We start from the raw sequence: 140172 nt of genomic DNA, 5'->3' as shown, positions 1-140172 counted from the left end.
GTGGGGCTCAAACTCATAACCCTGAGATCAAGAGTCGCACATTCCACCAACTGAACTAGCCAGGTGCCCCCACTACCTCCTAGTGATAGTTTTCTATTGTCCCATTTCCCATTCAAATAATCCAAATGTCCATAAAACCAACCAGCCAGTAGCTTACCAGACTCATAGTAAGTCACTCTCAGCTTGTCTCTATGACTGGAAGCTGAGTGCAGGAAGGAACCTGTCTGACTCATCTCCACATTCTCAGTTCCTGACACAGAAGACACAGTCAACATTTGATGCACCCTCTAGAGATAAGAAACTGCTGACATACTTTATAAGTTTCTGTTTATTTTCATTATTCCCATGGCAAATTCTGACACCTCTCTTCCTGGATACTGCAACAAAAGTCTTTGAATTATTACATATAAACATCCCACACAGTCTACCCCAGGGCAGGTTTTGGAGGGAAAAAAATGGGCTTCCTTGTGGACCATAAGTTTATCACAAGCCCACAATTTGGTGGCAAGGATGTGAACAAGGCTCATAAAATACCACATTGTACTGTGGAAAGCTAAAACTTCCTTATCTAGACTCCCTTGGAGCTCGTATTCTGGGTAGGAATTAGAATGCACTAACTGGAAGCAATGTGGAAGAGAAGATGAGGTGGGGACCCATCTTCTGGCTACCTTTGAGCAATGTGGGCCTTTTTCCCCCAGGATGGTCCAGTGCTCAGTTTTTAGCTTTCTGAGTATGTATAGGCACATTCATAGTTGATGGTGGTGACTTTCTGATCCTGGATCACAACCACATTACTGTGTTCCTAAAGCCAACAGCTTCTTGAACCACCTCTTAATTCTCTACCTTCTAGACAGTGGTGGAAATAGAGGCTCCTCTGGCAAGGCAGTTTTCGTTTTTGTTTTTATTTTTTAAAATGTTATTTATTTATTTTAAAGATTTTATTCATTTATTCATGAGAGACACAGAGAGGTAGAGACACAGGCAGAGGGAGAAGCAGGCTTCATGCAGGGAGCCTGATGTGGGACTTGATCCCCAGACTCTGGAATCACGCCCTGAGCCAAAGGCAGATGTGCAACCACTGAGCCACCCAGCAGTCCCTGCTTTTATTTTTTAAATATTTTATTTATTTATTTGAGATAGAGAAAGAGAGAGAGAGAGAGCACAAGTGGGGGCAGTGGGAGGAGCAGAAGGAGCAGCAGACTCCCTGCTGAGTAGGGAGCCTGTTGCAAGGTTCCATTGCAGAACCCCAGGGTCATAACCTGAGCTGAAGGCAGACACCCAACTGATGGAGCCACTCAGGCACCCCTGTTTTTTTTATTTTTTATTTTTTATTTTTTTATTTTTTTATTTTTTAATATTTTATTTATCCATTCATGATAGACATAGAGGGAGAGAGGCAGAAATACAGGTAGAGGGAGAAGCAGGCTTCATGCAGGGAGCCCGACGTGGGACTTGATCCGGGGTCTCCAGGATCGTGACCCCGGCCAAAGGCAGGCGCTAAACCGCTGAGCCACCCAGGGATCCCCTGTTTTTTATTTTTTTAAGAGAGAGAGAGAGAGACTAGCAGGGAAGAGGGGGAGAGAGAATCTTAAGCAGACTGCATGCCCAGTGCAGAGCCTGACATGGGCTCAATCTCACAACCCTGAGATCACGACCTGAGCGAAACCAAGAGTCTATGCTTAACCGACTGAGCCACTAGTGCCCCTGGCAGGCTAGCTTTGTAGCATTCTCAGAGTCATTCCTTGCATATCCAATCCACAACTGCTTCTCCAGTCCTTCTAACGGTATTATAATTGCTGGATTCCCTAAATTAAATTCTATTAAATTCCTTTCTGTTTAAACTACCAGAATAGTATCTGTTTCCTATGCAGGTGCCTGATCGGTATCCTTTTTGTTCCTTTCTTTGTTAATTTCACAAGTGTTTCTTGAAAATAAGGCACAGAGGAGGCAGTGCGGTGGGTGCTCCTGCCAGTGAAATGGTAGAGACACAGCTCCAGCCCTCCCAGAGGCTCAGCCTGTGCTAGTCTCTCAAGCTGCGTGGTCCCACCACACTGGGGCACTGTGTTCAGGTTAGCTCTGAAGAGGACACCGTTGATTCTCTACTCAGATTGCTTCCCGTCCCGCTTACTGGATCCGTCCTTCTAGGCCCAGCACCTGCAGCCTCCTTAGGAGGATTGGAGTTTTGTCAGCTGCAGGAGTGGAGAGCTGATTTTCGGCCTCCCCTCCAGCTCCAGAGCAGCCCATACCAATGATGTCCTGTGCAGGAGTGTGAAAGCCCACTTCCCTCAAGGACAAACTCACACCCTGGAGACCTCTGTTGGGATAGGCTGAGACTGAGACTTTGCTGGAAATCCCATTCTTGCTTGTTTCTGCCCCTTCCCTGACCTGCTTCCCCTACACCCTTCCCAGTTCTCCTGGAGCACTTCAGTAGCATGCTGAGGCTTGCTTTCCGGTATGCTTTGGCAGAACCTGACCAAAGACAGCACATTCATTTAAAGGGGCATCGAAAAATAAAATAAAATAAAGGGGCATCGACTGACAGACTAAAGTGGCCGGTGGGGTCTTCGATCATCAGACTGTGTGAATAGACAAGGCCTGGAGAGAAACAACTGAGGAGCTACTTGCCCATTGTTCCGGAACATCTGAAGTGCAGGCCTGTGCAAAAGCAGGCGGGAAGTGGGAGGTGCCTCCGGAAGCCAGAACCGCCCTGTGGTGGCTAATTTTATGTCTACTTGGCAAGGCCATCATGACCAGTGACTTAGTCAAACATCAGTCTAAATGTTGCTGTGAAGATATTTTTAAAGATGTGATTAACATTTAAATTGGTGGACTTTGAGTAAAGTAGATGATCCCACATGATTTGGGTGGGCTTTGTCCAATCAATTGAAGGCTAGAAAGAGACTGAGGTCCCCTGAAGAGGAAAATTCTGCCTTTGGATTGCCTTTGGGCTCAAGGTTGCAACATCGACTCTGCCCTGGGTCTCCAGCCTGACGATCTGCCCTGCAGATTTTGGACTTGCCAGCCCCCAAGTCTCTATCTCTAGATGCTTAGATCTAGCATTCTCTCTCTTTCTCTGGCTCTGGCTCTCTCCAGTCCTCTCTCTCTATCTCTTTCTCTCTGCGCGCAAACACACACACACACACACACACACACACACACACACATAACATGGGAGTTAGGGACACTGACCTCTGTGTAGTAAAAAATCCACATATAACTTTGGACTTCCCCAAATTATAACTAACCTGCTGTTGACTGGAAACCTTACCAATAACATACATAGAAGAGAAAAGAAAACATTACCAAGAAAATCATAAGGAAGGGACACTTGGGTGGCTTAGCGGTTGAGCGTCTGCCTTCTGCTCCTGGAGTGATCCCAGAGTCCTGGGACTGAGACCGGTATTGGGCTCCCTGCAGGGAGCCTGCTTTTCCCTCTGCTCTGCCTGTCTCTCTGTGTCTTTCTTGAATAAATAAATAAAATCTTTTAAAAAGATTAAAGATAGGGCGCCTGGGTGGCTCAATTGGTTAAGCGTCTGCTTTTGGCTCTGGTCATGATCTTTGGCTCCTGGTTCAGCGGGGAGTCTGCTTCTCCTTCTCCCTCTGCCTCTCCCCCTCACTGGTGCTCTCGCCCACTCTCAAATAAATAAATAAAAATCTTTTTAGGGAGGAACACCTGGGTGGCTCAGCGGTTGGGTGCCTGCCTTTGGCTCAGGTCGTGATCCTGGGATCCAGGATCGAGTCCCCCATTGGGCTCCCTGTGAGGAACCTGCTTCTCCCTCTGCCTCTCTCTCTCTCTCTCTCTCTCTCTCAGTCTGTGTCTCTCATGAATAAATAAAGAAATCTAAAAAAAAAATTTTTTTTTTAAAAGACAGAGAGACAGAGACAGACACAGGCAGAGGGAGAAGCAGGTTCCATGCAGGGAGCCCGATGTGGGACTCAATCCCGGGACTCCAGGATCACGCCCTGGGCGTAAGGCAGGGGCTAAACCGCTGAGCCACCCAGGGATCCCCCTAAAAAAAAATCCTTAAAAAAAAAAAAAAACCTTTAAAAAATTAGCATCTCAAAAGAAAAAAAGCGTTCAAAGAAAATAATTGAGAAACCCGATGGTCCCGAAGATTGGGCAAACTAGCTCTGCCCGGGCACAGGGGAGAGCACTGGACAGACTGAGGAATGAAGTGGGGGGGGCGGGGCGAGGCGGCCAGCCATTCAGTGCCATTGGTGGGCCAGAGGGTGGCTTTAGGCTCCCCATGCCATCCAGCAACCTTCTCTAGTCACCCAAAGAATAGCAGGAATCAAGATCATATGCAAAGAAGGGAAGACTACTAATTGGTCAAGTACTTTCTGCTACTGTGATCATCTGCTACTGTGTGTCCCCAGGCTGGGACTGTGTGGGTTTATTCACATCGTATCCTCCATGCTTGGCACAATTCTGGGCATGTAGTGGCCATTCCCTCCTGCCAGCGTCAGCACTCCACATTCTTTTTTTTTTTTTTAATTTTTATTTATTTATGATAGTCACACACACAGAGAGAGAGAGAGGCAGAGACATAGGCAGAGGGAGGCTCCATGCACCGGGAGCCCGACGTGGGATTCGAGCCCGGGTCTCCAGGATCGCGCCCTGGGCCAAAGGCAGGCGCCAAACCGCTGCGCCACCCAGGGATCCCAGCACTCCACCTTCTGGAAGAGATGGTTTTTGCCTCGGCTGCCATAACAAAGTGCTACAGATGTGGTGGCTTCAACCACAGAAACGTATTTTCTCCAAGGTCTCGTGGTGTGACCAGGTTGGTGCCTTCTGAGACCACCATCCACGGCTGCTAGGTGGCCACCCTTGTAGCTGGGGCGCAGGGGTGTGAGAACACGCAGCTCCAGGGCTCCCAGACAGACCAGGCTTGGCCACTCACTGCTGACGGAATCCAAAGGCAGAGAGGTGAAACAGGAAAGGCGTTTGTTTCCATAAGAGCAACAAGGGGGATGTGGGACCAGTGTCTCTTAAGACTGTCTCCAAAATGCGAATGATACCTCCAGGTTTCTAGAAGGACAATGTAGGACGAAGGTAGATGGGCCCGCGCTGCATCCTGTGGGCAAGTGAAGGACAAATCTGAGAGTCAGTCACGGGCAGGGTCTTGTGGGCTCAGGGCAGTCCTTGTTGCTTGAGGGGGGTAGTTTCTGTTTTCATCACTGGGTGCTTTGCCCCTCAGGGTCTTCCACCTTCGGGGATTAACCATCTGGAAAGAAGAGCCCAACTAGCAAGTTCATGGTCAAAATGGAGGCAGTAGATGTCCTGTTTCATCTCCTTCTGGGGTCTTCACATGGTCTTCCCTCTGTGTGTGTCTGTATCCTAATCTCCTCCTCCTCTTTTATTTTTTATTTTTTTAAAGATTTTATTTATTTATCATGAGAAACACACACACAAAGAGAGAGAGAGGCAGAGACACAGGCAGAGGGAGAAGCAGGCTCCATGCACGGAGCCTGATGTGGGACTCAATCCCGGGACTCCAGAATCATGCCCTGGGCCAAAGGCAGGTACAAAACCACTGAGCCACCCAGAGATTCCCTCTTTTTTTTTTTTTTTTTTTTTTTTAAGTGATTTGTCCACCCAATGTGGGACTTGAATTTACAACCCTGAGATCAAGAGTCACATGCTCCACCAACTGAGCCAGCCAGGCGACCCTCCTATTATCCTCTTCTAATAAGGACACCAGTCAGATTGGATTTGGATTAGGGGCACGCTAATGACTTTATTTTGACTTAATTATTTCTTTAAGGATCCTTTATCCAAATACAACAACATTCCAAGGTACTGGGAATTAGCCATTTCAACACATAAATTTTGGGGGGACACAGTTTAGCCCCAGCAGATGGGCTACATCCCAATCCCATTTCCCACCTTGGCTGGTGGACTCCAGCCTATCAGGGCTAGTATGGATCTGGGGTGCAGGTAATGTCCTTTTGGGAATGTAGGTGAGGCTTGGTGGGGAGAGGTCCTGAGTCTTTGATGCAAAATGGTGGTGGTTTTATGAAAGCACGGGGAGACAGGACGGGTGGGCAGGAAGAGCTGCTGCCTCAGGGTTGTTTTTTTTTTTCTTTTTTGCCTCAGGGTTGTGAGGGGTGGCTAAGAGAGCCTGCCTTGGGACTCGATCCAGGGTCTCCAGATCACGCTCTGAGCTGCAGGCGGCGCTAAACTGCTGCACCACCAGGGCTGGCCAGAAAAGGAGGTTTTAAAAGAACTTTTGTATGCTAAAGAGGACCTACAAGATACTGGAGGCCTGGCCATTGTCAAGGTTGTTTTTCCTTCTAGTAAAGTATTAACATTTAAGATAGTTGGGAGCTTCCTTCTGAAAGTTAGGCTGGTTTTTTTTTTTTTAATTTTATTTATTTATTCATGAGACACACACACACACACACACACAGAGGCAGAGACACAGGCAGAGAGAGAAGCAGGCTCCATGCAGGGAGCCTGACACAGGACTCGAATCCGTGTCTCCAGGATTAGGCCCTGGGCTGGAGGCGGCCCTAAACTGCAGAGCTACCCAGGTTGCCCTGAAAGTTAGGTTGTTGATAAGAATTCTTTTTTCTTGTAAATCACTAAGACATTTTGTAAACCGAGAGAGACTCCTGTCTTTAGGACTATAATCTCTATAAGTTAACTATTTGTTTTTCCTTGCCTTAGCTTTAGGGCAGCCTGGAGTGCCTGAGGAATGTCACAGGTATCCCACCTGGGGGTGGGGGTTGTAGGGTGTCAGCTTCTGCTTTGTCCTCAGCTAGCTTCCGCTCCCTCATCATGGAGATAGTCATAATGCAAAAACAATTCCCCTCTGTGTCCCAAGGTTTATGGTCTTACCCGGTCACTGGGTCACCTTCACCCTTCCCTGAAGTCTGGTCCCTTGCTCCATGGAGAACCTGCTATCCTGTCCTGGTTCATACATGCCTATCCCCACCCCGTCACATACTCCAGAATCTGCCTTTGGCTTCTTATGTACCATCAAGTTCTATTTTCACCCTGGACACTGGGACTGCTCCAGATTGACACTGGCCCCGATTACAGCCTGGTTGCGGAGGGAAGCTCCGTTCTTCTCTATTTCTCCTGTCCTGTCCCTGCTCTGAGGCCAACAGTAGACACTATCTTATCCCAAGCTACAGTTGATCATAATGCCCATCTCCCAGATGAAAATGCCCCATTTTCATCTGTCCAAAGCCTGTTTGTTCTAGAGACAGGCTGGTTCTAGATCGTGAGGGATTTTGTGCCATAAATCAAGGTCATATTCCCAGCAGCCTGTGCAAGTGGCATCTGTTTGTATCTCAGCTAAATTGAAACATAGTGACGCCACCCTTCTGTGCCACAGGGGCGGCTCCCCGCCCTGCAAACCAGTTTGTCATCACCTCAGCAAAGCCCACAGATCCACATAAACCATCTGGAGTGGGGAAGACAAGTGGAAAACAGCTGAAATGTCTGGGCAGTCACAAACACTGTGTCAAGGGTTATGTGTAACCACGGAAAAATAATCACTGTGCAGTGTCAGGTGTGTGGGTGTACAATCAGAACTCCTATATTAGGAATATAGCAACATCGTGAAGTACGCCCACCGAGATGTTAGTGACTATTTCTGCATGATGCGTTCATGGAAGGTTTGAATTCTTTTTATCCATATGAGGGGTGGTGGTCAGGGCCAGTTTGGGTCTAAATGGGACTCGGGTGGCTGAGTTAGTTAAGCGTCTGATTTTGGCTCAGGTCATGATCTCAGGGTCCTGGAATCGAGCCCTAAGTCGGGCTCCCTACTCAGTGGGGAGTCTGCTTCTCCTCTCCCTCTGCTCTTCCCCCAGCTTGTGCTCTCTCTCCCTCTCAAATAAATAAATAAAATCTTTAAAAAAAAATGAGATTCACATAGTCCATTTGCGCTGGCCTAGTGACTCATAGGACTTGGAGCCAGAAGGCTAATTTCATGTTACCCTCGGGAACTACAGTTCTGTACCACTGTCCTACCAGCTTGGATTCGAATCACCAATTTTGATGTGTGTAGGGGGTTTCCCCCACACCACCACCAATTCTCCAACACCAGCTAGGTCTTCTACAGTTCAACTCATTTCATTTTTTTTAAAGATTTATTTATTTATTATTCATGAGACACACGGAGAGAAGCAGAGGGAGAAGCAGGCTCCCTGTAGGGAGCCTGATGTGGGACTTGATCTGAGCACCCCGGGATCATGACCTGAGCCAAAGGCAGACGCTCAACCATTGAGCCACCCAGGTGTCCCAGTTCAACTCAATTCTGACACTGTCTACCTAGAGACAGCACCAGATCCCACAGGGTAAGGCTCACTCCCACAAGACAGCCCCCACTTCAGATGCCAATTGCAAGTCCAGATTGTTACCTGTGCTTCTGGCCATTTGGCTGTGAATCAGAGGTTCCCATGAGCCCCTCCTTAGGCTTGCTTAATCTGCAAGAGCGGCTCACGGTGGTGTTCTCACTAAATGGCTGGCTTATTACAAAAAATATTAAAAGCTATGTATCAACAGCCAGATGAAGAGATACATAGAGTGAGATCCAGAGCACAGTGCCTTCTGTCGCTGGAGTGGTTGGGGCCACACACAGTGGCACATAGAAACCTTTGGGTCCACCATCCTGGAAGCTCTCTGAACACCTGCCTTTTGGGTTTTTATGATTTTCTTTTCTTTTAAGATTTGATTTATTTACTTGAGACAGTGCGAGAGAGCACAGAGGTTGAAGGAGAAGCAGACTCTCCACTGAGCAAAGTCCAACACAGGGCTCTATTCTAGGACTCCAGGATCACGATCAGAGCCAAAGGCAGCTGCTTAACCAGCTGAGCCATCCAAGCACCCATGACTTTATTTTCTTATATAAGATTCAGTACATAGGCTGGATTGATTAAATCATTGGCCGTTGGTGACTGAATTTCCAACGTCTCCTCTTTGGGGGTGGTAATTAGAGGGTGGGACTCCCACCCCTCTCTTTGTGGTCTATTCCCCTGGCAACCAATGCCTACCTGTCTTGAGGGGATTTCCCAAAGTCCTCTTATTAACATAAGCTCAGCTGTGGTTGAAAGGGGCTTGTTATGAATGACAAGACACCCATTTCACCTTTATGGTTCTTTTTTTTTTTTTTTTTTTCAGAATGGATTTTTTTAAATTTTTTTTAAATTTTATTTATTTATGATAGTCACATAGAGAGAGAGAGAGAGGCAGAGACATAGGCAGAGGGAGAAGCAGGCTCCATGCACCGGGAGCCTGACGTGGGATTCGATCCGGGGTCTCCAGGATCGCGCCCTGGGCCAAAGGCAGGCGCCAAACCGCTGCGCCACCCAGGGATCCCACCTTTATGGTTCTGAAGTGATCTCAGGAACTGAGGACTAGAGACCAAATATTCAACCAAAAGATGCTCCCATCGCCTTTGTTGTTCAGGAAATCCCAAGGGTTTGGGATGCTGTGAGCTGAATCCTGGGCCAGATATATATATAAGATTTCTTATAAATCTCAATATAGTGATGAAGTTTTGGAATATAGGTGAGGTCCGGAGCTGATGACCAAGAAATGATTCTATTTTATTTTATTTTATTTTATTTTATTTTATTTATTTATGATAGGCACACAGTGAGAGAGAGAGGCAGAGACATAGGCAGAGGGAGAAGCAGGCTCCATGCACTGGGAGCCTGACGTGGGATTCGATCCCGGGTCTCCAGGATCACGCCCTGGGCCAAAGGCAGGCGCCAAACCGCTGCGCCACCCAGGGATCCCCAAGAAATGATTCTTGAGACATCTTTGGTGCAAAATGGTGGTTTTGTGCTTGGTTTTGTTAAAAGCACTGGGACAGGATCTGTGGGCAGGAAGAGCTGCTGCCCCAGGCCTGTGGGGGGTGGCTGATTATATACCTGGGAGTTGGGAGGGGTTTGGGGATAGGTCCTCTCTAAGGAATTTTGGAAGCAAAGTTTCCAGGACCTTGAGGGGGCTAGCTATTGTTGGGGCAAGGTCATTTTTACCATCTAATAAAACCCGAGTCATGAGACCCTTCAGATGTGTATCCGTGAGCCATATGCTTGGGGGATGATCGCCAACAAGTATCTTGGGGGGTAGAGATAAAGGAAATTTCTAAAGTAATTTTTATATGTTAAAGTAGACAGAGGATCCTGGGGGTCGGGCTGAGATTGCCTTTTGCTCTTAGCAAAGTATTAACATTGAGGCATTTGAGTCCATAGAGGAGTAGAGGAATGTCCCTCTGCCTGTTTCAAGGACTTGTCAATGTGCTGCCCCAGGCTTGTGCTTTGTCCTCTGCTAGTCCTCTGTTCCCCCATCAATAGGAACCTTCTGAAAATTTATAAATTCTGATAGAACAACAACAATAGCTAACCTTCATAGGGTCCTTTCAAGGGGCCAGGTATTTGGCAAGCAGTTTGCTTTGATTTTGATACATAGGCACCATTGGTATTCCCACCTTACAGATAAGGAAACTGAGTCCAGGAGAGCTTAAGTAACTCATCACATGTCACACAGTGTGACGAACCCAGCTTTTATTAATTAATTAATTTAAAAATATTTCTTTATTAAGTGATCTCTATGCCCAACATGAGGCTTGAACTCATGACTACAAGATCAAAAGTCACATGCTCCCCCAGCTGAGCCAGCCAGGCGCCCCAAGAACCCAGCTTTTAACTCCTTCCCATGTCCACTCTTCGAAGTTCCCTGGGATATTAGGAATAACAGCCCTCAATTTTTCCAGGAGAGAAGCCAGGCCATTGCCCCACTGGCGTTCAGACAGGCCTCAGTGGTTGACAAACTGTGCCACTCGAACTTGAACCCAGGTGGGAGGTCCCCAGCAGGATCTTGAGGGTGTGGGCTGGGGTCAGGGACATGAGCGAGGATCACTAATGTCACAGTCACTCCATCTGTATCCATGGGTGGTACCACCCAGAGGAAAGGCCCCCAGCAGGCAGCAGTTCCAGCTTTTTTTCCTGTTGTATGAAACTTCTAAAAATGACAAAAGTGATACACGCCTCTCATAGGGATGCAGAGCAATGGAGAGAGAAGAGACGTCATCATCCTCCCTCTCCTTGCTCATCTGTCCTCTACCCGGGGAGGCCAGGTTGCTGCCTCCACTCTGTTCTCCATGTTCCAACAAACCTAGAACACACACTTGGAGGGCTTTAAATATATATATATTTAAATGAACATGGCATTTTATATATATATATATATATATAAATCTTTGCTCAGTTTTTTTGTTCGTTTGGTTTTTGGTTTTGTTTTTAACAAAAGTGGGATCATCCTGTCCCCAGTGCTCTGCAACATTCGGCTTTCATTCATTTTTTTTTTTTAATTTTTATTTATTTATGATAGTCTCACAGAGAGAGAGAGAGAGAGAGAGGCAGAGACACAGGCAGAGGGAGAAGCAGGCTCCATGCACCGGGAGCCCGACGTGGGATTCGAGCCCGGGTCTCCAGGATCGCGCCCTGGGCCAAAGGCAGGCGCCAAACCGCTGCGCCACCCAGGGATCCCTCAGCTTTCATTCAAATGAGGATCTCAATCATCCCTCCAGATTAAGGGATAGTCCAGTCTCCTTATTCGCGGTAGTCAACTGGATAAAGTTGTGGAGAGCACTGAGTTAGCAAATGCTGCATCCTTGCTCCTAGGGCAAAAGAGGGTGAGGTTCCTGTGAGCCTCTGGTCACAACAGCTTTATCGATTGAATCAATACATAACTACATAAGCTCGTTTTATGTGTGTTTCTACCTAAAGACAGCTTATTTAATAGATATTGCTGGTTCATTAACTTTGAACTCTGGGTCAGCAGCACAATGACTCATGCCTGAAGGAAGCGTATCTATCCTGTATTTGCTCTGTAAGGCACATCTTAGTCTTGGGCTTAGCAACACCAGATAGCACATTAGCACCATGCTTGGGGGCATTTTAAACAGCAAAATCACATATAAAGAGCATAAAAATAGGAAAAATGTGGCTCCTAGTAAACTGCCAAAAAAGACACTTGTTTGTGGTGTGAGAACTGAAGCAAGAAGGCAGAGTGTCTGTCACCTTGTTTCCTGGTGGCCATACCACTGGAAAGGAGTAGATTTCCTTCTCTCTTCTGGGAGGCTGTGGCTAGAGACCCTGAGGATATAAAGGTCCCTAAAGAGCGGCAGACCTTGCAGCACAGCCGAGTGGAGGTCTTGGAAGGAAACGAGATTGGATCCTGGCTCCATCTGTCCAAGCTATGTGACCTCAAGCAAATCATACTGGATCTCCCTGGGCCTCAGTGTCCTCATCTCTAGAATGGGAGAGTAATGGCCTCCCAGGAAGTTTGTGCACTTGAGTCACTGTGATATGTACTAATTCCCTACTCACAGGAGGCTGTGGTTGTGTGCCCACCTGCCCTGAGCTGGCTGGCCTGGCAGCAGGGCAGGTAACATCAGGATAGGGCCAGAGAAGATGACCAAGTAAATGCCTTATCTTCCTTTGGCCCAACCTCCTGAATGCAGTGTTCCAAGACAGATATTCTGCTTGACATTGAGAAGAATGGTCTATATTGAAGTCCCTCTGCCCCTGGGTGGGGACAGTCACAGCCAGGCCAGGCCTCAGCTCACTCCAGTGTACAGAGGTGGGTTTGGGGCAAGGGCTTTGCCCCCCAGACCAACCCAACAGCCCCTTTATTTACAGAGGGGAAGGTCAGTCACTCAGAATTCTTTTGGCCACAAGCACCAGAAACCTGATTCAAGCCAATTTTGGCAGACAAAGAGGGAATTTATTGGCTCTTATTGTCAAGCTGCAGCAAGAGAAGGGACAACAGGAACCCGATGTCATTGAGGTCTTGTCCAGCCCTTCTCTTTCCTGTCTGAAGATCAGACCAGCTTTCTCCACATCCTAAGTGCATGGCTGTAGCAGCTCTAATTGTACATTCACCAGATTTGAGACCTGGCCCCCTCTTCTAGCTATGGTTTAAAACAAATCCCAAGCAGAGAATGATGGGCGCCTTGTTTGGATCACCTGCTGCTCTTAGGTGCAACCAGAGTGGCACCTGCAACTCTTTTCAGGCCACCTATAAGAGGCAGGGGTGCATATCGGGGTGGGTGGGGAGCAGTGATATAGGCCTGCCCAAGTAATCACAGTGACCTGAGTGCCCCTGCCCCTGAATGTGTCAACTATAGATGTGGATAGTATTTATTTATTTTTTAAAGATTTATTTATTTATTTATGATAGAGAGAGAGAGACAGAGAGAGAGAGGGAGGGAGGCAGAGACACAGGAGGAGGGAGAAGCAGGCTCCATGCCAGGAGCCCGACGTGGGACTGGATCCCAGGACTCCAGGATTGCGCCGTGGGCCAAAGGCAGGCCCTAAACCGATGAGCCTCCTAGGGATCCCTGTGGATAGTATTTAGAGATGGAAAAATCACTGTTTTTTAAAAGTTTTTATTTATTTATTCATGAGAGACACAGGGAGAGGCAGAGACTAGGCAGAGGGAGAAGCAGGCTCCCTAAGGGGAGCCTGATGCGGCACTTGATCCCCAGACCCTGGGATCATGACCTGAGCCAAAGATAGATGCTCAACCACTGAACCACCTGAGTGCCCCTCATTTTTTCTTTCTTGAATAATATTTTAGCTTAATATTCAAATATACATTATTTTTGAAGAGGTAAGAAGTTCACAACTCACAATTCAAAAGCTGCAACAGAATTGAACAAAGAAGTCTATGTCGTCATCCCCTGGAAGCATCATGGTGCCAGCTCTTTGCATTTCTGGGGAGAGATGGAGACTTGGTGCTCCCTTTAGGACTTCCAGGGTGGAGGCGAGGCCACAGGTTGGCTGAGAGCCAGCCTTTGCTGCACCCATCTGACCCTGGGGTCGCACCTTCCCTGATGGACCCAGCCTCCCCTGCCCAACCCTGGGCTCCCAGCTAAGCCCTGGGGAAGACCCTTCTGAACCACTGCCATTCCTGATCAGAGCTGGAGTGTGTCAGCAGCTACCACAGGTCCTCCCTCCTCTCTTGGCCCCCACCTGCTGGATCTTAGATTCCCCATCTCCAGGTCTCTTCATAGCCCATCAAACCCAGAACTGGTAGAAGGCTAGAGAACCTTGACTGGGTGGGCTGCATCTGCCCTCTGTCAGGTATGGGTTATAGAGGGGACCCAACACGTGCTCACGCCCTCATAAGATACTGAGTAAGGATGAATCAGAACAGCCAATTACACCAACTTATAGTTGAGGGGTGAGGAGCCCCATGTTGGCAGGTCAAGGGAGCCATTATGTTTTCTCTGACCCTTGCATAGGGACTCAGTCCTCTTTGGGTCCCTGCCTCTCAAGCACTAGTCACAGTTCAACGGGCTTTGCTCACATCTGGGGGCTATGGAGGCTCTCTGCAAACCCAGAGAGGGAGAGCTGACCCATGTCTTCTCTTCCTGTGGACTCCTGCAGTAATATGTCTTGCCCAGGCCTCCTGACACTGGGCGTACCCCTTGTCTGGAGCCACCAGGCTTCACTGGCAGGGTTCCCAGCTTCCTCTTTCTATCTGGTCCAAGCCTGACTTCCTGCCGGCCCATGCCCTCTGCTTTCCAAGATGCTGCTGGTCCCTGAGCTGAGGGGGTACTTGTCCCAGGCCCTGGTGCTCAGCAGCTCCTCTGTTTGGCCTCTTTTTTTTTTAATTTTTTTTTTTTGTTTGGCCTCTTGATTCCTGGGAGTAGGGGGGAAGGTGGGGTGGTAGCTTGCTGGCAATTTTAAGGGGTAGCCAGACTCTGCAGGATCCTAATCTCTGGGAGCCCTCAGAAATGGATGGAGAATTTGGCCAGAAACATCAATAGAGCACTTTTTGCCTTCAGACTGTGCCTGGTGCCGGAGGTCTAGGGTGATGAAGAAGCAGCCCATTCCCTCAGTGCTGGGAGCCATGCACATGCTCCCAGGTCCTGGGCCAGGCAGAAGATGACACATGTCATAGTAGAGGTGCAAATACAATGGTCCAGGCTTGTCTGCTAGATCTTGTCTGCTGGAACGTGGCCTCCATTCCCATGCTTTTCTCTGTTTCTCTGTTTCTGTAATGTAGAATTACAGGGGGTAGAAGGCTAAGAACTACACTTCCCACATGCCCTTGCAGCTGGGGTTCTGGTTGGGATTTATTTATTTTTTTAAAGATTTTATTCATTTATTCACGAGACACACACACGCACACACACAGAGAGAGAGAGAGAGAGAGAGAGAAAGAAAGAGGCAGAGACACAGGCAGAGGGAGAAGCAGGCTCCATGCAGGGAGCTCAATGCGGGACTCAATCCTGGGACTTCAAGATCACACCCTGAGCGGAAGGCAGACACCCAACCACTGAGCCACCCAGGGATTCCCCTGGTTGGGATTTATATTCTGCCTATGAGAGATACACAGGAGAGATTTCAAAGGTCACAGGAGGCAGGAACCATCTTTCTGTGGTATTGGCACAGACCAGCAAGCTCTGGCTGACAAGACTTGTCACAGCCCAACTGAGTGTGTCACCCTCCAGTCACCCGCTTTGCATTGTGGTGGCAGGAAAAGTGGTAGCCGTGGCAACAGCAGCCTCCTTTCCTCCAGAATCTGGCTCCAGATCACAGCTGTGGTGGTGGTGTGACCTTGAAGCAAGTCACCTGCTGGCGGCTGCCCCTCCAGCCCTCCCAACCATCCTTACCCACGTGAGTAAAGCCCTGTGTCACATCTCTTTTTGCTTTTCAAAACAACCAGACTGTTTCCTAGTTCCTGCTCTGAAATCTGAATGATACGACAGCTGTGGAGGTGAAAAACTTCATTGCCACTGGGCAGTCATTGGTTCACACAGTACATATGGAGTGGGCACCTTCTCTGTGAGGGCACTGTGCTATGTGCTGGGGTATAGAAGAAACAAGATGTGGCCCCTGCCTTCAGGGGGCCCATGGTTGGCAGGAAGGAGACATGAGATCCATACCACAGGGTGATGGGAGTCCAGAGGAGGGTCCTGGCATCAAGCAATTTTGGTTTCAGAAAGTAGAGACCTTTCCAGAATTGTAATATGAAAGAGACTTAGAACAGGAAATTAGATACCTAAAACTTTTTGGAAGGGCTGGAGGATGGTCTCCTGGCTGGGCCTTCAGAACAACTTCTAGAACTGGCCCTCTAGCAAAGCGACCACCTCTGCCACAGTCATGGCCATGCCTGGAACTGCAGACTCTGCTTCCATACAGTTCTCCAAGCAATGTGGGGAGAGCAGGCATGGATGCAGTGGTGGTTCTAGTGGCCCTGGGCATTTTGTCTTCACAGATAAAAATGGCCATGGTCCCTTTTCACACTTCCTGAAAGAGGATGCGATCAGGATGCTTTGTCACCATCAAGTTTGGATCACCCCTATTGGCTGAGCCCACTTCATTGACATTCAGTCTGGTCTCTCAGACCTGGTTGATTTATGGCTACACTGGCTCAGGTACCTGCCCGGGTCCAGCCAGTGTGGCTAGGAGAGCACAGCCAGGTTCCTGAGGAGTGTGGTGTAGCAGGCCCTGGTGAGCCTCTTGGCAGGACCCCAAAGCTGCTGACCCTACCAGATGCCAACCTGAGCTCAAACGGTAATGATGATGTGGTCACTACTAACCTCTACCACCTGAAAGTCTTTCTGGAACAAAGCAGGGAATAAATAAATAACTAGACCAATCCAAACTGAATGATACTTTACAGTTCCCAAACCTGTTCATCATTTTCCCTGAAGGATAAAAGGCAGCATCTTCTCCTGAAATCATGACAGTTAAATGCCAAAGCAAGGTAGCTACTTTCTTCCAGATACAGGATGTTGAAATGTTCCTCTCCCTACATGCAAACGCCTGTTGTCGGAGTCTGGCTCTCATTTTACTCCATGTGAATGGATGACTTAATCCTTTTCTTTTTGTTCCTGGGATGGGATTCGGTCTGTTCCGTTTTAACAGGAGAGCAAGACTATTTCTATGAAGGTTCTTGGTGCTTAGAGTTTTAGCCCAATGTACTCCTTAAAGGAAATGTCTCTGCAGAGAGAGTGATGCCTTTCTTTTCATGTTACAGCCTATGTTTTGAGCTTAAAATCTTTTGGACAATTTGCAAGAAATCTAATTACCAAAAAAAAAAAAAAATTATATAAATAAAGAAACCTATTTACCCCTCCAGTGGGCCATGCCATGTTCATCCCAACAGAGGGTGTTGCTCTGCAGGCTGGGATCTAATAGGTAAGGACATGGGATTTGCAATTTTGCAGCTGGCAAAACAGGCCACACGGCCCTAGCCAGGGCTCGGAGCCCATGAAGGTCTCATCTCTCAGGAACTTAGGGTTTTGTCCTTCTGTCTAGAAAGATATGGGACACCTGGGCAGCTCAGTGGTTGAGTGTCTGCCTTTGGTTCAGGTCGTGATCCAGGAGCCTGGGATTGAGTCCTGCATCAGGCTCCCCACAGGGAGCCTGCTTCTCCCTCTGCCTGTGTCTCTGCCTCTCTCTCTCCCTCTGAATAAATAAATAAATAAATAAATCTTAAAAACAACAACAACAACAACAACAACAAAGAAAGACAGATTAAGCTGATGGCATGGCCGGCAAGATGGGTCCCTGTGTGCAAGCTCCACTCTTATGGGGACTTTTTTTCAGTAGTTTGTATGAATGGCCACATCAGAAATTGACACCTGTTTACTATGTGAAATATGTGTAAATATGCAAAAGTGTGTAAGAGAAGGCGGTACAGTACCTTTTGCCTTTCTGGTGACATACAAATGTGGATTGAAATTCCTGAGGCTGATTAACATCAAACTTTTGCAAATGAAATTGTCTTATTGATTTAGAACTTTATCTGAAACTAAGAGTCATCAACTATCTCCATTCTAACTACTGTTCATACAGTTTCATTCTTCTTCTTTTTTTTTTTTTTCAGTTTCATTCTTCTGATGGAGGAATTTATTTTCAGGTTTTCAGGTATGGATTTTTGTAAACTGGTTGAATTTCTTACTGGTATTTGTTATTTTAAGATTTCATATGTTAAGTTGGGCAGCCCCGGTGGCTCAGCGGTTTAGCATGGCCTTCAGCCCAGGGCTTGATCCTGGAGACCAGGGATCGAGTCCCACGTCAGGCTCCCTGCATGGAGCCTGCTTCTCCCTCTGCCTGTGTCTCTGCCTGTCTCTCTCTCTCTGTGTCTCATGAATAAATAAATACAATCTTAAAAAAAAGATTTTATACATTAAGATATGTGAAATAGTCAATGTGTATTTGATATATCAATATGGTAATATGTAGTAGTATATATTATTATTTTTTAAAGATTATTTTTTCATTTATTCATAGAGACACAGAGAGAGAGAGAGAGAGAGAGAGAGGCAGAGACACAGGCAGAGGGAGAAGCAGGCTCCATGCAGAGAGCCTGACATGGGACTGGATCCCAGGTCTCCAGGATCACGCCCTGGGCTGCAGGTGGCGCTAAACTGCTGTGCCACCCGGGCTGCCCCTGTAGTAGTATATATTAAAATTATATTTATAATGTGATAGTTTTCAATTTATGGTAGAAATACACCAAGTTTTCTTTTATTTTTATGTTTATTTTTTTAAGATTTTATTTTTTAATTGAGAGAGAGGAGAGAGCACAAGTAGGAGGAGAGGCAGAGGGAGAGGGAGAGGGAGAGGGAGAAGCAGACTCCCCGCTGAGTAGGGAGCCCAACTGCAGGGCTCATCCCAGGACCTAGGATCACAGCCTGAGCTCCTGGCCTGAGCTCCTGACCCAGCTCCTCATCCAAGCTGGAGGCAGTTAACCGACTAAGCCATCCAGGTGCCCTTCAAGTTTTCTTTTAAAATACTTACCTGTGTCAGAGACACCACCGGTATCATAAATAGTGGGGGAGCTAAGGTGGAATCATAAGGGTTTGCAAACTACAAACTGCAGAGCACTTTGCAAGTTAAGAATCTTATGCATAGTCTTGTCTCCTCTCAGGGAAATTCACTTCAGTGGAATTTAGAAAAAGACATGAAATAAAAAGCTCACTCATTTGTTCAGCAAATATTTAACAAGCACTTAATCAGTGAGAGCTCTTTCCATCACAAGTGACAGAAAATCCAACCCAAACTAGCTAAAGCAAAAAGAGGCTCTTGCCATTGGAAATTTCAACATTCACGGCTATTAGATGATATGAAGGAAATAACTGTTCATTTCTTGGTGGAATGCCTGATTGGCTCAGCTCAGTTAATAAGCCCCGTGTCTGGCTCCAGGGACAGAGAGCTCCTCAGCCGTTGGCCAGAAGCCAGAGAGGGACACTGGCGGTGGGGACAACAAGCATCTGCTTCTGTGTGCCAAGTTCCATGCTAGGAACAGAAAAACGGCTAGGGCACAGTCTCTTCCTGTCAGGGAACTTCTCATCCACAAAAACAATGGTTCTCGTTTTCATCAATTTCCTTTTTTCCTGCCTTAGACTACACAGGTCTGACATAATCAAATATCCATCTGAACTACAAAGCTTAATGTGAAAATAGCCTATTAACTCTCTCTCTTTTTAAGATTTTACCTATTTGAGAGAGAGAGAGAGAGAGACTGAGCAGGGGTAGGAGGGCGGGGGGGGGGGGGGGAGAGAGAGAGAGAGAATCTCCAGTAGACTGCACTGAGCACAGAGCCTGACATGTGGGCTCGATCCTAGGACCCTAAGATGATGACCCAAGCTGAAACCAAGACTCAGATGCTCAACCAACTGAGCCACCTGGGCGCCAGCCTATTAACTCTCATCCCGAATTTCATATACATGCCAGTTTGATCCCATATGTGGTAGATGGAGACCCAGCATGGCATGAGCTGACCCCCCCCAAATGAGCCCTCCCTTGCCCTTATATTTCTGCTAGAAACAGCTCAAAAGAGATTGGTGCCTGCTGCCTTCTGAAGCCAGGTCAGGCAGGTCTGGTTATTTCAGGGACAAATGCCCCGGAGGTGCTCAGCCCAGGCACAGCTTTTGTAGAGATGCTGACACAGAATAATCATAGCTTACTTTTTTTTTTTAAGATTTTATTTATCTATTCATGAGAGAGAGGCAGAGAGAGAGAGAGGCAGAGACACAGGCAGAAGGAGAAGCAGGCTCCATGCAGGGAGTCCGATAAAGGACTCGATCTGGAACTCCAGGATCATGCCCTGGGCTTAAGGCAGGTGGTAAACCACTGAGCCACCCAGGCGTCCCTATACCTTACATTTTGTGAGCAATTACTCTGAGTCAGGCATTGTTCTCAATACTTTTTTTTTTGTTTTTGTTTTGTTTTAAGATTTTGAAAGACACAAGAGAGGCAGAGACATAGGCAGAGGGAGAAGCAGTCTCCTGTAGGGAGCCTGGGATCACCACTCAAGCCAAAGGCAGATGCTCAACCACTGAGCCACCCAGGTGTCCCTCCTTGCTGAAGATTTTAATTCTGGGGTGAGGGCACAGAGACTGGCCTGAACCCGCCTTGTGATGGGACAGGCATCTTGATCGACGACATTTCCTGGCACTGAACCTAAGGGGAGGGTTGTTCTACCAGGGGATACCAGGCAGACCCAAGGAACAGTATCCCCTGGAAATGCCATTTGGTTAGGCCAGGGGTCTGTTCTTAGCTTTTTGTGTGTGTCATAGACACCTTCCTAGAATAATGTTTTTAAATGCATAAGAGACAGGATTACAAAGGAATGCAAAGATGATGAAATATTAGAATAGGTAATATGCATTTTTTTAAGATTTATTTATTTATTCATGACAGACACAGACTGAGAGACAGGCAGAGTCACAGGCAGAGGGAGAAGCAGGCTCCATACAGGGAGCCCAATGCAGGACTCCATCCCAGATTCCGGGATCATGCCCTGAGCTGAAGGCCCAACCGCTGAGCCACCCAGGCGTCCTGGTAATATGCATTTTTTAATTAACTCATTAAATGACAAGCTCTAGCAGTGACCTAGTGATATGGTTATTTTGAAGTACAGATGAGTATAAACAGTATTTTGAAAAATCTGCAGCAACTGGAATGTGTTATGAAAATATCTGTGATTGCTATTGAGAACAAAGTCTCAGGTACTGCTACTAGGACCGTGGCTGGTCACCTAACCTCACCAGTGAAGGAGAAGCTAAATTTCGGTAGCAGATTACGAGAAATAATGCAAGCATTTTCCTCACTCAGGGACTCCCTGATTTAAGCTGAGATCCTCTCTTGGCATCTTGCAAAAATGTGAACAGTATAAGATTAAGTGGAAAAAAAACCCAACCAAAACCAAAACCAAACCCAACAACAGATTACAATACAGTGGATTTGCAGTTGATTGTATTTTCCCCCCCAGGAGAAAATCAAACATTTGTGTGTTTATGAAATACACCCAGAACGGTTTATGAAAAATATTTCATACTTCAAAATAAAGAAAGGGGAGATATATGGAGAAACCAAGCCTCAGCATTGCCTTCCCAAGCCTTGGCCTGGGGCTTCCCAGGGCCTCTTTGGGGGCCACAGCGTGGGGGGCCGGCGCGAGGAGGGTGTTTGCCTGGGTATCTCCCCACCCTACCCTTGAACAATACCGAAGTCAGTTTGTCAAATAAGTTCAGGGTGTCCTGACACACGCATAGGCTGGAAGGTGGGGAATGATTTTCAGCGAGGCCTGAATTTGGTCCATAATCAGCGCTGTGAACTCAGGTCGACCTCAAATCTCTCTTGATCTCAAATCCGCGCAGCTGGGTCTCCGGGCTCCAACCTCCAGGCTCTTGTTATTCACGTGGGCCTTATTCCACCAGGTACTTTACAGTCTATCAACCTCGGACCAAGGAGCACGGAAAGCAGAGCTGCTGCGGCCCCTGGAGCAAGAGGAGGTGGATGGAGAGCGGCAGGAGACCGCAGAGACTGGAAGGCTCCGCAGGCGGGGGCTTGCGACCAATGCTGATTCGGGTTCCAGGAAAGAGAGCACGTTGTCCCATCAGGATTGCCCAGGATGGAGACAGGGAGCACGGGGCGGGGCAGGACGCGGCTCCCTTCCAGTTGCGAACCCTTGTCATTCCCACGTACCAACCGATTGTAAAGTGGGATTTCCGTAAAAGACGCCCCTCGCCCTCCTGGCTCCTCCCCCTGCGTCGGGGGTACGATTTAGAAACGAGCCCCCGCGCCAGGAACACAGTTGAACAACTTCGCTGGGGCGTGTAGAGCCGCAGCAGTTACTTCCGAGGATCGGGGTAGTCCCAGGTCTTTTGTGGGGTGGAAACAGACGTTAACATTTCCTAGGTCCCGACGCTAAGCTTCCTAAGGAGGACTGAACCAAAAATTGTAGGCAGACTCCCTTGCGACCGCGGCAGGACTCGAACCTGCAATCTTCTGATCCGAAGTCAGACGCCTTATCCATTAGGCCACGCGGCCGCCCGACGCCTAGTCCTCTTCGGGCAATCTGAAAAGTAGCATGACCGCCCACCGGCTTGCCTGGGACCAATCCACTTGTTGCTTGGGCAGGGGGGAGTTTGGACTTTGGCTCTCAGAGTTCCGTAGGGAGAACCCACCCGGAAGTTCCCCTCTCCCCCCTGCGGCCGGACCGGTCCACTTGCGGCCCTCCTATTGGTCGCGCCGGGAGTCTCCCGCCTGCCTCTCGGTAGCCGCGGGACCGAGCGGGGCGCAGACGGGAAGTTGCGGCTGCCAGCGAGGCGCACTGGTCGGCTGGAGGCCACACGCCACCCCGAGGCTGCGTAGGCCGCGCGGAGAGGGACGCCGCGCGGTCGGCCTGGGGTCGGGAGCCGCGGCCCGGGAAGCACCGGACGGACCGAGGTTTCCGGCGGGTCGGCCCGGGGAAGTGGAGGCGGGGGAAGCCGGGTCGCCGAGCGGCGGCGCGGCCCCTCCCTCTCCAGTCAGGGAGCGAGGCCCGGAGCTGGGCGGAGGCTTGTCCCAGGGCGCACCGCGGCGCCGCGGGGCTCGGGCTCGGGCTCGGGCTCGGGCACGGCCGGGCGCGCGGGGGCTGCGGGGAGCCCGAAGCCGCGGGGCCGCCACCGGGGGTGGGTGGGGGCCCGGGAGGCCGGCGGCCCGCCCTGCGGTTTCGGATCCGGGCCTGGCACCTGGCGGCGTAGGCCCTCGGGGCCGCGCCGGTCGCCGTCATGGCAGCCACCGTCTGCCGGGCGTTCGCCGGGGGTCGGGTCTCGCGACTTGTTCGCCCTGAGTCCCTCGGACAGCGGTCTCGTGTGACAGGTAGAATCCGTACCCCCATTTCACGGAGCAGGAGACTGGGGCCTTAGGGAGCTCGCCCAAGGTCACGCATCTCCTAACAGCCGGAGCCGGGATTCAAACCCGCCGCCGCGCCTCCTCCCGGACCATCGCTCTTAACCGTGCTTCCCCCCCTCCCCGCCCGCCGCCAAGTTCACTGATGAACCTGCTTGCACCTCCGTGTCCTCAGGAGGGCTCTTGGTAATTGCCGTGGTTGTCCGATGCTCCACGGAGAACCTGCCCCTAAAGCGCCTGGCACGCTGCCTGGGACGCAGTCAGTGCCGGAGGAGCGAGGGCTTAGCACGGAATGCGGGCCGCACGCGTAAGAAATAACACTTGCTGTCGTCTGTCTCCTTCAGAATTTGTGGGTGGAAGGCAGGCATGGTCAGACCCATTTCACTGACTGGAAAACAGAGACAGGACGTGTCTCCCTCCACGTCTTTCGGCCAGTAAAAGCAGCCAAGCTGGAGCCCAAAGCCAGGTGTCCTGACTCCCAGCGGGGGGCTTCCTGCACCCACCATGAGCCGCCTGCTCTGGAAGAGGGTGGCCGGCGCCACCACCGTCGCGCCAGGGTCAGTGCCAGCTCCGGGGCGCTGGGTCTCCAGCTCCGGCCCCGCCCCCGTCCCCAGCGACGGGCCGCCGCCGCCGCCGCCGCCGCCGCCGCCGCCGCCGCCGCCGCAGCAGCAGCCGCAGCCAGCGCGGTCCTCGGAGGGCGGGCAGCTGCGGCACAACCCCTTGCACATCCAGATGCTCTCGAGAGGGCTTCACGAGCAAATCTTCGGGAGCGGCGGGGAGACGCCCGGCGAGGCCGCCGTGCGCCGCAGCATCGAGCACCTGCAGAGGCACGGGCTCTGGGGGCAGCCGGCCACGCCCTTGCCGGACGTGGAGCTGCGCCTGCCGCCCCTCTACGGGGGCAGCCTGGACCAGCACTTCCGCCTCCTGGCCCAGAAGCAGAGCCTGCCCTACCTGGAGGCGGCCAACTCGTTATTGCGGGCCCAGCCGCCCCCGCGGCCCCTGAGCTGGGCCTGGGTGGAGGGCTGGACCCGGTACGGCCCCGCGGGGGAGGCCGTACCCGTGGCCATCCCCGAGGAGCGGGCCCTGGTGTTCGACGTGGAGGTCTGCTTGGCAGAGGGAACTTGCCCCACATTGGCGGTGGCCATATCCCCCTCGGCCTGGTGAGTAGGGGCTGGGCGCTGGGGACTTCACATGTGCAGGAGGTGGGTGGGGGGTGTCCCAGCTTAGTAGTTCCGTTCAGTGAATTTTACTGAGCTCCCAGTCTGTGCTACTCGGGTGCTCTCCTAGGGACTGCGGATTCTGTGGTGAAGTCCAGTAAAATAGGCTTGACCTCAGGTTTCACAGAGCTTACTTTTTGGCGGAAAGACACAGGCAGTAAACAAATATCCAAGCACAAGTCAGGTGGCGAAAGGGGCTGTGTGGAGAACAACAGTAGGTTGTACTTGGGACTGTGGTGGGAGACCACTCGAGGTCACCTTGATTTGGTGCTTTCCCCCCTCCCCTAAATGCTTCCTGAGAAGTTAGTCCAAGGCATTTGAACAGTGTCTCTATTTGGGAATGCTGTTGATTATTGTGGGCAGAGAAACATCCCTTTCCTGGGGCTGTCCCTGATGTTATGAGACATTTAGCCTCCCCAGCCGCTCTCGTAAACGCTGGACCAAGTATCTCCCCAGTGTCGCCAAACACACTCCCACCCCGAGGTAGCATTCCCCCACACCTAGCCTATTGCCCCCAGTTGAGAACCATTGCTTCCTGCCCCCAGCCTCCCAGATGCATTTTGGTCCCAAACAGGTGTATCCAAATCTCTCTCTCCTTTTTAAATAACTTTCTAAGTGCTACCCACGTTTCTTTTTCAAACAATGATGGCAGTCCTGTTTCTCCCCTTTTTTTATTCTTCATTCCAGGATTAAAATACTATTTACAACCTTAATGCTTTCAGGCATGGCCAGCACAAAAGTTAGCAGTTTCTTTAATCCTATTGGAAGCTACATCTTTGTAAAGAAAGCTGCGAAATGTTAAATATGCAGTTGAAAATGGTGAAAACATGGCTAAATAGATAAGGTAGGCATTAATGGCTGCAAAGAGCAAAACCAGGTTCCGCATTGATTTAGTTCCAGTTGAGATGAGAATCTCCGTGCTTACTTTGTAACTTGATGGTCAAAACAGAGGGAGTACCAGCCACCGATTGAGAAGGTGAAGCAGGCTGTGGTGGCTGAGGGAAAATTAGGAGACCAGTGACAAGAAAGCCTTGTATTTTGATCTCTTGGTCATTCTTGGCCATTTTACCTGAAGTCCACCTTTTCTCTTCCTCCTCCTCCCTCTCCCTGTCCTCCTCTCATCCTCATTCCATTCTCACCGGTATGGGGGGTGGCGCTGTTCAGTATATGCCTGGTGGCACAGGGACCTTCTCCTGGGGAGCCTGATTGTGTAGGGGGGTGTGCAGGGTACCGGATGGGGCCATCAGAGCAGTCCGCTGTGAGCTTGGGCACGTCCCTGCCATGGCTGTGTAACCTTAAGTTCCAGGCCAGCCCAAGATTTCAGGGCTGCAGTGGAGGGTTCAGCTTCCCAAAGGCTGTGGCTGAGGACTTTGGTTGTCACCCTAGGGGACATCGCACAGGGGCCAGCATTTGTCTGAGATTCACAGGATGAGCGTAGAGTTTTGATGGCATTGATCTGGTTCCTCTTAAACGTACCGAAGGTGTTTGCACATTGGCTTCTTTTATCACAAATGTGTAGTGAGATGGCTCTCATGCGCAGCTGTAGACCTGGATCTTGCCACCAGTCTAGCCTTTTATTGCACCTAGAGTTCCTGTCGTCACCATAGCCTCAAATATTTGACATCTTCAGGCCTCTTCTACAGTGTTGTTTTTAAGGGCTCTAAATGGGGAGGATGTTTCACCTTGAGTCCTTGAGTGTATCGCCACCACTTGGAGTGTGGGTTAGATTTTAGCAGGTTTAAAACGAGGAACCCCTTTTTGCCGGTAGCCCCCTTCCCTGCAGAAACCACTGTCTGTTGAAACTGGAGGCAGATGCCCCCCCACCCCCTGCCAGGGTTGCCTGGAGCTCTGTGCACAGCTGTGAGGGCCCCATGTGGCCCCGGCGCTCATTTGATGCTGAGTGGCTCTGACCTTTTGGCATCACCTGTGATTTACAGTGGGCTTTGGCTCGGCAGCCATTTCCCCATGCTCAGCCTTGTGAATCTTGGGCACCCTCCAGCCTTTCCCTGCGTCAGGGTCCGGCACCCACAGGCAGTGCTCCTACTCTGCCCTCAGTCCACCCATTATGTGGGCAGGTGGTCGTCCAGTCCAGTCCCTTCCAGTCCTAACACTTGCCCTTGGCTCCCCCATGGGGGGCTCAGGCCCAGCACCTGCTCCGAGGTGCAGGACATTCTCTTGGGCCTTTGGAATCTCTCCAGCTGTTAGATGATTCATCCTGTACGTGTGTGGCATTTGTCTTTTTTTTTTCTATTGCTACCCCCCCCCACCCCCCCAATTTGCCACTTGTAATCGTCTCTTCTACTGGCATTTTGAATGCCTACTGTTTTGTGCTTATGGACCTGAGGAGTTGACCGTGCTTGGAAACGGCACAGACTTTGTGAGTGCCGGACCTCACACACACCTTGGTGGCCCAGGCCCTGGTGCCCTTGTAGGACATCCAGTACCGTGGCATTTAGCTCCATCTGTATCTGTGGATGCGAAAAGTAAAGGAGTTTTTCTGGCCTCCCCCCACACACCCGCAGCCGCTCTCTAGCTCTGTGAGGGTCGGGAGTACCCCCCTGGTCTTGCCTACATCCCAGCTGCTAGCATGGGAGCTGACTTGCGACGGTACGTGTGCTGTGGGTGTCGTGGAGCGGAAGTGTCATGCCTCCTGCCGAACTTGCTGCCTTTCGCCCCCCTCAGGTATTCCTGGTGCAGCCGGCGGCTGGTGGAAGAGCGTTACTCTTGGACCAGCCAGCTGTCGCCGGCTGACCTCATTCCTCTGGAGGTCCCTGCCAGCGCAGGCGGCCCCACCCAGCGTGATTGGCAGGAGCAGTTAGTTGTGGGGCACAACGTTTGCTTTGATCGAGCCCATATCAGGGAGCAGTACCTGATCCAGGTGAGGTTCCTGGGGCTGGGATAGCTTCTGGTAGGGGATGGCCTAGCTCTGACCTCAGTGGCTAGGGAAGGCGTTGCTTTTCCTGGCCAGGTCTCCTGTGTCTCTATAGTGGCTGTGGGGCCTCCTGCTGGCCAGCCCTGCCCCTGGTCCCTGGGCCCAGCTGTTCATTCCCCTGGACTTGCCTGGTACGGGACCTGAGTGGTCTCAGAGTGCGAGTAACCCTGCTGTCTGTGTGGTGTTTGAGAGTTAGCATGGGTCTTTGGAGAGTCTGGCCACATGGCCTGGGCTCATGGCCTGGGCTCACGTCCTGCTTCTGCCAGGGACAAAGTGGTGTGAGTGCCTTCATGTTCCTGAGCCTCAGTTTCCTTATTTGTAAAGCATGCTTGTGGCATTCTTAATATTACAAGAAGTGCTCTTCTATCTAGTCCTCACAACTACCGCAGCAGAGAAGCAGGGCAGGTGTGAGCAGCCTTAGCGTATAGCTTCAGGTCAGCCTTACCGATCTGAGCAGGAGCTGCAGTTTGTGAGCTGCAGGCTGGGGCTGGGGGCTAAGTCTGGGAGCTCAGATGGCCTCGATTTGGCTACCCTGTTCCCAAGGCAGCCCTCAGAGCTGTTGCTGGATGCTGGGAAGGACTAGTGTGTTGGAATTGAGCCAGGCCTGTACCTTCAGGGGTAGCTGGGATTTGGGAGGGCAAGCCTGTCATGGCTGGAGGGGAAGCATGGGTAAGCATGAGGGGATAGCTTTAGTGTTGGAAGGCTGTGTGATGGGAGGGGGCTGAGGTGGGTTTGGGGGGGGGGTGACGGCACCAAAGCAGGGCTGAGTGGCTTCAGCTGCAGCCTCTGTCCTCAGGGCTCCCGCATGCGCTTCCTGGACACCATGAGCATGCACATGGCCATCTCAGGGCTCAGCGGCTTCCAGCGCAGTCTGTGGATGGCAGCCAAGCAGGGCAAGCGCAAGGCCCGCCACCCCACACAGCGAGGCCAGAAGTCCCAAAACAAAGCCAGTGGCCCGGTGGTGAGTGCTTACTGTGGGGGGCTGGAGCCGGGCGCTTGGGACTGTCTCACCTGCCTGTCTGTCCCAGGGCTGAGCTAATCTGCTGTATTCCTTGGTCTGTCCCCCGCCAGATCTCCTCCTGGGACTGGCTGGATATCAGCAGTGTCAATAATCTGGCAGATGTGCACAGCCTCTATGTGGGGGGGCCTCCCTTAGAGAAGGAGCCTCGAGAACTGTTCGTCAAGGGTAGCATGAAGGACATCCGTGAGAACTTCCAGGTATAGTGCTGGGGAGGGACTCTGGGGAGGTGAGTGGGGGCAGACCTAGCTGACCCCGGGGAGTATAGCGGCAATACCTGACCCTGAGACCGGCGATGGTAGTGGGACAACTGCCCACCCAGCGCCTTCCTGTCGCCTGTGCCAGGCTCTGATGCAGTACTGTGCCCAGGACGTGTGGGCTACCTATGAGATTTTCCAGCAGCAGCTACCGCTCTTCTTGGAGAGGTGAGGGGGAGCCCCTGGGGGAACCCCTGGGGGTTGGCAGTGTCCTAGTATCTGGTCCTCTGTCAGAAGGTGGTACTGGGTCTTTCTCAGCCTATGGACCTTAGCCTTTCTGGGTTGAAAGAACAGAGCCATTCTGTATAGTGGTGGCCACCTGGGTCCTGGACTCTGGTTTTCTAGAGGCCCTGGAGGGGGGAGCCAAGGGCTGTGGTTATGTTCCATGTGTGTGTTCCCGGGTGATTCAGCACCCTCTCTCTATGTACCCAGATCCTGGTCATGTTTGTTAGTGAGTCACTCTTGTGGTGTGGTCAGTCACAAGTATCCCCTAGACCAAGTTTGAATCTTGACTGTCCTCCCTCACTCTTTTGCCCTTGGGTAAGTCACTTGGTTTGTCAGAGCCTCAGTGTTTTTGTCTGTGAAGCAAATAATACTTGACCACTCTGGTAGTGAGGTTTGTCTGTGACCTAGCACAGTGCCTGGCACATGGTCGTTACTCAGGAGAGGGCACCCGTTTTCATTTTCACTCCTAACTCCTAATAGGAGTAACTCCTATTTCTCCTGGGGACGGGATGGTACTTTAGATACTTTATAGATAAAGGAACTGAGGCTCAGAGAAGCGGAGCCACTTACTCAGCCAGTGTCTCACGGCTCCAAAGTCGTTGATCTGGGGTCAAGCTGTGGTTGAGACCCTGGTCTCCCTTCAGAGCTATGTCACATGGGTAGTTAGGTTGAGGCTTGCTAGACGGGCTCAGGGATTGGGCCAGAACCTTGCTTTCTGTGGTCATTTATGACCACCCTGGTGTTTGTCCCCCCCCCCCCCCCCCCCAGGTGTCCCCACCCGGTGACTCTGGCTGGCATGTTGGAGATGGGGGTCTCCTACCTGCCTGTCAACCAGAACTGGGAGCGGTACCTGGCAGAGGCACAGAACACCTATGAGGAACTCCAGTGGGAGATGAAGAAGTCGCTGATGGACCTGGCCAATGATGCCTGCCAGCTGCTCTCAGGGGAGAGGTAGCCAGGCCTTGGGAGTGTGGGAGCTAGGTGAGTACGGGCAGGCCAGAGGCCTGCCTCTGGATTGGCCTAAAGCTTCTCTGGTGGACTGGCTCTGCAGGTACAAGGAGGACCCCTGGCTCTGGGATCTGGAGTGGGACCTGCAAGAGTTTAAGCAGAAGAAGGCAAAGAAGGTGAAGAGGAAGGAGCCAACTGCAGCCAGCAAGTTGCCCATCGAGAGGGCTGGGGACCCCAAGGATCAGGAAGGTGGGGAGCATGGGCGGGAGGTGGGGTGGGGATGGACCTTGGGAAGGTTGGAAGGGATCTCTCCAGCCTTCAGAGATGAGTCGGCTGGGAAGGTCTTCCTGAGAGACCCTTCTTCTGATTGTCATGCCTACTGTGTGCAGACCCTGGCCCTCCCAGTGAGGAGGAGGAGGTTCAGCGAGATGTCACGGCCCGCGCCTGCTTGGAGCACCTGAAGGGGACTGCAGAGAGCCTGCCAAAGCGGCCCCAGCACCTTCCCGGACACCCTGGGTGAGCCCTAGCTCCTCATATATGTAGAGTCTACTCTTCCCCTGCCTTAGGGCTTCTCTGTCACTGGTGTGTGTGTGGCCCTTACTGACCTGCTGCTGTTCGTTCTGTCTTCCAGTCACTTGCTCACTCTGACCCCTGGCTCCCTGGTCTCAGTACAACTGCACTGAGCACCTGCTGTGTGCTCGGCCTACCACCACCACCACCTCTGGGGGTGCAGATAGGAACATAGCTCCTTTCTAGGAGCTGCTGCTCCCTGGGAGGAGCTAGGCGTGAAGACCAAGCAGTGCAGCTGGCCTTCATATTCATGATGAGAAGGAAGAGTGAGCAGTGTTGAGGCAGTACCTAAGTTTGCCTGGGGAAGTCAGGGATGGCTTCCTTAAGGGAGGGGATTTTTTTTATTTTTTATTTTTTATTTTTTATTTTATTCGATCCCGGGTCTCCAGGATCGCGCCCTGGGCCAAAGGCAGGCGCCAAACTGCTGCGCCATCCAGGGATCCCAGGGAGGGGATTTTTTTTATTTGAGCCTCATAGACTGGCAGAGATGAGAAAATAGGGGCAGCCAGGGTTAAGAACAGGGTGTGGACTTGGCACTTGCAGGATCCTGAGAGTGAGGTCTCCTTAAGCTGTGTGCTTCAGGTGCCTCCCTTGGCTCCCCCTCGGGTTGGCCCTTGTGAACAGCATGTGAGAGATGGAGCTCTGAAGGCCCTGCTGTGTCCCTGGAGCAGCGGTGTGGCACTGTCTCCTGGCCAGTTACCCTGTGTGGACTGGAGCTGGGGAAGGAGCCCGGTGCTGGGACATCCTTGTAGGTCCTTGGCTTCTGATGAGGCCAGTGGGCCTGACCTAGGATGTTCCTTTTCAGATACTTGAATTATTCTAGGGGAGCTCATGGGGATTATGGGTGTACGCCCGAGGGAGGGGCCTGTGGCTATAGGCTGAGGTTACTGGAAAGCCTTGGGGCTTTAAAGGGTGGACAGGTGGGTCAGGTCATGGGAGAGAGAACCTGGCTTGTGGTCACATGCTGTCCATCCCCAACACTGTGACACTGCTCTCCTCTGGCGGGGCATAGGTGGTACCGGAAGCTCTGCCCCCGGCTAGATGACCCTGCATGGACCCCGGGCCCCAGTCTCCTCAGCCTGCAGATGCGGGTCACTCCAAAACTCATGGCGATGACCTGGGATGGCTTCCCTCTGCACTACTCGGAGCGGCATGGCTGGGGATACCTGGTGCCCGGGCGGCGGGACAACCTGGCTCAGGCACCAGCGGAAACCGCCCCAGCCTCAGCTGGGGTGGCCTGCCCGTACAGGTGAGGCTCAGGCTCAGGGAAGGAAGGGGTGGATCTAGGGCCCCCTCCCCTTGCTGGAAAACCCAAGCCCAGCTCTGGTTAGTGGAAGAGTTAGGGTCTGAGAGTTCTGGTGGGCGTCTTTTTTTTACCTTTGGGTCTCAGAGCCCTCCGCTTGGGTCCACTGGCACAGCTGCCTTCACAGGACTGTTGCAGAGCGGGGGCTGTCAGGGGCAGCCGGGGATATGGGCTGTCTTTCTTTTTTGTGTGTGATTGATTGAGCACTAGTTATATTCTGTGATTGGAAACCTTTTGTAGTGCTCTCTCATTTGTTTCCAGGCAGCCACGTGACATAGAATGGCTATCCCCATTTTAGAGTTGGCAAAATAAAGGCCTAGGGAAATCCTTTGACTTGTCTGAGATTCTAAACCTCAGGCTTTTGACAGGCAGGTGTGGGGGACAAGCCATGGCACTTGACGTGGCCCAGGTTGGGAGCCCTGGCTCTGCAGGATAGCCTGAGTCACCTGTGGGGCCCTTGGGGACAGAAGGGGCTGGAGCCTAGTGGGGACGGCTGCACGGCCTCCAGAGCTTTCCCAGGGAAGGCAACAGCTGAGCTGGTGAGGAGCTTAGATTTGGGTCAGAGCAGCCCCTGCATCCTCACCTGCCACCGCGTGGTGTTTTACTTGTGATTTGTCACTCCCTGTCTGAAAACCAGGGGAGAGCACTGCGCACCTCTGCCTCAGAGCTGGTTCTGAGGCCTAAGCAAAGGGAATTGTGCAAGGCCCCAGTGAGCTCCCTGGCCCGGAGTGGGCCCCCAGTAATCAGGGGCTGCTGCTGCTGTTCTCTGCCCAGAGCCATCGAGTCCCTGTACAGGAAGCACTGTCTTGAACAGGGGAAGCGGCAGCCGGAGCCCCAGCAGGCAGGCCTGGCGGAGGAGTTCCTGCTCACCGACGGCAGCGCCGTATGGCAGACGGTGAGGGCAGCCCGAACCTGGGCTCTAGAGTCTTTGCTCCCTCCCAAGGATGGGGGGCCTCCTGGGTGGGGGTGGTAACCCAAGGGCACTGGGTGGCTCCCCCTGGGCCGGCTGTCTGCGTGTGGTGGGTGGAGCTGGGCCAGCCAGTCCCCCTACTTTACTTCCTGTGTACCTGAGCCCATCCAGGTGGAAGAACTGGGCTGCATGGAAGCGGAGGTGGAGGCGGAAGCCGAGGTGGAGGCCAGGGTGGAGCGCTGCGGAAGGGCAGGCCTCAGTCAGCCCCTGGCTCTGGTGAGCAGGGCTTCTGCTCTGGGGTTCTCTGGCTCTTGTGCCCAGGTAGCTCTCTCCTGCCAGAGAGTTGCCAAGGTCCTGGGCAGGGGGTAGAGGCTTGGGGGTGGAAGGCAGCATGCATGTTGCTGCCTTCCCTTTGGGTGGCTCTGTATTTGTTGGGAGTCCAAGGAGGGAGCCTGAGGCCATCCTGCCATTTCTCAGCACGCTGTTGGCCACTTCAGGCCCATTTCCCACACCCTACCCCATGGCCCTCGCTGAATGCAGGTGCTGGAGCAGGGCCTCATCTAGGTGTGTGGCCCCCACAGACTGCTGCTGGTGGCCCCAGAGCCAGCCAGCCAGCCTATCACCATGGCAACGGACCTTACAACGATGTGGACATCCCTGGCTGCTGGTTCTTCAAGCTGCCTCACAAGGTATGTGTCCTGACTCATGCCTGTCCCATGCTGCCCTGTGTCTCAAGCCCCCAGGCCCCAGAGTGACTCAGCCCAGAACCACCCTTGCACGGGATCAACATGCGTAGTGGAACAGGGTGTGCTCCTAGGCAGTTCTCTAGGACTCCTCCACCAGGCCTGCCTGCTGGGGCCCCATCTTTCCCAGTCTTTGCCTCCTGGAAATGGGGTAGTGAGGGGTGTGGTGGTGCGATTAAATGACGGGGCCTGTCGGTGTCTGACACCACTACACGATGGGCTCTGTCCACCACCCATGACAGTCTGTTGCTCTGGTCACCTGTGGTTCCAAAGCAGATGACCTTCCTGCTGGTGTGTCCTCAGAGGGTCACTAGTAGGCTGACACTGCTGCACTCGCCTCACTTCATTGCTTTATGGGAGGCGTTGTATCCGCTCATGTCAGGGTAAGAAGAGTGAATACAGTATATGAGAGATTTTGAGAGAGAGGAGCCAAGTTCACTAACTTATTACAGTTTACTATTACAGTTCTCTTTACTAGGTAGTAATAATTTATCATAGATACACATAAGGATCAGCACTCTCTGCACTTGGAGGCATCTGTGGGAATGTGGAAACACCCACCCTCCACCCCCGTGTATGTCTCTGTGCTGCATGTGTGTTGCAGTCAGAGGTGTGCCCCAGACTGCTCTGCTCAAGGTTCTGGGCTCAGTGTGGGCAGAGCTGAGGAGCATGGGGCACCAGGGGGCTCCCTGGCCAGGGGTCTGCGCCAGCTTCCAGCCCCTGATGCTTTTGCCCTTTGCAGGATGGTAGCGGCTGCAATGTGGGCAGCCCTTTCGCCAAGGACTTCCTGCCCAAGATGGAGGATGGCACCCTGCAGGCCGGCCCAGGAGGTGCCAGTGGGCCCCGTGCCTTAGAGATCAACAAAATGATTTCTTTCTGGAGGAACGCCCATAAACGAATCAGGTGGGCTGCTGTGGGAGGGCAGAAATGGGACCCCTTTCCTGCACCTCTCCCACCCAGGGCCCCCCGACCCCATCTGTGCTGTACTAGAGGGACAAGCCTGTCCAGTCTGGCTGCCTGTGGTTCTGGTGTCATGTGACTGTGGGCAAGTCCCTCCGTGGCCTCTGTTTCCATGTCTGTGTGGAAAATGGTGCGGTAGGGCCCAGATATGGCGTAGCTGCTGAAGCCCTGATGTGGCTGAGGAGCATAGGGGGCTGCCGGCCTGGGAACTAGGGTTCCCCCTGCAGGGCTGGCACTGGGGGGCCGTGGCTCCAGCAGCATGCATGCTGCTGCCAGAAGGGCGCTGCCGTCACCGCTGAGGTCCACTCCACGTGTGGCCGAGGCGCTCATGGCAGGGCTGAGGTCAGATGCCTCACAAGCACTATAGTGCAGAAGCTATTGGATGGCGTATGACCCTGGATGGCAGATTCTGGGGCCCCAGGCCTTGGCCGTGTCACAGCCCACCCTGGTTAAAGTCAGTGGGAAGAGCGTGAGGCTGGGCCAGGAGGGAGCACAGTAGCCCCGAGTTGGGTGTGGGGGTGGATTCTGCTCCTTGGGGCTGCTCTGAGCCTTAGTTCCATCTGTCCCCACAGTTCCCAGATGGTGGTATGGCTTCCCAGGTCGGCTCTGCCCCGTGCTGTGACCAGGTATGGGCTGCCTAGTGATTGTGGGGACAGGAGAACTGAGCAGGGTGGGACATAGGACCAAAGCTGCCAGGACTCATGTGTCCTGCCCCCGGCCAGGCACCCAGACTACGACGAGGAAGGCCGCTATGGGGCCATCTTGCCGCAGGTGGTGACCGCTGGCACCATCACCCGCCGGGCTGTGGAGCCGACGTGGCTCACCGCCAGCAATGCCCGGGTACGTGCCCTCTGCACCTCCGATCCCTGTTCTTCCTCTCCTCTGTCTCTAGAAACTTGGGTGTGGAGGGCTTTCCATGAGGAGCAGGAAAAGGAACCTAAGATCAGGGGCAGGCAGGACTCAGGCCAGAAGTAGCTCTGCTACTTGTCCATTCCTTCAGCCGACTGGATCTGGGCCCCCCTCATTGACAGACATTGAGGAGGCACGAGGGGTGTGCGGCTGTGGTGGAGTGGAGGTGGGGTCCAGAGCCAGGCAGGTGTGGAGGGAGGAGTGGTTTCCTCCTGCCACCAGGCAGCCGTCCCGGGGTTTCGGGCAGTGCTTGGCAGTTCCTGGACCCCAGCCCCCCTCAGGAGAGGCCCAGTGCTCTCAGTCCAGTCTGGCTTCAGGGAATGCGGGGGCGGGAGTCTCCCTGGGGTGTCTGGGTAGGGCCTGACCTCCCTCTTCTGCAGCCTGACCGAGTAGGCAGCGAGTTGAAGGCCATGGTGCAGGCCCCACCTGGCTATGTCTTCGTGGGCGCCGACGTGGACTCGCAGGAGCTGTGGATCGCAGCCGTGCTGGGAGATGCCCACTTTGCTGGCATGCATGGTGAGCAGGGGCCAGGGCTGGGCCAAAGCGGTGGCCGCGTTGCTGGCAGCGTGTTCCCGAGCTGCTTTTCTCAAGCCAGTCTTCCCCCACCGCCCCACAGGCTGCACGGCCTTTGGCTGGATGACCCTGCAGGGCAGGAAGAGCAGGGGCACCGATCTGCACAGTAAGACAGCTGCGACCGTGGGCATCAGCCGTGAGCACGCCAAGATCTTCAACTATGGCCGCATCTACGGGGCGGGGCAGCCATTCGCTGAGCGCCTGCTGATGCAGTTCAACCATCGGCTCACACGGCAGGAGGCGGCTGAGAAGGCCCAGCAGATGTACGCCGTCACCAAGGGCCTTCGCCGGTGAGGGTCCCTCCCCCCATCCATAGCACCCTCTGCGTGTTCTGCTCCCTGTAACAAGGGCCCCTCTCCCTCTAGATCTCTGACCTGGCTCCAGGATGCTGGTCCTGGGGTTGTGGAAATTCCTTACTTAATTATCTTAAACAGTTTCTCTCACAATTAAGGCTGCACCTTGACATTGCCACCAAGCTAGCAGGTCAACAGCTGCAGTGGTGCGGCGCTGTGAACACGCTTGCAGGGAACACATGAGGGCAGGGGCAGGGGTGGGACGGTAGTGTCAGCAGCAGGTAGCCGCCAACCCCAGAGACCTGGGACTGACTTTGCTGTAGGAGGATGCCTGGGCCTGCTCCGGCCTCTTTGTCCTGGGAGTACCACCTTGTGGGCTCCTAAGCAGCCGTGAGGGAGGGAGGTGCATGTCTACCTTCCATGGGGATGCTGTGCAGTGGCTGTGTTTGCTTAGCTGGCCTCCTCGAGGGAGACTAAGGGGGGGTGGTAGCTGAGCGAGGGTGCAGTGGTAGGTGTGGGGGACTGTGTGCTGGGGGCAGGCAGGGGAGAGCCGTGAGGACAGGGGAGGTTGGGCCTTGGTTGGAGGCCTCTGAAGAGGTTCCAGGGGAGTCTGGACGGAGGGCGCAGGTCGTGGGGAAGCCCTGGTGCAGCTCTGAAGGGGGTACACCGGGGCTGTGAGGCTGCACCGGAGCTGGGAACCGATGTGTCCGCCCGACCCAGCTGTATGTTGTCTTCCCCAAGTGCCCATTCCCTTCAGGGAGTAGCCCATAGCCTACCGTCCCTCCCTTCTGGGCTGGGAGCTCTTTTGTGCCTCCTGAGCTAAAACGTGCCTGTGGGGCACCAGGCAGTTCCGTGTCTGGGGGTCAGGACGGTAGTAACCCTGCTGGCTCTCGTGTTGGGGGTATGGCGTTTACTGGGCTACGGAGGCATAGCCCACAGAAGCCTGGGGTCCTGTCTGCTGTCTGGGCTTCGCCTCTTCCTGGCAAGTCACTTGGCTTCCTGCAGCCTATTCCCTCTTGGGAACGGAGCCTCCGGGGATGGTCATGAGTACTGGGCTAAAGCACTACCACGGGAGTGACGGTGGTGACACTGCCCCCAGGTATCGGCTGTCGGAGGAGGGTGAGTGGCTGGTGAGGGAATTGGACCTCCCCGTGGACAGGACTGAAGATGGCTGGGTTTCCCTGCAGGATCTGCGCAAGATCCAGAGAGAAGCTTCGAGGAAGTGAGAGCCTTCTGTGTATTAAAGATGGAAGGAGGGTCTGGGCTGGTCCCTGGAGAGCTGGGATGCTTTGTTCTTCACTCTGAGAAGCTGAAAGGCAAAGCTTGCCTCCCCCTGCTTTTTTGTTTTGGTCTCCAGGTCACGTTGGAAGAAGTGGGAGGTGGCTGCCGAGCGAGCGTGGAGGGGGGGCACAGAATCAGAAATGTTCAATAAGCTGGAGAGCATTGCCATGTCTGACACCCCATGTACCCCGGTGCTGGGCTGCCGCATCAGCCGCGCCCTGGAGCCCTCGGCTGTCAAGGGGGAGGTAGATTGCTCTCCTTGGAGGGGGGAGATGGGTCACAGGGAAGGGCAGGGCTCCCTTACCTCCCAGCCCTCCACACTGCCCAGAGTGAGCCAGGGTGTGGCAAAATCCCTAACCTGTGCCCCCTTCGCCCCCAAGTTTATGACCAGCCGTGTGAACTGGGTGGTGCAGAGCTCTGCCGTGGACTATTTACACCTCATGCTCGTGGCCATGAAGTGGCTGTTTGAGGAATTTGCCATTGACGGGCGCTTCTGCATCAGCATCCACGATGAGGTCCGCTACCTGGTGCGAGAGGAGGACCGCTACCGCGCAGCCCTGGCCCTGCAGATCACCAACCTCCTGACCAGGTAGGTGGGGGCCTGTGGCCGCTTGGGCCTTTGGACCAGGCTGAGCATGCTCTTTGCGTTTTCATCTTCCTAGGAATGAGTGTTTCTTTTCCTATTGCTCGTTGAAAAAATTTTCAAAAAGACAGGCTTCAACTTTAAAATTTCTCGGGTTTGAAAAGATCATAAACCCAGACTAGATGAGAGGTAGTGAGGAGGTCAGGTGTCCCAAGAGTAGCTGCCGTCTTGTACTCCCCTAGATGCATACCTTTGTTTTGAAAATCAAATGGAAAAAAAAAAAAAAAACGAGATTTTTTTTAAATCCCTAAGTTTCCTTAAGTGCCAAAAGTTTGTAATTCAGACTACCACCAGAAGACGTTGTGAATGAGAAAATTCATAGTAAAGTTCCTAATTTACATGTTTGAATTCAGTAATTACAGTTCTGTGTGAGTCTGCCATCTAGAACTAGTTTGGGAAGCAGATCTCTCCTAATGGGTAGACGAGGTCCCTCTCCATCTTCCCCTGGGGGGTCGTGCCTGACAAAGCTAACAGAGTCCTTGGGCCACTCGATATTCAAATACACAAAAAGTCAAATGTTTTACATCAATAGTGTACTGAACTGCAGGACAAGAGGTGTGTCTGGAGTCTCTCACTGCATTTTGGTGTGCCAGGGGGACGGGGAAGTGCCGGGCCGCGCCTGAGAGGAGGTCGGGTCTCTTGCAGGTGCATGTTCGCCTACAAGCTGGGTCTCAATGACCTACCCCAGTCCGTCGCCTTTTTCAGCACAGTCGATATTGACCAGTGCCTCAGGAAGGAAGTGACCATGGATTGTAAAACCCCTTCCAACCCAACTGGGATGGAAAGGAGATACGGGATTCCCCAGGGTGAGCTCCACACATCTGTTGATTGTGCATGGAATGTATGGTGGATGGGCTGTTCAGTGGACAGTGCCCCAGGTCCAAAGAGAACGTAATCACATGGAGGAAGAAACCAGGACTCAAGTATTCCCTCTGTACTGTTTATTATTCCTTCTTCAACCACAGCAGAAACATATTTTAAGATTTCTTGTTTAAGGCTAAAGTGCATTCTTAGGTGAGAACTGTGCAATGAATATCAAACAAGTAAAGCAGAAAGATACATTTAAAAAGAAAATAAGCTTAGACAAACTTATTTATACAGAAAACGGACAGTCCCAAACATAGCATTACCGTCCCTGACAGGTCCTCTGCTTGCTCGCTCCCGGACACGGGTTCCAGTCCTGGAGGAAGCGTCCTAACCCCTCTACACTGTCTTTCAGGTGAAGCGCTGGATATTTACCAGATAATTGAACTCACCAAAGGCTCCTTGGAACAGTGAAGCCAGCCTGGACCCTAGCTCTGCCTGGAGGTGCCCTGTATTTGCTCCCGTGGAGCTTCATCGGGACGGTGTGGGCTCCCACACCCAGGCTTTGCGCTGTGCTTGTGCAGAAGGGCTTGCGGGAGGTCAGCCCTCCTCGGTAGCAGGACCTGCCTAGAACGGACTGCCTCCGAGTGAAGGTGCAGTGGAGCTCCTGGGTTCAGAGCCAAGATGCCACTGCTGGTGCAGGCTGTAGGACAAGGGGGTACTGCTGCTTGTTGGGTAAAAAAGAAAGCAGAAGCCCCAAAGTTCACATTAACTCAGGCATTTCATTTCTTTTTTCCTTTTCTTCTTGGCTGGTTCTTTGTTCTGTCCCTCGTGCTCTGATGCAGTGCCCTAGCGGGGGAGAGAAGCAGTGCTCAAATGTGGTAAGCCTGCTCAGAGGCAGTGGAAATAAAAATCCTTTATCTTCTCATCTAAGCCTGTGGTAGTCCTGCTTTCTCCCCCTTCCCACTCCTAGGTCATTCCGTCTGGATGAAGAGGACCGCCTCCCAAGTGGCCGAGCAGCAGCACTATGGCCTTTCCTGGGAGGCGGCAAGGAGGGAGAGGACAGCTGCCTCCGTGTAGTCGAGCCCCTTGACAGCTCTGTGACAGGCCAGGTGCCTTATGGCCTGGAATGTGATCATTGGAAGCACAAAGGTTCGGAATGTTTGAGAAGCCAGACATGAGGGTGTCTCACGTAAACTTCACTGACTTCCATCTCAGACAAACCCGAGCTCCCTGGCTCTCCTGCTGCAGCCATACAGCTAAAGGGTGGCAGGGAAAGGAACTGAACTGGTTTTGGAGCTGTAACTCTGGGGCTAGTAATTTCCTAATAGTTCAGAAGGTCACGGGGGAAGACCCACAGTAAGAACTGGTGTCCTTGCCCCCTTTCTAGAAAGGTCTACCCCAAATGTGCACCACTCTGGGTGACTTCTGTGACAGGCCTTGGTTCTGGCCATGCCTGACCGTCTCAGCCTTCTCCATGCTGCTCCCAGCCAGGCTTTGCCATCAGGCAGGAGAGGGGTCAGCTTCGAAGCAGGCACTGACCTCGTTGTCATCTTCGTCCTCTCGAAGAACCACATCCAGGATGTTTCCCTTAATCTTGAAGTCCCTTGAGGTGCTGAGCTTCATGTGCTGCATCAGGTTCACCTAGGACAGAATCGCAGTGTGGGCACGTTTCCCTCTGGCTAGGACAGGCCCTTCAGCCTCTCCGCCAGGCATGCACACCCTCCTGACCTGGTTTTCCTAGTTCCTACATGATGTCTGGATTCAGGTCATCAGGTCACAAACAGAGAACAGGGTTCTAGTTTCTTCCCCAGTTCCCCAGAGGCAGTTGTGTTGCCTCTGGGCTGGGACCCCGCCCAGGTAAATGGAAATAGTAACAAAGAACAGCAGGTTTACCTTGGACTTCTTTGAAAGGTGGATGAGGAATTTTTCATACTGTTCAATGGCGAAGATGAGATTAGGGATTGGCTTGGTTTCCCGAAGGACTCGGGCCTATGGGGCAAAGAGGAGAAAACCTAAGTTTCAGGTTCAAGGGTTTTTGGAGTTGTCCTCTGAAGCATTTAGTAGCCTTCCAAGCAAAGGGGGATTCCCTATGTTCCAATACTCTAGGATTTCTGGCAGTCAAATCTCAAAGGACCATAAGGATGGCCCTGAATCCGGTTTGTAATTTCTCAGTATTTAGTGTTTATAGGCTGGCTGACAGAGAAGGACCATATCGAGGATGTGAGGGAAAAAAGGGATGGGAATGACATTATCTTGGAGAGAATTGTGTATGTGAACATTTAAATTTGTGTGTTCCTCTTGCCTCTGTCGTATTCTACAGTATAAATCCACTTATTTTAAATTTTTTTTAAGTTTATTTTTCTAATAAATGCATTTATATAGCCGGTTTCGCCAGTCCACTTAGTGTGCATCTGAGGCCTTGCTAGGCCCATCCTGTACACAGGCCTTAGTCTCCACTCCCTGCAAGCAGAACTGGAAAGTGCACCAGGGCAGCTCCTGAAATCCAGTGGTTATTGCCAAGCTGCCGAGACTGGACAGCCACCCTTGCCAGCAGCGTCCTAGAACACCCTGGTCCCTGCTCTTGCCTCACCTCTTCCATGTCCTCTCAGGAGCATCTTCTGGGCTCATTAACTTTTCCTAAAACAATTCCTTCCCAATGAGAATCCTAAGTCATTTTTAAAGAAAGCTTAAGATCATCAGGTGCTTACTGAAAACTGTGTGGTTTTTGGTTCAGAGGAGAAAGATGTTCCCTCTGAACACAAAACCTGTGAGCAGAGAAGCAGCTCCCCCACTTCTGTAAAATCACAGTTGCGATTACAGTGCACACGTGCCACAGTTTACCCATCGACACTGCACGGCTTAGTGGTCAGTACACAGAGTTGTGCAACCACCACTCTGATCAAAGGACATTTTTGTTACCTCAGAGGAATCTCGGACCATTTCAGCAGGCACCCCCCAGCCGCTGATCCACGCTGTTTCTAGCTCTGCCTGTCCCAGGCCCCTTCTATAAATGGAATCCTGCTGCACGTGGGCTCTGTGTGATCAGCCTCTGTCCCTGCTGTTTCCACAGCTCCCCGGGGCTGCTGTGCGAGCAGCGGCTGCTTACCATGGCCGTGGCAACAGCCGGGGCTTTCCCCTTCTTCTCTCCCGTACATGTTAGGCTCTGACTCTTGTTCTAAAAACACAGAGACAAATTCTCTCATTCCTGAAGATGCTGTTGGTAATGTTCTAAAAAGGGGATTGCAGCAGAATATGGGGGCTTGTAAAGGAATCAAGTCTGCGTGAAGAGAACGGACGGCAGATGCTGGAAGATGGAAAACACTCTGACATTTATGATCCTCAGATGTTCTGGGGTTTTTGCTGGAGGGAGGTTTACAGTCTTGGTCTTAAAAACTAGCACATAGGGAGGGGGCAGTTGGATGGCTCAGTGGTTCAGCATCTGCCTTTGGCTCCGGTCATGATCCCAGGGTCCTGGGATTGAGTTCTGCATCGGGCTCCCCGCAGGGATCCTGCTTCTCCCTCTGCCTGGGTCTCTGCGTCTCTCATGAATAAATTTAAAAAATCTTAAAAAGAACTAGCGTATGGAAGGCGGGACTGACTGTTCTTATACCAGAACAGCCAAGGGACTGGCGAGGTCCAGAGATGGTCACAGTGGGGACGGTCAGGATGGTGGCAGGAATAGTGATTTCCCAACTGGCAGTTGGCTCAGAGGGTTTCCATAAAGGAGAGGAAGCCAGAGAGTGCTCCCAGGGCCTGCTATCTTCTCACTTAAAGGCAGACACCAGACAGGTCTTGTGTGCCAGGTGGTTATGTACTTGAGAAAGGCTTATAGGTCATAGGAACACGTCCCTATGTTGTAACTATTGCAGACTAAAGAGCTCCTGGAGAAAGAATAAAGGGAACCAAGGATAAGGCAGATGAGAGTCAAGACCCGTGCCACAGGAGGGCTACACAAAATACAGGAGACTACCTGGAGGGATGTGCTGTGCCTGCTAGGAATGAACACACCTGCCCCATGGGACAGGTAAGAGGATCAAAAACAGAGACCTGGAAATAGGGAGAACTGTACCACTGCAACCATGTGAGTGGCAGGAGGCTTAGTCCACGTGGCACGTTTTGGAAACTGAGAAATGACAGGGATTCCAGAGGGCCTGGTGTGAAGAATTCTACTACTAGCCAGGCTGGAGGGTGGGGCCCTTTTAAGAGAGGGTCAGGGAGGCACCGTAGAACCCGTGTGACCAAATGGGAAGCGAGATGTCTCCAGAGGTGGGACCCACGATGGAACCCTGCTGAAACTCCTTAAAGCACTCCCTATCCACTGCGGGGACTGCCCATTCCTGCTGGGTCAGGAGGGCTAGAAGAGGCATCTTGGACAGGTGCACAGCTCTGAGCAGGATGCTAAGGGTTTGAAAGTACCAGTTTTCATTGCTTTCTTCCCATTGAGAGCCAAGGCTGGGGTGGGAGTGATGGTGGTGGTGGTGAAGGGGCTCTAAGAGAATAAATAGCTCTCTGAAAGATGTGACAAATGCAATCCTGGTTTCTAGATAAGAACTGTAATTAATGGAACCATTCATTAGTCTTTTAGGGTTGCTCGTGAAGCACATTTCACAGAGAACAAGGTCTGTGCACAACACATAGGCGGAAAGCAAGTAGGGCATGGCTATAAAAGTGGTTATAATCGATTGCTTTAACAAGTGGTTCTAGACTCTTGGCCCAGGTTAACCCATTAGTGCACATCTGATTGATTCCTTGACAATCAGTAACTGCCCTGCAATCCTCTTCACTTCAGGGACTAAGGGACCTCGGGAGACCATGTGTTTTCATGCGTTTAAGCCAGAGGTTCTCAACTGGGGGTGATTTTGCCCTTTTGGGACATTTAGTAATTTCTAGAGACGTTTTTGAATGTCTGCTACTGGGGCCGCTACTGGCATTTAGTAGGTGGAGGCCAGCAATGCTGCTAAATGTTCCAGAATGCACAGAAGAGGCCCCAAGTCAAGGAATTATCTGGCTCAAGAGATGTCAATAATGCAGGGGCCTAAAATCCCTGGTTTAAGCCAACGGTAACAGTGTCTCAGGTATCACAAGAACCTGGTGGTATTTGCGACCAGAGGATATTTAAAATTTCTCCTAATCCTAAAAGACCCTACTACCTTATTTAGGAGAACTTCATTAATTTGTCTGGCAGAAACAGCCCACATGCCCTCCGCTCCTTGAAAGGGCTGCTACTCCCACATACACTGTGCCATCTGGCCCATGGGCTCGCTGCTACTTTACTCACACACCAAAGGATGGCCAATGGCATGAATTTAGAATCACCCAGAAATGAACTAAGTCACAGCTCAAGCATGCGTGTTCCTTCCCTGCTCCAAATGCAAGCCTATCAAACACTTTCTCCAAATTAAGAAAAACTTTTTTTCTTTGTATAATTAAAGATTTCTTTGCTGCAAAAACCTCAAGCCTTGGCTTGGTCCCAAGTGGGTGCCTTTAGCTTATGGTAAGTAGGAAAGAATCTGCCTGGACGCTGGGCTCAAGGGGTCAGGCAGTCCCCTAGGGACATAAGAAATCCTTCCCTACCGGAAGATCTATTGGGATATTGACTCTGAATCGCTTACCTGTATGTAAGAAATGAAAGAATAGCACAGGGGGGTCAGATGAGAACCGGACAGTTTCACCTGCAGCAAAAGAGAAGGAAATCAATTTAACTGTAGGAACAGAAGGCTTCCCCCATTCCTAGGAAAGGAATTTTCAACTCACCAGCTTTTCCATATTTTTCAGAATTCCTCCGGAGCTCTGACATACCTGCAGATACTAAGATACCAAAGATTCCCAGATTTAGCCTAGGTCCTCTAAGAGCATCACGACATCTACAGGTGAGTCAGTGAGCTAGGGGAGTGGGATCTGCAGCTGACAGGAGGGGGGAAAAGGAAACAAGCGCACACACGTTTATGGGGAATCCTAGCCACAAAGCTTCCTCTGCCCCTCCTCAAAGCTCCTGAGCCTCCTAGACAACAGGCAATGAAGGGTTTCTGTTTCTGACTGGTTCAGCTTACTGCTTTAAAAATCCTTCAGGCTGGGGATCCCTGGGTGGCGCAGCGGTTTAGCGCCTGCCTTTGGCCCAGGGCGCGATCCTGGAGACCCGGGATCGAATCCCACGTCGGGCTCCCGGTGCATGGAGCCTGCTTCTCCCTCTGCCTGTGTCTCTGCCTCTCTCTCTCGCTCTCTGATGACTATCATAAATAAATAAGTTAATTAAAAAATTAAAAAAAAAAAAATCCTTCAGGCTGATGGCCCCTGCATCTAAAAAAACCAATGACTTTGCTGTCTTTTCCTTTAAACAATGACAGTAAAGAGAAGAGGCTTTTAGTATTTCCACTACAGAATTTTAGGAGCCACATCATGTGGCCAGAGCTGTACCTTCTCAGAGATGGCTGCACTGCTGTTTGGGGACATCACACGGTAGTCTACCATCTTTCTTGGGCTGTCTATGCATTTTTTTTTTAATAATTTTATAGTTTTTTTTATAGTTTTATAGTTTTTATAGTTTTTTTTATAGTTTAATGTATTTTAATAGCAAACTTACAGGAACAGCACAGAAGACAGACAACATTAAAAACACGTACTTGCATGTAGGACAACTCAGTTAGAAAAGTATAGTGAATGGATGGAATCTACTGTATGATAAAAATGCTACAAACACCATTTAGCTGCCATCAATAAGAAATTTACTTGTTTTAAAAAAATCCAAATGCTGGCATTGTTCAGAAAAATTTAACAGGTTTATTTATAATTGTTATAAAGTTGAACTGCTGAAACGTGTTCACTGAAACATTTTGACTTGCATTAATGCTTTATGTCCCCACATTTTTATTAAAAATTCACACACAAATGAAAATGGAAAAACTGCCAATACCTGATTTCTGTCCACTATTTTTCCACTTGCAATCATATACTTAGGTACCTTTTGACCCCATGGAAAAAAAAATATCTAACGTTCAGAGAACTACCTACCAATAACAGGAAGAAGAGAAAAAAAAAGATGGATCACTGCAAGAATCAGAACTAAGTCACTTAGTTCTCATCATCACCTTCTGAATGTCTGCTGAGGACTAAAAACACTGCAAGAGCAGAGGTCCTTGTTAATAGACACCAGGGAGCATTAGCTCAAACTCAGGGCAGCGTATGCCTTGTATTTAAAAAAGAAAAAACAAAAACACCTTTCTCCCACCCAAGTACCTGACCTGTAATAAGGCATCTAACACTGACTTGTTAAAGAACAAAAGGAGGACTAAACACCTCTTTAGTGCCCAGACTGGTTTGAAATAGTGTAATTAAGGGACACCCGGGTGGCTCAGGGGTTGAGTGTCTGCCTTCGGCTCAGGTTGTGATCCCAGGATCCAGGATTGAGTTCCACATTGGGCTCCTTGCAGGGAGCCTGCTTCTCCCTCTGCCCGTGTCTCTGTCTCTGTCTCTCTCATAAAAAAAAAAAAAAAAAAAAAAAGGTAGTGTAATTTTGTGTGCAATAAGGAGTTGGACTGAATTCTATAGCTGTAGATTAGATTAAGTCTCAGAAGCATTGAAGGAGGTATTCACCATCAATTAGATGCCATATACTTACACACACACACCTGTAAGTGTAATCCTCTTCACTTCAAGAAGTGAAACACATAAAGAAGCCAAACACATAAAGAAGCCCCCCCCCCCCCCCCCCCCCCCCCCCCCCACCCAACGCCAAGGCCTCTACAAGCAGATTTAGAATTATGCCATCAACTTGGTTTTTTTCTGGCCTGTTGAGACACCTGCCACCTACTGACCAAACCAGAATCAAACCACAACTTGCCCAGGTGGTAGAGCTCTATGCAGGGGCGTTCCACAGCAGTAAGCTGCTGCCCTGGCCTAGTCTCCAGCTGGCTAGGGCAGCACAGCAGCAGTGACTCAGGTCATCTCTGATACTCACGTATCTGACAAGTGCCGTGAGAATGGTGTACATTTTGCAAAGGTCCTTTAACAAGATGTCCACGCAGCTGCCCGATGGCAGGGCTGTCTGCACCAGCTCATGGAAAAATGTAAGCAGAGTTCCCAGCTGCATGATGATGGCTTTCTCCACGGGATGATTTGGTAGGGTTGCCTGAGAAGAGGCTTCTTCTGAAAGGAAATGAAATTGGTACATTCAAACCCACTGACCTTATTTCCTAGTTAAAGTGAAGAAGATTTAGAAATCAGCTATCCATGATTAAATGGAAACCTGTAGGGACAACGAGCATGCAATTCATCGTGCAGAGTGAATCGATAGCCATTCTATCATAAGTCACACTATGATCTGCTTTTTTTCCATCACACTGGAAATCTGGCTCAAACTGAGAAACAAATTGAGCTGCACTTCTATGCAGCAGTCCAATTTGGATTTTGGTGGGCTCTCTCTTACCATAATCCTTGGGATTCTACCCCGAATGCATCTTACCTGATAAAATTTCTTGGCTCACTTGTCCCTTAAGCTTGGTGATCAGCCAGTCTACTTCTTCCAGGACTTTCTCCGCCTGACTCAGAACAAGTAACTGTGAAAGAAAAGAAGGCCTGGCATGGCTCCTGTGCACAGCTACAGGACATGCACAGCTAAACGTAACAAGCATGGCCACCTGCGAGCAGGTAACAGGCCTCAGGACTTGAGCCACAACCATTTACTCTTTACGTGGAACGAAATGGAAGGAATGGCAAGGCGGCTTCCCATGGCTTGGGGTTCCACACTTACACAAACAGTAGGGGCAGCTGTTCTCAAATTCACCATCGCAAAGTGGTTTGTTTTCTCCACCTCTATATCCTAAGGAGGCAGAGAGAGATGTGATTGCAGTAAGGCTGGCCCCAGGCTCCTATCCCCACTCGGAGAGTTGTGGCGACAGCTGTGGTACCTACCTGGTCTATGTCTCCAAGATGCCCATGGATATCCTGGGACAAGTCACGCAGCAAGGTGACAGGACTCTTGTACAAAACATGGAGGCTGAAGAGCAAATTCATCAAACCCTTGCAAAATGAGGCATCCTCTAACGGTGGGAAGGAAAGAAAATTAAAAGGTTAAGTTCTAACCCTGTCAGTCTTCAAGGTACAAGATGCCAAACCAGAAACACAGCTTGCCACATCCTATATATACTATCCCAGTGCTGGACACAGTCCACCTAAGGCAGCTCTCCCACAAAGGTGCATCTGTCCACAGGCACAAAGAAAGCAGAGGTTTCCTGTTATTCACCAGTCACTATCACTGGGAACTAGCACCCAGATAAAGAAACACAACATTACCAACACCCCAGAAATCCCCTTCTACCTCACTCGCCCCAGCAAGGAATCTGCTATCTTGACTTCTACCATCACATCTAGTTGTGTCCGATTTTGAACTTTATCTAAATGGAATCATGCAGGAAGTACTCTTTATGTGTTTGGCTTCTTTGGTCCCACAACATGTTTGTGCAATTCCTGCATGTTGTGTTGGTGCTTTACCATTCTCACTGCTGCTCAGTGTTCCACTATGTGTGCACACTGTCACTCCCTCGCCCCCTCCACTGCTGACAGACACGTGAGTCTGTCTCTGCCTGCAGAATTTGTCCCTTGTGTCCCCATGGTGGTACTGCTGGATGTAACTGGACGCTGCCAAGTCTTCCAGGGTGGCTACATCGTGGCCTTCACCCGGTGGTGAATGAGAGGGCCAACTGCTCTGCACTTGGTATTTCAGCTTTTTCATTTTGGTCACTCTGGTGACTAGGTAATGAGTACCTTTCCATCTTTAAATGCTATTTGATAATGATGATTTTACATAAAGCCTACAGGGAAACAAGGAAGGAAACTTACCCCAGCTGTTCTCCTTACAAATCTTCAATGTCCAGGATAACATCTGCACAAACTGGAGATATCACAGGTATTAAAGAAACATGTGAAGAGACAGACAGAGCTCAGTGTTCAGATTACAAGAGCTCTAGACCTTTCCAATTCTTATCACCTGCCCAAACATGTGCTTGGATCTAAAGTGGTCATTTACTAAGATCAGCATTAAAAATAGGTCCAAAATTATGAGAATTACTGGTCCTTCTCTCCTAATATAATACCATATGACTCAATTCTCAAAGTTCACAGCCTCATTAAGGACTGAAGGTCCTGTCATTTGGGTTCTTGTCCCAAGCTTCCTCTCCCCTCCTGACCACAGCCTGGGGTTGATGAGCCTCTTCCTTTTCCATGCCTCACACTCTCCACAACTGCCGTATCTGTAAGAAGATCAGTCTAATGGAGATCCCTGAATCAGCTTCTAGGAGCCAAAAGGCCAGAGGTTAGAAAGGAGTAGGGAAAAAAAGGAAAGGCAAACAACCAGCTGGAGTTTTCTCAGGTAAGGATAGGAGGCCTAAGGTCTTGGTGGCAGCGTCCTGCGCTGCAGATACCTGTTCCAGCTCAGCGCTTTGGCAGTTCCTTGGGACAGGTTTTCAGCTACAAAGGCAATGAGAGGTAGTATGCCTAAGTAAAGAGTGACAAGTAAAAACTCAAATTTTGATCTACTGGGGTAAAAAATAAATTCAGAAGCTAATTCTGAAAGGTCTCTGTGAACGATATAAAAAGGTCTTTATAATACGGTGTTAAATGTAATAAGCAGGATGCAAACAGACTTCTGGGTGAAGACGGACAACAGGGTTGGGAATAAAGATCTATATTTGTTTTTGCTTCTGTAGGAATAAAGAACTCTTGAGGGATACACCAGAAACTAAAAAAAGGTTATTCACTTATTTGGGGAAAAGACTTGAACAGGTGGAGGTGGACAGTTAAAGGTGGGGGACTACTCACTGCAAAACTAATAATTTCCAGTTTTCAAATCATAGGACTTTATTACCCACTCAAAACCAGATTTTAAAAAAATTGGAAAGAGATTATCTGAAGTTATGGGGATGGTGGGTGATGAGTTTTGAATTAAAAAATTTTCCTGTCTATATGAGCCTTTTAAATCTGCCTATTTTCCCTCAGATCTCCCAGGCCCCATTTCCCTGTGGCTGTCTCCTTGCTAGTGCTCTGTTTGCTGCAGCAGTAGCAGCACAAAAATGACAAGCAGAAAGTAAGGTGGGGAGGAGCAGCGTGGTGCTAAGACGAAGGGAGTAGCCAGCAAGGGGGGCTTTGTTTGGGCTGCCGGGATCTCCAATAGGAAGCTCAGGCTTGCTTTTCAGCACTCGGATACACTGCCATTCTCCCAGGCTACTAGCTCTTCCTGAAGAGAGGGCTCACACAAGGAGCCAGTCTTCCTCACAGATCAGGAAGCAGATGTGGTAGGAGCACACGGCCCTAGGCATCAAGGATGTTCTTTGTCATCCTCTGAGGAAATCACCCCTGAACAGAACAGACCCACAAAATGCAGCCCTTCTCTTCTGTGTGTGAACGCTCATGGGGTCCACATTCCTACACATGTGTGCACACTGACATGCATATTCACACAACCCATCCCACGGAGTTGTTTCTGCTTTGGGACTGTAGACATGCTTTCTGACTTAACCACCTTTTGTTGAATTTCTCCCAAACTCCATACCAGCTACCCTTGCTAAGAAAGTCAAAACTGCTCGATGTCAGCTACCTTCATGATAATGAATACACTTTCATGTTAGAAAGGAGCAAACACCAAGAGTGAGTAAACATACAAGCTTAGAAGGTTGGATGCACCAAAGATAAACATGATTTTTTTTTTCTATAGTGCTTCCTGCTGACAAGGGTCAGGGCAATAGCCAAACAAAAAGCAGTATGTTTTTGTTCTGTATGGCTGCAGATAATTATGTCATGGTAGAAACACTATGTAAGAAAAGGAATACTACCCAGATCTTATATTACTTAAAAATGAATTTGAAAGAAGACATTGAAAAAAAAAAAAAAAAAGAAAGAAAGAAGACATTGAAATATATACAGTTGATTCTTAAAAAATGCAGGGGCAAAAAAAAAAAAGCAGGGGCTGGGGGCGCTGACCCCTGGCCAAGCCAAAAATCCATGTAGAATTTCCTGACTCATGAAAAACATAACTACTAACAGCCCCCTGCTGACCAGAAACCGGACTGATGGTATAGTCGATCAATGCTTATTTTGTATGTTTTAGGTACTACATACTGTATTTTTACAATAAAGTAGGCTAGAGAAAAGCAAGGTTATTGAGAAAATCATAAGGAGAAAATACATTTACAGTTCTGTACCGTATTAGGAACAGTCCATGTATAAGGGAACCAACAATCCATGTATAAGGGAACCACACAGTTCAACCCTGTGAGGCAACACTCCTGGCCTTCTGAGGGCTGCTGGTGGGACTGAGCTGGGGCTTCTACCTGAGGGGAGGATGGCTCCAGCAGCCTGGACAAGTTGGAGAGAACAGTGACGAGGAGGAGGGCTTCTTTGCTGTCAAAGTCTTCCTCTTGGCTAAGTAAATTCAACAAACACCTCTGGGAAAAAAAGGAACACAGAGACATCAGCAGGTATGTTCCTGTCATGGAGCAGAGACATATAGCCAGAGATTCCTAAGGCTGGGACAGAAAGGATTCAAAGCTACCAAAATTCAGAGCACAAAATCTGAAAATAAACCTGGATTGAACAAGCAGTTTCCTACCCCGTTCCTGACCACAAATCCAAGTGTCCTCTTGAGAACTGTGGACTCTAACTTCTTGCCAAACATGTTAGGAATGAATACTGCACCCACTCTTGAGGGTAGCTCATGACATCCTGAGGCCTGTCTACTGACCTCCGATTTAGCTCCAGCCCCAGCCCTGCCTGCACACCTTCCCCGATTCCCTTGCCCAATTCCTCTCTCACCACCTGAAATACTCTTCTATTTTGTGTGCCAGCTTCTTCCCCATTCTGTAAGCTCCCCAAGGATAGGGATTTTGTTTCTTTTGTTTCCTGCTACATCCCCAACACCTAGAACAGTCCCTAGCACAGAGCAGAAACTTTAAAAAAAATTATGTGTTAAATACAGAAATCCTCTGTGACAGAAAATCCTGATACTGTGACAACTACTGATTAGAAATGAACAGGCTGGGACGCCTGGGTGGCTTAGCGGTTGACCATCTGCCTTTGGCTCAGGGCGCGATCCTGGAGTCCTGGGATTGAGTCCTGCATTGGGTTCCCTGTGAGGTGTCTCCCTCTGCCTGTGTCTCTCATGAATAAATAAATAAAATCCTTAAAAAAAAAAAAAAAGAAAAAAAAAAGAAAAAAGAAAAAAACAGGATTCACTGTCCAGTCTGTGCAGTTTGACTAAGTCAAATATACCACGCACAGAAACAAAGACACACTCCATACCTTAATGGGCTCCTGGCTATCTCTTCATATCGATTCAAACAGTAATTCTTGGAGGCAACAGTGCTGCAGGTTGGGGTGGCTTTCACACCCATCCTCCCCAGAATCCTTTTTTAAAAAATATTTTATTTATTCATTCATGAGACACAGGGAGGGAGAGGCAGAGACACAGGCAGAGGGAGAAGCAGGCTCCCTATAGGGAACCCGATGTGGGATTCCATCCCAGGATCCCGGGACCACGACCTGAGCTGAAGACAGACACTCAACTACTGAGCCATCCAGGTGTCCCCTTCCCCAGAATCCTTTTACAGGCGTTACCTTCCACTCAGCAGAGTTATGTCCTGTGGCTTAGATGATGACCCAGAAGAAATCCTGTCCTACTTGCGTTCTGTCTGCCCATTCCCACCAGCTGGCCCAGCTAACAGTCCCTCTGCAGGGGCCCTCAGGCAAGCAGAGCGTTTTGCCAAGGCTACTTACCTGAAACTGCCGGATCTGGAATGCTGCTCTGTGACTGACGCTGCCTTCCGCCTCTTCTCCCTCATTATCTGTGACATCTAGGAAAGGGAAAAGAATGTGTTCTTTGAAATGGACCGACTCACTATGCTTTTTTGGCTTTTTAATATTAAACTAAAATTTTAGAATGCCAAAAAAAGGTCTGGGGGCAGAATTAAATATATTCCTAACATTCTGCAATTTCTTAGCACTATCTTCCAATTTCCAGTCACTATTTGTGGTCATGTGTAAAATCCAGTAAATGCTAATTCTGAATCCACTAGATGTCACTCATTAGCAACACTGGGACCTGCTCTCAGATGTCGTGTGGTAGATTAGTAAATAGAATCAAGAGGTTTGGTTAAGAATAAGAAACCCAGATGAAGCCAATTTATTCAAAACTGAAAAGCTCACCCAGAGCCCTGAGAAAGTGGTGAATCTTGGGCTGATAGAACTGTTGCACAGCACTGAATATCTTCTGCAAACCCTCCAAGCACAACAGTGAGATGCTCTTTCCTTTTTCTTTCTTTCCCAAATCTTCCACTGAAGTAGGAATGGAAGTATATCTCCAAAGTAAGACCCTGAAAAGAAGAAATGTGATTATTTATTAAAAGATTTTATTTTGTAAGTAATCTTTACACCTAACACGGGGATGGAACTCAAGACCTCAAGATCCAGAGTTGTACACTCTACTGACTGAGGCAGCCAGGTGCCACAGAAAAGTAATTTTATTAACGTCAGGTTCACTGAGGTAAAATTTTATATATTGTAAAATTCACACCTTCCCCTATTCCCTTGCCCCATTCCTCTCTCACCACCTGAAATACTCTTCTATTTTGTGTGCTGGCCTCTTCCCCATTCTGTAAGCTCCCCAAGGATAGGGATTTTGTTTCTTTTGTTTCTTCCCCGAAGAAACTGTCCCATTCAGACAGAACGCAAGTAGGACAGGAAACTTCCCCGAAGAACTGAACATGTACAGTTCAATAAATTTTAACAAACTTATACAATCGTGTAATCATCCCCATAATCAAGATATTTCTATCATCCCAAAAGTTCTCCTACATTGCTCTGTAAGTTAGTTCTCTCCCGATTTTCCAATCACTGATCTGATTCTCTCCCTATGGTTATATTATTTACAAAATAGTATATAAAAATGGTAGCATTCAGTATGTAGCCTTCTGAATCTAGCTGTTAATTTAGCATATGCTTCTGAGATTCCCCTCTGTTGCTACATGTATGGTAGATAATCTCATTTTATTGCTAAGTAGAATATTTCATTGTATAGATGTACCAGTTTCTCCATTCAACTGGATATGGATGTTTGGTTTCCAAATTTTGCTATTACAGATAAAGAGGCAATCAAAAACCTTTATTTATTTATTTATTTATTTATTTATTTATTTATTTATTTATTTATTAATCAAAAACCTTTATATGGATATATGCTTTCATTTCTTTTGGGTAAACATCTAAGAGTGGAATCTGTAGATAATATGGTAGGTGTGTGCTTAACTTTTGAAGAAAATGCCAAACTGTTTTCTCAAGTGGTTGTACTGTTTTACATTCCCATTGTGTATAAGAGTTCAAATTTCTACACATCCACATTTTGGTATTGTCAGCCTTTTTTAAAAAGAATATTTGCTTATTTTTAAAAGTTTCTAGTTATCTCTATGCCTAGAACTCACAATCCCAGAGTTCAAGAGTCATACGCTCTTCTAACTGAGCCAGACAGAGGTGCCAAGTATCATCAGTCTTTTTACTTTCAGGTATTCTAATAAATATTCAGTGATATCTCATTGTGATTTAATTTGCATTTACCTAAGAACTAATTATCCTATCCTTTTGTGTCCTTATCAGCCATCTATTGGTCAAGTATCTGTTCAAATATCTTACTCATTTTTAAATTTGGTTGTTTGCTGTTTTAAATTTAATTAAGCTTGAGTGTTCTTTATATACTCTGGTTACCAGTCCTTCATCAGGCATGTGCTTTGCAAGTATTTCCTCATCTATGGCTTGTCTTTTTAATCTCCTTAAAGCGTTTTCCAAAGAGCAGAGTTAAACGTTTTTTTTTTTTTAAATATAGCTTGTGCTTCTGGTACTCTAAGAAATCTTTACCTAAAACATGATCACAGAAATTTTTCTAGTTTCCTGTAGATATTTTACAATTTTTGGCTTTATTATTTTGTTTTTTTTAAGATTTTATTTATTCATGAAAGACACACTGGGAGAGGCAGAGACACAGACAGAGGGAGAAGCAGGCTCCCTGCAGGGAGCCCGATGTGGGACCTGATCCTGGGAACCAAGTTTTGGTTTTACATTTTTGTCTTTGACCCATTTCAAATTAATTTTTTGTTTATGACATGTAGAGTGAATAAAGGTTCATTTTTTCCCCACATAGTCAACTGTTCCAAAACCATTAAATTATCTCTTTTGTAAAAAATCAAATGACCATATTTGTGTAATCTATTTCTGATCTATTCTGCTCCAATGATTCTGCCAATACCACGCTATCTTAAATAAAGTAACTTTATCATCTGTCTTGACAGTGTGAATCCTCTTTAAGTCCTCTTTGTTTTTATTTCAAACTTGTTTAATTATTCTAGGTCCTTGTCCTTTACTTTTCCACAAAAATTCTAGAATCATCTTGTCAATTACTAAAGTAAAGCTTGATAGGATTTTGATTGAAACTGTGTTGAGGGTGCCTGGGTGGCTCAGTCAGGTGAGCATCTGCCTTTGGCTCAGGTCATTATCCCGGAGAGTCAGGATCAAGCCCTGTGTTGGGCTCTGTGCTCAGTGGGGAGTCTGCTTCTCTTTCTCATTTATTCATTCATTCATAAACAAATAAATAAAATCTTTAAAAACAAAAAGAGAAACTATTGAATCTATGGGTTGATATGCGAAGAATTCACACCTTGACGATACTGAATCTTCTCTTCTGTGGACACTGGGTACCTTTACATTTACTTGGGTCTTTGATTGCTCTACTGTTCTGAGTTTTCATCACATAAATCTTACATGTTAGACTTATTGCAGGGAAGTTCGTATTTTATGATGCTACAGTAAATGGTTCTGTTTTTAAAGTTCTTCCAATTGTTCACTGCTAGCATGTACATGAAAACACAATTTAAAAAATACTGTCCTTGTTTTCTGTAGACAATTATAATATCCCCAAAGACACTTATTTTTTCCTTCTCAATTTGGATGCTGTTTACTTTTTTTTTCCTGTCTTACTGCTTTGGCTACAACCTCTAGTATGTTGTTGAAGAGCAGTGGTGAGAGCACAGGGAGGGAAAGCATTCAGTCCACTTAATCATTAAGTATGGTGCTGACTATAGGTTTTTTGTGGATTCCCCTTATTGGATTGATCAAGTTCTTTTTATTTTTTTAAAAATTTATTTATTCATGAGAGAGAGAGAGAAAGAGACAGAGAGAGACTGAGAGAGAGAGAGAGAGGCAGAGACACAGGCTCCATGCAGGGAGCCTGATGTGGGACTTGATCCTGGGTCTCCAGGATCACACCCTGGGCTGAAGGTGGCACTATACCGCTGAGCCACCCGGGCTGCCCGATAAAGTTCTTTTATTTCTACTTTGCTAAGAGATTTGATCATAAATTTATGTCAAATTTTCTGCATCTTTTAAGATGATTATAGGGTGTTTCCTTTTTCTTTTTAAGATTTTTATTTATTTGTTCATGAGAGATACAGAGAGAAGCAGGCTTCATGCAGGGAGCCTGACGCGGGACTCAATCTCAGGTCACCAGGATCACACCCTGGGCCAAAGGCAGGCGCCAAACTGCTGAGCCACCCAGGCGTCCCCCTAAGGTGTTTGCTTTAATCTGTTGATACATGCTGAATTATATTGACTGATTTACAAATTTTGAGCCAATTTTGCATTCTTGAGAAAATATTCCACTCAACTCCATCATCCTTCTTACAAACTGCTGGGCTCAATTTGCTAATATTTTTAATATCTATATTCATAAGGGAAATTGGTTAGTAGTCATCTTATGTCTTTGACTGGGTTTGGCATTAGGGTAATGCTGGCCTCATAAAACGATTTAGGACATGTCCTTCCTATTCTATCTTCTGGGATAATTTACATACATTAGTATTCTTATTTTTAGGGGGGTGGCAGAGAGAGAGGGAGAGGGACAATCTTAAGCAGGCTACATGACCAGCGCAGAGCCTGACACTTGATCCTAAGACCCTGAAATGACCTCACCTGAAATCAAGAGTCAGATGCTTAACCAATTGAGCCACCCAGGCGCCCTGGTATATTATTTCATCCTTAAATGTTTGGTAGAATTCACCAGTAATTCATCTAGGTATGGAGCTTTCTTTGAGGCAAAATTTTGAACTACAAATTAAATTTCTTCTTTTTAAAAAAATTTTAATTTTAAGCAATCTCTCTACCCAACATGGGGCTTGAATTTACAACCCCCATGATCAAGAGTCAATGCTCCACTGACTAGCCAGCCAGATGCTCCTCAATTTCTTTAAAGAGTCACAAGATTATTCAGGTTGCCTATTTCTTCTTGAGTTTCAAAACCTTTGTCAAATTTAAGTAATCCAGTTTATTGGCATAAAGTTGCTAACATTCTATTATTATCAATTTTTATAGACTGTAGAATTAGTAGTGATTATCTCCTCTTCCTCATATCTGGTATCAGTACTTTGTGTCTTCACTCTTTTCCTCATCAGTCTGGCTACAATTTATTGCATTTCTTGATTTCCAAGAATCAGCTTCTGGTTTTATTCTTTTTTCTCTGTTGTTTCTTTTTTCAATGATTTTATTTTGTCTTTATAACTTCCTTCTGCTCACCTTCATCTTAATCTTTTCTTAATGTGGAAGCTTTGAGATTTTTTTTCTTATATAACCACTGACAGTTATAAATTTCCTAAGCATTGATTTACCTGGATCATACAAATTTTGAAATGCAGTGTGTTCAGTTTCATTCTGTTCCAGGTATTTTCTGATTTCTAACTTCCTCTTGGACTATGGGTTATTTAGAATGCATCTAATTTCCAAATCTACAAGGATAATCCAGTTGTTTAAAAAAATATATTACAAAATAAAAATATTTTTGTTACTGCTTTCTTGTTTAATTCTGTTGTGCTCAGGGGCATCTAGGTGGCTCAGTCCGTTAAGCATTCAACTTGTGATTATGGCTCAGGTCATGATCTCAGAGTCAAGAGATTGAGCCCCATGCTGGACTCCATGCTAGGCGAGGAGTCTGCTCCAGATGCTCTTTCTCCTCGCTCTCCCTCTGCCCCTCTCACCTGTGCTCTCTCTAAACTAAATAAATAAATCTTTAAAAACAATTCTGCTGTGCTCAGAGAACATACTGATTTCTATTCTAAAAATGTGTTCAGTTTGTTTTATGGCCCCAAATATGGTCAATTTTGATGAATACACCATGTGCACATGAAAAAATGTGCATTTTGAAACTGTTGCTAAATTTTGTATAAATATCATTTAAATCAAGCTGGATGACAGTGTGGCTCAAGTCTTCCATGTCTTCTTGGTTTTCTACCTACCAGTTCTCTACTGATTTTTGAGAGAGGATGAACCACTTTTTTATTTCTCCTTCAGTTCTATAGGTTTTTGCTTCAAGTATTTTGGTGCTTTGTTGTTAGGTGCTTATTCATTTATTTATTTATTTAAAGATTTTATTCATTTATTCATGAGGGACAGAGAGAGAGAGAGAATGAGAATGAGAATGAGGGGCAGGGACACAGGCAGAGGGAGAAGCAGGCTCCATGCAAGGAGTATGACGCGGGACTCGATCCCAGGACTCCAGGATAACACCCTGGGCTGAAGGCAGCCACCAAACCATGGAGCCACCAGGGATCCCCAGTGCATACACATTTGAAGTTGTTATGTCTACTTGCTGATGAACTGGTCATTATGTAATATCCCTCTTTATTCCTGGTAATAGAATAACATTTTCTATGTGGCTAATATTCCACATCAAAGCAGGACAAGAAAAAAAGGCTCAATATTAATGATTGTACTTTTACTGTAAAGGCATTTCCAACTTCAAACTGCCTTCATTTCTACCCCCAAATTTCCCCTCTTAGAGATTCCACAGCAAGTGGAACAGGTTTCTGAGGGTGAGAATGACTTACCGAGTTATATCACAGAGATTCTGAAAGATCTTCTCAGGGTTTTGACCATCAGGGCCACTCACATGTCCGGTTTCCTTTAGCTGCTGTACCTTTTGTAGAGCTACACTCACTGCATAGCGCATAAACTCATTGCTGGACCTTAGAACAGACAGGCTCTCTTCGTGGCTTTGGGTACTATCCCTAGAGAGAGAGAGAGAGAGAGAGAGAGAGAGAGAGAGAGAGAGAGGGGGAAAGAAGAGATTCTCCTATTGCTACTGGGATCTGGAATTAGGTTTTCTAGGGACTGTTTAGAAGAGCAGGACCTATGAAGCTCTTAATGACAGACCCCAGGCAGCACATCCAGTCACAGCAATAACTGCCCTTCTACAACCCTCATTCTCTATGTGACCTCATTTTATTCCCTCCCCCAATCCCTTTGCTTTGGTAAGACTTAAATTTCAGTCTTAGTTTCCCATGTTTTTTGTTGTTGTTCCTCCTTTGTTTTTTCAATTCAGGTTTTTCTTTCTTCTCTTTTTATACTGTTATAGTAGCTAGAACTTAGGCAGATTTTCCTATAATGCCTTATTGCAAGCCATTCCTATCTTTTCTTCAGTAGTCCATTGTTTCTGAATTTTCCATTAATAATTCAAGATAGTTCTTGAGTGCCTACCTAGAATTATCCAGATTTTTTTTTTAAGATTCTATTTATTCATGAGACACACACACACACACACATGCAGAGAGAGAAGCAGGCTCCATACAGGGAGCTCGATATGGGACTCAATCCCGGGACTCCAGGATTATGCCTCGAGTCGAAGGCAGATGCTTACTGCTGAGCCACTCAGGTGTCCCAAATTATCCGACTTTCATTTCAAGAAACCTACAAACCTCTTACTTATTATATATACATTAAGCATTGTGAATAAAGGGATCCCTGGGTGGCGCAGCGGTTTGGTGCCTGCCTTTGGCCCAGGGCGCGATCCTGGAGACCCGGGATCGAATCCCACGTCGGGCTCCCGGTGCATGGAGCCTGCTTCTGCCTCTGCCTGTGTCTCTGCCTCTCTCTCTCTCTGTGTGAGTATCATAAATAAATAAAAATTAAAAAAAAAAAAAAAGAATTGTGAATCCAAACTAGATAATACTAGTTTATTATAGAAGCTGGTAGCTGTTAATACCTTTATTGCACAAACATCTTTAAGCACTCCATCACAAACTTACCTGAAAAGAGCAGTGAGAAGATCAGATACAAATTTCATGGACAAAAAACTATCCATTTTGTTGGCTGTTTTAGCTTTGCCTTTACCAGCTTTTTCATTAAGGATGTCAGAGAGTTTCTTGTAACACATAAATAAGCTCAGAACCTCCTCAAACTTATTCTTACTGTATAAAAAGAAAAAGAGACCACTAAGGACAAGCATCAGAATATTGTGGTTTACTTTCACACCCAATAATAAAGATATCAATGTTTCTTTAGATGTTCTATTCTAAACACAAGATTATAAATGAATAAATCTGCATTAATTTCCAGATCACTCTAATCCATCTGAGTTACTTTTTTTTCTCCCTTATTTATACCAGTCAATGCAGAGCACAAAAGCTCAAAACTACCAACCAAACAAAATTTCCCTACTGAAACCAGAACTTCTTGAGTTCAGGGTCTGGGAATTTTGAATAAATGAAAGCATGCTACTCCTGTGGCAAATGTTTGGTGCTCTCTGGTAGAAAGAATATAATCTGGTAGACTAGATATTCATCTAAGAGGCAGCGTCATGACCTGTGGTATGTTCACTGCCTAGTACAGTTAGAATTAAAAACAAAACAAAAAAAAAAATAAAAAATGGAGTATTCATCAAATTGCAAGGAGAGTAGTAGCAATACCTTACCTAAAATTACTTATGGAGAAATTGTATTCTATTAGAACCTCACAAATTCCCATCACAAGAGAAGCACAGATATTATTTTTGATGCCAACACCACTGTTCTGAGAAAAATCTGCTGATTTATCCTAAAAGACACAAGATAAAAATTAATGAGCTACTGGGAGTCAGTAGAGCAAGCAACTCTTGATCTCAGGGTTGTGAGTCTGAGCTTCACAATGGGTGCAGAGATTACTTAAAAATGAAATCTTGAAAGCAAAACAAAACACCCTCCCCCATGAGGTATTAACAACCTCTATCATTCTATACAACTGAGATTTAGCAATTACCAATTCAAAGTCCTCTAGTTCACTCTTAATCATTCTACTAGTAACAGATTCCAACATATCCTCTAAGTCTTGGTAGAACCCTTCTTCCTCCTCTTCTTCCTGCTGTAGGGGCATCACTCTACTCTTATACCAGACCAAACAGTGCTGGACACAACACAGCAGATAATCCTGTAGAAGAAAACAGTAAACATTTTTGAGGGCTTAAGGGGTAACCTATGAGGCTGTTGATAATCAACAAATAATTCTTATCTATAAGGCTAAATAAATTAAGTTATTCATTACCATTACAAATTAAGTCAACCTGAAATAACAAAACTGGAAAAAATGAATTGAACCAACAAAAGCATTCTTTCCTGACCTTTCCCAGAAACTGGCTTTGTAAGTACTGGACAACATTAGAATGCAACATCAGAATGTATTACTTCTGACCTAATAAAAATACCACAGAGCCAGGTTGTGAAGTTAAATCCTTTCTGACTCCTCAGTCCCAGATGCTGTTCTAAAGGTAGGGGTTTATGTCGAGGGAATCTTTGGGAGACCAATAGAGCATCTCCACCTCTAGGCACAAGAAGGGCTATTTATGAAAGCAGAATCTGACAACTTAAAGACCATTTCCCTATCCCCTTCATGAGCTCTAGTTACTTGGGGTAGTGAATTTTAAATTTTTATCTTTTCTCCATTTTTCTGAGGCTAGAGCACAAGAACAGAAAAACACCTGTCCTAGTTGCCCTGAAGATTCAAGAGTGCTCGGTATATATCATATACTCCCTCTAGACTAATTAAGTAGGTTCCCTGGTTCGTCTGCTACCAGGTGACCTTCCTTCCCCATTCCAAAGTATATTTTTACTTATTTTTGTAAAAATTTTATTTATTTATTCATGAGAGACACACAGAGAGAGAGAGAGGCAGAGACACAGGCAGAGGGAGAAGCAGAATCCACACAGGGAGCCCAATGCAGGACTTGATCCTGGGACTCCAGGATCATATCCTGGGCCGGAAGCAGGCACTAAATCGCTGAGCCACCCAGGCGTCCCCCAAAGTATATTTTAGTATATTATGTAGCCAAAGAGCCATAAATGGGAGACAAATGATCCTTGGAGGAAGTCATGGATGCCTTGATTTAGTAAAGTGCTGACACGGAGATACTTTTAATAGATCCAACATAATGATTGGCCAGAAAAGACAAGGAGGGAAGATTTAAGAGTAAAATTTCATTGGGAGAACCAGAAGAGTGCTTTCAGGAAATATCTCTCTTCCTGAAGACTAACTCTATCAACAGGGTTGATGTTTTTACTTAACAGTAAAAATAATGGTTTTAGGAGGAATAAAGTCTCACCAGTGGTTCTTGTAGAGAGATCCGATCTCCTTGGGTCAAAATACAAGCTTCTAACTTCAGAGGCGGCAGCACATCAGGTTCTGGCTCATAAAACTGTTTTAACTATGTATGGTAAAGAGAAAAAGACACCAGTGCTCATGAATGCTTTTTACTTCTTTAACTGGTCAAACTAATAGCGCCTTTAATGTCTTATGTCTTCTAGGACATATGTCTCAAGTGTCCAAAGAACAATGCAACAAAATTTGTGTTGTTTGGGCTCACACACATCTTTTACCCTTGCTTCAGATATCATGTTGAGCTCTTTCCTACTCCATTTTTATTAACTCTCCCACAAAACATCATACTCTCTCATACCAATTCCTAAACTTGTACAAGTAATCAGCCTTTCCAGTATAGCTTGATGGTTAACAATATACAGGATTCAGAGTCAGAATGGCTGAGTCCAAGTCCCAGTATGACCACTTATTAATAATTCTGATAAAGGCATCCATGCCTTGGTTCCTCATCTGTGATAGAAGATTATTAGTATTATAAACATCTAAGGCTGCATAAGGATTAAACATGTCAATATATATAAAGTGCTAAAAACACTACTTAGCACAAAATAGAGCTCAAGAAATGTTAGCGATTACTTTTTTTTTTTTTTTTTTACTTTTAGCATCTGAACAATTTTACTGGTCCACATACTAACCTGAGTTGAGAAGCACTGCTCTATGCATTCAATCACAATTTTTTTATGCTTGTTAAGTGTGTGAATGTTGATGAGCTGATTATTACAGTTTGAAAGGTCCACTATACTTAATAGGATATAAATTTTATATAGGATCATATAGGATCCGCCTGAGGCCCAATGGAAAGCTTTTGATAAATAGTATAGGACCTTCCAATAATTTCTACACATCTGAGATCTTAACTTCAAATGTAGCTTCTTCAGCAGAATTATAACAAAGCAATGGCATACAAAAGGGGAAGAAGAAGAGAAAAAGAACTTCCATTTTTAGCAAAGTGGTGGACAAGGGGTCTAGAGAAACTCTCCTGGTAGAGAACAATTTTAAAAATGCATTAGGGATCCCTGGGTGGCGCAGCGGTTTGGCGCCTGCCTTTGGCCCAGGGCGCGATCCTGGAGGATACCCGGGATCGAATCCCACGTCGGGCTCCCGGTGCATGGAGCCTGCTTCTCCTTCTGCCTGTGTCTCTGCCTCTCTCTCTCTCTCTCTCTCTCTCTCTCTCTCTGTGTGACTATCATAAAGAAATCAAAATTAAAAAAATAAAAATAAAAAAAAAAAATAAAAATGCATTAAAAAATTTAAAAACATAGCTAAGACAATGGGAAAGTAAGAAAAGTCTTCAAATATCTCATTATATTAGAAAATGTTATAAAGCATGAATCTAGCAACTACACGAGCAAATGAACTCTGAAGCCAGTGTTTATTCTGGCAGCATCTGCCAATCCTGGAGGCCTAAAGCTACAGTTGTAGAGCTCATGGACCTGAAGATAAAGCCTAAGGCCCTCATGGGGTGAAGGCTGAATCAGAGAACCTCACACAAAGCTGGACTTCTCAAAAGGAGATACACTTTATGGATAAACCTAAAAAAAAATCTATTACATGGAGAAAACTAAAAGGGATATGTATCAAAATAAGCCTTGACTTTAAGTAGAAGAGGAAAAAAGCGTCTCCTGGGAATTTAGAACCATAAGCTAATCTCCAAATGTAATTTGGGCTAGAATTCACATCACTTGTGTGGCCTAAAGAATCAAAAGCCAATAATTTAAAGTTTAGATTAAAGAAATAGCATGTATCTTCCAAACAAGGGAAGAGAAGGAAGAGAAATAACTAGATCATTTCAAATTTTACACAAACTAGAAAAAGTGGGAATATTCCCCAGTCATTTTTTAAATTTTTTTAAAGATTTTTTTATTCATGAGAGAGAGAGAGAGAGAGAGAGAGAGAGAGAGAGAGAGAGAGAGAGAGATAGGCAGAAGGAGAAGCAGGCTGTGGGGAGCCCGATGTGGGACTTGATTCCAGGACCCTGGGATCACACCCTGAGCCAAAGGCAGATGTTCAATCACTGAGCCACCCAGGCGTCCCACCCCAATCATTTTAAGTCACATTAATCATCATTTAGCTCATATTAAGCCAAGAAGTTGAGTATGAGAAATAAAAACTATAGGTTGTTCTCTCTTACAAACATATACATAAAAATTCTAAATGAAATATCAGTAAATTGAATCCAACAATGTACAAAAGGTAATATATCATAATCACTTGGGTTTATCTCAGGAGTGCAATGTTGGCTTAGAAGATCAAATAATACAACTCACCACAGTTAACACATTAAAGGAGAAAAATCATATAGTTGCCTCTCAATAGATACAAAAGTGCATTTGCTAAAATTGAAGACACATCCATAAGTAAAACAGATCTAAGATGGCAGAAGAAGGGATAAGTAACCTGAAGACAGGGAAAATATCAAATCTGAAAGGTAAAAAATACTGAAGAAAAAATGAATCAAATCGCAAAGATCTGCAGGAAAAAAATCAGGCACTCCAATATATGTACAACTGAAGTCCCCGAATGAAAGCAGTGAGGGGGGGAAATTGATGAGATAATGATAATTTCTAAAATTTGGTGAAAAGCATCAATTTAGAGTTTTATGAAGTTTAATAAACTCAAAATAGAAACACAAAGACAATCCCATGTAAACATACAGTCAAACCCTTAAAACCCTAAGACAAGGAGAAAAATCTTGAAAGGAGCAAGAGAAAAATGACATAGAAAAAACAGAAAACAAAGACACAATAATTGGTTCACTCAGGAATCAGCAACTTGAGAAACAATGAAACCAGAAGACAATGGAATGACATACTTAAAGTACCAAAAGAAAAAGCTATCAACTAAGAATTCTGTATTCAGTGAAACTATCCTTCAAAAATGAAGGCAAAAAGATATAGCTCTATAGAGATGAAAACTGAGAAGTCACTGGCAGCAGACCTATACAACAGACATACTAAAAAAAGGCTCCTCAGGCTGAAGAGAAGTTATTGAAGATGGTAAACCTGAACCCACAGGAATGAAGAGCATTGGCAATGGTAAAAAGTTGGTATATATGAGAGACTGTGTACACTTTTTTCTTTTCTTAATTTCTATGGAAGACATACATATAACTATTTAAAACAAACGTAACACTGGCTTGCTGGGATATAACATGTATGATAATATCATAAAGGCGGGAGGATGGATCAAAGTTCCTATATTTTATTGGAAGTACCTCAGTATTAACCTAAATATATAGTGATCAATTAAAAATGCATACTATAATCTCTAGAGCAAATTAAAAGTACAACAAAAGAGGCACATGGGTGGCTCAGTGATTGAGTGCCCAACTCCTGGTTTCAGCTTAGGTCATGATCTCATGAGTCATGGGTGGTGCCCCATGTCTGGCTCTGTGCTCAGTAGGGAGTCTGGTTGAAGATTCTCTCCCTCTGCCCTTCCCCCAACTTGTTTTCTCATTCTTGCTCTCTCTCTAAAGTAAATAAATATTTAAAATAAAAAAAATACAAAAAATACAGTTAAAGTCAATAAAGGAATTAAGTAACAAAACAGCAGACCTAAATCCAACCATAACAATAATTACATTAAATGTGAATTGACTAGACATTCCCATTCAAAGGAGGGTGTCATATTGGATTAAAAATGTTAAGATCTCTGTTTTCACTTCTTTTGGGCAGATACCTGAAGTGGAAATGCTGGATCAAATGGTAATTCTGCTTAATTTTTTTAAAGAATTGCCATACTTTTTCTCATAGTAGCTGTACCATTTACCACCATTAATGCACACACACCACCACTTATTATTTTTCACTTGATTGTAGCCATCCTAATGGGTATGAAGTTGCATCTCATTGTGGCTATATTATTTGCTTTTCCCTAATGATTAGTGATGTTGAGCATCTTTTCATGTGTTTATTGGCTATTTGTGTGTGTATATACATACACTTACATATATATGTATATATATATATATTTTCGATGAATGTCTATTCAAGCCCATTTTTTTCTATGCCCATTTTTTAACTGGGTTGTTTTTTGTTGAGTTGTAGGAGTTCTATATATTTGCTAGATATTGATCTCTTATCATATATATGATTTGTAAATATTTTCTCCCACTCTGTGGAGAGTGCTTTTTGCACAAAAGTTTTTAATTTTAATGAGGACAATTTCTTTCTTTTTTCTTTTATTACCTGTTCTTCTGGTTAATGTCCAAGAAATCGTTAAAAAATCCAATGTCATGAACCCCTTCCCTTGTATTTTAGGAGGTTTATAATTTTGCTCTTAATGTTTTGGTCTTTGATCCATACTCAGTTAATTTTGTACACCGTGTAAGTTAAGAATCCAAATTCATTTTCAGAATGTGAACATCCAGTTTTCACAACATCATTTGTTGAAAAGATTCTCCTTGTTTTTAATCTAGTGCTTTTTAATGAAGCTTTTCATGCTTGGGATCTTGAGCCAGGAAGACGTGAGTTCATATTCCAGCTTTGCCACTTCCTAACTATGTGACCTTGGACAAATGAAATTACTTAACCTTTCAGAATCTAAAATGGAGGTAACCATTTTTAGTTCACATAGTTTTGTAAGATCAAATAAGATCACCCACATAAAGTGCTTCATAAACACTTGGCTCTCTCTATAATAGAGTAGGTATTGTTATTTTCAGTACATAATAGCATAGCATCATGAGCTCTGTTGGGAAGTTAACCAAGATGTCACCAGTTTACTCATGACCAGACCTGGGGGATCAGAGGTCCTCACCATTCCCTCCCCTGTCCTTGGAATGTGAGTTCTGCTTGCTTTCCCTGCTCCCAGAGGCTGCTCCAAGGACATGGCCTTGAGATGGTGATGTGGTGCTGAGAACACCTACACAGTCTATGTGATTGAACCCAGTTAAGGCCTTTATTTAACCTTTTACAATGTAGCAGATGAGTGTGGAGATGCACTAATCTTGCTGCTGTCCAAGACAAGTTCCTTTGCTTCTTTTTTTTTTTTTTTTTTGTTCCTTTGCTTCTTAAAACTGCTACCTACCAACCTGGAGTGGCCTGCCTCTTTTGCTGGTGTCTCCCTGCCCTATGAGTTTCAGATTATACATGGGAAACTCTGACAGGGTTATGAACAGACAAACTCTCAATATATAAAAAGATTCAAACAGTATATAGTAAAATATTATTTAACTGTAAAAGGGAATGAAGTATTGACAGATGCTACAACATGGATAAATCATGAAAACATTAAGTGGAAGACATCAGCCACAAAAGACCACATATTTATGATTCCATTTATATGAAGTGTCCGCAACAAGGAAATCTATTAAGACAGAAAGAGATTAGTGGCTGCTTAGGGCTAGGTGGGTAGGAGAACGATGAGAAAATTAGGGGGTGGTAGCAGAGGGGTGTAAAGCTTCTGAGGTGATAAAATGTTCTAAAATTGCCTCTGTGTCCATTAAAGATGAATGGATAAAGAAGATGTGGTATATGTATACAATGGAATATTACTCAGCCATTAGAAATGACAAATATACACCATTTGCTTCGACATGGATGGAACTGGAGGGTATTATGCTGAGTGAAATAAGTCAATCGGAGAAGGACAAACATTATATGGTCTCATTCATTTGGGGAATATAAAAAATAGTGAAAGTGAATAAAGGGGAAAGGAGAAAAAATGAGTGAAAATATCAGTGAGGGTGACAGAACTTGAGAGACTCCTAACTCTGGGAAACGAACAAGGGGTGGTGGAAAGGGGGGTGGGTGGGGGATTGGGGTGACTCAGTGACAGGCACTGAGGTGGGCACTTGACGGGATGAGCACTGGGTGTTATGCTTTATGTTGGCAAATTGAACGCCAATAAAAAACAAATAAATTTTAAAAAATGTTCTAAAATTGGCTGTGGTGATGATCTTGTACAACTCTGAATACACTAAAAACCAAATTAGTTGTACACTTTAAATGGGTGAATCATATGGTATGTAAATTATATCTCAATAAAGCAATTTAAAAAAAGATTCAAACAATGCTTAATGAATAAATGTTCATGGTAAAAGGTCTTATTTATGCCAGATATTCTACAGCTGAATTCTTTTCATAGTGATAATCCTGTGAAATATTTCTTAATTAAAAAATCTTATTTTAAACTAAAAAGTACAGAAAATAACCTATAGACACCCATGCATCTGTAACCCAGATTTAACATGCCTATTTTGCTATATTTACTTTAGATCTCTCTCTTTTTAAAAAATATTTTATCTATTTATTCATGAGAGACACAGATAGAGGCAGAGACACAGGCAGAGGGAGAAGCAGGCTCCATGCAGGGAGCCTGATGTGGGACTCCATCCCGGAACTCCAGGATCATGCCCTGAGCCGAAGGCAGATGCTCAACCGCTGAGTCACCCAGGCATCCCCAGATCCCTCTTTTCTTTTAGAAGTAAAACAGACAGACACAGCTGATAGCCCTTATACAAATGGTTCTTTAAAAGGTTCTTCTGGGGAGCCTAGGTGGCTCAGTTGGTTAAGTGTCTGCCTTTGGCTCAGGTCATGATCCCAGGGTCCTAGAATCGAGCCCCACATGGGCCTCCGTGCTTAGCAGGAGCCTACTTCTCCATCTCCCAGCTACTCTTGCTCCCTCTTGCTATCTTCCTCTCTCTCAGGTAAATAAATTAAAATCTCTGCTCAGCAGGGAGTCTGCTTCTTCCTCTCCCTCTTCTGCTCATGCTCTTTCTCTCACTCTCAAATAAGTAAAATCTTTAAAAATTTTTTTCAAAAATTTTTGAAACCCTTCTGACCTAGGGTGCACACCTTAACTGGGAGGATAACTTAAGATGATGGCAAGAGGGTGGACAGGTAAGTGGTAATAAAAATAAAACAGCAGGATAGCATACCCAGGTTATGTTCCCAATGCACCAACCACGATATTATTTGGGAATTAGTTTATATTTTGAAAAGTCTGGAAAATGTCAATCATCTCTCCATGCCTTATTATCTGTTCTTTATATCCATAAAATAATAAAAATATATTACCTGTGAAAGTAGAGTCTGCATGATTGAATTAGCCAGCTGAGAGTTCCTTCGAAGGACATCATAGAACCCCTAAGAGGAAACAAACAATAAGCTCTTTAACAGATATACTAGTGATTTGAAAAATCATAACTTTAAAACAATACTCTTTCTTTACCCTACTCTCAATTCTTTGGAAAAGACTAAGACCATATTTGCAGAGGAAGAAATAAATCAGGAAGTTTAGGTTATTTCCATAAGAACTAAAAAGAGATCTCTGATCACTGAGAACTAGATTAATAAACTGACCATAACTGTTACAATTTTTAAACAATAGGTCACTTCTGGCTTTGGAGTACTTTGCTCCTTTACAGTTAAGAATGTCTCAGGCCTCATTCTTTTCTCTCATCCTCCATTAACAACCTTCCCTTCTAAGACATTCTGTCCACTTAGTTTCCAGTGCTTCAAAAGTGTCTCCTGGCCCAAAGCACCCTAATGTAAAGGACAATGATAGTTCTTCCCATCCAAAATTTCCCAGTCATAGTTTAAAACTATTGAAATTAAAGGGCACCTGGGTGGCTCAGTTGTTTAAGCATCCCACTCTTGATTTGGGCTCAGGTCATGATCTCAGGGACGTGAGATAAAGGCCCATGTCAGGCTCCACACTGGGCACAAAACCTGCTTAAGATCTCTCTCCCTTTTGCTTTGCCCCTTTGCTCCCCCAACCATTAAAATAATCTTAAAAAATATTTTTCTCTATTTTTAAAATTTCCTACAAAAAGCCTGAAAAGTTCAGCGCCTGGCAACTACTGTAGCTCAATAAATGCTATTTTAAGAATGCTGAATGAAAGTATTATAAAAGCTGCTCTTTTTCTTAAATTTATTTTTAAAAAATATTTTACGTATTTGAGAGCGAGCAAGAAAGCACAAACAGGGAGAGAGAGCAGCAGAGGGAGAGGGAGAAGCGGATTCCCCACTGAGTAGAGCCTGACACGGGGCTTGATTCCAGGAGCCGAAGGCAGATGCTTAACCGGCTTAGCCATCCAGGAACCCTAATATAATAGCTGCTCTTTGAAATGACTTCCATTTAGTATACTTGCTAGATTATCTGCTATTCTCCATCTATATATGAAACGTTGTGTTTTGAAGTACATGGTCTATTAAATGTCTGAAATGGTAGTGTATCCTCCCTGATGGCATACTTTAGTCCCACTGGATGGAATTATATACTAATCACAAATCAGTAGTTATATTTGCCTGACTCATTCTTGCTAATTGTACTGGTCATTATGAGATTTAATCAGGCATCCTGTAAATTGTTAAAAATCAAACACAAAAAGAAAAAGAAGCGGATTTATAAAAACTAGGTTAAATGTTTTGGAAGGAATAAGTAAGTTTCTAAAACCAGTTTCTAAAAAACAAAAAAATAAAAAATAAAACCAGTTTCTGATAAATTAAGGGTAAGAAAATTATAAAAAATTAGGGAAAAAACCCTAAACTTATCTAAGACTGTATCTGAAGTATCTTGTATTTCTCTCACTTTAGGTAAACAAAACCTTGAAATTATAGTCAATAAATTAAGGTTCTGGTTTGAGAGACAGGAAGTTCTAAATGACAGACTCATAATCAAAAAAACAAACAAAAAAAGGTTTGGCCCCACACAATGTACCAGTATATTTAAATATTTCAAATTAAGGGGCATCTAGGTGACTCAGTTATTTAAGCAGCTGCCTTTGGCTCACGTCATGATCTGGGGGTACCTGCGATCCAATCCCACATTGGGCTCCCTGCTGAGTGGGGAGTCTGCTTCTCCCTCTCCCCCTTCCCCTGCTCATGGTCTCTCTCTCAAATAAATAAATCTTAAAAAAATATTTCAAATTAAATTAAAACAAAACATTCAAGTTGTTTCAAATATTCTTTATGATTCCTCACCTTTAACAACCTTTTGGCTAACCATCACAAACTACCAATCTTAACTGCATCAAATAGGAGTGAACTATACTTTTATAATCAGAAAAAATTTATTAAAATAGAAATGGATTATTAGTTGCATTCCTTCCGCTCCTGACTTACCTCATAAAGCATGAGTCGAACATCAGCCTGCTGGCCTAAGCATCTCCTCAAACTATCTATGATCTCGAGGCAAAATGTTTCATTGGCAACAGAATTGTAACGGCTATGAACATCCACATGGACCTGAAAGGAAAAAAGGCCAGTTCTTATGTATTCTGCCAAATCAATTTTCATAAAGGAGTTAAAATGAGCCTATGTTCTTGGTCAAAGAATCTTAGACTTAGCTTTCCCCACATGCCAAAATCCAGGACTGGGGCTGACATTACAATCATCATGAGGCTATGAGAAGTGTCACTCTTATTCTGGTTTGAGATAAGAATTTTCAAGTATTTTAACAACATTAACTTTTCTCCAACCCTTAAGGTCTTCCTTGACAATGTCAGTTGCTGAAGAAGGCACACAGATGATTTCATACCAGTAGAATCCGGGAGTCATAATATACTTGATTTTACTTGAAAGGCCTAAGATGCTTCCCTTAAAGGTCTTCAGAATCTAGTTTTTGTATCTATAAATTCCTGGTTTAGAAGGTTTAGAAGTGGGTAATTTTTAGTTTAGAAATGACAAGACATTTAGTTTAGAAATGGACAAGACAAAGAATAATAGCCCTTGTTTGATTTACATCATAAATCCAACAACTGTAGACCAAGATGCCTAACCCTTACTACAGGCCTGTCCATGAGGTAGTTCAAACTGAGCAAATTCCCGCTCTGCCCATAGCTGTTTGTATCACCCTGGGCAAGTTATTTAACCTTCCTGGGCCTTAGTCTCCTCATCCTTAAGATGGGAACACTGATAACAATACACTAAGATTCCATGCTCCTAATATTTAATCTGTCCCATAAGTTATAAACAAAAGTTTTGTATAATTACACTAGATCAATAAAGGGTTCCTGATAGGGGTGCCTGGGTGGCTCAGTTGGTTGAGTGTCTGCCCCAGGCTTGGATTGTGATTCTGGAGTCCTGGGACTGAGCCCCAAGTTGTGCTCCCCGCTCAGTGGGGAGTTGGCTTGTCCCACTGCCCACCCCCAGCTCGTGCTCACTCTCTCTCAAATAAATAAGATCTCAAAAAAAAAAAAAAAAAAAAAGATTCCTGATAAAGTCTGGATTACCAAAAAATTGTAAAAAGTTTTTTTTTAAGATTTATCTATCTATCTATCTATCTATCTATCTATCTATCTATCTATCTATCTATCTATCTGACAGAGAAAGAGAGGGAGTACAGAGGGAGTGGGAGAAGCAGACTCCCTGGTAAGCAGAGCCTGACACAAGGCTTGATCCCAGGACCCTGAGATCATGACTTGAGCTGAAGGCAGACATTTAACCACCTACTGTAAAAAGTTTTATTTTCTCAGATTACTGGGCTTAACAGAAGTTCATGTGCAAAGTAAATAAACTATTAAAAATGAGGATAATAATAGCATCTAGATTCAGACTCTCAGTTTCAGGATCATTTGTACAACCAGAACAGGAGGGAAAAAGCACAGCTTACACATCATCAACTCCTGCACCGAAGCACACTACAGTGCTGTGTGAACAATCTGTGGTGCCATGTGTTACAATGCTTACCTGGCTAACACCGATGGACTGACTGCATTGAGAGGACGACAAGCTGCCTAGAACCTTAAAGTTCTTCAGGAGCAGCAAAAAGCCTGCAACTGCAGATTTTCGGGCATCAAGCTGGCTAGCTCAGGGACAGAAAGAGTAGTTAACAAATAGTACTAAGTTCACAGGAACAGGCTTCTGCATCAGAAAAATCCAGTTGGTTCTGTACAGGGAAGGAATAAGCCATGAAGCACAGAGCAAAATAAAATGAATTTATGTACTCAAAATAAGCCATCAGCTGTTCCTGGCAGTTTTGTGGTAGAGGAATTCGGCTGACTCTGCACTATCTACTCAACCTCAAGACACTACCTATACTTTCTTCTACATGGAGAACAAGCACAGGAGTACAGAGAAGCTATCTGATGGGCCAATAACTCAAATATAAATATGAAATAGCAAAGGGAATTGTTGATTTTCTGTGTCTGAAGGACCACTTCCCTTCTTCACAGAGGAGTACAGTGTTTGAGGCTTTGTCAACTCTCCATCCAGAAAAATGATATACTCATCTGAGTGAGGCTCTGATTAATTCATGGACATACTACGACATATACATCTTGGCCTCTGGGTAAGGAAGGAATAACAAGTCAATTCTAGAAGAGGGATAATGGCATATGGTTACTTACTAGCTGTTCCCCTGGATATCCACAAGTACAATGTAATAGAGCCAATGTGATACTGATCATCTTTTATTTAAAGTACCAAATGCTTTCCACCTATTAGTGGGCTCATAATACTTTTTAGAAGGTAGTATCATCATCTCTAGCTTATACACTAAGAAATAAAGGAAGGAGGTCAGGAGGCATTGGCTAAACCAAAAAACCTCAGACCACTTAACAGTTAATATGGTCTACACTCACTAGACCACAGTTTTGATGTTCACTAGATTGAGTTTCCTGAATATTTTAATTAAGATGTTTTCCTCTTCAGAACTATCGCCAACTGGCACTGGAACCTTGTCCTGATGATTACTGTAGGGGCAGAGTACATGAGATCAAAAGCTTGAATTATAGCCCCACCAACCTCTGTTTGACTTCTGGAAAGTCACCTATATTCTCTAAGTCAGAGTTCCTGATCTGTATGGTGGAAACTATAATAATCCTGGTTTTATATGTTTACTCTGAAGATTGAATAAGACGATTGAATGAGGAAGCCTGTACTTGGCACAAGGCCTTATTGATGAAAGCTGTTCTGTTGGGTCGGACATGTGCATGACCACTATTAACAGGTTGTACAAGAAGACGGCAGGGAGGACAGTGAGTAACATCAGAAGGCATTACTTGCGAGGGTCTCATGAGATGCTCCATACCTAGCAAACATGGCTTTCCGGAGGACAAGTATCAAGGAGTCTCTCACGGACATGCTGACTTTGAGAAGAGGCTGAAAGACAAAGAATAAGTGGGAAAAATAAAAAGAGACAAAGAATAAGTGGGTAAAAAAAAGCCTTAGCTCATTTCTACCTAATACTGCTATAATTTGGCTTATAGGAGGAAATTTGGTTGTTTTTAAATACATGTTTCAGTATGACACTTAGTAATAAGGACAATAGCATACTTTTAATTATTAAATTTAAACTAATTGTGAATGCTTTTAAACCTATTGTCCTCAATTAAAAAAATATTTTATTTATTTATTCATGGAAGACACAGAGAGAGAGAGGCAGAGAGACATAGGCAAAGGGAGAAGCAGGCTCCATGCAGGAAGCCTGATGTGGGACTTGATTCCAGGACTCCAGGATCACGCCCTGAGCCAAAGGCAGATGCTCAACCACTGAGTCGCCCAGGCGTCCCTGTCCTCAATTTTCTAATCACTTCACTGACTTGAAAATGAGTCAAAGGAGAGAGCATTGTGCCAGGAAGAAGGGGTAAACTTGGAAACATCGAGTCCAGCTCAGGGTTCCTGCCCTTTTAAAACAAAATTTTATGCTTTAGTATCAAGGGATATAGAATTTATCACATTTATGAAGAATTCCATTAGGTAGAGTTCAACCTCAGTTTTGTCAAGTTCCTAAGGAGTAAGAAGACTTACCTGCACTGCCTTCAGCAGCCCTTGTACAGTTTGAAGGGGCAGAAAGGATAAATAGTCAAAAGTTTCTGTGACTTTAGAAGAACAGCTCTGAAGAACTAGGGGTGCATACATGATGATACTTGAAAGCAGATCTGAAAAACAAAATCTATAGTAAGTTGCCTCAAAGCATAAAGATATTTCTTTTTCTTTTTTTGGTATTTTTTTATTGGAGTTCGATATGCCAACATATAGTATAACACAAATAAAAGAAAAATAAATATGGGAAAAGAAATGGTAAAAAGTTTTTGGTTTCTTTTCCCAAGTCAAATATATCACAAAATAAATTTCTCTGATCCTATATAATTTTTCTATGGTCAGTGTAACCAGAATACTTCAAACTTTCTTCTGTGATAATATTAAGACTACAAAAATTAATCTAAAAGAAGGGAAGAAATCCATTAGACTGACAAGTAGCAGATGTCTTCCTATTTCCAGGCTAAAGTAAATCAAGAGATATCTATGAACTTTTATTATGTGTAAGCACATATACATATATAAATAAATATATATAAATATGTATGTAGATATACAAAATATAAATATACAAAACCATAAAGCATGGTTTCTCTTCCTTCAAGAATTTTAATTTAGTTTGGAGTCAAGAAAAATATATCTTGAAAGAATGAAAGAGGTAAATAACAGATCAATACCAGGTATCTAATAATCCCAAATACAGTTTATTTCCTAGCAAATGTTAAAGAGAGAGTCTAAGAGGAGCTCAAAGAAGAGGAGATCATTATGAATTGGTGTGCTTTAGGAGAGTGAAGAGGAGAAGAATTTAAACTGGATTCTGAAAGAAGGAATGCTAAGGAGAGATGGAAAAATATGAAAATGATACAAATGTCTCAAGATGAAAAATTTACTGGACGAGAACAATAGCAGAAAAAAAGATTTGGGAACTTCAAGTTATACTAATACAAACGATTTAAAACAAAACAGTAAAAAAGACTAAAAAAGAAAATCTATGAGCTACATTAACAATGTGGGGCAGCCTACTATATACATAATGCTGTGGGGCTGAGGGAGATGTGGGGAGTGTGTGCTGGTGGGAAGGAGATGACAGAAAAAAATTTTTTAAGAAATAATATATCAGGATGTGAGGGTGATCTGGCTGCAACATCTGTCACCCCATTGATTGCCAGGGTTGATTCAGCTGATCTGGCTAGCTAGGCGGGTGTCCCCTTCCTCCCTCACTGCTCCTTGTGCATTCCTCCTGAAGCTGCGTGCTCGGTCGAAGAGGACGACCATCCCCGATAGAGAACTATTCTTTGGTCAAGGGTATATGAGCAGCTGTGCTCCCCTGCTAGAACCTCCAAACAAGCTCTCAAGAAATAATATATCGGGATCCCTGAGTGGCGCAGCTGTTTGGCGCCTGCCTTTGGCCCAGGGCGCGATCCTGGAGACCCGGGATCGAATCCCACGTCGGGCTCCCGGTGCATGGAGCCTGCTTCTCCCTCTGCCTGTCTCTGCCTCTCTCTCTCTCTGTGACTATCATAAATAAATAAAAATTAAAAAAAAAAGAAATAATATATCAAAATATGCCAAACTTTTTAAAAAAAATATATACATTTTTAAAAATTTTTATTTATTTATGATAGTCACAGAGAGAGAGAGAGAGAGAGAGAGGGGCAGAGACTCAGGCAGAGGGAGAAGCAGGCTCCATGCACCGGGAGCCCGAGGTGGGATTTGATCCCAGGTCTCCAGGATCGCGCCCTGGGCCAAAGGCAGGCGCCAAACCGCTGCGCCACTCAGGGATCCCCAAAATATGCCAAACTTAATGAAAACCAAAAACCTACAAATCTAAGAAGCTTGACAAACTCCAATCACCGGAAACATGGAGGAAGCTACACTAAAGCACACATAATTGCTTAAAACCACCAATAAAAATCTGAAAAGAAAAAAATTATATAGAGAGGAACAAGGATATTAATGAAAGTTGACATTAGAAATGATGAAAACCAAAAGAACAGTAAAGTAACATCTTTAGAGCACTAAAAGGAAAAAACCTTGTCAATTTATTTTTTAAAAAGATTTTAAAAATTTATTATTTATTCATAGACCTGGAGAGAGAGAGAGAGAGAGAGGCAGAGACACAGGAGGAGGGAGAAGCAGGCTCCATGCAGGGAGCCCGACGCAACTCGATCCTGGGACTCCAGGATCGCGTCCTAGGCCAAAGGCAGGCGTTAAACCACGGAACCACCCAGGGATCCCCAAACCCTGTCAATGTAGAACTCTATACCCAGCAAAAATATCTTTCAAAAAGCTAACACTAAATGAAGACTTTTTGTGACACACAGAAGAATCCAACAACGGTAGATCAACAGTATAAGAAAGTTAAAGGTAGTCGGACAGAAAATGATACTGGATAGAAATCTGGATCTAGGGGTGTTTGGGTGGCTCAGGGGTTGAGCGTCTGCCTTCAGCTCAGGACATGATCCTATGGTCCCGGGATTGAGCCCCACATCAGGCTTCCTGAATGGAGCCCCTGCTTCTTCCTCTGCCTTTCTCTGTCTCTCATGAATAAATAAATCTTAAAAAAAAAAAAAGAACGAAAGAAATCTGGATATACACAAAAGCACCAGAAATGGTAAATGCATGGGTAAAAATAAAAGATATTTTCTTATTTTAAAAAATTTGAAAGACAACTGACTGTTTAAAGCAAACATAACAACAATGTAGATATAATTCAATAACTAAAGAAATAAAATGTATGAGAACAGCACAAGTCACAGGAGTGGAGGTAAGAAATGGAGGTATACTGTTGGGGTATACCACTACTTAAAGGTATTAACTATAGTAAGTTAAAGATGTATCATAAACACTAAACCAAACACAAAAGAAAATAAAACAGAGGTGGAGGCAATCAAATTAGCAAGATAAAATGGAATTAAAAAAATTTCAATCCAAAAGAAGGCAGAAGAGGAGGAAAATGGAAACCAAGTACAGAAGAAAAAAGAGCCAGATGATAATCACATTAAAAAAATCATATTAAACGTAAATGACGTGCCCTGATTTAAAAAGTCCAAGATTATCAAAAAAGATTTAAAAAGACGCAATTGTATGTTTTCTATAAGAAACTCATGCTAACTAAAAAGATATAAATAACTTAAAAGCAAAAAGATGGGGAAAAGAAAACCCATGCTATCACTGATCAAACAAAAACTGCAGAGGAGAGTCTGGATTGTACAGTAGGTTAGGCATCCAACTCTTGGTTTTGGCTCAGGTCATGATCTCAGGGTTGTAAGATAAGCCCTGCATTGGGTTCCGGGCTCAGCACAGTGTCTGCTTAAGATTCTCTCTCCAAAAAAAAAAAAAAAAAAAAGGATTCTCTCTCCCTGTCCCTCTGCCCCTCCTGCTCATGTTCTCTCTCTAAAACAAACAAATAAATAAATCTTAAAAGAAAACTGGAGAAGTTATATTTATATCAAGGTAGACTTCAGAACAAATAGTATTCCCAGGAACAAAAAAGATCATTTCTTTTCTTGTTCTTTTTTAAAAAGTTTTTATTTATTTATTTGACAGAGAGAGTGCATGACAGCACAAGGGCAAGGGCAGAGGGAGAGAAAGAAGCAGGCTCCTGGCAAAGCAGGGAGCCTGATGTGGGGCTCAATCTCAGAACCCTGGGATCAGGACCTGAGCTGAAGGTAGAGTCTTAACCAACTGAGCCACCAGGCACCCTAAAAGATCATTTCATACTGATTAATAGGTCAATTAAGCAAGATGACATAACAATCCTAAACAAGTATGTCTCTAATAACAAAGTTTAAAAACACATAAAGCAGGAAAGGATAGAACTAAAAGAAACAGACACATTGATAATTACAAAGCAGATACCTCAATACTCTTTTTTTTTTTTTTAAAGATTTTATTTATTTATTCATGAGAAACACACACAGAGAGGGGCAGAGACACAGGCAAAGGGAGAAGCAGGCCCCATGTAAGGAGCCCGATGTGAGACTCAATCTCGGATCCCAGGATCATGCCCTGAGCCAAAGGTGGATGTTCAACCGCTGAGCCACCCAAGTGTCCCTCAATACTCCGCTCTTAATAGTTAACAGAAGTAGACAGAAAATCTTAAAAGGACATAGAAGATTTGAATCATCTGATATAATTGAGTTATGGAAAACTGCACCTAACAACAGCAGAATACATATTCTTTCCAAAGTAAACAGAACATTTTTCAAAATGGACCATATTCTGAGAATTATAAAGCAAGTCACAATAAATTTTTAAAAATTTATGTCGTAGGGGTGCCTGGCTGGCTCCATTGCAAAAGCATGTGACTCTTAACCTTGGGGTTGTGAGTTTGGGCCTCACACTAGGGGTAGAGATTACTTAAATAAATAAACTTTATAAAAAACCATTCAGTTGGAGGCAGTATGTTTTATAACCACAAACCAGAAATGAACAACAGAAAAATATCTGGAAAATTTTCAAATATTCAAAGACTGAACAATATACTTCTAAACGACAGATGAGTTGGGATACCTGGGTGGCTCAGCGGTTGAGTGTCTGCCTTTGGCTCAGGGTGTGATCCTGGGGTCCTGGGATCAAGTCCCACATTGGGCTCCCTGCATGGAGCCTACTTCTCCCTCTGCCTATGTCTCTGCCTCTCTCTCTGTGTCTCTCATGAATAAATAAATAAAATCTTTAAAATGATACATAGGTTAAAGAACAAATCACAAGGGAAATTAAAAAGTATTTGGAACTGAATGAAAATTTTAAAAATTTATGGGATGTAGCTAAAGCAATTTTTGATGGAAATTTATAATTTAATGCTTGCTTTGGGATAAAAAAAAAGTCTCAAATTCATGCCCAAGCTTCTAACCAAAAACACAGATTAAACCCAAAGTAAGCAGTAGAAAGGCAACAAAAAAGAGCAGAAATAAATGAAACTAAAAACAAAAACAAGGAGAAATCCAGTGAAACCAAAAGCTGTTTTTTTAAGATTAATAAAATTGATCAATCTCTTGCTTCAGTGAAGGAAAAAGAAGATGCACATCATGGCTATCAGGAATAAGAATACTGATGTGCGTCAATACAGAACATACAGTCATTAAGAGGAACACATTCTCAACAACTTCATGGTAAATTTGATAAATCATATGAAATGGTGAAATTCCTTTAAAGACATAAACTACCAATGTTCACCCAGATTTAGAGAACTTGAACAACAGTTTTTATTAAGCAAATGTTAGTTAAAACCCTTCACACAAACAAAAGGAAACTTGAAACATCAGGAAGAAAAAGCAATGTACACATCCAAGTGAATATAATAGACTACAAGCTGGCATACTTTTTCCATAAAGGGCCAGATAGTAACTATTTTATGCTTTATTGACCACATGGTATAAATGACAACTATGCAACTCTGTTAGTATATTGTAAAGGCAAGATAGATAACACACAAATGATCGAGCTTGGCTATATTCCAATAATACTGTACTATAAACTCAAATCTACATTTTTCATAGGACATGAAATACCCTTCTTTTGATTTTTTTTTCAATCACTTACAAGACTAAAATAAACCCAAAGCAAGCAAAAAATAAGAAATAAGAAGCAGAAGGGCATCTGGGTAGCTCAGTCTGTCAAGCATTCAACTCTTGGTTTTGGCTCAGGTCATGATCTCAGGGTCATGGGATCGAGTCCTGTGTCAAGCTCAGTGCAGAGTCTGTTTGAAATTCTTTCCCCCTACCCCTCCCTCTGCTCCTTCCTTGGCTTGTACTTTCTCTCTCTCAAATAAATAAATGAAATTTTTACAAAAGAAGAAGAAATCAAAGAAATTGTAAACAGAGAACACTGGAGAGCATCTAAGCCAGAAGGTCATTCTTCAAAAGATCAGTAAAACTGACAAGTCCCTAAGCCAAACTGATAAAGAAGATGAAAACCACTGATATCAGGAATGTTTTGATTTATAGGTGACATGATTTCTATATAGAAAATCCTAAGGCATTGCCAAAAAGCAATTATAACTAATAAAGTGGGTTTAGCAATGCTGCAGGATATAAGATCAGTATAAAAAAGAAGCCGTTTCTATTTCTACATGCTAACAGTTAACAATAAGAAATTGAAATTTTAAAAATACCATGTACAATAGCATCAAAAAAATGAAATAGGGATAAAGCTGAAAGATATGCAAGATTCACATTGAAGTTTACAAACATTGCTAAAAGAAATTAAGGAAGGTCTAAATAAAAGGAGATCTCTACTGTGTTCACGGATGGGTTGGAAGACTCATATTATTAAGATGTCAACTGTCTCCCAAATTGATCCATAGATTCAAGGCAATCTTAATCAAAACATGACCAGGTTTTTAAATTTAATTTTTTAAAGTTTTATTTATTTATTTATTTATTTTTAAAAAGATTTTATTTATTTATTCATGAGACACACAGAGAGCAAGAGCGAGCGAGTGAGCGAGCACCAGAGACACAGGCAGAGGGAGAAGCAGGCTCCATGCAAGGAGCCCAATGTGGGACTCGATCCCGGATCTCCAGGATCAGGCCCTGGGCTGAAAGCAGTGCTAAATCACTGAGCTATCCGGGCTGCCCCTGCCCAGGTTTTTATAATTAAAAAAAAATTTTTTTTTTAATTTTTATTTATTTATGATAGGCACACAGTGAGAGAGAGAGAGGCAGAGACACAGGCAGAGGGAGAAGCAGGCTCCATGCACCGGGAGCCTGACGTGGGATTTGATCCTGGGTCTCCAGGATCGCGCCCTGGGCCAAAGGCAGGCGCTAAACCGCTGCGCCACCCAGGGATCCCTAAAAAAAGTTTTTTTTTAAAAGATTTTATTTATTTATTCATGAGAGACAGAGAGAGAAAGAGAAAGAGAGAGAGAGAGGCAGGCAGACACACAGGCAGAGGGAGAAGCAGGCTCTATGCAGGGAGCCTGACATGGGACTCAATCCCAGGTCTCCAGGATCAGGCCCTGGGCTCAAGGCGGTGCTAAACTGCTGAGCCATCCGGGCTGCCCTCTGACCAGGTTTTTTAAAATAAAAATTGACAAGCTAATTCTACAACTTATTTGGAAATGAGATTTTCCAAATAGAAATTTGGAATTTAGATTAACCAAAATTATTTTGAAAAAGAACAAAATTGAAAGATTTACACTATTTCATTTATTACAAAGGTATAGTAATCAAGACAATAACAGATAACTGGAACAGAAGATTCCTAAAATAGACCCATATTTATATGGTTGGTTGATTTTAGCCAAGGTGCCATGGTAATTCAATGAAAACAAGAAAATCTTTTTAAAAAATTGTGAAGTAACTGGATAGCCAAATGGTGGGGGGACGCTGTTACTTCACATCACACATAAAATTTAACAAAAATGGATCACAGATCTAAGTATAAGAGCTAAAATCATAAAGCTTCTAGTAGAAAACATAGGAAAAAATCTTAGTGAATCTTTGTGATTTTATTTGGCAAAGATTCTTTAATACATGACATAAAAAGCAGGAACTATAAAAAGAAACTGATTGATAATTGACAAGTTAAAAATACTTGCTCTTTAAACAACAACACTGTTAAAAAAATTAAGTCAAACCACAGACTAGGAGAAAGTATTTGCAAAACACATATCTGACAAAGGACTTGTATTTAGAATATGTAAAGAAGTTTTACAACTCAGTAATAAGGGGGCAAACAATTCCATTTTTAAAAATTGACAAAAGATTTGAACAGACATTTGAAAACCATGAGATACTATCATGCACCTATCAGAATGACTAAAATTAAAGACTAACCATACCAAGTATTAGTTACAATGTGGAGTGACTAGCAACATCTGGTAGGAATATAAAATGGATTACCACTTTGGAAAGCAGTCTGGCAGTTTTATTAAACGTAGATCTCCCATATGATGCAGCATTCCACTACCAGATATTTTCCCAAGAGAAATGAAAGCATATTTCCTCAAAAGATTTACACCTGAATGTTCACAGCAGCTTTATCCATAATAGCCCCAAACCAGAAACAACCTACATAACCTGTCCACAAGTGAATGAATAAAAAAGTCGAGATTATATTCTCAGCAAATAGTGTACTACCAACAATAAAAAGGGATCAACTACTGATACATGCAACAACCATGGAAAAATCTCACAAGAATTATGCTGAGTGAAAGAAGCCAGACAAAAAAAGGAGTGCATACAGTAGGAGTCCATTTACATACAATTCTAAAAATGGTAGCTGTACATGTCAAAAGTCATCAAACTGTTATGCTTAAATATGTATATATTACTGTACTTCAGTTATAATTCAATAAAGCTGTAAAGAAAGAAAAAAAAGTAGAATAAAGTGTCAAGTACTGAACTTTGTAAAATCTTGACACTTAAGTATAGAAGGAAAAGAACCATTAAAGGAGGAAGAGAAGAACTGATCACATGCAGGGTAAGAAGCAAACTGTTAGTTATCAGAGAACCTATCTAAGCAAGTTTCAGGGGAGTTATAAACTGTGTTGAAAGAAGAGAAATTAGGAAAGTCAGTGGCTAAGAAAAGACCAGTGGATTTGGCATTAGAAGATATGCATCAAACTACAGAGAGGAGAATTGAAGCCAGAATGTCAAGGGTTAAAGGAACGGGAGGTCAATGAGATGCAGTGTAAGGACAATACTCACTGGAGAAATAGTAAAACTGAAGAGACTGAGCTGATGCAAGATAGAAGTTTCACTCATCGGTTATATGCTCCTTTCCTTCTTGATGACCACAAACAATATAAATACACTTATGGCTCATTGGCATTATAATCAAAGATATTGGACTAAGCTACTGCAACATTAAATTTTTTTTTCCAGGACCTGGGCACCTGGGTGGCTCAGTCGGCTAAGCATTTGACTCTTGATCTCCACTCAGGTCTTTTTTTTTTTTTTTTTTTTTAAAGATTTTTTATTTATTTATTCATAGAGACACACACACACACAGAGAGGCAGAGACACAGGCAGAGGGAGAAGCAGGCTCCATGAAGGGAGTCTGACGTGGGACTCGATCCCGGGTCTCCAGGATCCCGCCCTAGGCTGCAGGCGGCGCTAAATCGCTGCACCACTGGGGCTGCCCCATCCACTCAGGTCTTGATCTCAGCATTGTGAGCTCAAGCCCTGCGCTGGCTTCTATGCTGGGCACGGAGCCTATTTAAATAAAAAATTCCAGGGCCAAAACAGTATATTTGCATGAAAATATTCCTTAGAACTTTCACACCTTTTCACAGTTCAATACCTAAGTAATGACTGATGGGAGAGGATGCTCTAGTAACAACCCTGTTGAGTACTTGCTCCAGAATTTCTTGTCTGATCATCTCATGGATCTAAAAAAATAGAACAGTCAATAAAATATTCCATAGTGACCTTCAGCTTACAATTGCATCAATTCATGTTAGGCAAAACTTGACTATTTCAAAGACAAATATAGTGTGAGTCATCTGGAAAGACAGAATCACTTAATTCTATCCTCATTCTGTTCTCAGAAGATTCATTAGCAGGGTGAACTACCATGTTTATTAGCCTAAGAGAGAGCTCACACAAAAGTATTGCCATGTCTTAGGTTCAGCATCAAAAAGGAAAACTTCTACTTAAGGTATCCATTACATGCCAATACTCATTATCTGACAGTATGCTATGCATGACTTTCATCTTAAAATTTAAAAGCCCATGAAAACTTCTGGAAATCTCAAAAATCTTAACCAAACCCTTCCTCAGTTTCTGGAAGCACAGCAGTCACCTAAAAAAAAGACCTGTTTTAAACTTTCACTCAAATTTTCATTAAAATTCTTACCTCAACTTGATTACTTCAAGGTACAGACTAATTTCTTTCAGACTTCAGAATAACAATAGATTATTAGTAAATTATATGCTCTACAGATGCTTTGACAAAGACAACATAACATCTGTGTGAAAGCAAAGAGAACCTCACTAGTTTAAAAAAAAAACATTTAAAATAAAAAATATTAAAATCTCTTACTCTTTTAATCAGATTACTATTAAAAAGGGCCGTTTATATCATCTAACACACAACAGTCAAGGACTATTATATGCATTCGCTTCATAGTTCTGGATCAGAACACTAGATTCACATTTAAATTAGTCTCCAAATAGTATATTCAGCACATACTTTTGGCATGTAGCTATATTAATTCGATGTCAAGAAAATGACATAGAGGAATCATTAACAGAGTTGTTTGGCCTCAGACATAACCTAGCTTTTGTTTTAGTTGAAAGGAAATGCATTTTTGAAAGCTATTTCAGAAATTAAGATTGAGAGGACAGTTGTTATATAGCAATAGATTTAAAAAATATAAGAATTATTTTGGTTTCTTTAAAAACAATGAACCAATAAGCATGATTCTTCAAGCTTGATGTAGCGACCTAAAAGATTATCTTTTATATAAAGTAATAGCGTCCAAAAGCACCCCCTAAAACAGAAAATGATCAAAAATGATTTACTACTAGAGGAAGAAGAGGAAATCATGGAAAGCTAATTTATATTCAAACTTCTAAGAAGCAGAAAAAAGGAGAAATTAAAATAAATGAAGAACTCATATAAATAAAGGATGAAAAAGTAAATATTCCAGCTGGATCTGTCATGTTTTAATTACTATCCCAACCTCTGTTCCTGGAAACTGCTGCATACTCAAATATCCTTGTCCTCCGAACTCCCAGACTAATGTCATGCCCTGTTGATAATATAATTTTACAGAATTAACTGGAGACTCACCTTAAAAGTTTCCAACAGAATATTAGCTCCCAGCTTACATGCATGCTGGTTTGGTATTTTAGAAAGACTTGAGCTGGTTTCAATAGTCTTTCCATCAAGAATCTTCTTTGGCCCATATGAATCCATCAAAATGAAGCCAAATTCTACCAGGCCCTGAGTAACATGATCCCAACTATGAACACTGCAAGAAAACAAAGCTTAGTTAAAAAGAAAAACCTTCACATTCACTGCCATATTTACACATTTCTCAAAACTTGATCTGGATCACCAACACTCTTCACATGAACCTTTTTTTTTCATGCGTACTTATCTGTTGGATTTTGGAATTCCTGTCAGTATTTCCACTGAGAGAACACTGGGAAAATCCAGAAACTACAGAATATTCAAAAACATACAGATGAAACTAGAATATTTCAGTGTACTAACCATTACATGTTTCCATTCAGGATTTCATGACTCAAGTTAATTGTTGCTTCTTCTATTTCCCCCATGACACTAACAACACTTATATTCTATCCATGCTTTAAAGTTTGCCTCTCTCCCTAGACTGAGTTTCTACATGGTAGAGACCCATCTTGTAGTCATATTTCTACCCATACAGCCTGGCTTAAGACTAACATTTAGAAGGCACACAGTAAATATTTATAGCATGAATATTTACATTCATATTTATATATTTATATCACATGCACACTTATAGTACAAATCAATGTATGATCTGGTTTCAAAAACATGAGGTAAACCTACAAATAACCTTTTGCACAGCAGCAGAATCCTTGGTGATTTTATAACTTTTAATGTTACCCACAGTACTGGAAATGATACGCTTACAATAACCTCTATATTATTATATCTACCTGCTAAACAGCAACAGATTATAATATAGGATTAAAGAATAAAGGCCACACTTGTGAAAATTCTCATAATATTTTGACAGATTTTAATAATATTCATACTCTGGAAATCTGGGATCAAGATAATAGACTGAGCTCATGCTCTATTTTTCTTACTCCCAATACCTATAAATGATGGAAAAGATACACATCTGTATGTATGTGGCTATATAAGGTGCACATACACAGTCCATAATATGGAAAATTAAGATGTGTTTTTGACTGACGAGAAATTATAAAGAATCCTTAAAAAGTGAAAGAAATGTAACACAAGAATGAAAGATGAAGCCACAGACCACATGGTGCAAAATGAAGGGGTAGTTCCCAAAGCAGATACCTAAAGTAGATATGCTGGGAACTGGAAGGGACTTTAGGGCAACTGGGGTGAGGACTAGCTGGAATTTCCCAGCACGAACAGTTAGGTACACAACATTCTTCTCTACCTTCTTCCCCAACAGCCCACTGCACCCCCAGTTTATGGTAAGAAGTGAGCAAAAATGAGGCCTGTCCTTAGGTGGGATCTGTGAGTAGAGGAGCTTGGGCCTCAGTGGTGGAGAAGCACTCTGAGAGTATGGCAACATGCTGGAGAATTAGGGAGGTCAGCCCCTGGCATATCCCACCACTATCTTCACATCAGAGGTAAACCGTATTAAACAGTACAGCACTGTCAGACAAACTAACGGTGAACACCAACAACGAGACAACCAATAATCACCAAATATAAGGGAAAAGAGCACGTTGAAAGAGAAGCACCAAAATTCAATGAACACCTGAGGGAAAGGGTTAATGGAACAAAAAGAAGATTTTTAAAAGTCTAATAAATACCCTTAAGTGATATTATAGCATGAAACAAAAAATAGACTGTTATGAAAAAAACAATTGGAAATGTTAGAAATGAAAAACATGATTGCTAGAGTGTAAAACTCAACAGATAAACCTAAAGGTAAAATAAACAGAGCTGAAGAACAAATTAATGAAATAAAAGAATCAAGGGATTTTTGTAGAATTTCACATAAAAAGACAAAAATATGAAAAGCTTGAAAGAAAAATTAAGAAACGCAGCACACAAGGACATTCCAACAGCTAACAGGAGGGAATGGAGATAAAAAAGGGAGGGATTAATTAAAGAAAATAAGGAGAAAAGCAGAGTTTAGGACATGAATCCTTATAATTGAAAGGGCATGTATCAAGCAGGAATGAATTAAAAAGGAATCTATGTAAATTGTGTTAAATTTCAGAACATCAAAAATAGAAATGAAGTCTTGTAAGTGCCCATGAATATTATCTGCAATAGTACAAAGAATCAGGTAATCAGACTTTCCGTCAGTAATTCTAGATGCAAAAAGACAACAGAAAATGATTATAAACCTAAAATTTTATGTCAAACTATTGTTCAGTGGGAGGGCAAAAATCAAAACATTTTCAGATATGACAATACTCAGATTATTGCTTAACAATCTTTATAAGGATTATTGAAAGAAGTGGATAAATATGTGTACTAAGGTTCTTTTTTTTTTTTTTTTTAAAGATATTTATTTATTTATTCATGAGAGAGAGAGAGAGAGAGAGAGAGAGAGAGAGAGGCAGAGGGAGGAGAAGCAGGCTCCATGCAGGGAGCCTGATACGGAACTCGATCCCAGGACTCCAGGATCACGCTCTGGGCCAAAGGCAGGTGCTCAACTGCTGAGCCACCCAGGTGTCCCAAAATAGATTTGTTTAGGGGCACTTGAGTAGCTCAGTCACTTAAGTGTCTGCCTTCAGCTCCCTGCTTGACAGGGAGCCTGCTTCTTCTGACCCTCTCCCCAACTCATGTTCTCTCTTTCCAATAAAAAAATCAATCAAATGGATTTGTCTAAAACTGCTGATTCAGTTTCATTCCACCGGCCCTAAACTTCAACAGTTAAAGCAAATAAAACTTTTAATGTGTGTGTGCGTGTTTTTTTTTTTTTTTTTAACTCACCTAAAAAGCCAATAAAGACTCAGACCAAGAAAGAGTTGTAATATCATGACAGGGTCAAAGGCACCTAGTTTAGTTTTGTATTCTTGCTATCAAGGTGGCCAAGAAATCAAATCTTGGGATTTAAGGATTTTTTGATACAGGAAAAGTTTGCTTGACCAATTTCAAGGGATTAAACCTCAATGTGTGAAGACAACAGCCACCATCATCAGTTCTCTCTGCTGAGCCCCACATATGACATCATGGTGCATTTTCTAACACTAAAATACCTTATGAACCTACTGGGGTTTGGTTCAGGAACTCACCTATTCTTTACGACTTCCAAGATCATGGTTGAAACACAAGACCTTTGAGTGACTAGATTCTGAAGAAATTTTGAACCTTGAAGAAGCTGAAGATCTTTAAAGCTTTTTACAACTGAAGCTTTTAAAAGGTCAAACACCTAAAATAATGAAAGAAATAGGAAAATGAAGCAAAAAATAATAGCCCATGCTTTAGAATCTTTACTTTGTTAACTTCCTACTTGCTGCCATATACTGGTGTCCCTAAGATAGCTATTTTACTAGCTGAATATGATACAAAAATCATGACTTTCAGTGGGTGTTTAAGAGTTGAAGACAGGTAGGCATTCCTTAAGAGAGAAAAGGGCTGGAGCCCCTGAGTGGCCTCACTTCGTTATGTGTCTAACTCTTGATTTCAGCTCAGGTCATGATCTCAAGGTTGTGAGACCATGTCAGGCTCCACGCTGGGTATGGAGTCTGCTTAAGATTTTCTTACTCTGGCACACCTGGGTGGCTCAGTCATTTAAGCATCTGCCTTCAGCTCAGGTCATGATCACAGGGTCCTGGGATGGAGCCCCACATCGGGCTCCCTGCTCAGTGGGGAGCCTGTTTCTCTCTCTCCCTCTGCCCGTCTCCCTGCTTATGCTCTCTCTCTCAAATAAAATCTTAAAAAAAATTTTTTTTCACTATTATTTAAAAAAAAAAAATTCTTTCATTCTCCCACTCCTTCTGCTCCTCCCTACCTGCCTTGCTCTCTCTTCGAGAGAGAGAGAGAGAGAGAGAGAAGAAAGGGGTAAAAATCAGTATCAATATTACCCACAATCAGGGAACACACATGATAAAAAAAGGGAAAGTAGTTTATATTTCCATATTTGCAACGAAATGGTTCTCATTAATTTCAACTCAATCAGGGACAACTTCTTAGAAAGCTGCAACATCACAGACCGCAAGTGAATTCCCAGCTAAAGTTCCCATCTCACCACCCGGACTGTGTGATAAGCTTCCACTCTGATTCCCATCTTACCACTGGGCTTATCACCCACAAGAAGTAAAGGTATAAACCAAGAACCTGAGACATCTCCAGGCAGCTCCCAGGAAACAGAGTGGGCCTACACACCTTACAGAGGACTTTTCTGCCAGCAGAAGGCTAATAAAGGGTTCTTGTACTCCATATCAACTACAGAAAGAACCAAAAAGTCAGTAATGAATACCTGTTCCTCATATCTTTGTATTCTTGTTACAGAGAGCAGGAGGGCAATGCTGAAGGGACATATGTTATTACTGAAATCTTGTCCTGCCTACAGAGAAACCAAAAAGGAGTCATTATTTACATCTTAAAAGAAGAACAAAACCTACTGAAAACAGGTCCTTAAATGGATCAGAAACCTGAACTTAAGACCTAAAACTGTAAAACTTTAAAAACAAAATGTATTGGAAAATCTTTAAAACTTTGGATTCAGTAAAAATTATTTAGATACAACCCAAATGCATAATTTATAGCAGAAAAAATTGAAAAACTGGACCCCATAAAAATTCTAACTTTAGTGCTTCAAAGGACACCATTAAGAAAACAGATGAGCCACAGGCTGGGAGAAGTACTTGCTAACTATATACATGATAAAGGACTTAGAATACATAAAAAATTCTTAAAATTCAAGAAGACACACAATCAAAAAATGGGCAAAAGATTTAAATAGACATTTCCCCAGAGAAGGCAAAACACACAAAAAAATGCTCAATTATCAGTCATTAAGAGACTGTAAAGAAAAACAGTGAGATACTGTTTCACACACACTGAAACAGCTATGATAAAAAAGACAGTAACAAATGTTGGTGAGGATGTTCAGAAATAGGAACTCTCATACAGTGCCAGTTTGGGAATGCAAAATAACCACTTTGGTGGTTTCTTAAAAATGTAAACATATATTTATCACTTGTAGGTGTCTGTTCAAGAGAAGTGAAAACACATGTCCACAAAAAAGACCTGCATGTGAATGTTCATAACAGCATTATTCGTAACAGCCCAGAATTGGAAACAGTTCAAAAGTCCATCAACTGGTGAACAGCTAAACCAACTGATAGATCGACACGATAGAATACTATTAAACAAGAAAAAGGAATGAAATACTGACACGGGCTACAACACATGGATAAACTTTGAAAACTTGATGCTAAACAAAAGAAGCCATACACAAAAGATCATATACTGTATGATCCCATTTATAGGAACTGTCTAGCAAAGGTAAATCTATAGAGACAGTAGATTAGTGGTTGCCTGGGCCTGGGACGGGAAAACTGGGAATGGGACTTCACAATAAATGGGCTGAAGGATCTTACAGGGTGATGAAAATGTTTTAAACCTGGATGACGGTGATGGTTGCACAACAAGGTAAACTTATGAAAAATTACTGCATTGTAAACTTAAAATGGGTGAATTTTATGTTATGTAAATTATGTCTCAGAGAAAGACAAATACCATATGATTTCATTCATATGTGGAATTTAAGAAACAAAACAGATGAACATAGGGGAAGGGAAGGAAAAAGAAGATAAAAACAGAGAGGGAGGCAAACCCTAAAGAGACTTTTAACTCTAGGAAACAAACAGGATTGCTGGAGGGCAGGTGGGTGGGCAGATGCAGTAATTGGGTGATGGGCATTAAGGAGGGCACTTAATGTAATGAGCCCTAGGTGTTATATGCATCTGATGGATCATTACATTCTACCTCTGAAACTAATAATATACCATATGTTAACTAAATCGAATTTAAATTTAAAAAATAAAATAAAGGGATCCCTGGGTGGCGCAGCGGTTTGGCGCCTGCCTTTGGCCCAGGGCGCGATCCTGGAGACCCGGGATCGAATCCCACGTCAGGCTCCCGGTGCATGGAGCCTGCTTCTCCCTCCTCCTGTGTCTCTGCCTCTTTCACTCTCTCTATGTCTATCATGAATAAATAAATAAATCTTTAAAAAAAAAAAATAAAAATAAAAAATAAAAAATAAAAAATAAAATAAAAATTAAAAAATCATATCTCAGTAAAATTTTAAAAATAGGTCTTTGAGGCCTAAAATAAATGATAACCAAAAGACAACAACACCCAAAGACAAAACAGAAAACCAACAAACAAAAATACAGTGGAGTAGACCAAGAAACACAAAACTTGGTGAGTGGTGCCTGGGTGGCTCAGTACATTAAGTATCTGCCTTTGGCTCAGGTCATGATCCTAGGATCCTCCTCCTGTTTAGCAGGAGCCTGTTTCTTCCTCTCCAGACTGCTTGTGCTCTCTCTGGCTATATTTCTCTCTCTCAGGTAATAAATTAAAAAAAAAAAAAAAGAAAATCTCTGCTCAGCAGGGAGTCTGCTCCTCCCTCTCCCTCCGCCCCCCCCTTGTCCCTGCTTATACTTTCTCCAAAATAAATAAATAAAATCTTAAAAAAAAAAAAAGAAAGAAATACAACAGAGAGCCCAATGCGAGGCTCCATCCCAGGACCCTCAGATCATGACCTGAGCCAAAGGCAGACGCTTACCTGATTGAGCCACTCAGGTGCCCCTGATTTCTAACTTTTAAATGATCCCCCCTCCAAAAAAATTAATAATAATAATAATAATAATAATAACATATGCAAGAAAGTGAAATAAAGTAAATGTGGCAAGATATTTAAAAACTGGTGAACCTAAATGAGAGGCATATAGATGCTCACTGTGCTACAGTGTTTCAAATTTTCTGTGGGTTAAAAATTTCTAAATAAAATGCTGAAGGAAAAAATAGGTCCTTTATCTGTATACTACTTTTCTTTAAAAGAGTTTGAAACACTTCTGGTTTTTACCTTACCATTTCACAAATACTTAATGATAAATGACTTATTTTCATAAAACCCCATAATATACTACTAAAAATAGGCAATATCCCAATTCTTAAATGGGGAAACAGAGCTCAAGGTTGAAGCTCACATAAGAGGGGATCCCTGGGTGGTGCAGCGGTTTAGAGCCTGCCTTTAGCCCAGGGCCCGATCCTGGAGACCCGGGATCTAATCCCACGTTGGGCTCCCGGTGCATGGAGCCTGCTTCTCCATCTGCCTATGTCTCTGCCTCTCTCTCTCTGTGACTATCATAAATAAATAAAAATTTAAAAAAAAAAAAAAAAGCTCACATAAGACGACAATGGAACTATGATTAAATGTTAAGCTTCCTGCTGAACAGTCCCCATTTTTTTTCTTTTTAAACATCAAAACATTTAAGGCATAGTTTTAAAATGGAATTTGCTTAAGAATGTAGTGACATATATTTCCTACTTTCTTTTTTTTAATTTAATTTAATTTTTAAATTTCCTACTTTCAAAGTAAAAGGCACCCTCTAAATCCAGGGTCATCGGCCCCAGGCGTCCCCGCCCGCGTCCCTCCCGCCGTGGCCGCCCGGGACCTCCGACCTGAGCCATGTTCACCCGCACCCACGCCCGGGGGCCGCGCACGGAGCCAGGCCTGCCGCAGGGTCCCTGCCCCGGCGTGGAGGGGGCGCCCCGGAGCCCCGCGGAGGACAGCCCCGGGCCCGCCGCCCCCCAGGCGCATATACCATGATAGCACCCAATGAAAACCGAAGAAGTCAGATACAAAGGATTGCTGAGCAAGAGCTGAAGAATCTTGAGAAGTGGAAGGAGCAACATAGAGCGAAGCCTGTTAACCTGGTGCCAAGGCGGTTAGGTGGAAGCCAATCACAGGCTGAAGTCCGGCAGAAACAACAACTCCAACTGATGCAATCTAAATACCAGCAAAAGCTAAAAAGAGAAGAATCTGTGAGAATCAAGAAGGAAGCAGAAGAAGCCCAAATCCAAAAGATGAAGGCAATTCAGAGAGAGAAGAGCAATAAACTAGAGGAGAAAAAAAGATTTCAAGAAAACCTCAGAAGAGAAGCATTTAGAGAGCACCACCAATACAAAACTGCTGAGTTCTTGAGCAGACTGGACACAGAGTTGCCAGACCGGAGTACCCGTCCAATTGCTTTTCCTGACCCACAGTCTTCAACTTGGGCCAGAAGCCGGGCTTATAAGGATTCTCTAAAGGAGGAAGAAAATAAAAAATTGCAAAAGATGAAGGAGGAACAACATCAGAAGAGGGAATTACTGGAATTTAACCAACAGCAACAGGAGGAAGCAAGAACCAAAATCCACCAAGCTGAACACAGGAGGGTAAATAATGTTTTTCTGGACCGGCTCCAAGGCAAAAGTCAACCAGGTGGTTTGGAGCACTTTGGAGGCCACTGGAATATGAATAGTGGTAACAGCTGGGATGTGTGAGAAATATTTACTTACATCTGTCCTTTGTCAACTGACCTTGAAGGACCTCACTTGATGCTTTTCCTTAATGCTACTTTGTTTACCCTTGCTATTTTACCTTGACTTCAAATTGCCCACCTACTCAGCTGAACAATTGAGGATGACCAGTTTTTCCCTATCATTATTTATGGGTGTTCGCAGGAGCTGCTTGCTAAGCTCATATTAAATTTCTACTACCAGTGGAATTTTACACTATTTTCCTCATTGGTTTCACATGTTGTTGGAAGCATAATTACAGCAATGTTAGTATGATGAAAAAGGAGGGAATCATTTGATAGTCTCACGCTTGCAAGAGCTTTGGACGCTACATGCTTGTCTCTTTAAGCAGCTAATTCTTATGTAATTCTCAGATCAGGTTTGGGGAAGCTTTGGCATTTTTTAGATTTTAAGCTCTATGTAATCCGGGGTACAAACTTGGGCAAAAGAAAATGATAAATCTTTTATACTCTTTTAAATACATTTACAAATAAATTTTGAAATACTTCTAAAAATAAATAAATAAATAAATCCAGGGTCATCGTACAATGCTTCCACTTGTCTTCTATAATTAAGGGATATCAGAGAGGCTTGAGTTCAAATATCCGTTTCATAAAGAGATCCTAGATCACCATAAGTCTGTAGCTACCTTTAAGTGCTTCAGGAGTTCTCTGCCTAGTTCACAGTCCAGTTTGATGGCAAACACGATGTGTAGGATAACGGTGCCTTCAACATGACGAAGTTCACCTGATGGCACAGTAACAAGATCCAACAGCCTAAAAGATTCAACAGAAAAGGATGAGCTACAGTTTGAGCAAGAGACAAAAGTACAGACAGTACAGTTGTACAGTTGGTCAGCTGAACAAGCAGACCAACTCAAGGTGAATTCATACTATCACTGGAGGCAGCAAATAGAAATTCTACTGCTCTATTCCTGCTCCTTTATAACAAAACTTGACAGAATTGTCTATTGTCATTAATTACACTTTTTTACCTCTTCTCAGTTAAATCCAATTCAACCAGGCTTCTGCCCCTCTCCACCCACTCTCCTCAAATTGACTATTCTTGTAAATTACAAATGACCTCTATGTTGCCAAAACCAATAATCTAGTTCCACCTTAACACCTCAGCAGACATGAAACAGTTGACAATTTCTTTCTTGAAACACTCTCTTCTCTTCTGGTGTACTGTCACTCAATTCTTCTCCATTTTTTTTTTTTTTTCCCTGCTGGCTCATCCTCGCTTTACGTGGTGGAATGCTCCTGAGCTCAGTCTTGATTTTCTTTTTCTTCACAATTTCCCTAGGATTCCCCAGTCAGTCCTGTGGCTTTAGTTCTTTCCAATCTCTTATTTCCAGTCCTGACCTCTCCCTCTAACTCTAGACTCTCTGCTTAATACCTCCATATGGGATGCTAATACACATCTGAAACTTAACATGATTAAAACTGAGCTTATTTTGTCTTACATCTGCTTTTCAGTCTTTCCTAACTCAGTATATAAGACCACCTTCTAATCAATTGCTCAAGCCAAATAACAAAGTTACCCTAGAGTAGAAGCGGTAGGCTGCAATTGGATTAACAGCATGAGCTCTGCAGCCAAACTGCCCTGATTGAACTCTCAGCTCTACTACTATATATAACCTTGGGATATTCCTTAATTCCTCTGTGCCTCAGTTTCCACATGCATAAAGTAGAAGCAAAATAGGGTTCTTGTGAGGTTAAGGTGCTTAGAACAGCACCAGGCACAGGTGCTTCAGAAAATATCTTTTTCAGACACGTTAACTATTCCACTAGCTGAGAATGTTTTCTCTGATTTATATATTGTGGTTCTTATCATTCAGGCTTCAGTTAAAGTGGCACGCTCTCCAAGAGGTTTCCCTTGACCACTCAATGTTAAGTAGCTACACTGTCACTATCACTTCATCCATTTGAGTTACCTGCATAGCACTTCCTAATATTTTTATTTATTTCCTGTTCTCTTCTCACCAATACTTAAACTCCTGGAGAACAGGGACCTTGCCTGACTGGTTCATCATTGTAGCCCCAGGGCCAAAGAGTTTCTGGCTCAGAAGAGATAAAAATAGCTTATTAACTTGCAATTTACACAACAATTACTGCTCTGCTCCTGAAGAGCTGTAAATGAGCAAGGCGAAGAGGCTGCTTTAGTACTGAGCAGCTCAGAGAGGACTAGGGAAGTTCTGTGCTGAGGTGAAGGTAGGGACTGGAAGGTTAAATAACAAGGGTAAAACACACATAAGATGCAACTGTAAAAAAGATTTTAGGGATCCCTGGGTGGCGCAGCGGTTTGGCGCCTGCCTTTGGCCCAGGGCGCGATCCTGGAGACCCAGGATCGAATCCCACATCGGGCTCCCGGTGCATGGAGCCTGCTTCTCCCTCTGCCTGTGTCTCCGCCTCTCTCTCTCTCTCTCTCTGTGTGTGACTATCATAAATAAATAAAAAAAAAAAAAAAAAACTTTAAAAAAAAAAAAACAAAAAAAAAAAAAAAAAAAAAGATTTTATTTCTGTACTGTATTACTCACTCATCACCACTCTGTTCCTCATTGTGCTGCTTATCTAGCTCGCTGAAGAAAGTTATGATTCCTTCCAAAGCCCTCCTTCTGCTTCCCTAAAAAAATACAGAACAGGTAAGGTCTCCTCATAAAAGACAAGATCACCAAGTTGAACTTCCTAAATAGGTAAATTACAACCTGAAGTCACACTAAGCATTTATAGAATTTTTTTTTGTTGTTGAAATTGTGTTTGAAATGCATCTTAGTGTTAGACTTAGGTTAAGGGGCCGTTAGCCCACCCTCTTTGAGATCTTCATCCCTTCTGCTACCACGCATACACAGATTGTGAGAGTACAAGAGTCATATAGGTTTCTGAGGCTGAGAAGCATGATCCTTTTACCCATCATATCATCAGACATGAAATGAAAGCATTTATGCCTTAGTATGTAAGCCAAGAGTATGAAAAGCTGAATGGCCCAACTGATCATTCCACCAGAGATATAAAAAACATCTGTATATTTGTTATTTATACCTTTGAGGAGAGAACCAGAAGCTGATAGACAAGAGGTGGTATTTCTTGAAGATTCAACTTGGAGAACATTCTCAACACTTTTTCCATCACAAATTCCACCTCTTCTGCAGTCAGAGGGACATCCCTGTGGATCAAAGACTCTCAAGGCCAGAGCTATGGCCTAATTTGGGAGATACCAGAATATTATAACTGACCTTTGGTTTTTATCAAAGAGAGAACTTTATTTTTTTTTAATTTTTATTTATTTATGATAGTCACACAGAGAGAGAGAGGCAGAGACACAGGTAGAGGGAGAAGCAGGCTCCATGCACGGGAGCCCGATGTGGGATTCGATCCCAGGTCTCCAGGATCGCACCCTGGGCCAAAGGCAGGCGCTAAACCACTGCGCCACCCAGGGTTCCCCAAAGAGAGAACTTTAAAGGGGACCAAAAAACTTACATAAGCAAAGTCACATTGGAAAAGAAACCATAGTTATACTTTAAATAAGCAATTAAAGTAAAAAGAGGGGAGAAAATCTTAGAAAAGAGAGGTACAAATACTCTTAATTGGGGGAAAGCAGTGTGTGAGCTTCCTAAATTTCAATTTCTAGCAGGCAAGTTCAAATAGCAGGGTATAAAGAGAAAAGGGAATAATGATACTTACTTGAACATGGAAGTGAGTTGGATTACATATTGCCGATCCCATCTGGTTAAAGAAAATGACAAGTATGAAAATTTATCTCAATTTAACTTATTTGCATATTACTTTGAAAAAATTAATAAGGAGGGAAAAAATTAAGGCCATTTCAAGTACCACCGGAAAACAAGATAAAATAACCAATGAAATAACAGCTTTTAACCTCTAAAACTATAAAAATAAAAGTCTGGTGATAGTACTAGGAATTTTTGGGAAACAAATGCTCTCCACATACTGTTTTAGATAGTATATACTGATATAACCCTTCTGGAAAGACAAGCTGACAATACTTATCAAGTTTAAAAATGCAAATAACCACAGATCCCCTAATTAGTATTAGAAATATATCCCAAGTACATGCTTATATAAGGTCACCTAGATATCTAAGGATGTTCATTGCAACACTTTTTATAGTAGCAAAAAACCCAAATTACCATATATTATTTGTTGGGAAAAAAAAAAACCCTACTCTTAACAACTGGAGATTAGCCACTTACAACAGAATAGCATGGAACTATTAAAAAGAATGATGTAGAGTTGTATATACCGACATGAATAGATGTGTTAAATGAAAAATGCAAGGTGGGATCCCTGGGTGGCACAGCGGTTTGGCGCCTGCCTTTGGCCCAGGGCGTGATCCTGGAGACCTGGGATCGAATCCCACGTTGGGCTCCCAGAGCATGGAGCCTGCTTCTCCCTCTGCCTGTGTCTCTGCCTCTCTCTCTCTCAATCTGTGTGACTATCATAAATAAATAAAAATTAAAAAAAATATTTAAAAAAAAGAAAAAGAAAAATGCAAGGTATATTACAATGTGTATTGAATAAACTCTTTAGTGTATTAAAAACAAACAAGGGGAGCCTGGCTGGCTCTGTGAGGAACATGTGACTCTTGATCTCAGGGTCGAGTTTAAGCCCCATGTTGGGTATATAGGGATTATTTAAAGCTAAAACTTAAAAAAAAAATCTTTTTTTTAAAGATTTGATTTATTTATTCATGAGAGACAGAGAGAGGCAGAGACACAGCCCTGCAGGGAACCTAATGCAAGACCCAATCCCAGAACCCTGGGATCATGACCTAAGTTGAAGGCAGAAGCTCAACCACTGAGCCACTCAGGTGCCTCTCTTTAAAAAAAAAAAAATTTTTTTTTAAATATTTTATTTATTTATTCATAGAGACAGAGAGAGAGAGAGAGAGGCAGACACAGGCAGAGGGAGAAGCAGGCTCCATGAAGAGAGCCTGACGTGGGACTCGATCCAGGGTCTCCAGGATCACACCCTGAGCTGCAGGCGGCGCTAAACCGCTGTGCCACCGGGGCTGCCCGTTTTTTTTGTTGTTGTTTTTATGTTTTAAGATTTTTAATTTAAAAACAAATAGATAAGCACACGTGAGCTGATACATACTTATAATGTCATAAAAGCTGTTACTTCTGATTTACATAATCTTGTGGGCTCCCTTCTGTTTCTTTTTAATGTACCCAAATGTAATCATTCTATTTTACAACCAAGTATTCTCTTTATTTCACTGACTATATAGCAAGAAGTTTTCATCTTTGGTGGTTTTGTGCATCTCATTTTTAATGGGTTTAAGTTTCATGGAGTGTTCTATCTTACCTAACATAGGTTACACACCATAACCTACATTTCTCTATCATTGTAACGCTTAAGCGGGTCACAAAGTTCTGGGTTGAACATTTGTATGTATGAGTATTTTCTTATTATGTTGGAATCTTTCCTTAAAGTAGATTCTCATATTTCTGGTTTAAAGATACAACCATTATTTATATATCCCACCCATTCAAAAAACATATAAAAGATATACAGCAGCAGAGTGACTTCCCAGCCTTAAGGACCTTGGGAGTCCATAAAACACTGGAGGACAAAACTGCTTTAAGATGAACAATCAAGTAAAGAGAAACTATATTGTAGTCTTAGAACAGAAAATATAGGTATTTCTCAAAAATTCATCACAGACTAAATGGTTTTACAGTTGTACATTATAAACAAACAAAAAAAGACTAAAAACTTAATGACACAAATTCCTGATATAAACAATAATCCTGTTTTTTTGCCAATTGTATGTCTGAGAAAGTGCTACACATTTTAAGACTTACCTGCCAGAACACAGGGTGTTAATCAACTGCTTCTTACATTCTTCCCCACTCAGTACACCTAGAAATGCAAAATACACTGAGAAATAAATCTGATTAAGTGACTAGCTGAAAATGCCACTAAAATTCAAAGAAAATTACCTTTTCCATAAGCGAGATTTTCTTTATTGGCAACAAGGGCAGTGAGAATAATGGGTAACAACTCCAAAGATCTTCCATTCGTTAAGCTGCCCTCTTCGATAGCACCAACAAACTCCCTGGCTAATTCAACCAGCAATGGTCCTGGAAAATTATGAGCCTAAAAATTCATGGGATAAAGAAAATGTTAAGCAGAAATCTAGAGTCTTGGTATCTCTTTCCACAAAGCAGTGTCTTTTGCTGAATTAATAGAAGTGGCACTAAAACCCAGAACTGGTCCTATAAGGGATCCAGGAAATCGTTCTGATCTAGAGAAACTTATAATTGTAAAAGATTTCAAAGGTCAAAATCCTAAATTAGTTCTCCAATGTTTTCTTTTTTTCCAATGTTTTCAAATACTCTTCAAAGATATCAGATACCCACAATATCAGAAATTAACATAAACATGGGTTTATGGCTCATCCATCAACTATTCTTTTTTTTTTTTTTTTTAACAGTTCTTATTCATAGTAGGAACTATGCTATGTTTGGCACATTTAAGTTTTCCCACCCTTAACAAATTACAACCCTCCCTGCCTCCGGCCAATTTACCCAAAACCAAAAAAGTTTTTGTTTTCTATCTTACCTCTAGCATTAGTAATCCTATGATCTCGGATGCTACTTCTTTCTGCAAATCCCCTGATTCCACCAAGTGAATACCACAAATGTATATCTTAAGTCTCCTAAGAGCTCCAGCTTCCTCAGAGCAGGGGGAACCTTATTGTTTTAAACGAATGGTACAGAAACAAAGAAAGAAGAAAAGAAGAAGTCTTATAAAGTTGAAGGGCAAATAGGAAAAGCGAACAGCATTATAGTTTAATATAGAAGTAGAATTATCAAACTACTGATTGCTATAGTGTTTAGAACAGCAAAATTTAGGAGCTTTACAAAAGTACTTAAATTAGATAACTCAAATGTCATCTTTTCTTCCTCTATCTATATCATTAATTTTTATTTATATCATTAAATTTTTAACATAAGCTTATAGTACAAAAGGGGAAATACCTTCTAAGATACCTCAGAGCCTTTTTGGGTCCAGTAACACAAATTAAATGTCTTTACATATTCCACTTCAAAACATCATCACTGAGTAATGTCAGCAGGAATGGCAGAATAATAATGACCTCAGAAAATCCTTTCCTCCATAAAAGCAGTAAGAAAACTGACAGAAATAATGAAAACTATCAAAAACAACAATCCTAAGAGAGGAGAGTGGTTATCTGATTTCCAGAATTCTCACAAAATATCACAAGAGGGGGCACCTGGGTGGTTCAGTGGTTGAGCATCTGCCTTTGGTTCAGGTCGTGATCTGGGATCCTAGGACTGAGTCCCATATTGGGCAGCCTGCGAGGAGCCTGCTTCCCTCTCTGCCTATGTCTCTGCCTCTCTCTCTGTCTCTCATGAAAAAATAAATAAAATCTTTAAAAAAAAAATGTCCCAAGAGTATGGCCCGTAAACAGGAAAAAGGAAAAATCAATAGAAAACTGTCCCTGACAGAGCTTAGATGCTAGTTTACAAGATTTTAAATCAGCTGTTTTCAGTATGTTCAAAGAAGAGGAGGAAACCATGCCTAAAGAACTAAAGGAAATATAAGAACAATATCTCACCAAGTAGAGAATATCAACAGAGACAGAAATTATAAATAAGTAGGGACGTCTGGGTGGTTCAGTCAATTGAGCATTTAATTCTTTTTTTTTTTTTTTTTTTTTTGAGCATTTAATTCTTGATTTCAGCCCAAGTTATGATCTCAGGGTCATGAGCTTGAGCCCCACTCCAGGCTCTGAACTCAGCATGGACTCTGCTTGAGTTTCTCTCCTTGCCCCTCCCCCCACTCATGCATACATGTATGCACATGCATGCATGCTCTGTCAAATCTTTAAAAAAAGAGAAATTGTAAATAAATAAATTAATTAAAATTCCGGAATAAAAAAAAATAATTGATCTGAAAAACCTATGATAAGGTCTCAATAGGAGATCTGACCTGATGGAAGAAAGGACCAGAGAACTTAAAGATAGGGCAACTGGGATTATCATCTGAGGGACAGAAAGTGAAGAAAAATGAACAGAGCCTCAAAGTCCTGTGGGCTATCATCATGAATGCTAACACAGACACAATGAAAATCCAGAAAAGGAAAGAAAGAAAGGGGTAAAAAGAAGAAATCATCAGCAGCCTTTGAGGAGGGGCTCCTTTGGCAACCCCCGGTGCCAGGGCTTGTGCCTGAACCTTTTTCCCTGCAGCCACTAGGCAGCTTTTTAACCATCCCGGAGCCCTTTCCCAAAACGTGGGCCAAATGGAGACAATAAAGCTTTTTGCAGAAGAAAAAAAAAAAAAAAGGAGAAGAAAGAAGAAGAAGAAGAAGAAGAAGAAGAAGAAGAAGAAGAAGAAGAAGGAAGAAAGAAGAAAGAAGAAAGAAGAAAGAAGAAGAAGAAGAAGAAGAAGAAATAATCATGGCCAAAAACTTCCCAATTTTAATGAATGCTAATTTACAAATTTAAGAAACTCAATAAATTCCAATGATAAACACAAGAGAAGTACACTTAGACATACCATAGCAAACAGTCAAAATCAGAGACACCTCATCATAGCAAAAGCCATATATGAAAAATCCACAACTAACACCATATCCAATTACTAAAGATTGAAAGCATTTCCATAAAACATGAAAACTATAAGGATGCCTACTCTTATCACTTCTATTCAACACAGTATTAAAATTCTAGATAGACTAATTATTGTATTTAGGGCCACTGAACTGTATACTTAAAAAAGGTCAAATACAGAATCTTAAAAGCAATAAGAGAGAAGCAAGTCATCTGGAAAAGAGATAGTCAATATAATTAACGGCCAATTTCTCAAAAACAACAACAGAAGCAACAAAACACCTCCCTGTCCCCCCCCCCCACAACATGGAAAGGCAGAAAAAAACATAGTAACATAGTCAAAATGCTGAAAGAAGGACTATCAACCAAGAATTCTACAACCAGAAAAAATGTCCTTCAAAAATGAAGGAGAAATTAAGACATTCCCAGATAAACAACAGAAAGAAAGAATTTGCTGCTAGAAGACTTACCCTACTGCCAAAGGGAATCCTTCAGGCTGAAATGAAAGAATACTAGAAGTAACGTGACTCCACATGAAATAGCACCAGTACAGGTACTACATAGGAAAATACAAAAGGCAATAGAAATGTACTTCTTATTTGTAAATAGTTTTTCTCCTAGCTAATTTATAAGATCTGCATAAAGTAGTAATTATAAATCTGTGCTGATGGGCATAAATGTGTAAAGATGTCATTTGTATGACAATAACAACACAAAAGAGGGAGGAAGAGAAAGAAGCTACATACAGAACAAAGTACTATAAACTATTAAAACTAAGCTAGTATTAATCTGAACTAGACTGTTATTTAATAAATAGTATATTAGAAAATAGTACACTAGAAAATATTTAAACAGAACAGTTTTTTTAAAAAGGATTTTATTTATTTATTATTTTTAAAAAATTTTTATTTATTTATGATAGTCACACAGAGAGAGAGAGAGAGAGAGAGGCAGAGACACAGGCAGAGGGAGAAGCAGCTCCCTCTGGGGAGCCTGATATGGGACTCGATCCTGGACCCCAGGATCATGCCCTGAGTCAAAGGCAGATGTTGAACCATTGAACTACCCAGGTATCCCCAAAACACATAAATTTTAAAAATACATAAGACAAAAAAAGCAGAGGAACTTGGCTAACTCAGTTGCAGAGCATGCAACTCTTGATCTCAGGATGTAAGGCTGAGCCCCACAGTGGGTGTAAAGATTACTTAAAAAAAACAAAAACAAACACACCACTTAAAAAAAGACATAAAGAGTAAAATGGCAGATGTAAACCCTACCTTATCAATAACTACAATAAGGTGATTAGACATTCTAACCAAAAGACAGAGATTGGCAGAATAAATTTTTTAAAAATTCAGTTATATGCTGTTAACCAGAGACACAATTTAGACTCAAAGGTATACAGTTTGAAAGTTAAGGGACAGAGAAAGATTTACCAGTCAAGCAGTAACCAAAGAGTTAGATTGGCTATATACATATTAGAAAAAAGTAGACTTTAAGACAAAAATTACTACTGGAGACAAAGGACATTTTATAATGATTAAAAGATCATCAAGGTATGTACAATTACAAATATATAAGTACTTAACAAAAGAGCTCCAAAATACACAAAGTAAAAACCAACAGAACTGAAGAAATAGACAATTCAACAATAATTAAAGACTTCAATATCCTGCTTTCAATAATGGATAGAACAATTAGAAGATCAACAAGGACACACACATAAACAACACACTAGATCTAACATATCTATAGAACACTACACCTAGGGCACTCGGGTGGCCCAGTAGTTGAGCATCTGCCTTTGGCTCAGGTCATGATCTCAGGGTCCTGGGATTGAGTCCCACATCAGGCTCTCTGCAGGGAGTCTGCTTCTCCCTCTGCCTATGTTTCTGCCTCTCTCTCTCTGTGTCTTCTCATGAATAAATAAATAAAATCTTAAAAAAAAAAAGCCTACTGCATTTCTATACATTAGTAATGAACAATCAGATGATTAAATTAAGAAATCCCATTTACAATATAATAAAAAATAGAACATTTAGGAAGAAATTTAAGAAAAGTATAAGAGTTGTATTCTGAAGATTATAAATATTACTGAGAAATAAAGAGAACCTAAGTAAATGGAAAGACATTCCATATTCATGTAATCAAAGACTTATGCTAAAATAGCAATACTTCTCAAATTCATACACAGACCCAACACAATCTCTGCTAAAACTCCAGCTTTTCTTTTTCAGGAACTGATAAGCTAATCTTAAAATTCATATGGAAACACAAGGGACCCTGAATATCCAAAATAATCCTGAAAAAAGAAAAACAAAGTTGGAGGACTCAAACTTCCCAGTTTTAAAACGTACTACGAAGTTACAGTGATTAATAGCATGGTCTTGCCATAAGGAGCCACATAGAGTAAGGGACTAGCACTCTGAGTCTAGACACAAACCCTCACATTAATGGGCAATTGATTTTCAGTTAAGGGGCTACTGAAAACAAGAAAGGATGAAGTTGGATTCCTACCTCACACCATACACCAAAATAAACTTAAAATGGATCAAAGATCTAACTGTAAGAGGTAAGCCTAGAAAACTTTGAAGAGAAAATAGAAGTTTAAATCTTCATGACTTTGGATTAAGCAATCGTTCCTTAAATAAAACACCCAATGCACAAGCTACAAAAAACAAAACAAAAAAAGGACATCAAAAAACTTTGCACTTCAAAGCATACTATCAAAAAAGTGAAAAAACAACCCAGAACGGGATAAAATTTTTGCAAATCATATATTTAATAAGGGACATATATCTAGAATATATAAGAAATGATTATAACTCGATAATAAAAAGACAATCCAATTTTTAAAAGTGCAAATGATCTGAGTAGACAGTTCTCCAAAGAAGATACACAAATGGCCAGTAGGCACATGAAACGATGCTCAACATCATTAGCCATCAGGGAAATGCTTATCAAAACCACAGTGAGATACCACTTCATCTTCCCTAGTATGGACTGCAATGAAAAAGACAGCCAGTAACAAATGTTGACAAGGTTACAGAGAAATCATCATCCTCATTCAGTGCTGATAGGAACATAATATAGAAGTCACTGAGATATTCCAAATCATGAAACCCCAACGCTCACTTGCCCCCTGTTAAGCACAGATTAAATACTCAATGTTGCTGTTCTCTACCATTTTAAAAGCACAAGTAAACCAAAGTGGATTTTAAGATGTGCGTCCTTTATGGGCCCCCAAACCAGCAATACAATCTCAGGTACCCACTTGAACCTCCTTCAGTAAAATTATTTCAATCCACAAGACAAGAGACTGCTGCTGTAGTTGATTTTGTAAAATCCTGAAAACATAGGAAAGCTTCATTCAAACAGTAAAAAAAAAAGTAGCAGTATATGCACCCAACCCAGGGGGGTAGAAGTGGCATTTATTATTACCTTTGAAGATGGCTCGCAGGAGTGCTCCGGCAGCTTTTCCTTTCACTGCCTGATTCTGAAGGAGATTAGCCAACTGCAATCAAAAAAGGAAAAAGCTACAAGTCTCTGGCAACAATTTCTCTACTCCAATGACTTAAATTCCCAATGTGAGTCATCTGTCAGGTTCATACCCTTCAGAGACTTCAAGTATCACAAATAACATTGATTTAGATAGAGCAGAGTAGATTTTTTTTGTTTTGTTTTTGTTTTTATTTTTTTTTAGCAAGGTGGATCTTAACATGATGCAGGGCTGTCAGACTGAAATTTATTCCTATCTTCATTCTGTAATTGTCTAAGTACAACAGAACTTGCTAAAGAGAGAAAAGAGAAGAGTGAAAGAATGTTTTCAAATAGATCAGTCTTGGGATCCCTGCGTGGCTCAGCGGTTTAGCGCCTGCCTTCGGCCTAGGGTGTGATCCTGGAGTCCCAGGATCGAGTCCCGCATCGGGCTCCCTGCATGGAGCCTGCTTGTGTCTCTGCCTCTCTCTTTGTGTGTGTCTCTCATGAATTAAAAAAAAAAAAAAAAAAAAAAAAAAAAGATCAGTCTTGCTCCTTATGTAGAGAATGGCTTGTGTGGGGGGGGTTTAAGAGTGAAATAGGGATATGTTAGGAGACTGCTACACTGTTCAAAAGTGATAGTGGTATAGCCCAGACAGCAGGGGAGATGCTACTGGTTGAACTGTGCCCCCTCACCCAAATTCACGTTAGAGTTCTAACTCCCAGGACCCCAGAATATGACCTTATTTGAAAAGAGGGCTGTTGCAAATGTAATTAGTTAGGTTGAGGTCATTAAGGTTGGTGCTAATACAACTATCCTTATAAAAGGGGGAATCTTGGACAGAGAGACACATGTATAACAAGTGTGCCATGTGAAAATGAAGGCAGAGATCAGGGTGATAGAAGTTAAGGACGTTAACTTCTATCTTCTTCTAAGAAGTTAAAGATAGCCAGCAAACCCCTGGAAGCTAGGTTTCTCACAGACTCAAAGAAACCAACACTACGAGCACTTCGATTTTGGACTTTGAGTCTCCAGAACTCTAAAAATAAATTTTGTTTAAACTACTGTTTGTAGCGCTTTTGTAATCGGCAGCCCTGGCAAACTAATAAAGATGATGAGATAGACTGAAGATGTATTTGAGAGCTCAAATCAATAGGACTTTGCTGTGCTCTGAATGTTTATGTTCTCCACCCTCTTCCCATTGGTATGTTGGTATCCTAATGCCTGATGCGATAATATTTGGAGATAATTAGGTCAGGAGGGTAGAACTCCCATGAATGGGCCCACCGAGCTTCCTATCTCCTTCCACTGTGAGGATAGAAGATGAAGTCTGCAACCCAGAAGGGAGCCTTCATCTGACCATACTGGCACTCTCATCTCGGACTTCCAGCCTACAGAACCAGGAAAAATAAATGTTCCTCATTTACAAGCTACCCTGTCTGCCATAGTTTCTTATAACAGCCTGAATGGACTAAGATGGACTTCCTCATGGGTGAGCAGTGAAAAGAGGGTGTGATGAAGAAACAGAAATCAAGAAGGATTCTAACATTTCTAGCTTAAGCAACTAACTGGGTGAATGGTGGCATGAGCCATTGACATGGTGAAAATTAGGTATTTAGCATCTAAATCACCCAGAGTTTGTTAAAACGAATTGCAAGGTACCACGAATTGCAAGGTACCAGTTTCTGATGCGGGGCTCAGAGCTACTTCTTAGTTCAAGTGGAAATGCCAAGTAGTTAACAGGATAATGCCACAATGAAGCTTGAAAAGAAAGAGTTCAATGAGACATACAAGATCATTCAGAGAAAGATGTAAAAAGAGAACCACCAATATTCAGGGATTTAAAAGGAGCAGCAGCCAATAAACACTGAGAAGTAAGGTTGTCAATATCCAGAGAAATGAAGTGTCACAGAAGCCAAGACTAATAAAACGTGAATTTGTTCTCTTCCACAACTACATCTGCCTGGTCTTTTGGACTGGAGTCCATCTCCCCCTTCCTAAATACATAATAAGGAAGTACCTGACTGCTTCACCTGAAACCTCCAACAGAATAGTCAGCCCTTGACACAGCCCTCAGAGAAGGGGAGTTCTCAACAGACTTAACCATCTTAAGTCTCAACCAATCTTTAAAAAAAAAAATCCTACTTAAAAAGTTCATGGTTTATTTGTATTTCTCCCTTCAATCCCCTGCCCAGGGCTGAGGGCACAGAGTCAAATACTTGGATTAGTTCCTTTTTTTTCCTCTTCCTCCCCACCTTCAGTATGGTTATAGAATTCTTCCTGAGTTTCTTTATTATAAGGATACACAGATACACGTATGCTTTATTTCCTTCTTTCTTATGTAAAAGGTAGAATAATACACATTTTTCATCTTAAGTTAATAATATCTCCTGGAAATCAAAATCAGTCCAGAGTGAACTTCATTCTTTTTCACAGATTCAAAGAATAACTGTGTGCATAATATAACTTCGTATTGCTGGAAGGCCATCTTTAGGGTATTCCTAGAAGTGGAGTGAGTGGGCTGAGGGGAAATGCAGTTTTGTTAAATAGCATCAAATTCTAATCACGGTCTTACTATTTCTGCATTCCTACCAGCACTGTATGAGTGACTGTTACCCCAGTCTCACCAAGAATGTATAGAGGTGTTCATTTCTTTTCCTAGTCTGACAGGAAAGAAATAGTAGCTGTTTCATTTTATTTTTTATTTATTTTTTTAAAGATTTTATTTATTTATTCATGAGAGACACAGAGAGAGGCAGAGACACAAGCAGAGGGAGAAGCAGGCTCCATGCAGGGAGCCTTACGCAGGACTCAATCCCAGGTCTCCAGGATCAGGCCCTGGGGTGAAGGTGGTGCTAAACCGCTGAGCCACATGGGCTGCCCTCTTTTTAAAAAAAAAAAAAAAAAAAAAAAAAAAAAAAAAAGATTTTACTTATTTACTTGACAGAGAGACTGAGAGAGCATAGGCTGGGGAAGCACCAGAGGGAGAGGGAGAAGCAGGTTCCCCAGTAAGCAGGGAGCCCCATGTGGGGCTTGATCCCAGGACCCTAGAATGACCTCAGTAGAAGGCAAGCACTCAACTGATTGAGCCACTTAGGCACCCTTCTACCTTGCTTCTTGTAGATGGTTTGATCACAGATTCTTTCTGGTTTTCTAGGAATACTAGTAGGACATCTGCAAAGACAGATGACTTTATATCTTTTTTCCTATTCTTCTGCCTTTGTTTTCTCTAGGTTAACTGCACTGGCTAACACACCAGGACAATGTTGAACAGTAGTGGAGACAGTAGGCATGCTGCCTGGTTCTTGGTCTCAGTGGTCTCATTACCATGCCTCTAGGGTTTCCCATTAAAATGCTGACTTCAGGGATGCCTGGGTGGTTCAGCGGTTTCACACCGCCTTCGGCCCAGGGCCTGATCCTGGAGACCCGGGATTGAGTCCCATGTCAGGCTCCCTGCATGGAGCCTGTTTCTCCCTCTGCCTGTGTCTCTGCCTCTCTCTCTCTCTCTCTCTCTCTGTGTGTCTCATGAATAAATAAATAAAATCTTAAAAAAAAAAGTACAGTAATTTGTTTATATATACACAGTTGCACAAATGTTTAAATGTCATATAGCTGTATATAAACGTTGCCTATTTGTTGTCTATCTCTCTTCCTTTCCCCCATTTCTTTACATCTGAGTTGTTATTAACTAACCTTGTCTCCTAAGAACAGTTAGGGGTAGACCAAGTGGCAGAATAATTTTTTTAAATGTCCTTTGAATTTGTCATCATCCTTGACATTCGCTTTTAGCAGAACGTGCTTCCTAATACTTACATCATTATCTTTCAGGCTTTGAAGAAATTCCTGCAGTCGGTCTGCTGTTTTTTCTGCTGCCAGAGATATTATTTTCTGGTCCATCGTTGCACATATCAGGGAACTGTAAGGGAAAGTGTCAGAACTGGATGAAACTTCCAGCAGTAAACAAGCCTGTTTTCCTTCCCTACTTGTTAACTGAGTATTTCATACATATTATAGACCATGTACACATCAGGTACTCATTAGGCTAAGGATTACTAACTAGTATGAGTAGGTGATTCTTTTCTAAACCAAAATAATCTGGCATTTCCATATTAGAAATCTGCCCTCTAGACAAGTAGTTCCATAATTTTTGCCCCCATTTTAAATATTTTTTAGCATCTACCTAGCACACTACCTAGACAAAGCTGCCACTTAATAGTGTATCAAAAAATAATTATTTCATTTATTTTTAAAGATTTTATTTACTTATTCATGAGAGACACAGAGAGAGAGAGAGACAGAGAGAGGAAGAGACACAGGCAGAGAGAGAAGGAGGCTCCATGAAGGGAGCCCGATGTGGGATTCGATCCTGGGACTCCAGGATCATGCCCTGGACTGAGGACGGCACTAAACCGCCGAGCCACCCGGGCTGCCGTCAAATAATAATTATAAGCATATACACAAGAATATGTATCACAAGCACATAATAAAGTGATATTTGATAAAGTAACATATCAACAACACTGTAAATACAAAGTGCCAATTAAATGGCATAAAACAAATGAGAAGTTAATAAGACTAATGACATAAATGTGTGCCCAGAGGTCAAAAAGGCTTCTTAGCAGGGAGCTTGAACTGGAACTTAGAGATTAAATTTAGATAGTCAAGACAACCAGGTGGTGTACTTAATATGCTACCAGGAAGGAAAATGTCATGAACAAAGGCCTTTGTAGGAGAATTTGAAAGACCTATTAAGAGAAAATGAGGTATAGAAGTGTGAAGTTCAAGTATGGAAGTAATGAGTAGGAAGGCTAGAAAGATAGGCTGGGAATAAACCATGTAAAATCTTTTTTTTTTTTTTTTAAGATTTTATTTTTAAGTAATCTCTACACCCAACAGGGGCTCAAACTCAGAACCCCAAGATCAAGAGTTGCATGCTAAACCTACTGAACAAGCCAGATGCCCCTAAACTGTGCAAGATTTTAATGCCAGATTAAGAGATTTCGATTTTAATCTGTAAATAATAGCAACCAAAATTTCTGGACCAAAAAAGAATCTGCCTCATTCAATTTCTGCCTGTTTCAGACTGAACAAAGTGTTTGAGCAAACAATCTAGCACTAACACCTTGATTAAAGTGGGGAGAGAGTAAGGACAAAGAACAGAGACTAGGAAGTTAATCAGGGCTATTTTAGTGATGGACTCAAAGGCCCATATTAGGGTGGTGATTCTGGGGCATGTAAAGGAGATGAAATAAACTTATACCAAGAGGCAGGATTTAGTGCACAGCTATTATGCACTAAATTATGGGAAGGGGGAAATGCAGACTGGTGCAAAGACCTACTCCCCCTCCTGTATTTCTTCCTGTTTCCCATCCCCATGAAGTGTACCATTCTCCGCCCAGCTACTGAAACTAGACACCTAGACAACATTCTTAACAATTTCACCTTCATCCTTCCCATCCACTACAAGTCCTGGCAATGTTACCTCCTAGACATCTCTCAAATCTACTTCTCAGATCCACTACTGCCACATCACTCCAAAGCCACCGTCACCTCTCACCTGAACTACTACAAAAGCTTCCTAACCTGTCCCCCACACAGCAACTAATCTTTTTGAAATACAGACCAGATTATGTGGCTTAAACTCCCTCCACCTCCATTCCATCCTCACCCTAAAATTCTTCCGAGCCTTTCCACTGCTCTACCAGTGCAATATCCAAAAGTTAGGATAATGAAGTCCTGCAGGGTCTGGCCTACACCTAAATCCCCTTCATCGCTATACTCCCCAGCCACAGTGAATTGCTTTCAGGAACCTCCAAGTTCTCCTGCCATAGGTCCTTACACTTGACTTTTGGTCTGGAACCTTTATACATACCCCTCCTTTCATTCCCTGCCCCTCAATTCCTACAAATCCTTCAGATCTCAGCTCAATCTACACTTCCCCCAGAAACTCAGTCTAGGTTAACTATGCCCTGCGTTTGGATTTATTTATTTAGACAGGAAGAGAGTGAACAAGCAAGCAAGGGGAGAGGGAGAGAATCTCAAGCTGACTCCCCGCTGAGCCCTACCAGGGGCTCCATCTTACAACATGAGATCCAGACCTGAGAAAAAAAATCAAGAACCCAAAGCCTGACGGAGCTACCCAGGTGCCCCTAAATGCTCTCCTGTTATATCAAGACAACAGTCATTTCTCTTACCATCTGTACACCTTTATCATGCCATTTGTAATTACTAGATTAAGGACCATCTCCCAATGGACTATAAAGTCCATGGCTGGGGGGAGGGGGAGCATGTCTGGTTTTGTTTATTACCATGAACCTCCACTACCCTTTTCTCTTTTTTAAAAAGATTTTATTTATTTGGGAGGGAGAGAGAGAGAACACGGGCACAAGAAGGGGAAGCTGCAGGCAGAGGGAGAAAGGGAGAAGCAGGCTCTCCACTGAGCAGGGAGCCCCACTGGGGCTCGATCCCAGGGTCCTGGGATCACGACCTGTGCAGAAGGCAGACGCTTAACTGGCTGAGCCACCCAGGCGCCCCTGAACCTCCACTATTTAATCACAGTACCTCTCTAGTAATAGGTGCCCCATAAATATTTGCTGAGCAAACGAATTACTGAAGTCCCTACAATGAAATGTCAAGCCCCTTGGCCCAGCCCTTTACATTCATTAATTCGATCCTCATACCAACCCTATGAAGGAGGGGTTATTACCCCAACTTAGATGAAGAGCTTTCAGGATTTGGGGAGATTAAATAATTTCTCCGAGGGTTGGAATCTGGCCCGCAGTGGCAGAGGCAGAAATGAAACTCAGGTCTGTCTGGCTCCAGACCCCCAAATCCCATGCTCTTAGTACCCCCCCCCCCGCCCCCGGCAGGGCCTCGGCGGGGAGGATTGAGAAAATGCAGAGAGACGTGCAGCCAGAAGGAGAACATGCTGAAAACTAGCGATAGCAGCAGGTGCATCTGCTAAATTCGGCGGAAAACCAGAGCTGAGGAATCCCCAGGCGGCGGCGAAGCGCCGCAGCGCGCGCACTACCCCGCCCAGAGGCGCTGAGACCAGCGCGGCTCCCGGACCAGCAACGCGCGGGTTTTCGCGCCGCCCCCATCCCCCACCCCCACCCCCAGCAATATGTAAACACAAACTCGGAAGCAAGGCGGCCGGCGATAGCCAAGGAAGGGAGACACGGTGACACGTCCCAGCCCCGGGAGCTGAGCCCCGACGGAGAAAATAACCTAACAGGAGAGCGGAAAGTGCAGCACGCCCGGGAAGCCGAGGGGCGCGGCGGGAGACAGGCCGGAGGAAACTCCAGAACGCCGGCTGCAAACGACAGCCCTCCAGCCCTCCAGTCCTCCCAGCCCCGCGGCCTCCCACCCCGGCGCCGAGTCCCTGCACCCGCGCAGCCAGCGAAGCCCCTCCGCACGGTCCCCTCGGCCTCACCACAACAAAGTTCCAAAAGCCCGCGCTACCGCACGCAGCCGCGCTTCCGTCACGGGACACGACAGGCCCCGCCTCCCGCCGCTTAGTTCCGCTGCCCAGGCGCATGCGCGTGGGGTGTACCATTAAAGCACAAGGGGCAGGGAGTCCTCGGACGTTCCCACTCGCAGTCGCGGGGAGGCGCAGCAGGCAAACTCGCATTCGGGACTGCGGAGAGCGTGCGCAGTGTGGCTGGAACGTTGCGGTTTTTTTTTGTTTTTTGTTTTTTTTTAAATTTATGATAGTCACAGAGAGAGAGAGAGGGGGGGGGGGGCAGAGAGAGAAGCAGGCTCCATGCACCGGGAGCCCGACGTGGGATTCGATCCCGGGTCTCCAGGATCGCGCCCTGGGCCAAAGGCAGGCGCCAAACCGCTGCGCCACCCAGGGATCCCTGTTGTGTTTTTTTTTTTTTTTTTTTTTTTAAGATTTTATTTATTTATGAGACACACACAGAGACAGGCAGAGACATAGGCAGAGGGAGAAGCAGGCTCCTTGTGGGGAGCCTGATATGGGACTCGATTCCAGGACTCCGGGATCACCCCCCCAGGCCCCCCAGCCAAAGGCAGATGCTCAACCACTGAGCCACCTAGGCGTCCCTAGCGTGTGGTTTTGACCGGGTAACACTTCTTGGTTACTGTTTGGTTAGGAGTCAGTGCTGATAGGGACCAAATCAAAGGATGGCCCCTACAGGTCTGCATTGGAAACACCTGGAAGGCAGATGAAAGTGTCCTACTCCTTGTGCTAGGGGACGTGCCCTAGCACCCCTAAGATGTCAATCCCACCTGGCCAGTCCCACCTGGTTTTGTTCTTCCGCCTACAAAACCTCAGCATTTAACGCATAGCTTAGCAAAGCGCTTTGTGTTCAGTAAATATTTGTTTTTTTTTTTTTTCAGTAAATATTTGTTAAATGAACAACCAACAGTACAGCAAAAAGCAATGGAGCGGCAGATCTAGAGTCTATTTTAGGTTGAAGGAGCAGCTTGTGCAAAGGGCCTGAGAGCAACAGGTGAGCAAGCCCCTGGCTAGTTGGGGAGGTGAAGGTGCTTGGGGTAAGGGGGTGGGAAGGCAGGGGCTTGGAAGTCCTTTTCATACCAGTGGTAGCAGAGAACAGCTGAAGTGGAAGGACGTGACTATATTTACATTGTAGAAAAATCTCTCTGGCTGGTGGGTGCCCTGGAGTCTAAAAAAGAGGTGATGGGAGTGGAGAGGACTGAAGCTAGGACCCTTTAGGGGGCTATAAGTTGCCCTGGAAATAGGTGGTTGCAGTGGGGACAGGAGGAAAGAAGTGGACCACATGTGAGAGAGATTAGGAAGTCCAGCTAGTGCACCAGCTTTGGGGAAATGTGGGAGGAGCTGAGGAATATTCTGGCTTGAGTGACAGATGAGGGTGGGTCGATACTGCCAGGGAGCTAACCCAGGGAACACAGGGAAAGGTGCAGGTTTGGTGGTGGGGGAATGGTGATGATGAGTCCTTCAGATTTGGACCTTGCCAAATGGCATGTGAAAGAATGATAAGATCAGAGGCATTCAGTCTGGAGCCTGACCCTCCTCACACCGCCCACCCCCCAGGTCCCCAGGGTGGTATGGGTCTACTTGGCCAATTCTGGAAGAAACAGCTGCTGGAAGAGAATGATGCCTCTCAGCTGTCCAGACTGGCTCCTTGCTTATGACACTTCTTTTTTTATTTTATTTAATTTATTTTAATTTTTAAAAGATTTTTATTTATTTATTCATGAGAGACACACAGAGAGAGGCAGAGACATAGGCAGAGGGAGAAGCAGGCTCCATGCAAGGAGCCCGATGTAGGACTTGAACCTGGGAATCCGGGATCACTCCCTGAGCCAATGGCAGACACTCAACCGCTGGGCCACTCAGGCGTCCCAATGCTTCTTTTTTTATTTTATTTACTTAAAAAATTTTTTTAAAAATATTTTATTTATTTATTCATGAGAGACACACACAGAGAAAGAGAGAGGCAGAGACACAGGTAGAGGGAGAAGCAGGCTCCATGCAGGGAGCCTGATGTGGGACTTGATCCTGGGTCTCCAGGATCAGGCCCTGGGCTGAAGGCAGTGCTAAACCACTGAGCCACCCGGGCTGCCCGCTTCTTTTTTTAAATAAGATTTTATTCATTTATTTCAGAGAGACAGCATGATTGAGCAGGGTGAGGGGCAGAGGGAGAAGCAGAGCCCCATGCAGTGCTTGATCCCAGTACCCCGGGATCATGACCTGAGCTGAAGGCAGACACTTTTTTTTTTTTTTAAACATTTTTTTTTAATTTATTTATTTATGATAGTCACACTCAGAGAGAGAGAGGCAGAGACACAGGCAGAGGGAGAAGCAGGCTCCATGCACCGGGAACCCGACGTGGGATTCGATCCCGGGTCTCCAGGATCGCGCCCTGAGCCAAAGGCAGGCGCCAAACCGCTGCGCCACCCAGGGATCCCTGAAGGCAGACACTTAACTGACTGAGCCACCCAGGTGCTTGCTTATGACCCATCTTAAGCAACTTTTACTTCTATCACGTTTCTGGGCCAATATCAAGCTATTATATGTGCTTAAAACACAACAGCTGAATTGAAAGATGACTCCTGAAAGGGATCCTTTAGCTTGCCAAGGAAACAGATGACTTTACCTCATCTTCTCCCCACGAAGCCTCCCTTCTGGGCTGCTTATGGGACTGACTGGGCCATACAGCTACAAGTTTATGTGTTTCTGTAGTCAAACAGCCCATTTGCCTTTTTGAGTCTCCAGGTGTGCATCCCAGGTGCACTTACTGAACTGCCTGAGTGTCTACCCAGTGGCATTGACAGTACAGTGTCTTTTCTCCTTGTTGCATGAATATAGCATCTGTGTTTTCCATTAGCACTAATGAGTGTTACATATGCAAAGGAAAAGAACAGACTCAAATTAATAACAATGTTTTCCACCCTGGCGCAGGCTTCCTTCCTAAGCAGTGAATCTTACTCATCTGCTTCAACCAACTACACTCCTACACTGGGCAGCTAGTGATACCCTGACTTTAGAAAACACAGCCAATTAGGGATGCCTGGGTGGCTCAGCGGTTAAACGTCCGCCTTTGGCTCAGGACGTGATCCTGGAGTCCCAGGTCCTGCGTCGGGCTCCCTGCATGGAGCCTGCTTCTCCTCCCTCTGCCTGGGTCTCTGCCTCTCTCTCTGTGTGTCTCTTGTGAATAAACAAATAAAATCTTAAAAAAAAAACCGCACAGCCAATTAAAAACAGGTTTACAATAGCAGAACTAAATGTTCTCCAGACCTTGTCAGTAGTTCACATTTGTATGTGATAACATTATAACTACTGATATTTGCAAGAGTCCAGAGTCCAGAGAAAAGGACAAATGGAGGCCTCCTATCATTCAGGATAGTGGGTCCTGTAGTATGAGGGACTTCATATGCTTGCATGTAAACAAACAGCCTGAAGATCCATTCACACCATGCTTCACCCCTAGAGTTGACATTGGCTACCCTTTGGGCCTATGTGCACTCTAGCTGGCCTACCCAGGAGAGGGTGGACCTAGGAAGGGGCTTGATAGGGCAAGGAAATGAGTTTGGGGATGTTTTGGAAGGTACCCAGAGGGTGGTCTGAAGGAAGGCATGTGGGTTTTGGTGGGTAGAAGAAGCCTGTAGGCTTCTTGATGTCATCATCTAGGAAGGGAGCTAATAGGCCCATGGAGCTACCCAGCCCATGAACTCCAGTTGCCTGGATTTAAGGGTGACATTGCTTAAGAGAATAATCATGGTAGCACATAAGAAAGCCTAGCACTTAGAAACACACCATAGTGTTAGTTTCCTCCAGCAATCCCATATTTGGGTATACATATATGGAAGAATTGAAATCAGGGTATTAAGCACATATCTGTACACCCACACATAGCAGCATAGTTCACAATGGCCAAAAGGTGGAAACAACCCAAATATTCCTGGAAAGTGAATGAATAAACAGAATGCAATATATCCATACAAAGGAATATCTTCAGCATTAAAAAGGGAGCAAATGCTGTCAGTTACTACAATGTGGATGAACCCAAAGGACATTACGCTAAGTAAAATCAGCCAGTCACAAAAAGACAAATATGTATGATTCCAGGAGGTATCAATAAGAGTGAAATTCACAGAAACAGAAAGGCTGCAGAAGTGGGGTGGTCATCCATCTTACACAGGGCCTCTGGGTTGATTCTGGCCCTATCTCTCCATTTGCATCCAGGTCACCTGAGCCACTCACACTCCTGGCCCCATCCTGCACCACCTCCCAAGTCACAACTCATCAACATCCTACCGGTCCTCCCATCCCACCCACCTGGCAAACTCTGCCCCTTTATGAAGCCAGCCATTCCCTCCGTGGGAGCGACACCTGGGCTGCTGGGTTGTGTTGGACAGTTTGCATGGCTGTGCTCATGGGTGCCTGCAAGAAGCTACTGTAAATGATCTCCAGGGGGCCTTCAACATTTCTACAACCTTCCCTAGTAAGTTTATCCTTCCTGCCTTCATGAGGATGATTTCACTCTTCTCTTTTTTTCACTCCTGACCAATGACCTCAGCTTTACTACCAAATCTTTTTTTTTTTTTAAGATTTTATTTATTTATTCATGACAGACACAGAGAGAGAGAGAGGCAGAGACACAGGCAGAGGGAGAGGCAGGCTCCATGCAGGGAGCCTGATGTGGGACTCGATCCGAGGTCTCTAGGATCACGCCTCAGGCTGAAGGCGGCGCCAAACCCCTGGACCACTGGGGCTGCCCTTTACTACCAAATCTTTAAACTCAACTGTCACCAGCACCAACTCTTTCCTTCAGCTCCCTGTAGCAATGGGAGAGTGTTCAACCACCCAGGTAAGGGCTAGTACCTCTACTGAGGCATTGAGTCCCGCCCCCTCCCACCTTCTCAGTAAGGACCTCACTCTCACTTACCCCTCTCTGACCTGAGTTTTTAACTTCTCTCTTTCTACAGCTTCCCTCCTACAAATACTGCCACAACAAAATACCACAGACTGGGTGGCATAAACAACATATACCTATTTTCTGGTCATTCTGGAGGCTGAAAGTATGAGATCAGGGCACCAGCGTGGTCAGGTTCTAGCACAAACCCTCCTCCTGGCTTGCAGATGGCCACCCTCTCAGGGGCTCCCCTAATGAGTCTGTGTGAAGAGAGCACTCTAGTATCTCTTCCTCTTCCCATAAGGGTACGAATCCCATCACAAGGGCCCCACCTCCTCTAAATCTATTTACCTCACTAAGGCCCCACCTCCTAATACTATCATATTGAGGGGTAGGGCTTCAGTGTGTGATTTGGGGGTGGGGGGGGTGGACACAAATTCAGTCCACAGCAAACACATCCTTTCCTTGGGTGGTGGGAAGTTAAAGCCAAGTTCCTACCTGACAGCACTTGTTTGTTTTAACTCATGTTGTTAAACCTTATTTAACTTATAATATGTTTTGAATGGGCATACTGATAGATTTTATTTATCCTTACTGCTTTCATCTCTGGCACTGCCTGGTCCCCCACTGCCACAGGGCCAACCCTTCTTTGGGGAATGAGCATGGCTCTGGGAGACCTGCAGCATTTTAGCTTTGTGGGAGAGTCAAGGCACTCTCATTACCATGGTGAAACTTTAGGGAAGGTACAGAATGTCCCTCAACTTGGGTTTTCCCATTTTCCAAAGGAGAAGTTGAGGCCAGGGCATTCCATAGGGCCCTCCTTTTTTCCAGGACAATTACTGGCCAAAAGGGAATGGCAGTGACCAGACTCTGGCCCATTGGGGCTGTTTCCAGGAAAGTGAGATGATGTCACCTCCCCCAGAAGCTAGGAGGAAGTAGCACCTGTGTCATTCTCCCTTCTGGAGGAGGGAGAACAGCCTTGCGTGTTGAATGGTAAAAGGGCTTTAGAGTGACCCGGGACCCCACTCCCTACCAACCAAGTAGCTCTGGGCAAGGCCTCCCACCTCTCTGATTTTCAGCTCCCTATTCTGTAAGGGAGAACATTCTCTCTCCCTCACATCTGGGAGGACTGGATGAGAGATACACAGGTCAGGCACCCGTCACAGCACAGCCAATCTGAGCCCCCTCCCTGCTTGCCTCTAGCCTGGGAGAGAGAGCCAGGGAGCCCACAGTTTCTGCCAACATGGTCAGCACAGGTGTCTGAGCCAATGAGGGCATGTCTCCCTTCACACAAGGGCACTATTGTTCTAGCACAGGAGCTAGACAAGAACGTGACTCTTGGGGGTGGGGGTAGGCAGGGTAGAGGCAGGGCTGGGAGCAGAAAATAATGCCACAGAAAGCTCTGCTTCCTAAAAAGGGCCTCGTGGCCTGCAAGCATCCATAAAAGCTCTGTGTAGACCTCTCTTGTCAGGTCTGTGCCATTAACCCACAAGTGTTCTTGGTGCACAGGAGTGTTCCTCATGATGCACCCCATCAGCTGGCTTTAAGTAGCTTGTGCTGGGCCTTCTGCGGCTCCTTCGTGTGGGGCAGCCTGAGCTGTCACCTGTCCCCCTGGTCTCCCACGATGCTCACATTCTGTGAAGTACCTGGGGGCATATCCTCTAACACATCTACATTAGTTTGCTAAGGCTGCTGTACAGAGTACTACAGACTGTGTAGCTTATGCAACAGAAATGTATTTTCTCACAATTCTAGAGGTTAGACATCCAAGATCAAGGTGACCACAGGACTGGTTTCTCCCGAGGCCTCTCTCCTTGGCTTGTAGATGGTTATCTTTTCCCTGTGTCTTCACATCATCTTCCCTCTGTAACTGTCTGTGTCCAAAATTCCTCTTCATATAAGGACAGCACTCACATTAGATTAGAGCCTCTGCTGAGGACTCATTTTACCTTACGTACCTTTTTTTTTTTAAGATTTTATTTATTTATTCATGAGAGACACAGAGAGAGAGAGGCAGAGACACAGGCAGAGGGAGAAGCAGACTCCATGCAGAGAGCCCGACATGGGACTCGATCCTGGGACTCTAGGATCACGCCCTGGGCCAAAGGCAGATGCTCAACCACTGCACCACCTGGGCTGCCCTGAGGTACCCTTTAAAGGCCTTATCTCTAAATAGTCGCATTCTGAGGTCCTGGAGGATAGTATGTGAATTTGGAGGAACACAACTCAGCCCATGACACTGTTTTACAGATGTCCAGCAGAGGCCTGAGAGCAACTGTTGCCTAGAATCAGGTTAGGATCCCCCATTCTGTCCTCCTTTCTCTGCTTCCTACACCCTCAACCAGTCCACCATGGGCCTGCCCAAAGAGGAAGAGGATGGTGGCAAGGATAGTCCCCAGTTTACTTCCCTACCAATCCTCAGAGCTGATGGGACATGAGAGGTCAGGCAATGTACTATGCTGGGCACAGGCAGGAGGGGGAGATGGGCAGAACCTTTTAAATTTTTCTGTGTGTAGGAATCACAGGGGTTGGGGGGCGGGGGGATGCAGGGGAGGGTCCTTGTTAACACGCAGATTCTGATTTAGCCTGTCTGGGGAAGAGTCTGGGACTCTGCATTTCTAACAAGCTCCCAAACAATGCTGATACTCCTTGGTCTACAAGCTACACTCAATGAGTATCAATGTTTTGACCAGCACTGTCCATTAGAAATACAACGGAAGTCATTAAAATTAGAAAAATGTTAAATTTTCTAATAACCACATAAAAAAAGGAAAAAGAAACAATTAAAATTAATATATTTTCAACCCAATATATCCAAAGCACTACCACTTCAGAATGCTAAGTCATGTAAAAATCCTTAATAAGAAAATTTTATGCTGGGGTGCATGGGTGGCTCAGTTGGTTAAGCCTCTGACTCTTGATTTTGGCTCAGGTCATGATCCCACAGTCTTGAGATAAAGTCCTGAGTGGGTTCTGTGCTTAGCAGAGAGTTTGCTTAAGATTCTCTCTCCCTCTGCCCTCCCCCTGCTTGTGCACACATACTCTCTCCCACTCTTTCTCTAAAATAAATAAATAAAAATCCAAAAAAAAATTCATGCCCTTTTTTGGTACTCAGTTTTCAAAATCCAGTAGATATTTTATATTTACAGCACACCTTATGTTGAACTTTTTATCAGAAATAGCTGATCACAGTATTTATAGTTAAAAAAGTATGATCATACACCTAAGTTATTCCAAAAGTACTTAGCAATTTTCCAACAACTGGACCTAGTACCAACTTTTTAATTTAAATTTAAGTTCACTAAGATTGTAATTTAGTTCTTTGGTGCCATTTTCTAATTTCAGGTGCTAAATTCCTACATGCAGCTAGTGGCTTCAGTATTGGATAATGCTCCCCCCAGGGAGCAGAATGATAGAAATGAGGGGTTCTCCAGCTCCAGGAAGGACTTGGGAGGGAAACAGCCCAAAAAGTGAGACAGCACCCCAAGCAGAAGCCCAGGGAAGGGGCTGTCACAAGGAAAGAGCTCAAGGTTACTTAGCTGCACCCCAAGATCCAAGCCCAGGCATTGTGGCCTGCTCTAGAGGAAGGGGTCTAGAGAGACAAGTGGGAGTCAGGCACTGCTCCCAGGGGCTGCCCCTCAGTGACACTCTCATAAGCCCCAGGACGTCTGGAGAGGGCACAGGAGAGTGAAGGGATACCAAACCCATCCAAGTAGGAATGGGTTGAAAACTAAGAACTATTTCTGGGGAAAACCAAAAAGCATTTCTGGGAATGGATTCTGGAAAACATCCTGTGCACAGAATCTTGACCCTGTCCCAGATGCCCCCAGGAGGCAAAATCAGGACCAAGGGTGACATTAGAGAAGGCTGCTTGGGGGTCAGACCAAGGATGAGTTTTAACACAAGGAGGGTTGCCCAGTAGTAAAAACAGGGAGCTCCCTGCCCTTGGAATCCCAGAGGAAGAATACCCTAAAGTAATCATCTCACATCCTCCCTGACCCTGAGCAGAGAAATACCAAAGCAGAGACTGGGAAGTCACTTGCTGAGGGGCAGTAGAGGGGTTTCTGGTTTTACAGAGGGTTGGGTTGAGGGTTGGAAAACATGGGTCCCCTCCACCCAGATGTATATCGATTGTGTATTTGGAGTAAATGCCAGCATTTACTGAGCATTTACGTTTACTAAGCATCAGGCGCTAAGCTAAGCTCTTTCATCCTTACTAAAGCCATGAGCCTGTCCTCTTATTATCCCTACCTCTCAGAGAAGGAAACTGAGTCAGGGTGTTGAAGTTAATTCTCACAGCTAGAAGGTGCTGGAGTTAGGACTTGAAAGTGGGCAGTCTGATTCCCCAGCAGAAGGTGGCCTAGAAGGTGGCTTGGCTTGTCTTGCCCTCTTCCCACTCTGCCTTAACCAACTGGCCCCACTCACTGTGGAGGTGACACCTACCACGACAGCAGAAGAGTGACAGGCTACCACAGCTGCCACTGCATCCACAATCACATGTAAAATTTCCCTCCATCTCTTGCATGTCTTACCCTGGGATGTGCTTTCTCAGACCCCCCCACCCCCCACCTCGCAATGAGAGAGAGAGCAAGGAGGAGGAAATGCAACTGGCCCAGATCCTCCCACCCCCACTGCTGGGCTTCCACATGGCTGAGCAGGAACTTGGGAGCAGAAGTACACAAAGGAGGGCTTTGAGGTGGCTGCAGCCAGGCCCAGGCTGATCCCCTCTCCCCCCTGGTGCTTCACTTGCCCCAATCTGGGCCTCCCTGTAAGCCTGATTTAACAGGAAATTGTGGGCCTTGAGAACTTCCTTGTGACATACTAATCCCAGCCTGCTGATCGGACCACGCCCCCAGTGGAGGCAACCTCCAGGCTCCCCAACAAGGAGGAGGAGGAGGAGGACACAGGCACCAGGTAGCCCTAAGGAGGAGCTGGGAGGTAAGTCAGTGGCAGGGGTCTGCCGGGCCAGGGAGCCCAGGACTGGGGTGAGGAGTTGGGGGTGGGGAGACCACATACCAGGCTGCTTGTAAAACTGACACCAACTGGCCATTCTCCAAGTTGTGCTAGATCAACCCTGATGGCAGGTTTAGCAAATAAAAAATATGGGACATCCAGTTCAATGTGAATTTCAGATGAATAAAGACTTCTTTTAGTGTAAGTATGTCCCAAATGTCTCATGGGACATACTTATACTTCCAAGGTTTTTGTTGTTCATCTGAAATGGATGTGGGATGGGGGCTTTCTGTATTTTATTGGGCATCCTTAGATGGCACGGAACAGCCTCAGTATGCAATGGAGGGGGGTAAATGTTTTTTCACTGTATACGGTTCGTAAATCAGTATTTTAAAAACTCAAAATTAATTAGATTGGGCATATTTTAAAAAGAGCTGCTGTACTGATTTTAACCATCTATTTTGTCCTAATGATCGCCTTAACTGGCTGAGGGTGTCTAGCCACTATCTCTCTCATCTAAGCTCAAGACAATTCTATCAGCTTTTCCATTCCTGTTCCAGCAAAACCCAAGTAAGAGAGGCCACATCAGTATTGCAGTCCATCTCTGCATCCACACATTTGGAAAACTTCCTGCCAGCCAGAGAGAAAGCTTAGGTTTGGTTCCTGTTGGTGGGTTCCCTGCCCTGGCTGGGTTTGGGAAGTGGGAGAGACAGGGAATTAGGAGATCCTCAGATATTCCCTGGGATCCTCCAAGTCTCTCTGGGCACACTAGGGTAATGATCAATCTGATGCTAAGAAAGGGAAGGGAAGTCATGTTTTAGAGCAAAACACTGTGCTAGGTACCTTATAAAAATGGTAGGATCTTCATTACAACTTTATTTGGTAGGTACAGTTTTTATGACCAATTCTGAGGCTCAGAATGGTTAAATAACTTGTCTAAGGTCATACAAGTGGTAAATGACAATTCTCGGTTCAAACCCAGGTTTCTCTGACCCTAAAGGGTTTTCTGCAACACCCATTTCCCTAGGGAGTTTGTCTGGAGAGGTCTTGGCTCTAACTGTCAAAGTGGTGGTTCAAGTCCCAACTTTGCTGCTCATCAACAGTGAATAGGTGACAGAACTGACACCAGTGGAAACCTGGTCAGAGACAGGAGCAGGGTGGTGATGGCCCCTTAAAAGGGATGTTTAGGCAAGAGAGGGAAAAAAATCTGGAAACAGGAGAGCTGTCTCCAAAATTACACAGTGGGTTGAGCAGGTTGTCATGTGGGCAATGGGTGAGATTTGTTCTGGTGGCCAAGCGTTGCTTCTGTGCACAGTATTTAATTTAACCTTCATTACCCTCCTTCCACCTCCCTTTTACAGGGGACAACCAAGACTCAGGTTAAATTACATAGCTTGCAAGTGGAAGAGACAGAATTTGAACCCAGGTCCAACTTATGCCACAAAGAACTGGGTCTCAGTGCTGATGGGAAGTCACAGCCTGGGCTCAAGGCCTGATCCTTGGCTATTTCTGGTTGTGTGACAGTGGACAACTCACTTATTCTCCCTGGGACCTGCTTCTTGCTATGTAATATGGGAAGAATAATGCCAGCTCTGGCTCTGAGATATGGATTTTATTTTTTTTTTATTTATTTATTTTTTGAGATACGGATTTTAAATTACCCAGTACATCACAAAGCACAGAACACACACTCAGTAATTGTTTATGTGACTAGTCATCACCCCTCCTGAGAATGAATGCACTGGAGAAGGGGCCATCCACTAGGCTGGGAAGTTTCTGAGATCCCCCTTTGGGAAAAAGAAGGAAGGCCACAGACAGGAGGAGAGGGATTGCCTTACGCTGCAGTGATCATGTAACTTCAGAATAGAGGCCAAAGCTAGTTTTTCCCTGGTTGGACCACCTTACCTTAAGAGCAAAGGTTTGCAGTATTTTTGTGTGTATTCCTTCTCAAAGGAGTGTTTCCCAAAGTGTAGCCCAAGGATCATTTTCTTCAGGGCCATCTGGGGGTCCTGCTTTAAAATACAGATCCCTGGGCCCCAGTTCAGACCTCCTGACTTAGAGTCACAGGGTGCAGGCCCAGGCACCCGCATTTCTACCAGATTCCTCGGGTGATTCTCATGAACTCAAAAGTTTGAGATCTACTGTTCTGAGACAATAACGGAATGGTCTGTCCAGACCACTGCAGCCTTGACTTCTTGCCCTAGGGAGGAGGCTGCCTGGAGAGGCCAGGACGAAAGCGGGGCCCTTCTTTTTCTGAGGACTCTGAGTCTCCCAGAGGCAGCATGTCAGAAGGCGTGAGTATCCCTGTGCCTTGGTCTCCCCTCCATCTACCTTCCCACCCTCCCTACCTCCCCTTTCTCTATTGTTTGGTCCACTCGGGTTATGTGCACCCATTCATACAACCTTTCTGTGGTCCATGACCCCACCCAAAGGGAGAAGGCTTAACAGTGACCTTGCACAAAAGTACTAATTTAAGGTCTGAGCAGGCCCATTTAACTGGATTAATGGGGGCTCTCCCTGCTTCTTCTTGACTTCTCTCTGCCTAGGTGGGCACATTCCGTGTGGTCCCTGAAGAGGAACAGGAGCTCCGTGCCCAGCTGGAGCGGCTTACAACCAAGGACCATGGGCCTGTCTTTGGCCCTTGCAGCCAGCTCCCTCGTCATACCTTACAGAAGGTGAGGTGGCCCATGGTGTGGGGAGGGGTGGCTAGGGCAGGCTAACAAGGGGGGGATGTTGATAGCATCCTCTCTCCTGTAGGACGGGTCCAGTCCCAGCGCTCTAGGCTATCCTAGACCTAATGGACTGGCTTATTCTAGGGGCCATCCTGGAGGCCAGGGCCATGACCTCCTGGGCTGACCAGACATCCAGGCCAGCCTAATCCAAGACTACAGCACCAACAGAGTCCCTTGTTATCAATGCCAGGATGTAGGGCCTCTGGACAAGGGCTCATCCTAGATTCAAATATGGGGAACATTGGTTTGCAAGTGGCCCAGGGGAACAGGAATCTAGCTGCTGCCCTCATTGGATAGGCAAGAGGCCGAGTTCTAGAATCAGACCTAACTTTCAACTTGCTGTATGACCATGAACAGGTTGCTTTTCCTCTCTGGGTCTTGCCTAATGTACCTCTGAAAGAAGGTTGTTTCACAAGCTCAGAGAGGATCAGACTGTGCTCTGTGGAAATTGGCAGAGCTGTCTTAGGGCTTAGCTGAGCCTGGGCTTTTAGGTTCCATCTCTGCTAACCTATGCATCTCAAGGGAAAAGTGCTGAGTTCTCCCAGACCTGAGTCCCCCTCCTTGCCTTCTCCCCTTTCATGCTGCCCAAGGACAGAGCTGCCTGAGGCCTGGGGAAGGGTTCTTCAGGCCCAGCCAAGGGAAGGAATATGAGGCTCTAGGGCAGGGGTGGGTGTCAGGCTACTGTTTTTGGGGGTATCTTTGTTTTTGAAAAGATCAGAATCAAGCCTGGGAAGCTGCAGAAAGAAGTGATTGAAAGTCCAACCTGAGTGTGAGCCTTAGCTCTGCCCCTTCCTGCCTGGGTCACCTTCCCCGCTATGTGTCTTAGTCTACTCACCCTGAGAAATGCGACGTAAATAAGCACTTTATGGTGATAGGTTGTGGCCTGAGGTATTTAAAAGCCTTAGCAGGGGATCCCTGGGTGGCGCAGCGGTTTAGCGCCTACCTTTGGCCCAGGGCGCGATCCTGGAGACCCGGGATCGAATCCCACGTCGGGTTCCCGGTGCATGGAGCCTGCTTCTCCCTCTGCCTATGTCTCTGCCTCTCTCTTTCTCTCCGTGTGTGACTATCAAAAATAAATACAAATTAAAAAAAATAAAAATAAAAGCCTTAGCAGAGGGCTATGTAAGGGCTCCAGGAAGTGGAGGCTATTGTCGTTGGAAACGTTTACACCTTTGGAGGTCTCTGGCCAACAAACCCAGGATGGGCAGTTTGACCCAATTTTCTGCAAATGTAACTGGTGGCCTGAGGTGCTGCCAGTGCAGATGCTGCTCTTGGGGGCCAAGGAGCGATGGCCCCAGAGGCAACCCTCCACCCTGTGGCCAGCCAGCCTGTGCATCTTGCTCTGCACCCGTGCACCTGCCAATGACTTGCTGCCTCCATCCCACCCTGTTCCAGGCCAAGGACGAGCTGAACGAGAGGGAGGAGACCCGGGAGGAGGTGGTGCGAGAGCTGCAGGAGCTGGTGCAGGCACAGGCTGCCACCGGGCAGGAGCTGGCCAGGGCGGTGGCTGAGAGGGTGCAGGGAAGGGACAGTGCCTTCTTCCTGCGCTTCATCCGCGCGCGGAAGTTCCATGTGGGGCGTGCCTACGAGCTGCTTCGAGGTGAGGCTGGCACTGGAGGGAGGGCCTCCTGAAGGCTGGAGGGCGGGTGCAGAGGTGGTGGGAATGGCGTTGACTCTCACCCAGGCACTGACCAGACCGTCCCCTCCATTCCTGCTCATTCCCTGCCCTGTGAGAGTCACTTTCTCTGAGCCTCCCTATCCCTACCCGAAACATGGATTGTGAACTAAACAGCCTCCACATTCCTAGAGGTCTGGCTCCCTTCTATCTCCTGGTCCTGGAGAGCGGTCCCCACCCCGCTCCTGCCCAGCCTAGGCTTTGGCTGGAGTGCTGCAGGAAAGGCAGTGTGTGCCCAAGGCCCTGCGGGTACCTAAAACCTCATGCAGAGTGAGACTGGAGATGGTGCCAGCCCTGGGAAGGAGCCCTGAGGACAGATTTGCCCAGGCCCTGCTGTCTGGCTGAAGACAAGTTTCCTGAGGAAATCCAATCCTTGGTGCCTTGGTGCCGGGGTGAGAGAAGGAGTGTCCGAACAGGTCTTCCACAGCCTAACGATTCTCCTTTTCTTACTTCTTCCTTCCTTCCCCAAATGTTAATTCACAGCCAACCTGTGCCAACCACTCTTAGGTCAAAGGATGCAGCAGAGAGCAAAGCAGACAACAACTGCCTGCCTTCATGGACTTCATGCACTAACGGCAGAAATAATAAACCAGAGAAATAAAATACAATTACATAGACTGGTAGTAAGAAAGGAGGGACACCTGCGTGACTCAGTGGTTGAGCATTCGGCTCAGGTTGTGATCCTGGGGTCCTGGGATCAAGTCCTGCATCCAGCTCCCTGCAGGGAGCCTGCTTCTCCCTCTGCCTAGGTCTCTGCCTCTTTCTGTCTCTCCTGAATAAATAAATAAAATCTTAATTAAAAAAAAAAAAAAGGAAGGATAACAAGGAAAAATAGAGGAGGTGGATGTAAGGAACTGAGAGGTTGGAGTTTTAGGTAAAGTGGCCAGGAAGGCTCTCATGCAGAGGGAACTTCTGAAGAAAAATGCAAAGGAAATGAGGTATCTTGAGGGAAGAACAGTAGGGCAGAGGGAACAGCAAGGTGATGGGGGTATACCTAGAGTGCAGTAGGAACAGTGAGGAGGTCAGTGGCATTTCCTAGGCAAAGGCTCCCCGAACACCTGTCCTGGGCCTGGTTCCTCTAGAGTTCAAGGGTAGAGAGGCAGCAGACTTGTTCAGGAAAGGTAAGGGTGGGTTTGTAGGTGATAGAAGTGCTTCTGGAATCAGGAAGGGCCTTTGTGTTCTGCTTCGAGTTGGGGTTTTATCTTGGGGTCTTCTCACCGCTACTCAGTTAACCCTGTGCCCACCTGGGGAGCCCGCGCCTCTGCCTGTGGGCAAGAGAAAATAACAAGTAATAATCATCCTTAGACTTAGGATTACATTTCCTGCATGCACAATTTACAAATGATGTTCATACCTAGAATCTCATTGATTACTGCAGCAATTTGGTGAGATAGGCCAATAGTATCCTCCTGTGTTTTGAGAAGTGACAAGGGGCTCAGAGAGGTTGCGTATCCTGCTCAGTCACGATACATAGGATGCATGTGGAGGAGCCAGGCAGGAGCCCAGGTCTCTGGAAGTTCACCCTGTGCCACCCCCAGATGGGCTGGCTCCCTGAGAAGTTCCTCTGCCTTCCTCCTGCCAGGCTACGTGAACTTCCGGCTGCAGTACCCAGAGCTCTTCGACAGCCTGTCCCTGGAGGCTGTCCGTTGCACCGTCGAGGCCGGCTATCCTGGGGTCCTCCCCAGTCGGGACAAGTATGGCCGAGTGGTCATGCTCTTCAACATCGAGAACTGGGACTCCGAAGAAATCACCTTCGATGAGGTCAGTGGGGGCTGACCTTCCCAGGCAGGGAGTTCCTAGGGTGAGCCAGGGCGGCCAGAAGACCCAGCAGCTTCACAGGGGGGCCACTGGCCCATACCTGGTTGCTCCCTGGTACCCCCGCCAAGTGGAAGTGAGGTGTGGGTCAGTCCTGCCAGTGCTGAAGGCTGAGAGTGACACAGAGCCCGGGGATTAATAGACGGTGGGTTGGGAGAGATTCTGGAAAGCCCAAGTTTCAACCCATTAAGCAGCCTGAGTTCTCTGTATATATTTATTTATTTGAGCATATGACTTTTTTCTTTTTTCTTTTTGTCATGTTATTTTTTTTCTTCATGGTAAGTATACTCTTTAATCCCCATCACTTATTTACCCCCTCCCCTATGGTGACCATCAGTATGTTCTCTATAGTTAAGAGTCTGTTTCTTGGTTTACCTCTCTCTCTCTTTTCTCCCTTTAGCTCATTTATTTCTTAAATTCCACATATGAGTGAAATCATATGGTATTTGTCTTTCTCTGACAGATTTACTTCATTTAGCATTACATTATACTCTGTAGCTCCATCCATGCCATTGCAAATTTCATTCTATTTTATGGCTCAATAATATTCCACTGTGTATCTACGTATCTTCTATATCTATTTGTGTATCATTGGACACTAGGGCTGCTTCCCTAGGTTGGCTATTGTAAACAATTCTGCAGTAAACATAGGGGTGCATGTATTCCTTTGAATTAGTGTTTTTGTATTTTTTGGTCTCTGCATTTAATTTTTAAAGAGATTTTATTTATTTATTTGAGAGAGAGAGAGAGAGAAAGAAAGAAAGAGAGACAAAAGAGCACAAGCAGGGAGAAGGAGAAGCAGGCTCTCTGCTGAGCAGGGAGCCAGACACAGGGCTCAATCCCAGGACCCTGAGACCATGACCTGAGCCAAAGTCCATCTTTTCCCCCAATGACTTGAAATGCCATCTTTATCATAGTCTATATTTTCATATATATTTGGGTCTATTTCTGGATTTGTATTCTGTGCCATTGGTCTCTGTCGATTCATGCTCCAATACCACACTGTTTCAATTACAGAGATTGTGTAGAATGTTTAACATATTAGGGTTAATTCTATTCTTATTATTCCACTTTTTCAGGGCTTTTATAGCTATTTTTATTTGTCCACTTTTTCCTATAGACTTTTCTTTTCCCTATAGACTTGAGAATTAACTTGTCTAGCTCCAGGAGAAATGTATTTTTATTGGGAACACACTGGAGGGAGGTTAGCATCTTTACGAATGCAACATCCGTGGCCAGCCATGTTGTCCACAGACGAGGGGTGCAGTCCCTTTTATAAGCCTACTTTGAACTTTTATTTTTTTATTTTATTATTTTTAAAATTAAATATTTGTTTAGGTAATGTCTTCACCCAATGTGGGGCTCAAAGTCATGATCCTAAGATTAAGAATTGCATGCTCTATGCACTGAGTCAGTTGGTGCCCCCTACTTTTAAATTTTTAGAAGCCTTTAAAATTTTCTTCACAAACATTATGTATATTTCTCCTTAAGTTTGTCTTAAGTGTAGCTGTAAATGGGGTTTTCTCTACCATTGTATCTCCTGATTGGTTATTGTTGGTATATATGAAAATTATTGTTTTTGAATATTGATTTAATATCCTGAATTATTTTGTTATTTATGTTAGTTTTATAGTAGATTCTCTTGGGTTTTCCAAGAATGCTAACATATTATATAAATATAAAAGGCAATTTTTCTTTTCCTTTTCTACTTATGCCCTTAATTAAAAAAAAACAAACAACTTGGTTGCATTGGCTAATATCTCTAAGAGAGAGTTAAATGGTCCTGGAGCTAGCCAACATCCTATGGTGTTTTACACTAAGATACTGGCGTTAGGACTGAGGGGTGAGTGTGTGCATGTGTGTGTTTGTGGAAGAGACTTAACAATATTTTTTCTTGGGGTACCCGCCTGGCTTAGTTGGAGCAAGCACCTCTTGGTCTCAGGGTTGTGAGTTCGAGCCCCACATTGGGTGTAAAGATTACTTAAAACTAAAATCTTTAAAAAAAGAAACAAAACTTTAAAAAAAAAAAATTAGGCTCCATGCACAGTGTGGAGCCCAATGCAGGGCTTGAACTCATGATCCTGAGATCAAGTCCCGAGCTAAGATCAAGAGTCAGACACTTAACCAGCTGAGCCACCCCCAAAAATAAAATCTTAAAAAGAGATTATTTAAAATATATTTTTGGGGTACCTGGGTGGCTCAGTGATTGAGTGTCTGCCTTTGGCCCAGGGCATGATCCTGGGATCCTGGGATTGAATCCTGCATCAGGCTTCTCGAAGAGAGCCTGCTTCTCCTTCTGCCTATGTCTCTGCTTCTCTCTCTATGTCTCTCATGAGTAAATAAATAAAATCTTAAAAAAATAAAAATATTTTTCTTATTACATAAGTGGTATCTGCTCATTAGAAAATGCAAAAAATCATAAATTAAAAATCATCTACAATTCTACTACCCAGAGATTTCTACCATTGACATCCTTCCAATCCACTCTTTTTAAGAAACATGCACATACGTGCACACTACACATATTTTTTCTTATAAAAATGGAATCATACCCTACCATAGTATATCATGAATAAATATTTTCCTATATCATTGTATAGATATCATTTTAACTGTTCCAGAATATTCCATGGCATGAATGTACCATAATTTCACCAGTCCCTTATTGTTGAGCATTTAGGTTGCTTATAACATTTCTACTATTATAAGGGTACAGGGATAAACACCCCAGCTTCTAACCATGGATATGACACTCAAGGTTATTTTCTTGGGGCACATCCACAGAGGTGGAATGTCCCAGTTTAAAGAGTATGACAAGTTTCCTCCAGTAAGGGATGTACTAGTTAGCTCTCCCCTCAATTATCTTTGCATGTTGAGTCTTACAACCTGTTCACTCTGTATCCAAGATCTTGCAGGCATATTGTTTCATCCTGGAGAAGCTACTAGAGAATGAGGAAACTCAAATTAATGGCTTCTGCATTATTGAGAACTTTAAGGGCTTTACCATGCAGCAGGCTGCTGGACTTCGGGCTTCCGATCTCAGGAAGATGGTGGACATGCTCCAGGTGAGGCCTTAGCACTCAGTTCTGTAGGAGCCTCTCACAGATCAGGAGGCTGGGAAGCTGGGCCCAGGTTCCCGGCTTAATGGTGCTGGCAGTGACCCGAGAAGCAGACCGCCGAGCACCATAATGAGCAAACCACAAACACTTGCATGGTGATCGACAGCGTGCCAAGCATTCGTATTCATTGTTTAATTCCTTGAGAGCAGACTCTCCCCTCTTCCCTGCTTCATTTTACAAACCTTGGCTCAAACCGTGGCTCAGAGAGTTGAGTGACTTCTCAAGGTCATAAAACTAAAGTGGCAGAGGTCAGACTTGAACCTGCCTACACCTTTTTTTTTTTTTTTCCCTGCCTACACCTTTTGACCTGGAATCCTCTTCTCTTTGAATGTGAATTTGTCTCAGGAAAGGGATTATAGCTAACGTCCCTGACTCACTCCTGCATATACTGATGTGTCAGAAAGTCTGCTTTAAGTATACCTGGGAAAGGAGTGTGAGATGGGTGTCATGAAGGGATGTTGGAGGACAGTGATGTGTGACAGTAGTGTCCCTGGGTTCTATAATAATTGTAGTCTAGTCAGCAGGCAAGTTGGTTTGAAAAAGCTCCATCACCTAAAAACCAAGCAAGGCTCCCATTTCATTTCCTCACCGTACTTAATGGCGAGGTATTAGGCATCGGCAGGGAGAGGGTTGGGCTGCTTGGCCCCTGGGGCTTCCTCCCTGCAGTTTGGAGCCTTGGTGAAGCCAGAGCTCCCCAGTTGCTGGCCCAGGGATGGAACTCCTAGTGGGCTATCCTTTGGGGCAACCATGTGAGGAGACAAGTGTGTCCTGGAGCCATGGGGAGAGGCAATGGGGGTGTGAATGGGAGCCTCTGAACCCACAGGGGCCACAGGGTGGGGCACTCTCTGTCCCTGTAGGATTCCTTCCCAGCGCGGTTCAAAGCCATCCACTTCATTCACCAACCATGGTACTTCACCACCACCTACAACATGGTCAAGCCCCTCCTGAAGAACAAGCTGCTCCAAAGAGTGAGTGCATGGCCACACCGGGAGGGTGCTCAGTGATTATCTGGCCAGTGGGGGGCATGGGAGCCTGTAAGAGGAAAGAGTTCGTGAGACAAGGAGGGGATGATGGTGAAAGGAGGAAGGGACCTCACTCAGGCCCTCCTTGGGCTCTGTCCATGGTTCTGAGCGGAGTGACAGCACAACATGGAGGACGGTGGAGATGGACACCACCAGGCAGATATGGCATGCTGTGGCCTTCCCCTCCGTCCCTCTTCCTCAGGGCACTCCCCACTCAGCTCTGTCTCCCTGGTTTCCTTCCCTGCAGGTCTTTGTCCATGGAGATGACCTCTCTGGCTTCTTCCAGGAGATTGATGAAGACATACTGCCCGCTGACTTTGGGGGCACACTGCCCAAGTATGATGGCAAGGTGGTTGCTGAGCAGCTCTTTGGCCCCCGGGCCCAAGCTGAGAACACAGCCTTCTGAGGGTGTCTCCTGCCATCACCCTGTAGTTAGCATCTCTAGGCTCTCCTCAGTCATCCTGGACCAGAAGTTGGGAAAAGGACTGCCTAAGGTGGCTGTGGCCCCCCTGAACGTCCCTACGCTTGGATGAGTTCAGGTGTCCCTCTCCTCCCAAGTCAGTGAAACAGGGGGAGTTTTCTTGAACAAGAATAATTGGGGGCAGTTATATTCCTACTGCCTCGAGGTTTAGGACTTGTGTGTGGGATTGAGTTTCAAAGACTGCCATCTTCTTGATTTCCTCTCTAGCAGTTTTAGCTCTTAGGGTCTGTGAAAACAGGCAAAGAGATTGATTTAAAGGTCTCTTCCCTTCCCTGCCAAAATAAAACACAATAAAATACAATAAAAGGATAAAAGAGAGTGGCTACAAAATGATCTGGCAAACACAATAATTTTGGCAGCCAGCAGGCAGGGGAGGGCTTTCTCACGTGGCATTCTGGGGTGGGAGTGGCCTCGAAATGGCTCCATTTTGGGGTGACCTGTCTTCTCAGTTGGGCGCAGTGTGATTTGTGCAGCGATGGCCAGGGGCTTGGACCCATTCCTAGGGTTGCGGCTGTGTCCCCTCCTACCTGGGGTCTTTCCACCAAAGGCTCTCTCCTCTAGACCCCTTTCCTTGACTGGTAGCTTCACTTAGGTGTACAGATGACATCTCCTAGCCTGCTCATCCTACTGTCAGCCAGGGAAAGTTTTGTCTTCAGTCTTTACAGTGATAAAAGTTGACTTTCCAGCTGTACATGTTTCTTTTTTAAAATTTTATTTACTGATGAGAGACACACAGAGAGAGGCAGAGATATAGGCAGAGGGAGAAGCTCCCTACAGGAACCCTGGGAACATGACCTGAGCCAAAGTCATGTGCTGAGCCACCCAGGCCTCCCTGAGCGTGCTCCTGTTTGTGAGACTCCTCTCAGAGGCCTCTGGGTGCTGAACACCCTTCTCCCTCCTGGAGAAAGGTTGGCTGCTGGCCCTGGGCTCGTGGGCATTGCCAGGGACTTCTCCCAAGATCCTCCACTGCCTTGCCCACCTGGGGGCACACACTTGTTCCTATAGCCTGGCTAGTGTGGTGGTTGAGGGTCGGCTGGCCTGGCTACACCCATCCAGATACCTCAGTGATCATCCTAGGTGGGTGTGAAGCACCCTTGATATTGCATCTACTTTTTGGGGCAGGACCTTCAGCTATTTTCCTGGGCTGTAGATTCAATCAGACACCATCTGTTTTCACTCCTTCAGATATTTTTCTGATTCACTCAGAGTCCTCGTATTTGGTTTCCAGTATGGGTCTGTGTGTGTACACGTGAGTGTGAGTGTACACACAGGTGCATTTATTTCTTATATCCTTTCTTTCATTTCTAGGGTTTGCAGTGTATGCTCATCATCCAGGTAGCTGCCTTCTTAATAATGACCACAGTTGACAGTCCATGGTCATCAATGATATTTACATAGGGCTTCCGAGCTGGAGGAGGAATCGAAGCAAATTATCGTGGGTGGAGGTGTGGGAGGCTTGACAGTGAGGATTTCCCTCAAACTCTTTCTTCAAACCCCTTTGAAAGTGAGGGTCCCCTTTTCCAAATCAAATCTTACATGGAACTCTTGTATTTAAGCCTAAGAGTGAAAGCTACTCTGGTTGTGTCCCAGGGCATCTCCTAGAACATCTGGAGCTAAGAAGATACTTCAAGTATGAGGGCATGAACCACCATGCAGTGGTGCCAAGGGGTCAAGTGATCAGAGAATGGAGACTTGCACGGGCCAGGATGGGGAGCACAGGTGACCCTACGGTCAAGGTGTTGGTAGACTGAGGATGGGGCTATACTTCTAATTGTCTTGTATAAAGAGTTGCATCCCAAATCTAAGGGAAACAGAGGATGATCCCTCTTGAAAGACTTGTCTTTCCAGTCATCCCCAATTGCCAGGAGCCCTTGTAAATGCAGCGCAGGCCCATCCTCTGATTGATGGAGGCTCTAATTTACTAATAAGATCAGGATGTGGAGAAAACTGCAGGCAGATGCTGACCAGGATGCTCTTGCGGAGGCTTTGCCTCTCAGATGCAAAAGGGATGCTGAGGTCTCCCCTACAGTCAGTAGGGCTAGAGCTTCAGCTCAGGGTAAGGGTCTGGCAAGAAAGCCCAGGGGCTTTCTGAGGAAGAGGGTGTGGGGTTGGGACCCGAGGAGTCAGCTCTGATTGTGGGCTGGCATTGCCCTCTGCTGGTCATGCCCTGATACTGCTCCTCCAGGCACAGAGAAAAGACCCGCAGGAAAGAGGTGGGGGTGGGGGTGGGGTGGGGGTGGGGTGTCAGACCTTGTCCGGAAAGGTAGTGCCACCTTTGGGAGAATGTGTTTGAAGACCTTGAATGTTAATATTAAAATCAGTCAGGACACCTCGGTGGCTCAGTGGTTGAGCGTCTGTCTTCAGCTCGGGGTGTGATCCCGGGGTCCTGGGATCGAGTCCCACATTGGGCTCCCCATAGGGAGTCTGCTTCTCCCTCTGCCTGTGTCTCTGCTTCTCATTCTGTGTGTCTCAGGAATTAAGAAAAAAAATCTTAAAAAAAATCAGCAATGCTCAGCCTCACAAAATCCCAGCTGCCTATATGCTGGATTCCTGTAGGTGACCAGTGCCACGTTAATGAGAGAAGAGGGACAATAAAATACTCCTTTGAAAGCCACCAAGTATGGGAAGGGGGACAACGAAACATGAGTTCTATGATAGCTGTCTGCTGCCCTGAGTGGCTTTCTTGCTGGAGACATTTGGGATGAGGTGAGGATTCGGCCACATAGAAGTAATTTGAACAAAGTGAGGGTTTGCAAAGTCACAAAGATGAATTTCTGCCATCCTCATGTGGACCTTTGGGGAATATTGTCAGCTATCAGATAAAGGCAATTGGTTATCAAGGTGTGGATGGAGGTATCAGTAGTGCAATGGGCCACCAGCTTCAGAGAGCCTTGAACGAGACTGGCCACACTGCACAGGATGCTGGAGGAGTCTAATGCTACCTGTTGGTCTGCATAACTTCCTGGAAGAGGAAGCCAGGGTCAAGCCAGCTAGGAAAGGGCTAAAGTCATCAGAGGGGGTGAACTGGACCATCTTTCAATCCCAATTACCATGGTGGGAGTAGCTCTGGTATTGGCTCCAGTGCAGGGTCTGGAAGCTCACAGGATCCCCAGGAACCTCACTACCTACCATGAGGTCCCAGGATGGTGGTGTCTGGCCCACTTGGGAGCTTGCTAGTAGTGCAGAATCTTAGGCCCCACCTCAGATCTGCCAAATTAGAATCTTTATTTTAAAGAGATCCCTGCAGGCTGGAATTCCCTGGGGAGCTTTAACACTACAAGGGCTGGGCCCCATCCTCAGAGACCCTGATGTACTTGGTCTGTGTGGCCTGGGCATCAACCTCTCTCTAAGCTTCCCAGGTGGCTCAAATATGCACTGCTGCAAGTCCTGTGTGTTGACATAGGGAGGAAGTGAGGATGTGGAGGAAGCCACTCAGGCACGTTTTAATATCTAAGGATTTAAAAAGCAAACTTTGCACTTGGCTCTTTTCCCTGAGCAGAGAGGACAGAGAAGCAGGGCTGCAAAAGCCGCTGTGGGAATGCAGCAGCTGATGCTGGCTATCTGTCTCAGAATGAGAACAATTTCCTCCTTGGGGGCTGTGCCCAGAAGTTGCCCTGGCTTCAGGCAGGAAATGTGTAGGCGGGTATACTTGATTCCTGAAGGTGACCATATTAAGGAAGGAAAAGACTGGGATCGGGGCTTGATGATGCACATACATGGCTGGCCGGCACTGCCAAGCCCGGGAGTGTTTTTGAAAACCATATCCAAGCCCACTCAGCTCTCCCGTGGGCCCAGCAGTTAAGACATCCCAGTTGGAGCCACACATTCTTTTCTTCTGGTTTCTACACTGTCCCAGGAGGTGATTCATGAGTGGGAACCAAGCAGATGAAGCCAAAACCACTGCCCAAAATAACACTAGCATGTTGAAAAATATTCTTGTATTTGAGCCTCTCAATATCCAGAGATAGGCATTCTTCTTATAATTATTCCCTTCTTACAGGTGAAAAACACCCCCCCCCACCCCAAACCCTGAGGTTAAATTTAGCTCAGGGTCAGAGAGCTGGGAAATGGCTAGGATGGGACCTTAACCAATAACTTTGGCTCTAAACCCATCTGGCCCCATCACTACTCATGCTTTGCATCAGATGTTTATTTCTGGAGATGGGGGAGGTGTGGGTAGGAAGGAGAAGAGGAACAATGAAATCAGAACTTCATTTATTCCAGATCTGTTTCACCAACCATCATCAGATAAAGGAGGAGGTAACCTTAAGAGGAAGCCATACAGTCTTTGCTAGAGATGCTGGGCATTTATAAATGGGATAGAGGGCATGGATAAAAAGGAAGTTTCTGGGTGCGAGTAGGGGGGTTTAACTTATTTCTTTTGAGGAGAGATTCAGGAGTTCAAGGCCAAACTGCCTGTAATGCAGTTTGGTCCCTACCATGGGAAGGTACTCCCCCATAGTGCCAGAGCAGAGGGGCCTGTTGATGAAAAGTATAATAACAAATAGCACCATTGGGATGGTGAGTGATTCTATTTTTTTAAACATGTTATTTATTTTAATTTTTATTTATTTATGATAGTCACACACACACAGAGAGAGGCAGAGATATAGGCAGAGGGAGAAGCAGGCTCCATGCACCAGGAGCCCGAAGTGGGATTCGATCCCGGTCTCCAGGATCACGCCCTGGGCCAAAGGCAGGTGCCAAACTGCTGCACCACCCAGGGATCCCTGGTGAGTGATTCTAAATGTTACAGAGCACAGATGTACAGGGTTGCCTCAGGAGATGCTCAGCTTTGTGCTGACCACCTTGGCAAGCTGCTGTCGTCAACCAACCCAACACCCTGGACCTGAAATCTCTTCCATCTGGCACTTTCCATAGGTAGTCTTCTTTACAGGTTGGTTTTCTTGGATCAAAAGAATCTGGCTATTTGGTGGGGGAAAGGAATTGGCGAAGCTTGCTTACCAGAGAGGGGTGCACTGTGAAATTTGATTTTGGGCATTCTTAGGTCACGTTAATGCACATCCTCCAAAACCAACACTGCCTACTCCACCTAACTTGACAGAGGTTTTACACAGCCCAGGAGGGAAGAAAACTGAGTGCAGGGGTGGGAGAGCATGGGCAGTACACCTCTCCTGGTGGGGCCAGTCCCGAAGACCCTTAGCTTGGATTCAGACAGATACAAAGGAGAAGAAACCATCACCACCAATCAACCAACCCAAGATACTCCTTTTTTAAAAGATGTATTTATTTGAGGGGTGCCTGGGTGGCTCAGTCGGTTAAGTGCCTGCCTTCAGCTTGGATTGTGATCCCAGGGTTCTGGGATCACGTCAGGCTGTCTGCTCAGTGGGGAGACTGTTTCTCCCTTTCCCTTTGCCTCTCCCCCTGCTTGTGCTCTCTCATGGTCTCTTCTCTTTCAAATAAATATATAAGATCTTAAAAAAAAAAGATGTATTTATTTGAGAGTGAGTGAGTGAGAGAGAGCATGGAGGGGGGAGAGGGAGAAGCAGACTCCCTGCTGAGCAAAGAGCAGGATGCAGGACACAATCCCAGAACTCTGGGATCACGATCTGAGCCAAAGGCTTCACTGACTGAACCACCCAGGCACCCCCAATCCAATATAATCTTGATTTGGGTCATGTTCACTCAGTCTTTTCAAAGAACATCCTTAGGAAAGCATCCAAATCACGCATGGCAACTACCATTTACATCTGGCCTTACATTTCATCTGTAAGGTTCGCTTTGGAGAGCAGGTAACTCCAGTGCTGGTATCTCATGCCCAGGCTTTCTTGCCTGGAGACGTTGGGTCTGTGAAGA

At 44.8% G+C, this 140172-nt stretch overlaps 4 protein-coding genes and 1 non-coding gene across 15 annotated transcripts; 3 read left to right on the top strand and 2 right to left on the bottom strand.

Annotated features, from left to right (window-relative positions):
• Positions 1-22244: 22244 nt before the first annotated feature.
• On the bottom strand, positions 22245-22317 carry TRNAR-UCG. Its single transcript has one exon. It is a non-coding gene; the product is annotated as a tRNA-Arg (tRNA).
• A 240-nt stretch (positions 22318-22557) lies between these two features.
• Positions 22558-39679, top strand: POLG (DNA polymerase gamma, catalytic subunit). Of its 2 annotated transcripts, XM_038532826.1 has the most exons (23): positions 22558-22716; positions 23505-24320; positions 27060-27255; positions 28106-28270; positions 28381-28527; positions 28673-28752; positions 29578-29760; positions 29861-30006; positions 30147-30273; positions 31340-31576; positions 32405-32525; positions 32712-32816; positions 33122-33229; positions 34026-34186; positions 34816-34869; positions 34966-35083; positions 35533-35668; positions 35769-36015; positions 37118-37240; positions 37376-37544; positions 37680-37888; positions 38588-38748; positions 39162-39679. In XM_038532826.1, exons 2-23 carry the CDS (start codon positions 23665-23667, stop codon positions 39218-39220), a joined length of 3708 nt encoding a protein of 1235 aa, XP_038388754.1. In that variant the 5' UTR covers positions 22558-22716; positions 23505-23664; the 3' UTR covers positions 39221-39679. The 2 variants fall into 2 exon arrangements, with proteins under 2 accessions (XP_038388754.1, XP_038388755.1); XM_038532827.1 differs by lacking the exon at positions 37118-37240.
• Positions 38867-113705, bottom strand: FANCI (FA complementation group I). Of its 6 annotated transcripts, none has more exons than XM_038532820.1 (38): positions 113629-113705; positions 110010-110112; positions 106160-106232; positions 100704-100834; positions 100082-100238; positions 99944-100001; positions 97800-97841; positions 97158-97281; positions 96656-96741; positions 94766-94892; positions 90023-90109; positions 88836-88972; positions 85681-85861; positions 84187-84274; positions 74926-75056; positions 74207-74277; positions 72865-72979; positions 71299-71421; positions 69250-69318; positions 62175-62276; positions 60839-61006; positions 60516-60637; positions 59851-60012; positions 58654-58833; positions 52940-53106; positions 52511-52587; positions 51070-51183; positions 48584-48635; positions 47657-47784; positions 47496-47564; positions 47208-47301; positions 46704-46891; positions 44504-44557; positions 44362-44421; positions 41856-41924; positions 40643-40738; positions 40289-40390; positions 38867-39595 (listed from the first exon to the last, which is right to left on the bottom strand). In XM_038532820.1, the coding sequence occupies exons 2-38, from the start codon at positions 110091-110093 to the stop codon at positions 39515-39517; spliced, it is 3969 nt and encodes a 1322-aa protein (XP_038388748.1). In that variant the 5' UTR covers positions 110094-110112; positions 113629-113705; the 3' UTR covers positions 38867-39514. The 6 variants fall into 6 exon arrangements, with proteins under 6 accessions (XP_038388748.1, XP_038388750.1, XP_038388749.1 ...); XM_038532822.1 differs by having other exon boundaries at positions 46704-46888; XM_038532821.1 differs by lacking the exon at positions 113629-113705 and adding an exon at positions 113334-113352.
• Positions 91176-94633, top strand: LOC102154313 (epithelial-stromal interaction protein 1-like). The gene is made up of 2 exons (XM_038532121.1): positions 91176-91181; positions 93175-94633. The coding sequence occupies exons 1-2, from the start codon at positions 91176-91178 to the stop codon at positions 94099-94101; spliced, it is 933 nt and encodes a 310-aa protein (XP_038388049.1). The 3' UTR covers positions 94102-94633.
• A 455-nt stretch (positions 113706-114160) lies between the features above and the next one.
• RLBP1 (retinaldehyde binding protein 1) lies at positions 114161-134685 on the top strand. Of its 5 annotated transcripts, none has more exons than XM_038532815.1 (9): positions 114161-114670; positions 117889-118147; positions 125716-125805; positions 126058-126186; positions 127639-127843; positions 129501-129679; positions 132640-132798; positions 133710-133820; positions 134122-134685. In XM_038532815.1, exons 2-9 carry the CDS (start codon positions 118106-118108, stop codon positions 134278-134280), a joined length of 1074 nt encoding a protein of 357 aa, XP_038388743.1. In that variant the 5' UTR covers positions 114161-114670; positions 117889-118105; the 3' UTR covers positions 134281-134685. The 5 variants fall into 5 exon arrangements, with proteins under 5 accessions (XP_038388743.1, XP_038388745.1, XP_038388744.1 ...); XM_038532817.1 differs by lacking the exon at positions 114161-114670 and adding an exon at positions 123345-123496 and having other exon boundaries at positions 118131-118147; XM_038532819.1 differs by lacking the exons at positions 114161-114670; positions 117889-118147 and adding exons at positions 118387-118513; positions 123345-123496.
• Positions 134686-140172: the final 5487 nt, after the last annotated feature.

Source organism: Canis lupus, chromosome 3 (assembly GCF_011100685.1).
Source record: "Canis lupus familiaris isolate Mischka breed German Shepherd chromosome 3, alternate assembly UU_Cfam_GSD_1.0, whole genome shotgun sequence".
Taxonomy (NCBI): domain Eukaryota; kingdom Metazoa; phylum Chordata; class Mammalia; order Carnivora; family Canidae; genus Canis; species Canis lupus.
The sequence above is the reverse complement of the archived record's forward strand: the minus strand, read 5'-3'. Positions and strand labels throughout refer to the sequence as shown.

Bases quoted from the DNA above. Each gene is read 5' to 3' on its own strand.
- RLBP1 (XM_038532815.1), top strand. From the start codon at position 118,106: ATGATCTCCAGGGGGCCTTCAACATTTCTACAACCTTCCCTA. The intron at 118,148-125,715 runs GTAAGTTTATCC...TTCTTGCCCTAG, and splicing joins CATTTCTACAACCTTCCCTA to GGAGGAGGCTGCCTGGAGAG. The intron at 132,799-133,709 runs GTGAGGCCTTAG...CTGTCCCTGTAG, and splicing joins AGATGGTGGACATGCTCCAG to GATTCCTTCCCAGCGCGGTT.
- POLG (XM_038532826.1), top strand. From the start codon at position 23,665: ATGAGCCGCCTGCTCTGGAAGAGGGTGGCCGGCGCCACCACCGTCGCG. The intron at 28,528-28,672 runs GTATAGTGCTGG...CGCCTGTGCCAG, and splicing joins ACATCCGTGAGAACTTCCAG to GCTCTGATGCAGTACTGTGC. The intron at 28,753-29,577 runs GTGAGGGGGAGC...CCCCCCCCCCAG, and splicing joins CTACCGCTCTTCTTGGAGAG to GTGTCCCCACCCGGTGACTC.
- FANCI (XM_038532820.1), bottom strand. From the start codon at position 110,093: ATGGACCAGAAAATAATATCTCTGGCAGCAGAAAAAACAGCAGACCGA. The intron at 100,835-106,159 runs GTAATAATAAAT...TAAAACAATAAG, and splicing joins CCTGCGAGCCATCTTCAAAG to GTTCCCCCTGCTCTGAGGAA. The intron at 40,739-41,855 runs GTAAGCAGCCGC...TTTGCCCCATAG, and splicing joins CGGCTGTTGCCACGGCCATG to GCCCGAGTCCTTCGGGAAAC.